General features: G+C 38.1%; 1 protein-coding gene across 1 annotated transcript; it reads right to left on the bottom strand.

Annotated features, from left to right (window-relative positions):
• Positions 1-17640: 17640 nt before the first annotated feature.
• On the bottom strand, positions 17641-88481 carry LOC140246766 (NXPE family member 3-like). The gene is made up of 7 exons (XM_072326103.1): positions 88158-88481; positions 63218-63460; positions 47903-48100; positions 40170-40330; positions 25926-26075; positions 21500-21561; positions 17641-18431 (listed from the first exon to the last, which is right to left on the bottom strand). The coding sequence occupies exons 1-7, from the start codon at positions 88479-88481 to the stop codon at positions 17641-17643; spliced, it is 1929 nt and encodes a 642-aa protein (XP_072182204.1).
• Between the last annotated feature and the right edge of the window lie 33833 nt (positions 88482-122314).

A 122314-nucleotide genomic window follows, 5' to 3' on the forward strand; every position in this document is an offset into this window, starting at 1 on the left:
CAACTTTACAAGCAACAACCTCTACAGCATAGGCTTAGAATTGATGCCACATTACCACTATTTGTAAATGCATAAATGGCCAAATGAGAGCTCTTCCGAAATCTTTTGCACGCCCTCTTTGTCGATCGGGTACTAGTATTCGTAAATACATCGCTACCACAGTAGGCCTATTTCGTACTTGGCTATGAAGCGGACATGTATTCACAATCGACTTCTAAGTGCTGCCAGTGACTGGAGCATCGCGAGTGGACTTTCGAAATACAACGATAAGATCATTACCAATCCACATGTAAACTAATAATAGTAGATCGAACTTCAGTAGAGTCTAGTTCTGCGTTTTCAAACTGATTAGTCAATTAGACGTACGTGATATGTGAGCGTGATTGTATCCAATGTACAGAGTGCTATGTGTGTGCAATGTGATGTGTGTTGTAGAACTATCGCAAGCGACAGTTCAGTTTCCTGCAGTTGTTCACTGATCGGACGAACCCATTGCCGTATGTCACGTGGGACTTTCCTCTGAATTTGGGGACTGAAAGTCCTCCCTGCGACTGGGATCTTTTCCATAGTCAAAGGTTGACTTTCTCCAAATGCAGCAGATTGTTAGCAGACCATTCATTCAATCAACTCCGATTGACTTGTGCAACTCATGTGCCTCGAAATAAGTGGCCAATCACACAATATTCGTACAATATAACAATCAATGTTATTTATTATGCTGGTCTCAAAGTTGTGATGGTTTACAATAATAAGATAAGTACAAACTTGAGTACAGATTTCCAATTTCGCTTGATCTTGAGCTTGGTTGCTCTGCTCGGTCGTTAATTCTAGAAGCTTCCTTGCTTGGTTGCTCTAGGCTGTCGACAATGCCCTGCCTGAAGTAGCGGGTCGTCTCCCCTTTCTGGTCGTTTCGTTGGCTTCCCAACTTCTGGTCCTCTCTGGATCCCCAAACTGTGGTCCTCTCTGGAACCCTAAACTTGGTCCTCGCTGGAACCCTAAACGGTGGCTCTCTCCCTGGAACCCTAAACACCCTGTTAATTTAATAACATGATACCTTCCTTATAATTTGTGGTCTTTGGTTATTCCTGATTATATTCATATAACTTAAACGAAACACATTTATATTCCATCATATTATTGTACCACTGATTAGACACACATACTTTCCATAATAATGTTTCACAATGCATCATTATCTTTCAGTGTTGAGTAGGGGTGATTAATCAGCCCATTACAATCTAAGCGTTGTTCTAAGTCTCTATTTTATTTGCTTTCACATGCAATTAAAGTTCGGTTTGACATAAAAACATTACACATACAATGCATATCGAGAATTACATAGCAACTTACAATGCACAAACAACTTTCAATGAAATGGTCAGGTACTTACAACAGTTGTTGGTGTTTAAACTCGAATCCTCTAGATTCTCTTCTGGACGGTCAGGCTGTCCAAGCCGAAATGCAACAATCCCTGAATCACACTGATTCCAAATAACACTCTGCTACTCTCTAAATCTCGAAGTACCGTAGCCTGGTCCTGAGTGTTCCGCAAATCATGTGGCACCTGAATTTTGTGCCTAAACGTTGCATATTTATACATTTATTGGACCATAGGTCTCCATGTAAAATAAATTAAATGAACTGACTTCCTAGAAAGTTTTCATAGAAGTCCTTCCCCCTTTTCTTATTGGTTGGCGTTTTCTGTCTGTCAGAACTTTCCTGAGTATCTCATGTTGCATTGGTCAAGCCTCTGCTGGACGTCATCACTTCCTGTCCACGGAAACCAAATTTCTTTGAAGTGGTTCTGTTTTGACCTAGCTAAAAACTTGTGTTTGACGTCGTGAATGACGTCCACATACCAGATAGAATGAGGCATACTACCAGGGATACCCTTTCCTCGTATTTTGACGTCATGTAGGGTTTACACATCCCCAAAACATTTCATTCCAAATCACTCTCTTTTACATTGATTGTGCACCGCAAAATCTCCTCATATGGTTATTTTGACGCACGCTTTTGTCTTTAAAGCTGTACTTCTTTTGTAACCATTGCGATACCATCAATTTCTTACATGAGCTACATAATGAACAGTAGTACAATGAGACAAATTATCACGTGACAAATACAAAATATGTCATATCATGACACCGTATATAAAGAGAGTCTGGCCAACTCGGTTTTCGGCTATGAGTTTTGAAGCCTGTGATTGGTCAAAAGTGGTCCCGTGATCTTTGCGGAGCCATGTCGTTACCAAAGTGCGCTCATACGCAGTGACCATTGTTCACTACCCCTTGTTTGGTAAGTTTTCATTATTACGTCTGAGCGTACACGCTAACCCTGTAACGCGTAATACGCTGGGCAACGACATGGCGTCCAATTTACGAGTTGGCGTTGGACGAACCTCGTGAGTGCAGTGACATGTTTACGCACGAATGTATGTTACATGCACAACACACACACACACACACACACACACACACACACACACACACACATACACACTCACACATACGCAGGTACTAGTACCCAGTGCCGTATATTAAGAGAGTCTGGCCAACTCATAAATTGGACGCCATGTCGTTACCCAGCGTACAGCGCGCTTATGGTTTTAGCGTGTGCGCTTGGAGGGTTAAGTGTGTACGCGCAGGCGTCCCAAAGGCACGGTGTTGCTTGACTTTTCTTTCTCTTAGAGAGAGAGAGAGAGAGAGAGGGGGGGGGGGAGAAAGGGGGTAGGTTGAGGGAGGGACGTTCTTTTATTCCATCCATGTTGAACAAAGCCAACAATCAATCATTTTTACACATTCAAATAGACACAAGCACACAGGTATACCGTATAAATAATAGGGAAGCTGTCTAAAGGACATAATTCCTGAATATATGATGAATTATTGCTGTGAAAATAAAAGAAGAATTCACAGTAAGTCGTATCGTAAACTTTCACTACACTGTATGCTATGTATATTGTATTTAGCAAGTTGTCCAGGGAACAAGAATATTGTATAACAACATGATATATAAATTTACAATTCTAGCTGTGCAGAGGATAGACGAATTCCACAGTTATTACTGTTTCGCACGTAAATACATTGTAATCATCAATTACCATCCTGTTAGTCCCATTTTATGAAACTGACATGAAGGCCGATTAGTATGTAATTCAAAAGGAATACACCTATGTACAATGTACAACATGAAAAAGTGACGTCACCGATATTAAGGTATGTAAAATGATCTAAAATTGTTTAAAAATAATATTCAAAAAAGACATGTTGAACGAAAGCACAAGTACTTTACCTGGATAACATAATATGAGGGATATCGTCAGTGACATCTGTACCAAATAATAATAGTAATAAAAAAAAAAAACACACACACAAATAAAGATGTCCTAATGGCGACCGGTATTCCTCCGCCATATTACATTGTTCTCTCAGCAGGTGTAGAGTACGTCTTGACAATGTTACACGACAGTTTCACATAATTGGCAGAAAAAATGGCAAATTTGTCACTAAATTTAATGCGTCGAATGTTTACTTTCCTTGAACTAGGTATGAATGGATGTCTTTTATTGTTTAAGAGAGCACGTATTAAGGAATTCGAGTATTTTTACTTTTGCTTACTTCTTCTCACTACTTTTTACTTACTACTATTTTCATGGCAATACTTTCAACGGTTATTTTAAAAATACATAGAAAATTCTGTCATTTCAGTAATTTCACCTACCTTTGACCATCATGACCAAAATCTTTCCCTATCACGAGTCATTGTGTAGTAATGATGGCATACAAATACGTGTACCATATTTGGTTATAAGTTTGTGAATTGGGTAATTTCCAAAGTATTTAGGAACTGCATGGATAGTATTTCAACAATAGAGAGCAGAATTTTAACATTACATTTTACCTGACATTGATCCTTGACCCATACCCCCTCCCATACCCCCGCCCCCCCCCCCCCCACAAAAAAAGAAAAAAATAATAATAATGATAATAAAATCACGAGAAAATCACGGTCAGGCAGTAAGTTTCGTTTGGAAATACCTATACTTATACAGATATTGCATATAGATATGGGGGAAATAGTGATATCTTAATAATTTTACCATTATATACATGATTTTGACCTTTCACTTTGAGCGTGTTTACACAAATGTTTATGCCCTATAAGCTAAAAACAAAACTTCGTCCACTCACACAAGCATACATGTCAAGTTTCATTACCTCAAACGGTGTCCACAATATTGATTGCGATATGAAGGACAGACGGAAGGACGGACGGACGACCAAAACAAATGCCTCAGGCGACACTTTCGTATGTTATGGCGGAGACATACAAATGTGAATCAAAACTTGGATAGTCTGAAAGACACCGCGAGGAATCCAAAGAAAACAAATCAGTATTTTCCCGTCGCACACTGATTTCCCGCTTTTTCCTTTGTTTTGGATCTGTCGGAAAGCGGTGCATCAGTACACTAAGAGCCAGGTCGGTTCGCGCAACGCCATGCTGCGCAGGAAGGCATGACGAATCTTCAGTTTATGGCAATAAGATATCAAAATATATTTCGTGTTGTACCTTCTACTTCAATAAAGTTGACAACCTTACGGCAATGACATATCCCCACTGCACCATGACTGCTATTCAGGGGAAGTCCCCAAGGCAAGCAATATTAGCGCGTAGCTGCGCATAATGAACAAAGGGCACTGCGTATGAGTTCTGTTCGCGCCCGCGTGATTGACTTTGGTAACGACATGGCGCCTGTAGGTCACGGGACCAGCCTTTGACCAATCACAGGCTTCAAAACACCTAAGCCGAAAACCCAGTTGGCCAGACTCTCTTAATATACGGCACTGCTAGTACCTAGCTCGCTGCATCGGGCGTGCGCTGCATGCACACGCGATCCACACAATAATAATAATAATAATGATACGTATAATAATAAATGCGTTCCATGTGTACACAGAGAGTAGGCCTGTGCGAGTCGAGTCGGTTCATAGTGTACAAGTTGGCATAGTCCACGTCGCGCTTGCGCACTTCAGTCTTTCAGCTAAACTTATGAATAATTCAAGTCCCATAGCGTTTCCATGTACGGAAAAAATATTCGCCCCCAGGCCGGGGGCGACAATCCGTGTCGGAGCAGATGTCGGGTTTTGTTTTTTCTGCCTCGTGAGGGCGCTGCTTGCTCAAGAATGAAAGTTTAAACCTTAACTCTTTTTTTTTCCGTTTTGAGTACCTTTCTCTGCAATTCTTGCAAATTTGGAGAAAATAACGTAGATTAAAAAAAAAAAAAGAATTATGGGAATTTAAATTTGTCATTGCAGATTTTGTTGCCAACTATGGTCTTGATCCTGTTTGACGTTTTAATTTGTTTAAAGTTATTCTGATGATATGCAGTGAGCTTATTTTTCTCTCTCTCAATTTTACGTTGTTGTATTTTTTTCTGACTTCTTTTTTTCTGTTGGGTGAATGTGTTAACTCTCATCTGCCTTTTTTTTTTTTAATCCTATAGTCCCAAAACATCTGCTGCATGATGGCAACCATGTGAACGGCTTTGTAAGGTTTTAACTCAGTAGTTAGTGTTTGATATGTTTTAGTCACTGTATATTATTTTGTACTTCTGTCTGCTCATAAAAACACAGTTATATGGTTACATTTTCGTACGTTATTAATATTCCTTTTAAGGTAAAAGCAAAATTTATGTGACTCTGCACCTCAAAACCGTCAAAAAGTTGCCAAAATTACAGATTTGTCACAAATGTGCTGAAAGTTCACTTTCATTGAACTAGGTTTAATTGGATGAATTGCTAAATTGTGTAAGATTGCAGATATTTGGGAATTTGAGGATGTTAACATGAATTTTGACCTTTTCACAAGTTTATGCATTGTGTAATTTTCAAAGAAAATAGAAACAATTATAATTTCAGTAATAAATATTAAAATATTAACATTTAAACATGACCTTTGAACCTTGACCTTTGACCTTATTACCTTACAGTTCCCATTAGAATCACTGTTAAGTAGAACATGCATATAAATGTACTAAGTTTCGAGATATACATGAAGAAGTGAAATTTAGCACTTTAACTTGCTCTTTGACCTTTTGATCACGAAAAAAATTCCAGAGAATCCCTCTTCGGTTATACATGCATATATCAAGTTTCAAGAAAAAAAAAAATCCTCCAGGCATTGCGTGAACGTGAGAGATTTAACATTTTGAGTTGTCCTTGACCTTTGACCCCATACCTTTGACTCATGACCCCCAAATTCCCTAGATTATCACTGCCAGTCAGTACATGCACATATCCTATTTCTACATTTTGACTTGGCCTTTGACCTTTAACCTCAATACCCGAAACTCTATGTGGAGAATGCTTACTTGGTAGTTCATGTATACACGAAGTTTACAGAAAATACATTCAGGCAAAGGGCGGTGAGTTGGCTCAGTCGGTAGCGCGTCTGCCTCATGATCCTAAGGACCCGGGTTCGAACCCGAGTCTGGACTGAGCAATGTTGTTTGTAATCATACCGTCCCCTCTAGCAAGAGGCAAAACACTTTGCCCCTCGGATAGGACATAAAATGGAGGTTCCGTGTATGAGAGAGTAACAACACATGCACGTAAAAGATCCCGCTTCATTCATTCATCGCAAAGAGTAGGGTGTTTAACCCGGTTAAGTGGTCCCACCTTACATCCAGCTGGACCCCATGGAAAACCAGCTTAACGTAGCTGAATATGGGATATCCAGCCATCTTCTCAGATGGAAATGGACAAACAAACAGACAAACAAACAAATAAACAAACAGGCATTTCATGGACGTGAGGGAAAGAGAGAAATTTTGAGTATTTGACCTTGACCTTTTGACCTTTGGCATTGAGCATGTACACCTAAAAGTTGATAGGCAGAATTTTGCCCACTCATACATATACCTGCCAGGTTTCATTAGGATACCTTAAAACTTAAATCAATGTCAAACTTATACAAAATATGTATCGTGTCCCAAAGACGACATATATAATGTAGCATTGTGATTGGTCGATCGTGACGTTTATCATGACGTCATTATCTCAAATTACATTCTCATTCATATCTCATTAATGGAATGGAATTTAAGAATGACATTTACATCACATATAGCTCAAGTTAAGCTCTTTCTATTTATATTCTCAAAATTCATTTTTACACTTAAAGCGTACGCGTACGCGCGCGTTGAAATCTTGACATGCTCCAATAAAGCTCTAAATTGTTATCCACGCGTTTCAGGTCAATTGGAGCATTTTTTTTTTTGGAAAAATTGGAAAAAAACATGTGTAAAGGCAATGAAGGAAACATATCTTGTTAGCCACTGATGTTTATGTATATGTATGCCTCCAACAATGTATGTATGTTCATGTACAATGATGATACAGGAATCAATAAATCAAATCAAATCATACTTTGGACATGCTTAGTCCATGTAACGTACATTATTTCATTAAATATCCACCATACCTCATCAGACACGGTGTTGTTTAGGTAATAGAGGGTCAAAGGTCATTAATATTTCGTCCTGTATCTTGGTAAATACTTGTGCTATCTTTGTCATACTATTTTGCACACGTATAGACTATATGGCATGAATCATTTCATAAAATAACCACTTTTTGCTCAGATGACATCTTGGTTGTGCAAAGTGGGGTCAAAGGTCAAAACACTTATTTCCGGATATATCGGATCACCTAATTTGTCAAAATTTACACATTTCCAAATCTTTTTTTTTTTTTGGGGGGGGGGGGTTGTTTTTATTTTTTTTTATTATTATTATTATTTTTTTTTTTTAGTTACGCTGTCCAAAACGTTGATTACGGATGGACGGGCGGACGGACGGACAACCAGAAAACCAAATCTATTAGGTGATCCGAGTATCCTCTCGGATCACCTTCTGTTTCTGTGCGGATTCTTCTTCTTTTTCTTATTTCTCCTCAAAAGTTGTGCAGAGGTTAGCTCAGAAAGTCCTCTGCCTATCAATTTCAAACTTATACCATGTCCCAAAGACGACAGATCATTGTGATCAATTGACCGTGGCGTCACTATGACGTCATTATATGAAAACATATGTTCATTCATATCTCATTAATGAAATGGAATTTTTCAATGAAATTTACGTCACATATAGTTCAAATCAAGGTCACTCTATTCATATTCTCAAAATTAATCTCTACACTTAAAACGTGCGCGTACGCGCGCGTTGAAATATTTACATGCTCCAATCGAGCTCAAATTTTTTTGCACACGTTTCAGATCATTTGAAGCATTTTTCAAAACATTGGAAAAAATGGACGGACGCGTACGCGCGCGCGCATATACGCACGCAGAGCTCATATGCAATAGAAATTTCCCATTTTTTTACACGGATCGAATTTCTAAAATATCAAGGAATAATTGTACCAAGTTTCAAGTCAATTCGACTTAATATGACGTCATACGAGCCCGTCAAAGTTGAAATTCCGCGCGCGCATCAATGGCGATATACAGTGCAACTATGCCCCAAAACCGCCAATTTTAAATCCGATTTTACTCGTCAGGATGGACGGTGACCCCCCCCCCCCTTTTTTTTCTTTACATATTCTGAAAGTTGATGAGTTGTACATGTCATTTCATGGGTTGACGATGCTGGAAAAATGATCAAAAGACACAAAATTTCTTAATAAAATAAAAAAAGGTAAATTTTCAAAATGACGTCATCAAATTTCAAGTTCACTCAAGCATATCTCACTTATCCTTTGTCATTTTTTACCCAGATTCCAGTATGTTGGAGCTTATTAAATGCTCTTTCATCAATTTGACAACAAAGTTTTAATTGGATGGCGGCATCAGCTGTAAAAATGGATTGAAAGTAATCTTGTCAAATTTGACCAGTTTACGTGTTTTCTCTATGGGAGTGCAGTTTTTCTGGAAATGAAAATTTACATGACTATCTTTTTCGAGCACTAGCTCACTTATGCTCAGGTGAATTTCTCCCAGATTTCAATGTGTTGTAAATGAGACTTTGGGCTATAGTGAACGTGCCCTCTGTTTTTTCATACGACGTCGGCATCACGTCGAAAAACTTGGTTGAAATTAAAGCTTATCTTCGATGTATTGAGATATTTCTTTCTGCAACTTTCTTTGCAATAAATCAAAAACAGGCCCTACCAACCCCATATTTTTCACATGTTTAGTTGAAGTCACGAACATCATTTCATAAAATAGCAAGTACTTCTTCCGACACCATCTTGGGTAGGTAAATTAGGGTCAAAGGTCAAAATTGTTTAATCCTGTATCTTGGTAAATACACGTCCTATCTTTCTCACATTTTGGACACGTATGGAACATGTTCCAAGAATCATTTCACAAAATAACAACTTTTTGCTCAGATTCCATCTTCGCTGTGTAAAGTGGGGTCAAAGGTCAAATATACCTTATTCTGTAATCTCATTAGTGTATATGGTATCGCCGTCATATTTTGCACACACATGGACCTCGATAGATGGATCATTTTGTAAAATAACGATGCTTTGGTCAGACGCCATGTGGCTGTGCAAATGAGGTATTGTCTCTATGGGAGTACATTTTTTTTTTCTGGAAATAAAAAAGTGACATGACTGTCTCTATCGAGCACTACCTAATTTATCCTTCAGTAAATTTCTTCCAGATTTTGATATGTTGTAGATGAAACTTTGGGCTATCGTTCATGTGACCCATATTCTTATTGAAAGTCGGAATTACGTCCAAAGACGTGGTTATAATTGACGCTTAGCTTCAATGTCGGGAAATATGTCTTTCTTTCGGTGACTTTCTTTGCAATAGCTCAAGAAAAACACGCCCTTTTACCCCCACATGTTTAGTCCATGTCAAGTACATCTTTTCATAAAGTAACAACTACTTCATAGACACTGTCTTCTCTAGGTAAATTAGGTTCAAAGGTCATAATATTTATTTCCGAATAGATCGGATCACCTAATTTGTCAGTGTTGACAAATTCCCAGTCAAGTTTGGTTGACCTGTTTCACCTTTTTAGAGTCTTCATGAAAAATCTTTTATTGGCTTTGAGATGCACGGTTGCTTATTACAAGCTCCCCCCCCCCATTTTAAACATTACGCAGTTATAAATAGCATGTATACCTTTATTAATTTCTCCCTGAATTCATGTTATTTGTATATTTCTATATTATTTGCTCGTGATATATTTGTATATTTTCACTCTTTGTTGAAAATGAATTTAACGATAGGAACGAAAACATTGCATTATCTGACAAATGAAAACTACGTGACTGTCAAATTACAATTTGAGAACATTTTCGAATAAGCAAATTGTGCCCATATCGAGGTATCCTAGCCATTATTGTAAAGCAGTGTCCTGTAAATTTTTATTACTCAATTATTCTTTGTTTTGTTTTGTTTTACTTTACTTCTTTGTTTGTGTTTCTATGTCTAGTTTAAGTTTGAATGTTTTTCCTTTTTATTTCTTAACATCTTTTTCTTTCGCGCACGTACTGCCGTCGATGGTTGCAATGTATACCCGATGCGCCTGCTATTTGCAGAAATTCATTTCAGCTAATATGAGGCTATATTCTCGTCCACCATGACTGAATGTTTTACAAGAATCAAAGAGAAAATGCAATCAAATGCAAGTCAAGATTCAAGACTCAAGACCCAGTATGCAAGTTTATTTCAATTTCCATAAGATAAACAGAGAAATTATACAGGACCTTGCATCACAAGACCAACAAAAAGTCGCCATATATGGATCTTTTTTATTTCTGAAAGAACAGACTCTAAGCTTTGAAATGATGTATAATTCAATTCAAATGGACTCTTCTAACATATCCATATACTGGAAAGAAAGCACACATTCTATATAGAAAAGTATGAACTGAGAAAAGAGGCTCTTAAGTGCAGGGTCTATTCAAGCGCTTAATTCTTACCAAACCGCGCTAGCTGCGCGATGAATGGGACCAAAAAAAAAAAAAAAAAAAAAAAAACAGGATGTAAACCACCAGAGCAACAACAATGAAGGTATTATTAGATTGAGCTAAGATTGAGCTTAGGTTAAGCATGCTTTATAAACACTTGCTGTCCGTCATTAATGCCAGCTTTCAAAGCAGTAGCATCACCCTTATGATTGAAAATGAAGCGTGTGCAAAGGATTTTCAAGAAATGAAAAGGGGCCTCCAAGACGTACCTAATTTCACTACTCTTCCAAAAAAAAAAGGGTTGTAGAAAAAACTGCCAAAACACACTTTCCCATTCATTTCATGATCCAGATCTTAGCAATAACGTAGAAGAATAATAGCCCTTTCCGAAAATATGAAAAAACTCAAGTTTGACTTGGTTGGCCTGTTTTACCTTTCTTTAGTCCTCACGTAAAATCAATGGGTGCGACTTTTTGTTTGTTTTGTGGTGCCCGGTCACATATGCAATGTATAAGCAGAACATATTTGTAATAATTGCATAAACGTAAAATGACAAATACATGTGAAAATGAGTAAACAATAAAAACAAAAATCACAATTATATATATATATATATATTTACATATGAATATAACACAAGCAAATTAAGGATGGGTATGGAAAATGACGGTCCCAATATTAAAAGCAGTGCTTGTATGATTTGGTACCCTCAAAAATACATAGATCAACAAATAATGAATTAACGAAGCTACAAACCGACAGTAAACAAAATAACACGTACCAATGTCAATTGACAGGACATTAAGTTGGGAAGGAGAAAAAAAAAGACAAAAGAAAGACAGAAAAAAAAGCTACAGCTCGTGCCATCGTGCACGCAAGCAAAATGGATTCCATGAGATAAGAGTAATTATTATACATACAAGCCACTTTTTCGAGACAATAAAACCATGTACCAATATTCCTGCAACGGGTTTGCCTAATGACATGCAATATTGTTAGCATAATACCTGTCCTATGTATTTTACATTTCCCGTATCAATGGAGAAAAAGAGTACAATATTGTTTCCAATATTGTACTCTGCTGTCAATATCGCACTCAAATGTTTCTTTATACGCATGCGCAGTATCGCTTGCATAGAAGGTAAAGTGCAGTGGCATTGCGCGATGAGGTTGAGAAATGCGCGATGAGGTTGAGAAATGCCATAGGAGTCTGTAAGCTGTGCTATATGCTGCAGTCGCTCGCTGATATGCTCTGTATGTACTGTACTGTGCGTAGACACACGTTCGTATACAAGTTGAAAGGTTAGATTTTGTAAACAACAATGGCGGCCTTCACAAAAAGGTTCTCGACTCTACACTCTGACGAATTCGAAAACATTCTGAAAGATAAAGACGAGTTGAACACACGAAAGGCAACAAAAAGTACTGTAGATGTTTTTAGAGCATATTTGATGGAGAAGGAATTGCCGTGGACGTTTTGATCACTTTCAATTCATGTCGAATCATGTCACTATCAGGCAGTAACGTTAGTCTAGTATTAGTAATAGTAGTATTGGATAATGGTGAGTGAAGCCCTTTTTTATTTTCTTGTTGTTTTTTGTTGGGGGGGGGGATTGAATGTTTTGTTGTCGTGGAAAGTGGTTTGTATGTACAATAATAATGATATTGGATTTCTTTCGTGGCATATCAGATATATTGCATTCATCAACATGAATATTGCACTCGTCTTCGACTCGTGCGTTATTCATGTTGATGAATGCAATATATATGATATACCACACAAGTGCATCCAATATTATATAATGATAATATACAACCTAGATTAAATATATTGCAATGAATTGTGTACATCCATGTAATTATACCGGTAGGAGTGCAAAAAAAAAAAAAAACACAAAAAAAAAAAGAAAACGGAAATAGACGAATGAGAGTATAATCACAGTGGTATACTTTACAATAACAGGAAAATCTGAGGAGAATTTATGTTTCACAGTTTATTTTTCTTTCTAAAAAATAATGTTAATACATAATTGTTTAATGTTAAAAAAAAGGAGATGATATTGACATGATACCACTAACCTTATTCGGTTGCATGTTTTAAGATGTCAATAAAAACAATTTTAATTTGTTTTTAAAATGATTTAAAGTTTTAGCTGTTTCTATAATGTTATGGAGTGAGTTCCAATACTTTGGCCACTCGTAAATAATGTGTTATATAACAGCAAAATTCTCAAAAACTACAAATTGAAGTCATTCGATCGACTTGTTGGTTGTGAATGGATTGATTTCCTCGGAACATTGTTTCAAATACAGTTGAAAGATTATTCTTATTTCAATTATACATAACTTGTCATAGATTAAACGTAGACTCTTCTAGCAACGGAACGGAAGAATCAAACTTAATTTGCGGGCGATACTTGTGTTTGGTCTGGAACTGCATCTTATCGCTAGTCGAGTTTGTAGCAACCGGGCCTAGGTCACTGTTAGAGATGCTAAGTCAACTAATTAAAATTACATTTAGGTACGATGCCTTATTTATCTTTTTTTTTTTGTTTCTAATATTCTTGCTTGGTTACTTATCATTACGAACATTAGCTATTCTTGAAACACAAAGAAAGAAAGCAGTTGATATAATCTGTAAGGTAAAATAACACTTATATTAAATACAATCAATCGTTTAACAAGAGTGTAAGTAGTCATTGATCCTTTAAGTGCAATGAGAGAGACACCCAACTTCAGTGGTGCCAGGTAAATGAATAAGGTCAGTTTTGCAAATATGTAATTTATTTCTTTTTTTTTTCTTAATATCAGGATGATCATCTTTATCATTATCACAAGTTATTAAGACAAATTCAAATGACGATAACAGTTACATTATGTACATTTCAACGGTACTCAAACAGCTGACGAACAAACATGGATACACAATGAACAGGGAGGCAACGCATGGGATAGGATTCACAAGGGTTATCATTTTGCTGAGGACTTTAGGCGCCTTCATAATGCATTCATGTACATATATGCAATGATTACATTAAAATACACACAATTATCAAAACAGATCGATAGCAAACATATCATCTAAGATGAATAAAAGGACAAAAAAAAAATCCAAAATTCACTCTGAAACCTGACTAAAATCATACCTTCGAAAAGAAAAAGATAACTACGCATAAATGTATCAATGTTCCATATATATATATATATATATATATATATGAAGAGTTTGTTTGCAAAAACCGATAAGTCCATATTTGCCAAACGGAGATATTTGCGATTAAAGGTCAAGAAGAATAAAGAGTATAATAAGAAAATTTTTGCTTCTTTTGACCATAACTTCAAAAATGTACCTTTATATGTAGTGACCAATATATCATTTAAAAGGTATTATTTTGTACTTTATGACAGAGACCGTACTTCATAATCTTCAAAAATGGACTTATCGGTTTTTGCAAACAAGCTCTTCATGTATATATATATATATATATATATATATATAATCTTCAGTATTTATACATCTCAACATACAGTCTATATCACATTTGAATTTATCCCAAGAAACTGCCTCCCCGCCAGTAAAGAAAGAAAATTATATTTACTTTCAACAAACCACGATATGCATGCATTAACGTCCACTCTTAAAAAAAAGCCTCACAAAATTCTTAATTTTCTTCAATTTATGTCTTAGAAATTGAAGATAACTCAAAACCTCAACCTTCACACGTTTGCTTAAAGGGGAAGGCTAGTAACTGATCAGTGGGAATCAGTGGAAATGCTGGGGGATGATTGTTCCAATCCTTATGGGATTCATTCAAGAGTTCATTGTACATCTATTGTTGTGTGAAAATGATTTGCTTCAGAACGGTCTCATATTCAAGTAATGTGCAGATTAATGCTCCGTCACTGACCAGGGACGCTAACCTGGAAGCATTAAACTGCACATTACTTGAATATGAGACCATTCTGAAGCAAATGATTTTCACACAACAATAGATATACAATGAACTCTTGAATAAATCCCATAAGGATTGGAACAATCATCTCCCAGCATTTCCACTGATTCCCACTGATCAGTTACTAGCCTTCCCCTTTAAAGGTCCAGTTTACCTTTGGGAGCAGTGATTTCAAAAATGTTCAAGATATCACATTTGATGCATATGTGTAGGTCTGTTGTATCACAAAACATCCTACCATATAAAATTTTTGCAATAAAGCCTAAAATATGGGGAGATATCAGCATGCTTCTCAATAAACCATAACTGTATACGGTTTAGTCTGGAAGCATTCTTATTATAACTATTGTTCACATTTTGTGTACTTAACAATACTTAACATCGATTATACGGATTCAAATTTTTACAGTGGTTGTTTCTATCCCTAACTCACATTTTAGATCTATTTTAAAGCAATAATGTTGGGTTTTTGTTTCATCTGCAAATGGTAAATTATGCCTTCAATAATATCTTGCTTTCAGAAACATAATAATCATTACATACCTGCCACTATCTTTACAATCTCCATTACACACAAATATGTGAAAGAACACAGGGAATATAAGATGGCGGCGTTCCTGACTTCAGTGGGAAAGTCCTTGTTGACATTTTCTTCTTCTTCTTTCAATGTTTCGGAAACCGCCGCAAATCTTCTCTGTGTGACATGTAACTATGCAATATTCAAGCGTCTTACGAGTTGCTACCCGGATTTTTATTTACTCATTGATTTACGTACAAAATATTCTTATTAGTTATAATTATTTCCGGCATGAAAAAGGTCATAACTTTATTATGAATGTTTGGACTAAAATACAAGCAAGGGAATATGAACAATTCACAATGTCAGGCAACAGTTTAATACTGAATTACATAGGTGTTGGAATAAGGGTGCTGGGATATTAGCTTCAGTATTATGTCTCTAAGAATATTTTCATTTATATCATATAACTCCTAGATATTTTTGCAAATGTCATAATGCAAAGTTATATGGGCAATGACCCCCACCCCTCCCCCCGGCTGTTGTGTCTACACTCGAGCCACCGCTACAGCCCCATACATGTTCCCCGACGGCGGGGACGTCTGCTTGAAAAAAAATCAATCCCTCGAAAATACACCATGATAAAGCAATTGACAGACACATAAGCTGACACACAATAGAGAGCGACTCCCCAGGCCTCCCACGCCCTCCCACGTCTGTTTGTTTTTCTTCTTCCTATTTTCTCCCTCTTTCCTTGCTCTTCGGTGATAAAGCCACGGCTTTAGATACCCAGTAATGCTTGAACTATGCAGATGCATATTACGACCGACTGCCTGAGACCCTTGGCGGAGGTAATGAATAACAACAAATAAACACAAAACGTAAATAACGTGTAGGCTTTCTTCAAATTTACTTGTTCATGGCTATGAACGTATTTTTGCTGTAATTCAATTTCGACTTCAAGTTAAATATTATACTTCACTATGGCTAACTATTGTAGCTATTTGCAAAGTATTTGATGCAACCAGGAGGGGATTATAAATGGTAGTAAGATAGATTGACATCAAGATATTTTGCGATTGTTGCGCTCATACTTATTTACATAATTTTAATGACAAAATGTACATACACTGAATTCAAATACTATGATGTGTCTAGAGCAATTACCTTCTGGGTAATTATCCCGGACATTTCCCCTAACCCAAATCCTAGTCCTAATCTTGGACCTAATCCTAACTCTAACCAAAACTGTAAGCCTAAATCTAACTCTAAATCTAATCTTCACTCTAACCTTATCATTACCAGTTTTTGGTTGATACGACTATGATTAAAAAAAAAATGAAGGCAATACAAAAGTTATTTTTGTTGCTATAATACTTTTCATTATGTTGTGTGTGTTTTTTCAACTATTACGTTCAAAACAATTGAGACATTTACTCTCGTTTTAGAATTGAAATCTAGGAATTCTTCCAATATTAAAAGAACATTGAATCAATACATGCTGTATGCGATACTAAATGGAATTTGATATTCATATGAAGGGATAATAAAGTCGAAATATGCATGACCTTTTTTGTCCCAATGTTTCACGTAATATCGCTGTAACATACGAACATTGCATCGGATGTATATATTTATTTAACAATAATACAAGTTATTTGCACAATTGTGCAAAATTATATAGGGCTTACTTGTATAAATACAAAGTGACTCTCTGAACGAAGAATACGTTGTGCATTGCCCCAAAGAACATATCATTTCCTAAGAGGAACATTGGTTAAAGAAAAGGGAAAATCAGCGTCTACATCCCTCTTATCAGGCATACTAAACACTACATGTCAAGAAAATGTTAACGATATTAAAGAATACAAGGTAAAAAACACAAACACACACACACCACGCACACGCACACACAGACATCATGTGAGCGTTGCTTGTTACAGTGAAATCTTTCACTAAATGTAGCTATTAGAGTTTAGAGGCTAGGCATACTTTCTTGAAACCCAGGGCTTATACTTGTGTCAGAGGAGCATCTCTAATCACATTCAATTTGAGAAGTTAAACGTGTATCTGTCAGAATATCGTAGGGATATCTTAGGTAGAGATTTATTATCCTCAAGAATGTCTGTTTTATTTTTTTTTTTTTTGCTTGGTTTTGATAAAGGCTTACATATAGTTACAATCAAGGGAACAATATTATACAGGTGTGAGACACCCATGCTTTACAAGATCATGCTTATTCTTACTCGTTGGGGCACATGTAAGAGAGCAGAGTAGATATGCCGCTGGAGATGACACCGCTGACTGGATGAACCATATCTTTGTTGGAGAACCCTACAGCCATAGACCATTGGTCAATGAATCCTATGTTGGAGTAGTTTGCAAAGACTTGTCTCATTTTGAGGTCCAGCGAACGGGCATACCAATCGCTGACGGCAAGAATGGATCCCGTTCGTGTGTTGGCGCTTTTCAAGACAATTAGTGTTTTCGGACTTCGTTTGTGCAGCCTTTCCACAGCTGCTCGTATCTGTCGTGCACGATCTTCGTAATGACTGATGTTCACAGTAGTAAGATGTGCCCATAATGTGAAAGTATATACCGTGTCTGCTGTAGCGTGTAATTCATCCAGGGCATCGACAATATATTTTACCTCTGTTGCATTGGTCCAGTTGTTACGTATAGGGTAACCATGGTGGCGATAGTGTACCGTAAAATTAAAGGTTGTACTTTCCGCTAGCGATGGACCTACCTTCCAGTTGGATTGCTTAGTTGGTGGATTTGGGATGAGCTCCTCAAGGTTACTGACAAGAAATTCAAAGTATTGCCTTGCTGTTGAATCGCCATGGAAATACAATGTTTTGTTTCTGAGACACTTGTAAGCTTCTGTACTTTCAAAGGGACGCAGTCTGCAGTAGTTAGAATACCATCTACCTTTGAAAAAATATCCAGCAGCTACGGAAGAAGAGTTGAGGAGAGATCCAATCCGACATGGAGGAAGGTTTTTGTTTGGGCAACCGCGTTCACCAGAGTGTTCTGAGTGTAGTACAAATTTATTACATTAGGGTGGGAGACCGACATTTAATCTAGATTAAAGCTATTTAAAGGAAATATATTGACTCAACATATTCACCATAAATGAAATATAACAAGCGATGCAATGTATTAATTTGTAGACTGATTTTGTTAGTATTATTGCATTAATATATTGAAGAATATTTATATATTATATGGCCCCAAAACAAACATTAAAAGTCAAAATATAAGTTAGTCTGATAAGGAAGAGTATAAAATATTACGAGTTTAATTATACGAATTTGATGGAAATCGAATGAAAAATAAGAAGGCTATGACATTTCGAAATTTCGCTTTATGGGGCCGGTACATTTCTTGAACAATCAATACGAACATGCAAATGCAAAGTGAGCACGTCATTCCGTCACAACTTACATATAGTTTGCACATAGTTCGAAATTTCTAGTTTTTTAATCAAATGCAAATATGCCTGAAGTTCAAATCCTCTTACAGCTGACTGATCACTATTCTGAAGTTATTTAACCACGAATAACGTCATGTTTCGGACTTCAGTGGCAGAAACATTGAATTTTCGTAATTTTTCCTTTTTTTTTTTTTTTTTTTTTTTTACTCGATCGATGGAAAATTGTGAGGATTTGACATTGTAAGCTTACTCATTTGCATATTCTTACCAACTGTTTGTTTCGGAGAAATTATCAAAACTTCAAAATTTCAGAACTTCCTTATTGTTCATCAGATTTTAGTCAAATTTTTACCGTTGAATTCGTAAAAGTTAACTCTTTTCTATCAGACTAGTTTATATTTGGACTAGATTTCTTCTTTGCTGCACCTATTACTGCACACGCACAACTCTACTCAGTTCTTCCTTTTCCCTTTAAGCGTGATATCGCAATAGAAAACAAGTAAAACTACTTTTCGTGAGAGGCAAACATGAGTTATATTCCGATTGAGGCCATCAACCCAATCAAGCCATGCGTATTTTTTTTTTTTTTTTTGGGGGGGGGGGGATACAGTTCTTAAAAAAAAATCAAACATTATGACATTATTCAATGTCCAAATGACTGACATAATCAAACAATGTAGACTGGATCACGTATAAATGAATATTAATTTCAGTAAAACAAAGGGAAATCAGTGTATCTCGAATAGATATAGCAAGCTTGCAATATTCCTGCATAACCTCAACAAAAGGTGCATGTGACAATGTCATGTCTTCTGCCTGCATCGATATTCTGCCGGCTTAAACAAAAGAACCTATTGTTCTTTGATCGCTAGATGTACAGTATACATGTACTGACATTCCTCAAATACTAATACACTACCACTATTGGAATGCGCGTCGCCAAGACTACACGGCTTGATATTACAACCCCACATACAATTCTGAAGTATTCCAATACGTCTAGATACATGGTACAGATCATGAATACACAGTCGTTTACAGTGTACGTACAGTGTCACCGGCTCTCAATCATTGGTCTTTACCTCCTGTAACATGTCTAAGTGTGACAAAGAAGAACTTTAATTTATGGATCATTTTTCGATATACACTTGATGACGATGCGTACCTGTAATGTACAACTGTTATCTTGAAATAAAATTTTGGTGAAAGAAACAAAACAGAACAACTATCAAACTTGCACATCCATATTCCCCCACCCCCCCCCCAAAAAAAAAAAAAAGAAAAAAGAAAAACACCCAGATCAACAAACAAACTGGTGGGCAATGCCAATACCTTGGGCGCCATCAACACGGGGGAAAAAAAGGAAGAAGAAAAACTTACATATTTATAAACCTGTGTAATTTGGTCCATTTAGTTTGGTGCACAGGCAACAAACTTCTCTACTTTCTCAATGTACAGTAAATAGTTTGCTGCTTGGCTTGGTATCTTTATATTTACATTTCTAAATATGTTGTTTCCCAAGCAACACCTGAAAATTAACAATCCACATATTACCATGTTGAATTTTTTCAGCACTTCTGTATACTATTTTACCTCTTCATAACTTGTATAAATGCAGTTCTCTGAAAAAAAAAAATAATGCTTATGCTGACGGTCTCCTGCTTCCTTGTTAAATTTTATGATATGCACTGCCTTTTCTGTATTATATCACTACAGCCGCACATTATGGGGGGATGTTTTCCAAATAATACAGGAATGAAACTTTACGAGTAAGGCATAATATGAATCAATATCAAAATGATGATTGCAATAAAAACAGCTGTACTCAGTATAAAATAAACACAAAACAGTAACATTATTGATTTGACACTGGCGCTGAAAAGGCGATGTATGCTAATCTGCTATATGTAATCTGCAGAGATATACATAGTTCTGCCAAGGAGGTAGGCCTACTAGGCGAGCTCGCCTAGAAAGCCTACCTCCTTGGTTCTGAAAAACCACGTTTTTATCGAGCAGAACGTATTAGGAGATAAGCAGTTCTGCTTGAAAAAAACTGGTGCAAATTAGGCAAATCAGGCAAAGAGCTAAGTGTCTCCTACAGAAACGTAGATCTGCTTCAAAAGATCCCCCGCCACCGTTCTCTATTGATAATTATCAGTACCTTAAGAGGCCAAACCGTATCTTGTTTTATTATTTTTCTCTGCAATTCTGAAAATAAGAAAACTCATGCAACTCATCGTATCCCTGTTCAGAACGGTGTAAAATTGAATGTTTAAAGCCGGTTTCTCGCGTAATGGATAAAGGAGATACGCACTGCTGCCAGATTACGGCCGAGCCGTGATGTGGCAAAATTTACAATAAATCACCATGTATGTGTCTAAACATTGAATAACTGCACCACAAGACACAAACTAGCTTTTTTCTCCAACCAACCCCCCCCCCCAAAAAAAAAGAAGAAGATCCGAACTAATAATGTAAACGTTTACGTATGGGAGAGAATTTACTAAATCTAATCACATGGCAGGATTTTGCAGGTTATAGAATAATAAAAACACACATGGCACGTAACATAAACAATCATTTCATCCTCTATATCATCCGAAATAGGCAAAACAAAGAATAATCAAGATTGTAGTTGTGAATGGAAAGAGCGAAATCAACTTACTGCTGTACTTGTTTGTGACGTTCACATACTGGGATCCATGCACAGGAATAGCCTTTTTAAAACTATGAAAAAGAAAAGATTGTAAATAAAAAAGTAATACCTCGCTCGGTTTTGCAACACCAGTTCTGAACCGCTACAATGTAAACACTGCAGGGGTTCAGTGATCCATGAATTATCAAGTCAATTTCCAAGAAAAAGTCTGAGAAGAAAAATTATACATGTTTACGACATCCTACAGATTTATTTCCTGTCATTTACTGTTGTTCATTGATAATCTCTGTAACGATAATAACAATGTAACGATAATAACAATGCAATCCATCTTGATTTCGGCTATCAACCAGACCAAAGAAAATTTCGAAATTGGAGGCCTTTATATCCACGTTTAAAAACAACAGAAGATATAACCTATTTGAGTGTGTGCGGATGTTGATATATAAATTAACTTAAATTCCATATACATTGCATATAAATGTTGGTAAAAATTCACACGAAGGCCTACACACACACACACACACATATATATATATATATATATATATATATATATATATAAAATATTACATACATATATTCATTTACATATAAAATGTCACCGTGAATAATAAAACCAACATAAAGTCGCACACACTGATTTTATGTGAAGACTGAAAATAGGTGAAATGGGTCAACTTAGGCAATCTCGAGTTGTTTAATATTTTCTGAAGGGGCAAGTTCTCTTCTGAGTATGCTAAAGTTGGGGATCACAAAATGAACAGGAAATTGTGTTTTTAGTAGTTTTCTTGAACACGTTTTTGCAGAATGGTGTGATTAGGTGTGCTTGCAAGGTCCCCTTTTCGTTTCTTAAGAAAAAGAAACCCTGTACACATTCATCAATTTCAACTCTAGTTAGAAAGGATAACGCTATTGCTTTGAAAGTTGGCATTAATTATGGACAGAATGGGTTTTTAAGGCCTGCTCAATTTCAGACAAATCTGATAATTTCTTCACATTAAGGATATATGTTTATACCATGAGACCTTCCTACACAAAGCCAACAAAAATTCGCACGCACTGAATTTGTTTGAGGACTGAAAATAGGTGAAATGGGTGAAGCTGGCCAATCTTGAGTTTTCATATATTCTGAAAGAACAAGTCTTCTTCTACGTTATTCTAAAGTTTGAGTTCATATACCGAACAGGAAATGGTAACTCTATAAGTTCTTTTGGAATCACTTTTGTTTTTTGATAGAGTCCCCTTTGTTTGTTTTTCTTACAAACCCTGCACCTACTCTCCACTTTAAACTCTAATATCTTTTGAAAGGATAAGGCTACTGATTTCAACGTTGGCGTCAATCATGAACAGAACGTGGTAAAAAAAAAACAGGCTGAATTTCAGTTTAAGCGGCTAATTCCTTCATTGTTGTTGCTCTAGTGGTTTACATGCTATTTTGTCCCAGTCATACCACAGCTATCACGGATTTGTAAAGATTATAAGCGCTTCAATAGACCGTGTACTTCAGAGCCTCTTTTCTCTGTTCACACTTGTCCAGACAATGCCGGAGTGTGCGCTTTCTTTCAAATATTAGGAAAGGTTAGTAGAGTCAATTTGAATTAATGCATACATCCTTTTAAAGCTTAAAGTCTGCTCTTTCAGAATCTACTTTTAACTAAAAATCCATGCCTGGTGACTGTTTATTGATTTTGTGATGCAGGGTCATTATGTGACCCTGCACCTCAAAACAAACAAAAAGTCGCAAGACATGAATTTTTAGTTAAGACCATATGTGACCCGCTACAACAAAATGGTCCTAAAGTCGTGCACGGTCAAAGCCGTGAAAATCGAGTTTGAAGTTAGAGCATCAAAATTGGTCAAAACTTACGATTTTCTGAATTTGACATATTATTAGAGTCTGACATGTCTTCTATCATCTGTCGAAATTTTGAAGCAAAATGATGAAAGGAAAGACCAAAAAATAGCGTTTTTCTGGGCCATGTTTTTTTGGCATTTCAACGAAGCACAAACTGGTTCGAACATTTGGATTAATCGCCACACATAGGCTCCGCCCCTAACAACAACCAGAGTGATCTCATTGGTCAGTTTGCTGCTTGCCGCTAACCGAGGCGTGAAGCTCGCACACTGCCCAGTCGACTGGTGCGTGCGGGCGGGTTGCGCTATGCCTAGCCGCTTCTCCTGACATCCTGGTCACTGATTGGTCGCTGAGGATACCGCCGACGCTGTGTTTGAATGAGCATTTCGGGGGTTGCCAGGGCTTAACTTCTATTGTCCGGAGGTGAATACTGACTTGCGTGTCTCTTGATTGTGATTGCGTCGCATGGAGAACTTTTAGGCGCTTTTTTCGAAACAGTGATTTCCCAGACGTCTTGACATGCTCTCTTTTAAACATCGATATCTCCGCAGCCAATTATTTTTATAAGACGTGTTATATATCAATTTAAAGCAGAAAGATTAGGGAATTGTGTCATGCAATTTTCAAATAATCGACCTCGCCCGACTTTAGGATCATTTTGTTGTAGCGGGTCACATATTCTGAAAGAGCAGACTTTAAGCTTTAAAATGATGTATAACCCAAATCAAATGGCCTCTCCGAACCTATGTAAATATTGGAAAGAAAGCACAAACTCAGGAAAAGTGTGAACTGAGAAAAGAGGCTCTGAAGTACAGTGTCTATTCAAGCGCTTAATCTTTACCAAACCGTGCTGGCTGTGCGATGAATTTGACAAAAAACAGGAAGTAAACCACCAGAGTAACAACAATGAAGGGATTATCACATTAAACTGACATTAAACATGCCTCATTAACACATTCTGTCCATGATTAATGTCAACTTTCAAAGCAGTAGCACTATCCTTTCAAAAGTTATTAGAGTTGAAAGTGAAGAGTGTGTACAATGCTTTTCAGAAATGAAAAAGGGATTCTAAAGACACACCTAATCACACTATTCTACCAAAAATGTTCGAGATAAACTGCTAAAAAAACACTTTCCTGCCCGTTCTATGATACCAAATCTTAGCACAATGTAAAAAAAGACCCGCTCTTTCAGAAAATATAAAAAAGTCAAGTTCGGCTAGGTTGACCCATTTCACTTATTTTCAGTCCTCACGCAAAATCAGTGTGTGCGACTTTATGTTCGTTTTGAGGTGCACGGTCACATATATATAAATCAAGTAGTTACCTCTCTCAAATCGTAAAATCATCTCTATTCAATTTAATAAATTCGCTTGTAACCTTGCTTGTATTCCTCTATAATGATGCTCCATTTTGGTTTGCGCTCCATATTAAATAGATCGTGAGCTCTGTTAGTGCTCTGTAGAATTAGCGTAGGCTTGTCCAGTTTCCGGTGTAGTAGTGATATGTATGCACCCGTAGCACTCCACAGAGTGGTTTGGGGCATTACACTTCATTCATACTATCGCAAAATGGTGGTGGTGATGATGATTATTATCACTATTATTATTAATATTATTATCACATCGTGTGTTACTTCTTTCTTACCCCTACTCACCTTCAAACGCTAATCAAAACAGTTATTATTTAGTGGATACACCCTATCAGGCTTTTAGCAACTTTTTTTTTAATACTCACGGTCTTTTGTCTTCATCCGCAACACTAACTTATATACGGTTGCGTAATGGTAACTATTTTTATGTCAAACATATATTATACACATAAAATTCCTTTCCAAACATGGCGAGATCCGAACAGTCTGGTTAAAGCAATATTCTTGTGGTCTACTAGTTGATTATTTATATTGGTTTTTGTACTGGTAAAATTTCATTTGGTCAAGATAAACATATCCGTTCCCCGTTTTTTATGTAATTCAGCAACTCTTAATTCGGGAACATACAGTTTTACAAGCGTTAAAGCTTTTATGTAGGGCCATCTTATTTATGTTATTTCCTTGTTCCATCTTCGTATGATGATATGCCCATATACATTTGTGTTCAGTATGTTTTTGTTTTTTCTTCCATCAAAAGACATTTCTGTATAGATTTGATATTCTTACTTGTATTACTGTCAGTCATTTTGAAATTTTCATCGAGAAAGTGGAAATATGGAATTAATTTGAACTGAACAAAACTAAAGTGAACTTGTATGGGGCAAAGCCAAAAGTGAAAAGTTGCAAAATGCACAGAAGATACAAGCAACACAGGCGAGGTCTCCCTCTGTCAATCTCTCAAATTTCTTTTCAGCTCAACAAACACACATTACCTTTCCCTGATGTGAAATCACTTTCTTTTTCTCTCTTCTCCACTCACTACAAAGAACAAAAACATTCAAACCTACACAAATTTCGGAAATGGCAATGTCGTATATCTGATGGGCACTTTTCATCGAACAACATGAACATTAACAGGGGAGGATTGAGAGATCAGAACGTCAGTAGCTAGTGGAGGGTTTAATCGCAGCCATGACAACCCTGTACCTCCTCCTCCTCATCTTCCTCCTCCTCCTCATGCAGGCCAGCAGCCTGGTCAAGTCTTGTCCATGATGCAGTGGGATGGTATTCCACTCTTCAAGAAGGACCTGTCGCAGTCGTCTGATCCGCCATTCTTGGGCAAGCAGCACGGCCGGTCTGGTCCCACAAATGCACCATACGGTTCAGGTTTGGGATGCTCACATGCCACTCGATCCTCGTTTGTTTGTTTATTTGTTTATTTGTTCATTTCCATCTGTGAAGATGGCTGGATCTGAATAGCCCGTAATCAGCTAAGCTAAGCTAGTCTTCCATGGGTCCAGTTTGATGTGAGGTGGGACCACTTCACACGGTTAAACACCCTGCACTTTGCGATGAATGAATGAAGCGTCATCTTTTACGTGCATGAGTTGTGACTCTCTCATACACGGGGCCTCCATTTTTATGTCCTATCCGAGGGACAGAGCGTTTTGCCTCTTACTAGAGGGGATGATATGTTTACACACAATATTGCTCAGTCCAGACTCGGGTTTCAACCAGAGGTAGTATTCTGTATGGATCCTAGGACAGCTCTTGCTTCTAAATAGGCGATTGGTATTCTGTAACACTGCGCGTAGAAGGAGAAATAGGATAATGACGTCATAGATCATTGTTTCTCTCCCAGCTTAGGATAGGGGCGTAACTTATTGTTAATTAGATGTAATTAGATGCGAGTGAGATCTTAAGATAAGCGGAATTCTGTAAGCACACGTAGGATCAACTTTAGGCGCAAAATTAAGGATACCCTCTATGCTGTCTTTCTCGAGCGCTTGATGCCAGGCGATTGCGTATACCATACCGATGATATAGTGTCTATTGTATGTTTGATTTGATTTGATTTGATTTGATTTTGATTTTATTTCTGAATTTCTTTTTCATACAAATACAAATCTATTAAATCGTCTAATAGACGATTGATTTAAATATCCAACATTTTTTTCCCGACACAATGCAAAATGTACATTTATATAGTAGGTTCCCGTGGAACTGTTGTTCAAAGACAAATGAAGCAACTCTTGATGTACAGAAATTCAGGAGACCATCATCATCAGCAAGCTCTTGACGAGGACAATGGCCTCAGAAATGATTGTCTAAACAATACGACATTGTAAGATATGTTCATGAAGAAAATAAATACATGAATCGTATAACAGAGTTTTCTGCACCTCTCACACTGAGGATTCTAAAACTACAGTCTATAATGTTCGAAATAATTGTATTCTTTATATGGCATGTGTATGTTTTTTTTTTTGTTTTTTTTTTGTTGGTCGCTATTTTCCATTGACTTGAAACGGCCCCACCTGTTTAAAGGGTGTGTACAGTTCTGGTCGAGGTGAGGATTTAGCTTTTAACGTTTTGCGAGATATTCAGAAACCACTCTATGAGATGTCAAAGAGCATGCAATTCTAAGGGGTATCAAAAGTTTATTTGATGAAAATCGGTTTTGAAATGGCTGAGATATTAAAAAACAAGGTGAAACAAAGATATCCTAATAAAAGGCGTGGCCTGTAGTCTTTTATTATTATCACTTTTTTGGATATCTCAGCCATTTGAAAACCAATTTTCATCAAATAAAAGTTGAATTCTTCTTAAAATTACATGCTCTTTCATATTTCAAAAGAGGTTTCTCATTATCTCACTTAGGAATGTAAAAAACATGAATCCCCACCTCAACCAGTACTGTACAGCCCCTTTAAGGTAGCAGGATATTTTTATGTGGATTGTTATTGAACAATTTGCCTATAAAATGGTACAGCATTTAAGTAAACTTCTTGTATTATTCTTACAACGAATTTCATGAACGGTGTCTGTTAAGCAATCAAACAGAAAAGGCATCCACACGAGGGTGTAAATAAGGGATATTTCTCCTTCCACACGAAGGTGATTTTACATTTTCAGACCTCAAATTCAGCGATGTAGTAAAAACTCTTGGTGCAACACTTGGAATTTCTTCTTGCTCCCCCCCCCCCCCCAAAAAAAATAATAATGGAAATAATTAGGTCTTTTTCTCGGGGCTTTCTTTTTCAGGAAGTGTTGATAGCAAAATCATGGCATTTACCTCATATGTGTGTATGTACAAAGTCTAATGATGTAGAGGGGGAGGGTGTGGGAGGGGTTGCCCCCTCCCGCTCGATGGAGCTTTTGCGTTTTAAAATTGAAATAAAGCGATCTGAAGCACACTTTTTGTGGGAAATTCGGAAATTGTCATTTCCCAAATTGTACTAAATCTGTAGAGGGGACCAATAAATGGGAGGGTGGCAACATATCCCTCCCATATTCAAGAAAGCTTCTTTTTATATTCAAGAAAGCTTTTTTTTTTTCATTTTTAGAACTGAAATTCAACAATCTGGTGCACACTTCTCTTGGAATATCTGGACATTTGTCAGTCAGAGAAGTGCAAGTCTGTGGAAGGAGATAGCAGGATGATGTGGGAGGGGATAAGCCCTATTCTCCCTCCTACATTAGGGACATTCTGTATTTTCTGATAGCAGATAAACGTTTTGGTGCACACATTTTGTGGCATATACTTGGAAAATTCAAAGTCTAGCCACAGTCTAATTGTATGCACAGGGCGGGGGGCAAACAGGGAGAAAGCATGGGAGAGTGCTATCCCCATCCCTTCCCGTACGAGGGAGCTTTTGCCCCCCTTTTTAAGTTGAAATTGAGATATCTCGTATACACATATTTGATGGAATATTTGGGAAATTAAAACAAAAAATAAAAAATGATCGGGGGAACTGAGAGAGGAAAGGGTTGATTAAAAAGGGATGTTCCCCTCGTACATGAGGGAGCTATTGATTTTTCGGAATGTAAGTGATAAGTCGTCTTGTGCACTCAAAGGGCATGAAATGTCATCTAGAAGATGACATTAAGTGAGAGATTTCGCAATTATGGGATGCCCTCTGTCCGAAAGGAAATGCCCCGATATCTCTCTGCTGCAAAGTTTCCATCAATAAATGCTTAGACCCGATTGGTGCAACAGTCAGCAAAGTGTTCTTCACGACGACCTCGTCACACTTTCACCTAACCGCGATCAGGTTTACTTATGCAGAATCTGGATTTGTCGGTTCAATGTTATCAGAACAAATGCTGTAGTCCCATTGTACTGCTCCATCGCAGATGTTGCCAGTACCAATTTTGAATGCAACAGGCGTGAAGATGCAGGGATGATGGCGAAGTTCTTGTCACTGCCTTGTGAGCTCTCAGAGTATCTGCTTAGAGTCTGTTTCTGAAGTTTTGGTCTGTTAGCATCGTTTTCCCTCTCTCTCTTTGTCTGCCTCAAATGTTATAATCTATTCACCATTTCTTGAAGCTTGAAACAATAAAAGAATGGTAAATTGAAATAAAATTACATCCATTTTGCATTGAGTTCAGCGCTCTTGCAGCAGTCCTCACGCTGTGCTCCCATCTTGTGTTTAATTTCTATGTATTTGTGAGGTGTTTCTTCGTATTTTATGCACCAGTTATCAGTTTGACATATCAGGATTCAGGAGGACAACATACGCATGTATTGGAGGGTTGGTTTGGAAGATACTGCAGATTGTTTTCTGCATCAGACTTTCCATGGATCCAGCAGTGGGAGGCACTACATGTACATGCTAGTATATGAAGAGTTTGTTTGCAAAAGCCGATAAGTCCATATTTGCCAAATGGAGATATTTGCGATTAAAGGTCAAGGAAAATAAAGAGAATAATAAGAAAATTTTTGCTTCTTTTGACCATAACTTCAAAAATATACCTTTATATGTAGTGACCAATATATCATTTAAAAGGTATTATTTTGTACTTCTTGACAGAGACCGCACTTCAAAATCTTCAAAAATGGACTTATCGGTTTTTGCAAACAAACTCTTCATATGTATAGTGATTCACTCACTCATGCTAAGACTGCCATGCCAAACTCCCAGCTGTGATCCTGCAATTCTTTGTAACAATACCAGCTGCAACACCAATGGAACTACTGAAGTGGACACTCCTTGTGTTGGCTGCACTTGGTTTTTGTTATTGCAATGTTGTGTTTTGTGAATGGAGCATCCAACTTAGTGTACCTGTGATTGCTGAGACTTCAAATCACAAATATGGTGGAAAGCCAACACCTTACTATGCTAACTCCTCAGCTACGTTAAGACTGTTGATTCTTCAAGCTGGTAATGTAGATCCTAATCCCAGACCAGTAACTGGAGACAAGCTTGATGGAGATAGCCTGTCGTTCCAATGACTATGTGCAAGAGGGAGAATTCAGTTTGATGCTGGTGTCTCTCAAACTGCACCCCCTTTTCTTCATACAAGTCACCATAGATTCCCCTGTCAGGTATGGAAGACCATTTCATCACTTAGTATTGCTCGGAGGCGGCGTACACGACGGGGGAAAAGGGGTAACCGAAGCCGACATACAAATAGAAAGGTTGCTATTCGCCATGTTAAAGCAATTTGGCCTGACGATTGTTCTCGGGATCAAATTGATTGTCAGATCGGTCAACGAGCTCCCATCCGATTTTATCTGAATCCTACTGTGCGGTGTTGTTTACATGTCGGACTTTGGAATGCCCGTTTCATGTCAAATAAGACTACTTGCATATGCGATTTGATACTGGATAAACAACCTGATGTCCTTGTCCTGACCGAATCCTGGTTAACAGGAGACCAGGGGATGACTTTGTCATTGGTGATATTAAATCAACACTTCCAAATTATGATTTGCTGCACTGTCCACGCTTTGGCTCGAAAGGAGATGGAATCTGCATCGTGTGTCGCGCTGCCACCAAGTTGACTCTGAACTGTTGAGGTGAATAATTATGCCACTTTTGAGCTCATGGATGACAGTTAAGATCCGGTTATCCGCAGCTTCGGTTTTGAGATGCTATGCAGTATACAGACCTCACCTTCAGCAAGCAAAAAGATTACATACAGGATGTTTCTGCAGGAGTTTCTTACTCTTTCGAGTCTGCGACAATATCGGACAACATGCCCAACATGCTATGCGGTTTTATCTTCCACATTGATGATGAGCACGAGTCCCAGGCCATGACCTTCATGAACTCCATCGACTCACTAGGTTTCTTTCAAAATATGAACGGACCGACCCATCAGGCTTGCCATACGTTGGACCTTGTCTTGTCAAGAAGAATAGATTATATCATCTCATCTCTCCGCATCCTGCCTGGACTTTCGTCTGATCATTCGGCTATTGTTGCTGACGTCAACCTTGCTGCTCCTACAAATGATAAACACAACGAAAGTTGTGCAGTACAGAAAACTTCGGAATATTGACTTCGCATATTTTACACAAGATATTCGGAATTATCCTATATCTACGTCAATGCCAAATGACTCTTCTGAAGCAGTCGATGTGTTTTATGATACTCTGATTCAGCTCATCAACAAACATGCCCCGATAATGAGAAAGCCTATCACAGTTCGACCGTCCGTTCCCTGGTACACAGAAGAGTTGAGAGAAGCCAAGAGAGCCAGGGGTCACGCAGAACGACGGATGTTGAGTTCAGGCCTTACGATCGATAAACAATTATACCAGAAAAAGTGTCTGTCTTTTTACGATATCCTCCATGAAGCCAAATCCAAACATTTGACTACTGAGATCGCTGAAGCTAACACGAGAGAACTTTTTCGCATTGTCAGGAGATTTTCCGCTCCTTCCAGCCAGGAAAACATCCTTCCTGAACATCGGTCTGATGTAGCATTGGCCAATGAATTTGGAAGCTACTTTGATAATAGGATTACCAGTATCATATTGGGCTTCAGACCTCTAAAAGCAAACCCCAGTTTTCTTTGCTCAATTTTCCACTAATGAGTGATATTAATTTCTGGTCAGTTTTGTCTGTTTTCGTTTGTTACATACTCAAAAAGCTGCATCACTTCGGTGATCCCTCGAATTCATCCCCAAGTTGAGTTACCCTTCGGGTTTATGCCAAGTTCAAGTGTGTACGTGTGTGTCACACACAAACACACTGTTATAGTTTCTGACCACTCGAACATTGAGAATTTAGGGTTTCTGGGACGAACATTGAACTAGGGCTGTTTATAGCTCAGTCGGTAGAGCACTGGGCTGGCAATCCGGAGGGTTCGTATTGCGATGGAATCCCATTTTCTTTGCTCAATTTTACACTAATAAATAATATTCATTTCTGGTCAGGGTTTTTTTTTTTGTATTTTTCGTTTTGTTTTTTTCTTTTTTGCGCGTAGAAACACTGTATTGAGCGCATTGCAAATGTAATGTATTATTATTTATAACTATCCGAAAGAAAAAAAAAAATAGCCAAATCGGCAAATAACAGAAACAAAGCAAAAATTCGTCTACTTTAAAATATAATGAGCCAGTTATGATAGCCAAGATGTAGGCTTAATTGTCTTCAAAAACAACAGCACAGAGTCTACTTTTACCTCTTCTTATACATGTTGTTTCGTGATAATCCCCTCTGCATGCTTTAGATATAGACTTAAGCTTCCAAGCAAGCCTTCTTTGAAGGTTTCAGGCAGATAACCTTCGATATATAGGGCTGACGCGGTAAGGAAGTTTAGTCTTTTTGTTAAGTCGTCTTCTTTGGGCGACATCTCCTTTTCCCATCCTTCGCGTCCCAAGTTTCTCGGAACTTGGCCAGTTTTCCGGAAAACGTAATTGTCCTCAAGCCTAGTCATGCAGCAATTTCTCCTTTGGTGGTATCCGGCTTCGATTTGGCCAATTGGACGGACCTTCTCAAAGGTTGATAAACGAGGCATCTTGATATTATCGGACGGCTATCCATGGCAATGTGTAAATCGATGCTAGAAAAATTGTTTTTGCAAGGCACCTAGGATCTGATCCAAACAGCTGGTGAAACATTCTTGAGTCATTAACGACGTATTAACCATGATTCGACAAGCCCATACTTTAAGAAAAGCAGTAGACATTAGTAATCCATTTTGCAACTTATCACTCTTGATTTTATTCTGTACTCAGGTGTGTGTGTGTGTGTGTGTGTTTGTAATGATGTGGGTATGTGCAATATACGTAAGCCGCGATCAAGTTGTTTTGAGGAAAGATTGATCGACATGAAATTGACATAAGTATACGCTCCCCAACAACCGATTTGGTTCGTGGTTCAAAATAATTTTACGCAGGAAACTTGATATGCAACTATAAAGTACTAAGTGTTAAAAAAAACAAACAAACAAACAAAAAAAAAAACAAAAAAAAACATATCCCACTTTTGATCCGTAATAGTTCAAAAAGCAAACATCAGATAACACTCGAAGCTGAATATTGTACAATTTAATCAAAGGTGATTTGGATATGAGAGCATTAATCAGTTTCGTAAATCCATGGTTATAAAGTAACGTTCCAGATGTTGGTCAATTTGAGCCTTGTATAGCCCACAAAATCAAATGTCAAAATCGATCACTTATGTCAAAACAACAACTAATGCCATAGCATATAAACCACAAATGTCATAATAACCATTAATGTCATAACACGTCAACCACAAATGTCATAATGACAACTAATGTCATAACACGTCAACCACAAATGTCATAATGACCACTATGTCATAACATGTCAACCACAAATGCCATAATGACCACTAATGTCATATTATGTCAACCGAAAGTGTCATAATGACCACTAATGTCCTAGCCGCCTCTGGATCCGCAGCTGTGTTAGCCACGAATGTCAAAACCCATTGCTTGCATTACAGGGGCGGATCCAAGAATTCCGTAGAGGCGAGGCGCCTTTAAGGGGCAATCACCCATCGTCAGTTCTGCCCCCCCCCCCCCCACGGAAGAAAGCAGTAACTGCATAGCTGCTGAGCTGAAATAAATGCGATCTTGTGTTTTTTTTGCAGATTCTTTAAAAACACAGAAACATTCAAAAATAATTTTGTGGTATGATTATGCACCATACCTAGTTGTCTAACAATACCTAGGAAAAAATTATGTTTCTGTTATTTTGTAAATGTTATTTAGGAAAATGCAGTTACTGCGGTGGCTCACCCTTGATTCTGGGTAGTTTCCCCACGGAAAAAAAGCAGTAACTGCAGACGGCCAGGAGTCTGCTGTTTTCCCCATGGAAAAAAGCAGTAACTGCACATGTCACATGACCATAGGAGGAGAATTGTTACCGCCACCAGGTTATAAAGTTCTTCTACTTTCTGGTTAGTCTAGATCTATAAGATCTAGGACCTAACGCTAGACCTAGACTAGGTCTTGTCGATTGAATGGCATTCTGTGTAAAAATAAGGTACATGTACCCTAATTGAACTTTGGAGTGCCCGGCCCGGCCCCTGACACATGACCCTGGACTAGACAATAAAGTCAAGTCTCTTTGTCTTAGATCCTAGTCGAACTCTGACGTTACACTTAAGCTAGACTACAGATCTATGCCCAATGTTAGTGCTAGACCTAGATCTATTACGTTAGATTAGGCCTACTGACATATTGTCTAACACTACAGTTAACAATAGATTACACTCTTAAACGGTTAGTTGTTACTCTGTAACGTTAGATCTGGTAGACTTAACTTTAGGGCCTACATCTAACGTTAGACTAACGTTAGTGTATTAATACTAGTGCTCATCTCCCTTCAATATATTTTCAGCTCACCTAGATTTTCTGGTTCTGGCCAAAGTCATGGCTACCATGACTTTTCCTCTGCAATTCATGATAGATGTACAGGCATGCCTGAACCGCAGAAACTGTGTGACAGCATGGTTAGCACTGGCATGATCGATCACTCAGACTGTACCAGACCTGGAATACTGTGCAAGTGATGACTGTGATGTGATGCAATGTTTAGCTAGTTAATTACTGTATGCTGCAGATCGATGCGCATGCAGCTAGCTGCACGCGTATTCTGCACTCTGAGCGCGCTGAGTTTGCCAGGTTTGCTAGTCTCCAGAAAGAAGCTTTTTCTACAACTTGTCATATGATTCCCTGCGGGCAGAGTCAAGTTACTGGTGAAACAATCTTTTTATATCTACTCTCCTAAATTATGGAAGAAACTGCTGTTTACATTGTTAAAAAAAAAAATAGTAGAAAAAATAAATGTTACTAGGGAAAAATATACATGAAGGACTATACAGAGTCTGAATGATTAGACTAAATTGTTAGTTACTGCTTTCTTCCGTGGGGAAACTTGCAAAGTTGAATCAACTTGATGCAGTTACTGCTTTTTGCAAAAGTGAAAAATTGCATTTTTTGTCACTTTCATGTTTTTTTTTTGTGCAAAATTGACCTATTAACATTGGAGAGCATTGGGTAAAAAACATTCATAAAAATGACAGTTACTGCTTTTTTCCGTGGGGAGGGGGGGGGGGGGGCAGAGTTTAGATGGCGGTCCATGGCGGTTCTCAAACCGTGAAACGTGTCCAAACGATGGCGGAAAGCACTCAAACGCGATGTACCTACGTTCTCAACACGTTTTGAACACGTCGCTGACGCAGATTGGCGCGGTAGTAACACGGATCTCCCCGAAAGGTGGAGGTGTCCATACCAAGCTCGAGTAATTGGATGCAATCAGAGCCCTTTCACTTGTCTTCAGTGGGTTACATCAAGGAGCGTATTGCTTTGTTATTAAACAATGTAACCCCCTATGTTTTGACAGTTTGTTAAGTGATGCAATAAGTAATTGTTTTCAAGTTTCAACATGTTTTTTTTCTTTCTTTTAACTTTTAAAATATCTGTCAATATGTATTAACTGTCATTAAAAAGACATACATGTCAAAGCAGAGTCCAAAATAGTTAACGGAGTTTCCTGTTCATTTGCAAGTTTATAAAATTAATTATATAAAGCAAGCGAGCGGGAACACTTCTGTTTTTTTTTTTTTGTTTTTTTGTTTTTTTTTTTGGGGGGGGGGGCAAAATCTCAACGGGGGCACATATTTTTATGTGACGACGTGAGATCCTCGGGGCGGGAGCGAGGCGAGCGAGCGGGGGGGGGGGGTGTGGAAAGGCGGATACCCCCCCCCCCACTGTAGCAATTTACAAGCAAATTTCTAAGGAATTAAACATAGTGAAAAATATCAGTGCGAAGGACTATGATTATTACATACGGGAGTACATAATAACGTGATGGTGTGAGATCTTCGGCGAGAGAGCGAAGTGACCGAGCGGGGGGATGGTGTGTGGAGGGGGGATACCCCCTCCCACGGTAGGGACTTTTTGTAAAAATAGAGTATAAAAGTCGTGTTTATAGAGAATTTAAAGTACATTTCTAGGGAATTAACATATTGAAAAAATCAGTTGGAAGGACTATGATCATAACATACGGGAGTACATTAATAATGTGATGGTGCGAGATCCTCGGCGAGGGAGCGAAGCGACAGAGCGAGGGGAGGGTGTGGGTACCCCCTCCCACGGTAGGAACTTTTTGTGAAAACAGAGTATATACAGATGTATAAAAGTCGCGTTCATAGAACATTTAAAAGCAACTTTCTACGGAATTAACATTACAAAAAATCAGTTGGAAGGACTATGATCTTAACATACGGGGGTATATTATGTGATGGTGTGAGATCCTCGTCGAGGGAGCGAAGCGACCGAGCGGGGGAGGGTGTGGGAGGGGGATATCCCCTCCCACGGTAGGGACTTTTTGTAAAAACAGAGTATAAAAGTCGCTTTTATAGAGCATTTTAAATTAAATTTCTGAGGAATTAAACATAGTTAAAGAAATCACTGCGAAGGACTATGATAATATCTTCTGAAAACATATTTTACTATCAGTACGGGCAGAATGAGATAGCCACTTTCACTTTGCAATTTATCTGAAATGTACTCATTAAAAGCTTAAACGTGATCGCATCGTTCGAACAATAAAAAATATTCTTATACTGCTAGAAAACAAAGAAGAAAATGAAAAATGTAAGGTTTGGAAAAGGTATGTTTCAGCGGGCACACTCGAGGACACGAGGCTACCATCTATACACTAAATTTACTCATAAGTTCCTATTAGTGTATAAATACAATAATGTATGTTGTTACTGTATTATAATTTTTGCATTTTCAGTTATGAAATTACAACATTTAGACAAGAAATATGCCTTTTTTGTTCATTTTGGTCTTTAAATCAGTGATTATGGTTGTTACAGGGGGCACTTTTTTTTTTTTTTTTTTTGGGGGGGGGGGCAAAAAAATCGTTTTGCCCCCCTAACATTTTGTTTGGGGGGGGGGGGGGGGGCAAGTGCCACCCCTGCCCCCCCCCCCCCCCCCCCCGCTTCCGGCGCCCTTGATATCAAGTGATGTACAAGTAGGCCTACTTGCTCTCTTCAACATCTCTTTTTTCTCTTTCACATAGTAAATGAAGGGTTTGTTTGCAATACCGATAAGTCCATTTTTGAAGATTTTGAAGTACGATCTCTGTCATAATGCACAAAATAATACCTTTTAAATGATATATTGGTCACTACATAATCTTTATAAAGGTATATTTTTGAAGTTATGGTCAAAAGAAGCACAAATTTTCTTGTTTTTTTCTTTATTTTTCTTGACCTTTAATCGCAAATATCTCCATTTGGCAGATGGACTTATCGGTTTTTGCAAACAAACTCTTCAAATTATCTCTTACAACAGTCAATAAAAAGACATACACAACAAAGAAGAATACAGTATATCTACATAGTTTCCTGTTAATTTACAGGTTAACGTTACATAATAATGACACGTTATTTGTTTTTTGTTATTTTTTTTTTCAAGTTTCAACATCGCTTTTCCCTGTACTCTCTTAAGTTTCAACATATTTGTATCAACATCGAATGTAGTCTTACAAAACGGCATACATAATCACGAAAGCAGAACCCAACATATCTACAAAAGTCTTTTGTGTGTAACTTACAAATTCAGGTACCAGGCCATCTTTTGCGCTGTTAAGCTTTATTAATAATTATGAACACACCTTTTAGTGTAACTGATGTGTTATTCAACATATCTAAAATTGTTTTGAACATTACATTTTATTTGTTACTCTGTGTGTTCAAATAATAAAAAAAAGTAATGAAACTTTAAATAGCATTCGATAGATTTACCCGATCTTGTATTATGGGTTCATTTTTTTTTATTGCTCCGCCATGAAGTGTCGCTGGAGGCATTATTCTTTTTTAAGTTCATCATTTGTTCTTGCATGAAAATTATGGCGGTGTTAACACGGTATAATTACGGATCTCCACGAAGTGTCGCTCGAGGCATTATTCCCTTCTAAGTTCATCATTTGTTTTCGCATAAAAATTATGGCGGTGTTAACACGGTATTATCACGGATCTTGCGGAGGATGCCGTTCTTTACACGGTGAACGGCGCGCCGTTTTGAACACGGTCCATTTCAAACTGCCAAGACCGCCACGAAAAATTAAAAATGTTCAATTTTTCTGGCGGTTCCCCGCGGTTCTCGGGGTTTATGGCGGATGAGTGACGGATGGACAGGGTTTGTGTACGGTGTGAACACGGTCTTTGGCGGAGCACGGCGAATAGCCGAACCGCCATGAGCCGCCATCTAAACCGGCGATGTGTGATCGCCCCTTTACAAAATTAAAGGCTGGCGCAACCCCCCCCCCCCCCTATTTTTTTTTTCCTTTTTACTAAAATAGAAGGGAGGGGCCAAGTGCGCCTCCCTCTAGATCCGCGTCACCCGCACTGATGTCAAAACCCATAGCTTGCATTGCAGGGGCGGATCCAAGAATTTTGAAAAGTTGAAGCGCCTTCGCAAAATGAAAGGCTGGCGGACCACCATTTCTGCCCCCCCCCCAATGAAAAACGCAGTATCTGAGATTTTTGTCGATTTTCACTTTTTTGCATAAATATAGTCAGTGGGCAATCCTTGTTCATATGAAATATTCAGTTTTTTTTTGACAAAAATGTTTGGAAAGCTACTTTTCCGTAACTGCCAAACGCAGTATTTACATTTAACTTGCACTTTCCCCAAGGAAAAACGCAGCATCTACATGATGAATATTAGCATATTTCCCCAAGGAAAAATGCAGTTTCTACAAAGCTAGTCTTAATTACCGGACACTGTTATTTATATAAATTATGTGACCGTGCACCTCAAAACGAACATAAAGTCGCACACACTGATTTTGCGTGAGGACTGAAAATAAGTGAAATGGGTCAACCTAGCCGAACTTGACTTATTCATATTTTCTGAAAGAGCAGGTCTTCTTTTACATTATGCTAAAATTTGGTATCATAAAACGGCAGGAAAGTGTGTGTGTGTGTTTTTTTAGCAGTTTATCTCGAACATTTTTGGTAGAATAGTGTGATTAGGTGTGTCTTTAGAATCCCTTTTTCATTTCTGAAAAACCTTGTGCACACTCTTCACTTTCAACTCCAATAACTTTTGAAGGATAGTGCTACTGCTTTGAAAGTTGGCATCAATTATGGACAGAATGTCTTAATGAGGCATGCTTAATTCCAATTTAATCTAATAATCCCTTCATTGTTGTTACTCTGGTGGTTTACTTCTTGTTTTTTGTCCCATTCATCGCACAGCCAGCACGGTTTGGTAAAGATTAAGCGCTTGAATAGACACTGAACTTCAGAGCCTCTTTTCTCAGTTCACACTTTTCCTGAGTTTGTGCTTTCTTTCCAATATTAAGATAGGTTAGGAGAGTCCATTTGATTTAAATTATACACCATTTTAAAGATTAAAGTCCGCTCTTTCAGAATATGTGACCCTGCACCTCAAAACAAACAAAAAGTCGCCTGACATGAATTTTTAATTAAGACCATATTCTGAAAGAGCAGACTTTAAGCTTTAAAATGATGTATAACTCAAATCAAATGGACTCTCCTAACCTATCTTAATATTGGAAAGAAAGCGCAAACTCAGGAAAAGTGTGAACTGAGAAAAGAGGCTCTGAAGTACAGTGTTTTACGCAGATCAAATGCAATGCCCTCATACTTATGTCATCAATTCAGTAACTGAATCCTAGATGATTTTCCGAGGTCGTGAATGAGTTGAACGTTGACACACTTTCAAGACTCTTTATTTTGTTTTCTAAACAGTAGACAAAAAAAAAAAAAAATCATGAAGATGTGTATTCGGGGAAAAATGTTCCAAATGATAAAAGAATAAGTTAGGTAAGAAGTAAATGAACTTGCGGTTTAAAGCAAGCTTATTGTAAAAGCAAACACACAATATGAAAATGCAAATTACGTTCAGATCTGAAGAAAAGAATTGTGGTCTGAAGCATGAATATCACGAATAACAAGGACAGTGGTATCTATCACCTACCCTACACTCAATGTTTTACTCTGATCTGCTTGAGCGAGCAGTTTCCTGGCGTACTTCTTGTTTGCACATGTCCAGGCGAAGTCTGAACAATTAAGCGTAGGCGGTAATGAGCAGAACCAAGGTCCTCTTGCTTTGTGGTTGCTGTAGTCACACACTGGTTCCTTTAATGTGGGAAGAAAATGATGTATGTTTCATCTACGTATTTATTTAGCACTACAAGTGGAAAACGAACAAAGAAAGTGGAACTTCGGAGTTCTAAGTTCAAACCTGGTGCTCTACCAACTGAGCTGATGAAAGCCCTAGTACAGTGTTCATCTTAGAAACACGTAATTCTCAATGGTTAGAAGCTACAGCAGTGAGAATTACGGGTTTCTGGGACAAGCACTGTTAAAACAAACAAACAAACAACAAGCAAAAAGAATGGCACATAGCGATGTTACAATAATGTAAATGGAAATACATGGACCATGTGAAATTTGCATTGCTAGAACTCAATTGTAACTATTCAGTGAATTAAATAATTCATGATTTCGTATCATTGAAATGTACATGTGTCAAAAGACCAGAACCATAAAAGCAAAAACGAAACATTCAGATGCACTCACCAAATTGACAAAGCGACCACATTTTCTGCCTCAATTTCTGCATTTTTTATTGCTTTTGTGATGTATGGTCACATTTATATTTCGTCCGGTATCAAGGGGCATCATTGAGGGAGGCATGTACTGGATGTAATCCATTTAACATAGTCACAGTGTATTACCCATGATTGTCAGTAAGGCCCGGATTGATTGGTTCATAATTATTTTGTTGAGCGAGTTTTTTTTTTTTTTTTTTTTTTTTTTTTTTTTTTTGTTTACTCCGTCTGCTCTCGCATCACCGCATCGTAGGTTTCTGTTTACTACGTCTTTGTTACATAAGGTTTCCTATTTCCGTCCGCATTTGGTACTTCCCGCCACAACCTTAACACGTGAGAAAAGAACGACAACTAGCTACCCCCATCGGCGGGGACAAAAAAAAGATATGATTGGCTGATCGTTATCGCATCGTCTAATAACAGGACAGCTTACGCTCCAGCGAAGCGGAACAATGGCTTGCCCTAGAGCACAATGTTCCCTTCCAGTAGCAATATAGATAGGCTCCCCTTGCAGAGCTTGGTCTGCTTTGCCAGACAAAGAAGGGTTTAGAGTCCAGGGGCGGATCCAGGAATTCTGTAAAGGGAGGCGGGGGGGGGGGGGGGCGCAACTAATATTTCTGGTGCCACTTTCGGGTTTCATTTCATTTTTTTTCTTTTTATTTATTTTGTTTTTAACGAAAGAAAGAGGGAGGCGTGCGCCGGTTGCGCCCCCCTCTGGATCCGCCACTGGAGTCGGAGTTCCAACTGGCTGCAATTATTCGAACAATTATTGTCAGATTTCTATTGATGTACAAAAGAATTTCATAGGTGCATTTGTGCTTTTGATGATCGATTTTCGAAGCCGCCGTCTTGCTAAGCAATCTGAAGATTCATTTTGAACGTTCATAATTAGCTCATGTACACATTGGTACAAATGGCCTTTCTTTTTTCTCAGTTAGGCACTTCACTTGTTTTCAGAGAGACACAATGTATAAGCTTGCCCGACGTAACAATTTATAGAATTCATATTCAGACAAAGAATTAACTTGCGTTTCGACCAGGTGACCAGAATGGCCAATTGACATTTCAGGAGGCATCCATTTCATTGTTTTGTATTGAATGCATCATAACAACATTTTCTTTTGATATTGCTAAAAACCAGGCTTGCTGTCAGGTGGACGTGCTGGCAAGCACCATCTATCAGTATAAGGCTACATGAATAATCATCACATCACAGATGCTTATCTCGGTGAATTAACAAACCAAAATGCCTGTTGGTACAAATGACCTTTTTTCTGCTCATGCGCAAAAATGTAACTACGAACTGGTTTATTGCCCATATTTTGCTTATCTATTTCTTGAATGAAATGAAATTTCACATAATGATAAAGCATGTAAAACAAAAGTCAATCCCATCCAGAAATTTGTGCAAAAGTGTAAATCAGAACGGTATCATGTGAAAATTTTTAAACTGTACCATCCTGGAAAGCCGGTTTTATCACTTTTCCGCTTAATTCCGACAAATATAACTAACATGGACTAATCTCCAAGTATAATTCTTTATTGATAGATATATCGGATTAGTGCCCGGGTATGCACAGTCGAGTAATTTTCATCTTTATTTCAATTCATTTTAATTCTTATTTGTTGTATTATCTTCTATTTCATCGTCTTATTTTTATCATAATATGCAAAGTATATCTGTAAAATAACACGGCTCTCTTGAAAAGCATGCCTCTGGCTTGAACGGGGCTTACCCTGAATTTTTTAAAGAAATTCTGAAGAAATAGATAACTTTCTCTATTAAAACTAAAGGGACATACTTATCCAAAAGTGAAATCCATTTTCTCATGAATAATTCATAAGCTTCATTAGGGTCCTCAGCCTCAATCAGACCGATCCACTTCATAGAAACCATCTTGCAACTTATCACAATTATCGGATGTGATATTTATTTATTTTTTTGTTTGTTTTTGGAGATACACTACAGATGAACTGAAATTACGTTTACGTTAAAAGGAAAATGATTGGATATGGGGCAACGGTCGGACAAATCCGATAAAACAATTCCAGAAATGGGTAAAGGGTTAACATTACAAAATACATTACCAATAAGAGTTGCTGAATGAATACTTTGTACTCGAGTTGGTTTGGTTATAAGGGGTAAAAAAGATGAGGACATCAAAGTATCTAATAAATTCTGAGCGGTACTTAATTTCTGAAACTTGGATGAATCTACATTAAAATCCTTCATAATGTAGCAATCCCTATTGTTAAAAGTTTGATTCTGTAATAACGATTGCAAATGTTCCCCCGCAAAAAAATGAATAAATAAATAAATGAATAAATAGATAAATAAAATGATAATAATACCACAATTTGGAGGTCGGTAACCGATTAATACAAGTACATGTAATATATTGCTGGAACAAGGCACGTGAAATCCATAGAGAGTGATTCAACAGCTTCACTCGTGCAGTTCAATCCATTCTGAATAATAATAATCAAGCATTTGCTTTACATATATACAGAGCAGCTCCTCTGCTTTCCTTGTAGTGATGACTGTTTCTATAAAATCATAACCGATAGAGATAACGTATATCCATATAAGTCGGGCTAATCTACGTTTCATTGAGAGCTATAACAGAGAAAGATGAGTCATGAATGTCATCATAAAACAACAAAAAAATATCAAAATTAGACCATTCAAACTCATCATATTAAGTTACGTCAAGGAAAAATTCGAATTATTTAGGTTAGAGCTTTGAATTGATTATGGCTAGTAACTGATCAGTGGGAGTAAGTGGGAATGCTGGGAGATGATTGTTCCAATCCTTGTGGGATTCATTTAAGAGTACATTATATTTTGTTGTGTAAAAAATTATTTGCATCAGAATGGTTTCATATTCAAGTAATGTGCAATTCAACGTTTCCACGTTAGCATGCCTGTACAGTGTCAGGGTGATCGTTTACGGGTCGTTAACGATCGCCCCGACACTGTTTTTAATGAGGCCTACTCGCACAACCCGGATAGGATCGGCGGTTGCGGAACGTTTCTGCGTACTGCCTATATTGCCTTTATCCGTTCCGGCGGAACCAATCGACTGAATTAGGCCAGTATATCGGTTCCCCCGGATCCCGGAACGGATCGCCTGTGTCACCGGCTGAAAACATGAACGAGGTCTCGGCGGTGGCTCGAGCGGAGACACCCACCTGGCAGGCGGAGGACCATGTACGGGGTTGCGAGCGCAAACGTTCCGGCATGTCGGGAACCATTTACGGGATCGCAGCGGTTGCTCAATAGTGTTCATTTTGGCCGGGTATTTGAGCCGGGATCTCTTCGGGGTTGTAGGTGGGAGATTCCACTCATCAAATTTAGCTAAAAATTGCAGCCGGGTGCTCGCCGCGTTTTGAACGGAAGATGTGATGAAGTCATAATGATAATAAATTATACAGGGTACTTGTAATGCGCCAGTTCCACATGGTTAACGTGCTCAAGGCGCAGTAGAAGAAGTAAGTCATGAAATACAAAAATCCTTACACAAACATGGACATGAAAATGAATGACACAATAATGATAACGGAAAAATATACATCATAATATACAATTCTACTGGAAAATGGTCATGAACAAATGAGTCTTGAGGGCAACTTTAAAGGGGAAGGCTAGTAACTGATCAGTGGGAATCAATGGAAATGCTGGGAGATGATTGTTCCAATCCTTATGGGATTCATTCAAGAGTTCATTGTATATCTATTGTTGTGTGAAAATGATTTGCTTCAGAACGGTCTCATATTCAAGTAATGTGCAGATTAATGCTCCGTCACTGACCAGGGACGCTAACCTGGAAGCATTAAACTGTACATTACAATGTACTTGAATATGAGACCATTCTGAAGGAAATCATTTTCACACAACAATAGATATACAATGAACTCTTGAATAAATCCCGTAAGGATTTGAACAATCATCTCCCAGCATTTCCACTGATTCCCACTGATCGGTTACTAGCCATCCCCTTTAAAGGAGTCAACATTCGAAATGTGACGGATAGCTTGAGGCAACTGATTCCACAGGTAAGGTCCAGCATGTGCAAACGACCGATCCCCCCCCCCCATGATTTCTTCGTTTTTGGAAAACAAGCAATCTACAATCGGATGACCTTAAACATCTGGAAGGATTATAAAATGTCAGTAAATTAACATTGTACTCTGGGGCAGATCCATGTATGCAATGAAAAACAAATATACAATGCGAGATTCAACAAGTAACCAATGCAATGAGGACAAAACAGGGGTAATGTGAGTATTTCTCCTGGTAAGGGTAACAACGCGGGCTGCTGAATTTTGCAATTTTTGTAACCGTGAAAGTTGAGATTGTGGTAGCTGAAATAGGAGTGCATTACCAAAGTGTAGTCGGGATGATATAAGAGCATGAACTATTTTTTCTGTGGCTCAACGAGTTAAATACTTGCGAATAATGCCCAAATTGCGTAACTGATATCTCACGGATTTACAGACAGCAGAGATCTGAACAGACATGGACATTGTAGAATCAAATAATACTCCAGGATTTCTACATGATTTAGATGGAGCAATATCCACATCATTGTCAACCGTTAGATAAGGACGACTAACCTTGTCAAGTAGAACCTTGGAACCAATAAATAACAATTCTGATTTTTCCTGATTTAACTTCAATGAATGCGAGCTCATCTACTTTTTGATATCATGGATGCAAGCCTCAAGTTTCTGAATGATGTCAACGACATTATCTTTCACTTTCTTCTCGCACCTTTTTCTGCCTCGTGGCATTAGGCACTGGTCAGGTAAGCTTAAACTTGCCTTAAATTATAATTAGATCTGGATTTCATTCATATAGTGAATGCGCATGCGTGTTAAAATATCTTAAACTTATGAACGCTTATTAAAGTGCAGTGAGTGCAATGCATAAAAATATTAATACGCCTATAAACACCGTCTTGCGTGTGTTGAACGCTCTTGTACAGTAGGCCTGCATACAATATCGGCAGCGGTTTTACGTCATCGGTGACGGAGGAATGACTATAGCATGATCTAATTTCTATTCTGCACAGTGTGGAGCTATAGATTTCCGGAAAACATAAAAAATGTATCTTTTAATTGTAGGCAGGGCAGGAAAATTTAATTGCGCCAAAATTTCCTCCTTTACAGTAAACTGTTGTATGGCCGGGGTGGAGGGCAAGACATGAAAGTAGCTTTAACAGAAAGTAACGTTAACAGAATTAAAAATGTTGTTCCATATTTGGGTCAATTCAGCTTGTCATCTAAAGCCAGAAAACGAATCCATATAGGCAAATAATAATGTATTCTTTCAACATTCCACACGAGTTAAAAAAAAAATGGAAATTGAAAGTAGCATCAATGTCCATCTCCACTGGCAAGTAAACACACAGTCATACAGAGACACTTTGATAAACATGTTGTATCTGAATATTCGTGGTTTGAGAAATATAGATTATTTGTAACCTCCGTGAAATATGAAGAGCCCAAGCCAGAGTTCATTCACAACCAGACTTAATTCACAGAGCCTAACAATCTTCATTCGAAATCAAGAACTGGTAAAATTTCTCCCGACATTTTTTCTGTCGAATGGGGGTCGTGACCTCGTCCACGATTGAAGAGTTTTCCGTTGGTCGGGCCGGGAAGTTTGTCGATAAATTGGCCGAAGATGCCCTGCGCGGTGGGAAAGTCGGAGGGAAAGGCAGCAAGGATTTCTCAACTTAGAGATGCCGCAGTCCCCACCTAAGTGCCCCGGTACCCGAGACCAGTGATGCAGTTATTGACCATATTGATAGGCGCAGTAGATCCTTCTGCCACGTGAACACCGCTGCGCCACAGGGCTTATTGTTATATAAATATTTTTTTTTAACGTGTGTAAAAGGCGTACCTACATTGGATTATCACTAATTCCGAGGAACGTATCAAAAATAAGAAAAACATCAAATGGAACTCTATCATCAAGCACCTATATTTTCTATAGCTTCCCAAAGCCAGGAGTAAATGTCATAATTTTCATAGCGTTTCTATTTTTATTTTTATCTTTTTATATATACGTTATATTTACACGCAACGCTCCTCGGTAAGATTTAGGGAATCGAACCCGAGTCTTTTGTAGCTATAGGGGCAGACGCATTATAGCGATAGCGACTGCGCCATGTCACCACCCCAGCTGTGCCAAACTGGACTGGACTGGATACACTCCTTACATGATGATGTTAAGACTGAAAGAAGTGTTAACCAGCTGACAACCAGGTTGTTGTTAAAAAATACGACGCAGAGGCCCTGCCGGTACAAACCCTGCTGGAAAGAACACTGTTTCCCACAGTGTGAGATAAACGATGTGAACACAAAGTGAATACATCGTGAACACAATACTTAATCTCTTCACACTGTTAAAGTCAAATGTTTTAACAGTGTGAGCTCATTTTGAACCATCAATTCACAATGTGACACGGATCAGGTACCATGTGAACACTGTGAAAACAAAACTACTGTGTGAAATCATCTCCACACTGTTAAATTTGAGTGTTTTCACATAGTCGACTATGTGACCACACTAAAGACATTGTGGGACACTGTGTTCTTTGCAGTAGGGAAGGTAGAAGACATTCTGTTACATCACAAATCTTTTGATGTGGCCATCTTGTAATCATGAATATTTTATTAGTCGCGATGTAGTTGGGAGACTTCGACAAGGATCTGGCACTCTGAAGCATTTTATTTCCCCTAAATAGTTCCAGCAGGGTAAAGATACGAACGTCACAATTGACTCTCGACTCTGTGAACGTTAGAGACCACTGCGGGTGCTGTTCGTTATTCCGAAGGTTCGCTATTCCGAAGGTTCGTTATTCCGAAGGGTAGTTAATCCGAAACACGCAAATTCCCTATACCTACAGGTTCGTTAATCCGAAAATGAAAAAGGGTTCGTTAATCCGAAAATTTGTGGCGTTATTCCGAAAGTTCGTTATTCAGAAGATTTGTTGATCCGAAAATGAAATTCGGAACAATGAACCTTCGGAATAACGTCATGAGAGTGTACTTAACTATGATTATGAAAAGTGTTACAGAAACTCACGTGTCCTGGTGGTATGATGTTGCAGAGAGTGTCTTCTGTGACTAGTTTGCCATCGGTGTTGCGCTGGAAACGGCCGGTGTACCCGTATCTCGATGGAAGGTCAAACTGAGCTTTTTGGAGGAGATGAACAACCTCTGCCGGATGTACCAGAATGACCCTTACGAATGCTTGTCCAGCCCACCGAAGGGTGAAGTATGCCTGTAAACCAAAGAGAGGGATGAAAGTGATAATGTACTTTTTACCAAGAACTTTCGTTCACACACGAGCAACGACGCATTTATGACATAACTCATCAAATAATGTGCCATGTTCGCACGTAATATACTCAGTCGACGGCGTGCCAACTTCGCATATAATTTATTATTCCGCTCAAACGCACTAATCCGCTTAAACCGATCGATAAATCGCCTAATCCCGCTGTACAATGAAAGCTTTTCTCGCGCTTTTGTTCCTTTTATACACAGCTTGCATTCTATGTGGTGATTGACTATCAAACGGTGTTCCCAACTGAATTTGCGTGTAAATTCTAAGTTTCTCTCACGGTTTCATGGGCAAAAGTCATGCCTTTACAGTAATGTAGCAACTGGTCATTAAAAAAAAATAAATAGAAATAAGTTTGTCACACAATTTATATCAAACCAAAGCTCGGCATTACTCTTCAACTTTGCTCACTATTATGTCCAGCTTAACAAAAATTTGTAGAAATTATATAGATTGGAAAAATAGAATTCTTTCTGAAAGCATGACTACCTTCGTGTCTCAGAATAACGTGGCACGCAGGGGTTTCAACCATGGCAAATAAAGAGTTAACAAGTTAATATGAAGAGTTTGTTTGCAAAAACCGATAAGTCCATATTTGTCAAATGGAGATATTTGCGATTAAAGGTCAAGAAAAATAAAGAGAATAATAAGAATTTTTTTTGCTTCTTTTTACCATAACTTAAAAAATATACCATTATATGTAGTGACCTATATATCATTTAAAAGGTATTATTTTGAACTTTATGACAGAGATCGCACTTCAAAATCTTCAAAAATGGACTTATTGTTTTTGCAAACAAACCCTTCATATACACTCAGCAAAAACACAGAGCAAACAGTTTTTTTTCGAGTTCATTATTATTTTTCATAGAAGATTTTGTTTTAGAAGAATGCAGTAGACAAATAAAAAATAATATATCATTTTAAATTTGTTTAATTTTGAATACATTTCAAATTTCTACCATCTCTCTTACCATGGTTTCTTCTCTTATGTATTTTTTTTTACTATGGATTTAACATAGGATTCTTTATTCTCCTCCATTCTATTCTTTCTTTATATTTGGAGGGTTACAGACTCATTGTAAAAAATCATAGCTTACAAATTAATTTTCAGTTTTAATGTGTTAAATTTGTTCTTATTGGTATGTGTAAAAGCAAATGCAGAGTTCGGTTTCAAAAGGCACTACATCCATAATTTGAAGTTCTGAGAAAAACTTGATTTTTTGATTATCATATTTAGCAACTTCAGATCGGAATGATATATATTCCCCCTCTTGTACTGCTTTATGATATAATACTAAAACCACTCTCTAAGAAAATCCAGGCCCATACATTTACTTTCAATGAATTAATCATTGTTATATATATATATATATATATATATATATATATATATATATATATATATAATTTTTGTGAATGTAGTTATACCTTCTGAAACCGAAAATGGATGTAGTACATTTTGAAACCGAAATTTCACATACCATTTATACCGTATCTAGGGCAATTACCCCCTGGGCAATTACCCACGACCCTTCCCCTGGCCCTAATCCTAATCCTTATCCTGAACCTAACCCTAACCCTAACCTTAACCCTAACCCTAATAATATTCTAACCTTGCCACTAACCAGTATTTAGCCGGGGGGGGGGGGGGGGGTAATTGCCCTCCGGGGGTAATTGCCCGGATACGTTTATACCATTTATACACTCTGCGAAAAAAAAAAAAAAAGTAGAGGTACCCACTCAAAAGACTATGCTTGTAGTGAGTACCTCTGAGTGAAAGGGGAAAATAAAAATAAGGGAAAAAATAGGGAGAAGAGGAAGAGAGAGAGAGGAAAAAGAAAATTATTTTGATGCATACACAAAGGGCCAAAGCCCACAGAGACAATTAGCCAAGAATTTTTGAAAGTGATACAGTGTCGAGCTGCTTTCCAGCGAGCATACTGTAACCGTGAGGGCACGTATGGAATACTAGAACGCAGTAAAAATGATCGATGCCTCAAGAGAACGCAGCCTACAGTGAAAGAAGAAGAGATAACGTCGTGCTTACGAAATACATTACAAAATTATATTTATTCGGTTGCATTATAAAACTTCAAAAGAAACACCTTCAATCTCTTTTTTAAAGGAATTCAATGACGGTGCATTTTTTATGCCCATGGGAAGGGAGTTCCAGAATCTTGGACATGCATAAATGAAAGTCTGTTGAGCAAGCACGGTTCTTAATAAAGGTAAATGAAATTCATGTGACTGTCTAATTGGATATCTATGGTATGTCCGGTTAGAGATAAACGGGAGGTATACATAAATTGCCCTATTTGAAGTCATAACAAATCTTTAATTTTCAGAATCGTATTATCAAAAAAAAAAAGACAACAGGACCTGTATGAGAATATGGAACGGTATTACAAATAATGCGAAGAGCCTTCCTTTGTAACAGTAGAACCCTATCCAACAATAATATTGATGCGTGTTTCCCCATACTAAAATTCCATAATCTAAATAGGATAATATGTGATGCGCCTTGAACAAGGCTAGTACCAATAAAGAGGTCCGCAGCAAGTTATCGCTCTCAGATCAAGACATGGCTTCCCAATCGTGGTTTTTGCAACAGTGTTTATTGTGATGGTTTGGGTGCGATCTGCCTAGAATGGAGCGGAATATTTTGATTGTCATGGTGTGGTGATTGGGTTGATTCGTGACAAATTGGGACCTTGTCCGGGAAAGTGATCAGGCAAGCCGTTTCTTTCGCATGTTCCATGCGGATTGTGGTGAGGACTCTCACGTTTGGTTGTACATGTGTGCTGTAAGTACGTAGTGTATAGCGTCGATGGTGTATAGGCTCATGTCGTATCGGGCCTGTGCATATTGCTTGCATGTAGGTTTTGATAGGCCTCATGCGTTTTGGTGAGGACTGTTGCGACACGGATTGTCGCCCCTACACGGATTGTCGCCCGCCCTCGAAGGACATTTTGCTGGGTAATATCGTTCTGGACATAATCATTGAAATACTTACACATAACTTACATGGCTACATCCATGCAAACATGCCATGTAAAAAGTCATGGTGAGGTTTCAAGGAAGTGTGTATGTGCGCGTGCACATGATAATTTAGTGTCCGTTTGTGCGTGTGTGTGTGTGTGTGTGTGATGGAAGAATGTGTTTATTATGTCAGTTTTTTTTTGCGTATGCGTTTTTTAGCTGCGCGTGGGGAGGGATACCTAGTAAGCTGTTGCTTAAGTTTGTTATTCTGAAGGCTCATTCTTCCGAAGGTTCGTTATTCCGAATTTCATTTTTGGATCAACGAACCTCTAGGTATAGGGAATTGTGTGTTTCGGATATTAAAATGAAGCCTCGGAAAAAACGAAACTTCGGAATAACGGAACCTTCGTGTGTGTGTGTGTGTGTGTGTGTATGTATTTGGGTTGGTGAATGTGGGTGTGGGATGATTTAGGTTTTGTTTAATCAGGGGGTGGTGGGTTGGGGATTGGATTTGAAGAAGGATAGTTATAAATGGTATGACAGATGTTGGTGGGATTTAATATTTAGGATAGATGTAGGCCCTAGATTTGTTTGGGATGGGGAGGGGAGGGGGTGGTCGGGTTTTTTATGACTGATTTCATTCTAGATTCGTGTAATGTATTTGTGTGTGTGTGTTTTTTTTTTCACGTATATGCCCTTGTAAGTAAGAAGGTGTTACATGATCAAAACCAATGTATTCAAGAATATAGGTTTGGTAGGGCCCTACATGTCAAAACTTTCTCGTGAAGAAATTGTTAGTAGGGTTGGTCTATAATCAAGTTATCTATGTTGAAGTGAGATTATTTGTGGTATAAATTGACAAATGGATTTGTTTCTGTTTCGAATTGCCATTTGTAACTTTTTTTTTCATGTTACACCCAGAATGAGTCGATTTATGAATGATTTGAATGAAATCAATGAATATCAAGGGAAAAGTGTTGAGTTGGTTTATTTGCATTATGAGGATTTGTTTGAGTGTTTGTTGGTGTTTGTTTGTATTACGTATGTATTAGCGGTGTGCAATGGCAGTTCGTTTGTGCTAAAATCAACTAACGATTGACATTTTTTTTTTACGGCGTGTGGAAATTATTCGCTCATGCATAAAGCATGCCAAACCTATTCTGGGACAAAGAATAGTGGTATCGACGTTCTAGTTTATAGTTTATAAGACTGATGGAAGAAAATGACTGCAGTGAAAAATGAACAAAGACAAATAACATTTGGGGAGGGTACCTCCCTCGTATGTATTTTCTCTCGGTCTCTCTCTCTCGCCTAGCCTGCCTCACCGCTGATATTGGTTCACACACCCATACTATTTTTAGATCAACGCTGGTGTGAATTTTTTTAACACGTGCTCATACAGTCTGAAGGCGTTTGTATTGCCACAGTAGTGCCGCTATATTCCACATACACACGTAAGCATACAGGCACACGTATACACACAGACAAACAAACCGCTACCACTATGACCACCACACATGCAGTTTCTACATATTGTATTATGATACTCCAAACACACACATACACACACTTACACACACACACACACACACACACAGACACTAACACACACAACAAATCATACACATCACATATCATGCAGCTCACAATACACACACACACACGCACACACACACATACGCATAACTTACCAGTCATACCCATCCCAATGCACCAAAGCTTAACACCGGAGGAACCACCCCGAGCCCGGGGCGACAATCTGTGACGGGGCGACAATCCGTGTCGCAACAATTTTTTTGCCAACACGGATTGTCGCCTTCGAGGTCAAAAACTGGGAACTGCACAAGCGTCACGGATTGATATTGTTTGAATGTATAGGTTTTGATAGGCCTCGTGCGTTTTGGTGAGGATTCTCACGTTTGGTCGTGCACGTTGTGTATAACATTGAAGGGAGGCAGTCTTGAGATTTTCACTGTACCGATAACTAAGAAGAGTAAAAAAAAAAAATATATATATATATATATATAACATTTCACCAGCTTATACGCTTGGAAATTAAAAACTGTCTCCGTACGCGATTAAAAAAAAAAAAGATAATAATTCCTGCAAGCGATCGTGTAAGAGCCTTCAGAAAGATGGTACGTCATTCATGTCCTACTCACCTCGTTGACAGCCGTGCATCTAAAAACCAGTTTAGGTGTGCACATGATCAGTTGTATCTTTATCATAAAATGTGAAAGTATGTGATTTTATTATTAAAAAAAATATTGCAAGCTTATATGTAATCCATAAAAAATCAACATTGTAAGCATAAATGTATATATATCTTAAAATGAAATATACCATGTACTTGACATCAAATAGGCACGGTCCTGCACGGTGTTGCATACTACTTTGCGTATAAACCACTCTCGCGCGCGAATTCTTACCGGTATATGTACCCAGTACTCCGTCTAGCTGAGTTTGGCGTTGAAACCGAAGATAACCTGTGCATTAGAGAGTCGAATTCTTCAATGAAATATTGTTTGTATCTCGATATTTCTGTAAGTACTCAGATATCGCTTTTCCTCGAAAAAAAAAATGACGTTTGCCGGGCAGGGGAAATACAGGGGGCCGCAGGGATATGATTTCGCTCCACTTTGCCGTGCATGTCCAGTCGGCACTGGCAGCAGCTAGCTCAGTGGCACTGCACTGTAGTCCAACCCCGGCTGCTGCCCCACCGTAAATGAAACATAGCTAGCCACTTTCCTTTACCACCTCTCTATGCTTCCTTTCCTCGGTTCTCTTCGAAGTCGATGCTCGAGGTGTTTCTGTTTTATAACTCATGTGAGCAAATATGGTCGGGATTGCATCTGGCTTCAGTAGTTTTCTCGGTTTATAACCGAGGGCCACAGCCTGCCTGTCCACGTAAAAACATTGCTTCCCAAATGGTCCACGCACAGGTAGGTCATAACACGATATCGAGAATTCTTGTAGGCTTCGTTGTACCGAGATTTCTCAGCCATACAGCGCACCTTTCATGATACTTTTGTGGGTCTGGAACGGGAAAAAAAACGATTTTCCTGGGCAATTTTCTGCACGATTCGAGCAAAACTACTGCTTGACACATCGGCATGACGTAAGATAGCCCGACCAGACAACGCTGAATGCGGTCGCCCCTCTAGCGTAAGGTACTACACTAAATGTGTAGAACCGTTTCTACCTACAATCTGTACGTACTAGAACATAAACAGCTAGCTAACTGCATGCGCGGCGACAGGGCTGCAGCTGCGCTCTGATAGACTGCAAAAGTGCGAAGGGCAAACCGGGGTATCTACCGTAGATCTAATACTAGTAGCACCGTCCACACGTGTACTGCGAATATACAATACACAACACACACACACACACACACACACACACACAGTACGTAAAAACAATGTCAAATACATGTACTTCTTCATGCATCCGAGTAACTAGGGAGCGTACGGATAACGAGCAGAACACGGCTGGGAAGAGTACGTTGTGCCTCGGTGACGTCTGACTCTCCGCCGAGACTTGCTCATTAGCATATTCACCATGCAGATTCAAAATGTTTTCAACAAAAATTTACGAGCTTATTTGGTGATTTCAAAGTTTGTTTTAGGTGAAAGTAATTCATTGGAGGTACCAACAACAACATATATATATATATATATATATATATATTTTTTTTTTTTTTTTTTTAATTCGTGAGGAGTGCCTCACTTTAATGTTGCATAGGCTTTGGCAGTCATTGACTGTGTTTGTAGTTATAGGCTACGTTTTGTGTGAAGGCCCAGTGCAGGTTTTGGTGAGGATTCTCACGTTTGGTTGTGCACGTTGTGTATAACATTTATGTTGCATAGGCTTTGGCAGTCATTGACTGTGTTTGTACTAAATGTAGTTATAATAGACTACGTTTTGTGTGAAGGCCTAGTGCGGATTTTGGTGAGGATTCTCACGTTTGGTTGTGCACGTTGTGTATAGGCCCTATTTTACAGTGGTGTAACTACGTGGGGGGGGGGGGGGCACTGGGGAGCACGTGCCTCCCCCCCCCCCCCCCCCCCATCCGCTGGTAAAAAAAAAAATGAAATAAATAAATACATAAACAAATACCAAAATGGTAATTCAAGGGTGAATAAACTGCTTTTGAAATCGACATGAAAGGGTGATCAGGAAATAAGATATTTTTCTAAGATTTCTTTTAACAATAATTAAAGAGGTAGGCCTAGTGTGAAACATCGTTCAAAAAGCCCGGAGCCGACAAAGATTCAGCGTGATTCCTGGTTGGCATTCTGAATATAAGCAGAATGTGCGCAGTGTACTCAGAACATCCGCACGGCAAAAAGAATGTTGCGCAATGTGATGTAGAATGTACACCTTTGTACCTTACGGTTCGTTATATCAAACCTTTCTATCTTTCTAGCTTATATCTTTCCCCCGCTTGGTCACTTCGACGCCCCCTCGCTGGTCATACCTCCCCCAATTATGAACATAAACCGACACCCTTGACTGCCAGTGGCGGATCAAGTGAGGGGGGGGGGGGTCAAAATTTTCAAGCTCGCTCGCTTCGCTTGCTCGCATTTAATCGTTATGCCATTCTCCTGATGTTACTGCCAGTAATTGCCAGCATTTGCGCCCGGTGCGCCCCCCTCCCCCCACTTAATTTCCAAAGCGAAAAAATCATAGCTACAAATGGCAGTTTTGGGACTGTAAAATTTCAACATTTTCAAGCTCGCTCGCATTTAATCGTTATGCTATTTTCCTGATGTTGCTGCCAGTAATTGCCAGCAGTTGTGCCCGGTGCGCCCCCCCCCCCCCCCACTTAATTTCCAAAGCGAAAAAAACATAGCTACAAAATAATGGCAGTTTTGGGACTGTAAAATGTCAAAATTTTCAAGCTTGCTCTCTTCGCTCGCTTGCATTTAATCGTTTTGCCATTCTCCGATGTTACTGCCAGTCACTGCCAGCAGTTGCGCCTGATGCACCCCCCCCTCCCTTAATTTCCAAAGCGAAAAAATATAGCTATAAACGGCAGTTTTTGGATTGTAAAACGTCAAAAAATCGCTTCGATCGCTCGCATTTAATCGTTCTGCCATTCCCCTGATGTTATTGCCAGTAATTGCCGGCAGTTTGCGCCCCGGTGCGCCCCCTCCCCCCTTAATTTCCAAAGCGAAAAAATATAGCTACAAACAGCAGTTTGGGGACTGTAAAATGTCAAAATTTTCAAGCTCGCTCGCATTTATTATTGTTATGCAATTCTCCTGATGTTGTTGCCAGTAATTTGTCGTTTCACACCGTCATTCCATAATCCATGTAAGGAAAACTTACAATGTTCCTCAATGACTGCGCTGTGGAATGTATCACATTCCGTTATGTATTGTAGTCCCCATTAAGTTTGCAGACTGACAGCGCACGCACACACTCGCGCACACACATAAACACACGCACGCACCCCTCAAAATCACTTTTCCACGAGGTGCCCCCCCCCCATGTCTTGACACACGGTACGCCACTGGGCCCTAACATTTATGCTACTTAGGTTCGGGCAGTCATTGACTGTGTTTGTAGTATATAGACTACATTTTGCGTGAAGGCCTAGTGCAGATTTTGGTGAGGACTCTCACGTTTTGTGAAGTTAGTCGTTTTGGCATGAAGGTCTTGTGAAGACTTAAAAGTGAGTTCGCCCGAGCAAAAGTCGCGTTCCTAGGTCACATCGTGGGACATGGTTCCGTCAAGCCTGTTGAAGCAAAGGTGGAGACGATCCTGAACTTTCCCCGCCCACAGAGTAAGCGAGAGCTGAGACGAATTTTGGGCATGACTGGCTATTATCACACTAAAACACACACACACACACACACACACACACATGCAACGCACACATACAACGCACACATACACATACACACACACACATACAAACACATACAAACATTTACATAATCATAACTCAATACATAACTCAATACACTACCACAGGATTAGCAGATCTGAATTTCAGTTGTTTCTTAATCAATTGAAATTGTGTTACTTTATTGCAGTTAAATATTTATTTATATTGATGATTTTACAGTTCATTTAAGATGTTTAATAATGGCCATTTAATTGTTGTATTTAGTTTTAATTATTGTTTTATGATTTATGAATTCTACAATATTCTACAGCTAATTTTGTGTAATTATTAATGCAAATATGCGTATTTTTAATGTACGTTTTATGTGTTGTTTTTTAAAAAAGGGCCTTGCTGAAAACCAGACTTTGCTGAGCAAGCAACCCTTTCAAAATATGTGACCGTGATTCACAAAACCAACAAAAAGTCGCACGCACTAATTTTGTGTGGTAGGTGAAAATAGGTGAATAGGCCAACCTAGCCAATCTTGACTTTTTCATATTTTCTGAAAGAGCGAGTCTTCTTCTACATCATACTTAAGTATGGGATCAGAAAAGGAAACTGGGTTATTAGGAGTTTTTCTGGAACACTTTTTAGTGGAATAGTGTGATTAGGTGTTTCTCAAAGAGTCCTCTTTTCATTTCTTAAAAACCCTGTTCAGGCATGCTCGTCACTTTAAACTCCAATAACTTTAGAAGGGATAAAGCTACTGCTTTGAAAGTTGGCATTTATTATCAACAGAAGGTGTTTATAAAGCATGCACAATTTCAGCTTAACTTGTTAATAACTTCATTGTTGCTCTGGTGGCTATCATCCTGTTATTTGTTCCATTTATCGCACAGCTAGAGCGGCTTGGTAAAGATTACATGCTTGAATAGACCCTGTTCTTCAGAGCCTCTTTTCTTGGTTCACACTTATCCAGGGTGTGTATTTTCTTTCCAATATTTAGGTTAGGAGAGTCCATTTGAATTGAATTATATATCATTTTAAAGCTTAGAGTCTGCTCTTTCAGAATCAGACCTTAACTAAAAATCCATTTCTGGCGACTTTTTGTTCGTTTTATGTTGCAGGGTCACATATGTGAAATAGATAAATAAATATATAAATGAAAAAATTCTTCAAAATACTTATTTATACTTCTTAAATACAAATGTACCAAAGAAAATGTATCTTTCATAAAACCCTTACTAATATCGTGGAATTGATTCAAAGTGACATAATTACACATTGTTTTTTATTAATTGTTTTTAATATGTAGACGTTATATCCTATATACACGTAATATCATATACTTTTACATTCTTATGTGAAGGAAAATAAACGAGTGAATACGATGGTGATAGTGATCATCACTTAAATGAGAGGAAAAATGCAAACGATAATTACTGAAAATTCCACATCCTCGGAAAGCGGTATCTTTGTATACCCTTTGAATTTAACATAATATCCTTCAGACGTATATTATGAATTGATCTTATATATTGAATGTATCTTATTGCAAAAGAAAAATAAATCAGTGAAAATATTACAATTGAAATCATTGTTCTCTATAATACAAAACTGGAAATCGTTGAATTTAAACCATTATGATATTATTTGACATCATCATACTGTCATTTAAAAAGATGATTGCGGGTACAGTATCAGGGTTGGCGACTAACTTTGCACGGCCGTTGCATGGCTGATAAAAAGTTTATGAAATCAAGACGGGGGATGAGAAATAGGAGTATACTAAAAAACATATTTGACATTACCGTTGTGACATTGTTAAAATAAAATGTGTAATTTCAAGAATGAATATGGATATAGTGTTCAAAGCTTCATGCCACAATTTTCTTGCCCTGGTACTTTATATTATAGAATAGCAAAGCATATCCACAGGTAAACAAAACACTACTGGTAGGGGTGTAAGAGTTTCATGCCAAAGTATTTACGTACATCTAACAAAGTAACTTTGCTTTCAGACTAGTTGCCACACACCTATTAGCTGTGAAGCCATGTATAAGGCATGTTCCATACATACAAAGTGTTTAATACTTATTTGGGGACAATAATGGCTCAAACTCACACTCAACACCCTGCCAGCCTAGCAGTAATGCACATTAACAGTAAAAGCAGTACATGGGACTACATGAAACTTACATGATTTCTCCACTTTCTCCGGCATATGTCTTTCGCTATTGTCTACTGCTTTTCATCCCTAATCTTTTTCTTGGGATGCTTTATTATGTCAATGAGTTGTCCTTGATTTTCCTCCATTGCTTGATCAAAGATCAAGATATTTGTCAGATTTGCGTGGTAGACAAGGGCGCCGGAAGCGGGGGGGGGGGGGGGGGGACAGGTGGCGGGGACTAGTTGCCACACACCTATTAGCTGTGAAGCCATGTATAAGGCATAGTCCATACATACAAAGTGTTTAATACTTATTTGGGGACAATAATGGCTCAAACTTTTTTTTTGTTTTTTATTGTTCCATATTCCACATTTCAACAAATACATAAAACATAAACATCACAATACAAAAGCCTGGATGAATTGTCAAGTACAGCTTATAAGACAATAAAACATGTGAAATATGAGGAATCTACATAGAAGCATTGCTTGTAGGGTGTAGATTCCCAGATGCGGATGTGAGATTATTTCTTACTTGGTATATGTCATTAAAGGAATGACAATTTGTGAATTGGAGAAATATAAACGCCAAAAAGTAAAAAGAAAAAAAAAAAACAGAGAAAACAATGTCCGCGGCACAGGACTTCTTGAGAGTTGCGTGATCTCCCGAGCGAGGTACAAGTTAGATGCAGTGTACAATAGCAGAGATACCAAATGTGTACAAGGGAAGTCAGGAGATAATACAGAAATCACGAGCGAGGCAAATGTTACATAATCGATAATGTCAGTAATGTGAAGTATGAACAGAGAATGTCGAGGAGGATTGAAGAATAGCTATAGATATGAATTCAGAAAAAAACTAGTTTAAGTTTATGCTTAAATGAATAAAGAGACTGGGATTGCATTATTTCTCTATACAACTCATTCCAAAATTTAGGTCCTGTAGTGGTTATTCACACTCACACTCAACACCCTGCCAGCCTAGCAGTAATGCACAGTAACAGTAAAAGCAGTACATGGGACTACATGAAACTGAAATGATTTCTCCACTTTCTCCGGCATATGTCTTTCGCTCTTGTCTACTGCTTTTCATCCCTGATCCTTTTCTTGGGATGCTTTATTATGTCAATGAGTTGTTCTTAATTGCTTGATCAAAGATCAAGATATATGTCAGATTTGCGTGGTAGACAAGGGCGCCGGAAGCGGGGGGGGGGGGGGGGGCAGGGGTGGCACTTCCCCCCCCCCCCCCCTCCAAATAAAATCTGGGGGGGGGGGGCAAAACGAGTTTTTGCCCCCCCCCCCCAGTGCCCCCTTTAACAAAAAATAAATTATTTAATGACCAAAATGACCAATAAAGTCACTTTTCTTGTCTAAAAGTTGTCAATTTCATAACTGAAAATGCGAAAATCATAATTCATTATTAATATACATTATAATATCTATATACTAATATTTACTTGTGAGTAAATTTAGTGTATAGATGGTAGCCTCGCGTCCTCGAGTTTCGAGTTTGCCCCCTGAAACATACCTTTAGTAAACCTTACATTTTTCCTTTGTTCTATGCTTTTTAGCAATATAAGAATAATTGTTATTGCTCGAACAATGCGATCACGTTTAAGCTTTTAATGAATTCATTTTAGGCGAATGGCAAAGTGAAAGTAGCTCGCTCGCTCTGCCCGTACATAAACTATATTATAGTAAAATGAACAGTTTGCATAAGTTATGATAGTCCTTCGCAGTGATGTTTGTTTTATACGTTTGATTCCCTAGAAATTTGAATTAAAATGTTCTGTAAAACGTGACTTTTACACTCTGTTTTTTTTTTTTTTTTTTTTTTTTAAGTCCCTACCGTGATACCCCCCTCCAACACCCTCCCTCGCTCGGTCACTTCGCTCCTTCGCCGAGGATCTCACACCGTCACATAATGTACCCCCGTATGTTATAATCGTAGTCCTTCACACTATTTTTTTTTTCGCCATGTTTAATTCCCTAGAAATTTGCTTTTAAATACTCTATAAACGCGACTTTTGTACTCTGTTTTTACAAAAAGTCCCTACCGTGGGAGGGAGGTATACCCCCTCCCACACCCTGCCCCCGTTCGGTCGCTTCGCTCCCTCGCCGAGGATCTCACACCGTCACATAGTACCCCACTCCCCGTATGTTATAATCATAGTCCTTCGCACTATTTTTTCACTATGTTTAATTTCCTAGAAATTTGCTTTTAAATGCTCTATAAGCGCGACTTGTGTACTCTGTTTGTACAACAACAAAAAAAGTCCCTACCGTGGTATCCACCCTCCACACCCTCCCCCTGCTCGGTCGCTTCGTTCCCTCGCCGAGGATCTCACACCGTCACGTAAAAATGTACCCCCGTGTGTTATAATCATTATAGTCATTCGCACTAATTTTTTTCCGCTATGTGTAATTTCCAAGAAATTTGCTTTTAATGCTTTATAAATGCGACTTTTGTACTCTGTTTTTACAAAAAGTCCATACCGTGGTACCCCCGCTTGGTCGCTTCGCTCCCTCGCCGAGGATTTTACACCGTCACATAATGTGCCCCCTTCGAGATTTTGCCCCCCCCAAAAAAAAAAAACAAACAAACAAACAAACAAACAAACAACAAAACAAAACAAAACAACAAAACAAAACAAAACCAAAAGTGTTCGCTTGTCAGTAGACAATGGTAGGAGTCAAGTCAATACTGGTCTCTGATTGGTCAATTTCCCGATGATATCAATGCAGTGGATGTAGTACCTTTTGAAACCGAACTTAAATGGATGTAGTACCTTTTGAAACCCAACTAAAATGGATGTAGTACCTTTTGAAACAGAAATGATTTTTAATACAATTTGTAAACACTTTCTGGGTAGAAATTCAGCTTTATGTTAGTATAAGTGTAAAGAAGTCCTAAAATGAGTACATCAAGACTAAAAAGTGAATTTTGATGAAAATTGAATGTACTACCTTTTTCAACTGATCTCTTCAAATGCGCTCTAATAACAAATTGTCTATTATGGTAATTTCTACCTTGCCTTGGAAGAGAAAACTGAATGTTTTCATTCAAAGTTTCTTTTTTTGTGATCTATTAGGTTGATAGGCAATTCAATTACTTTTTCCATGGTATATAAGACATTATCACTAACCACATAATGTATAAGGAAGATGAACTTGTGATAGTTTTTACTTTCTTTTTTGGCTGAGCGTACAGTTGGAAATGTCGATATCATGGACACTACAATAATCATGATCCCATTCATGTAAAGTGATAGAAACTTGATTATTAGGTTGGAGGTGTTATCATAAAATAAAAACACTCTACTACTCACGCTCTTCTTGCTTCTATCGATAAAGCAACCCAAACTCAACCCAAACAATTCATAACACTGCTTGATTATTCCTGGACCTCTCAATTACCTTTGACACTATCGATTGTCATGTTTTGTTTTTATAAACTATCGCCCCATAGCATGCGAAGAAAGGCCTTGGACTGATTCAGGAGCTATCTAGCCAACCAGAAAGAGTTTGTCAGCTTTTGTCGGCTTTTGTCGGCTTTAGTTCTGATTTGTTGAAATTTATCACATTTTGTCTTTTTGCTTGTTTGTAATATATTTTCTCAGTATATATATGTACAACTGTCAAGGTGAATATGAAAATAAGCATGTTAGAAGTTATCACTGTGTCAGTCAATCATAATAGAGATACATCAATACCTACCTTCGCAACGCAACTTTAGGAATATAAAGATAAATAGAATGAATCGAAAGTGAGGCTCCATTATTAGTTTTAGATGCAGATACTGAATATTCCTTTCCATAAATATAGATATCAGCGTATTAGTCTAGTTGTGTTTTATATAATAGCCTTTCAAGGTGTATGGATAGATTGTGTGTGTATGTGTGTGTGTGTGTGTGTGTGTGTGTTGTCGCATATCGATCTATACCATTTGCTGGATTCTTATATTCTATTTTTTTTTTTTTTGGGGTGGAGGCATTTTCCACTTGACCTTAGGAATGAAAATCACTCCACTACTACCAATGAACAGTTAAAACCAACTAAAGTTGCTTTACCTTGTATCGTCCATCGCCAACATACTCTACATCTCGATCTGCTGATGCACCTGCAGGAAGCTCGTTGTTGTATAGCCTGACACGAAAGTAGTCTCCTCCTGTCAGCTTTCGCTGGTTTTTCTCATCCCTGGCCTCGATAACAATCTCAATTTGATCGCATAATTGATACTCCTTACTGGGATCAGAGATCACGAAGAATGAGAATTTTGGGCTTGTAATTCCTTCTGTTTCAGTAATATTTGGCTGCGGAATAAAAAGACATGAGTAAACACGAGTTGATTATGGGAAAAGGTGAACTTAGACATAGCGAATTAAACGGGAAGGAAGAGAGTCACAGTTGTGAAAACTTCTACGACAGGAACTCATACGACAGGAAGTTATTGTTGGATATAGTTTTGTTCACTGCATTTTTTTTTTCGACTTGTACAATTAAAGAATGATAATCAACATTTGGATTTTTGAAATTTTATTTTCTGTATTAAAAAACCAACGGCTGGATGGCCCATATTCAGCGATGCAAACATGGCATCACTGGTCTTCCACGGCGTCCAGAACGATGACATTACAAATACAATATGAAATTATGAAATACTGTTCATACTTAGTGTAAACAGGAAGATATTAAGTACATAGATAGAGAAAAAAAAAAAACCTCGCATATTACAGCTGACACAAGCAAATAACAAAATAAGAGGATACAAGGGAAAGAAATGGAAAAAAATAATAAATCATAATTTATACTACCTGTGCTAATTCAAATGATTCAGAAGTAGCTCTTTCTCATCAACAAATAAAGATTAAATTGACGAGGAGTAACCTTAGAACAACCTCCTTGGGGAAATCTGTACATCCATGGGAAGGTCATTTTATTCCTGGCTATGTAAATGATTTCTTCAAATATTCAGTTCTAGGTTTGGGAAATCTTAATTTCTGTCCAAAACGGAAGGGATAGGAATGAGTTACAAATACAAATTCATTTTTGAATAAGAAGGGGTTAAATTATTCATTATCTTGAACATAAAAGTAAGCTATGAATAAGACAGCTTCTCGGTGATCAATGAACATTTTCCTATGAGTGTGACAGAATCCAAGCATACTAAACATAATCAAACCATGATGAAATGGAATTTTTTTTTGTAGCCTCTCAGCGGCTACCAAGCCAAGAGCCAATGACTAAGATAGAGATTGGAAAAAAATAACGATTATTAACCTAAAATATATGCTATCTTAACGGAATGAGTTAGAAGCTTTATGCTTGTGTCATATAGCCTACCGCTTTTGAAGAATAAATCCTTGACCAAGACTTATGTTGTCTGGGAGATTATTCCAAACATCCGCGCCCGAATGTCTGATGGATTTGTGTGTCACTAATAATTTGGGATTCGAAAGATGGAAATAACTACATATACTACTTGTTACAAAATTTTTGATCCTATTATTAATATCTACGTTATATATATATATATATGTATATATATATATATATATATATATATATATATATATATGTATATATATATATATATATATATATATGAAGAGTTTGTTTGCAAAAACCGGTAAGTCCAAAATTGTCAAATGGAGATATTTGCGGTTAAAGGTCAAACAAAATAAAGAGAATACAGTAATAAGAAAATTTTTGCTTGTTTTGACCATAACTTCAAAAATGTACCTTTATATGTAGTGACCTATATATCATTTAAAAGGTATTATTCTGTACTTTATGACAGAGACCGTACTTCAAAATCTTCAAAAATGAACTTATCGGTTTTTGCAAACAAGCTCTTCATATGAAGAGTTTGTTTGCAAAAACCGATAAGTCCATTTTTGAAGATTTTGAAGTACGGCCTATGTCATAGAGTACAAAATAAAACCTTTGAAATGACATATTGGTCACTACATATAAAGGTATATTTTTGAAGTTATGGTCAAAAGAAGCAAAAATTTTCTTATTATTCTCTTTATTTTTCTTGACCTTTAATCGCAAATATCTCCATTTGGCAAATATGGACTTATCGGTTTTTGCAAACAAACTCTTCATATATACATACCACTGTCATTGATATGAGAAATAGCTGAAAGTGTACAATCTAGTTGGATGTAATTTGAATATGACAGAATGATTAAGTTTCATTAAATCCGTGATTAATTTCAAAGTTAAGTTTCAAATTTTGGTCAAATTTGAACCCTCTGTACAAAAATGAACTTTACACAGGAAACAATGACGTGTGTATGAGTGTGTACTTACAATAACCCTGAACACTCGACATTGATACCACGAATACCACATTTTCAGAGTTCTGCTGACTATGCGTCTGGTCTATTGTTCCAAGGCACAGGAATGTTTTATTAATAATTCACGATGGATTGCCCTGGGCACCGCTATTCTGAATTCGATTTAAAGAGTATAGTGCATGGACATGGAAAAAAAAAAATCATCTTTTCATGTGCTTCAGAATGAATAAAGACATACTGTGACGGTGCAATTTCTTTTGAATATGCCACGGTTCAGGACCATTCGGGTGTTAACCACACACTTCCATACACACCAACGGACCGCTGTGCAAAATTAAAGTTTTGTACAGAGGGTTGAAAATAGAGCAAAATCTGAAATCTAATAATTAATCTTTAATTAAATGAAACTGATTTATGCTTTCATTGTTTAATCAAATCAAATAAAAAATGTTCACTATTCATATATTCAAGCCATAAAACTACTTGACTCGGAATACCACAATGACTGAGTTTGGAGAGTAAAATAGTGTCGAATGCCTTATTCAATTCACACAAAGTATTACCTGTAAACATGTTTTTCGTTATCGAGAGCACTGGTAATTTAATCATGATTTTTTTTTTTTACCATGTTAATGCGAAATATATGTATATATGATTATCAAAATGAGCAATAAATATAAAACAAATCTAATATACTTTTGTTTAAAAACTTGGATAATGACACATTTCGGTGATGGAGAACAAATATCATTTCAATAATGAACTAGAAAAGAGAGGGAGAGAGAAAGAGAGAGGGCTAAGAACTTTGTAAATCTACATAATTGAAGACATCTTACGGGTTATAACTTAAATTGAATTATTTATTCTTTGTATTATTAAAAAAAAAATTCCTAAAAAAAAAATATTTCAAGTCCGTTCATAGATTTTGAATTATTTCGCCGAAAAAACAAGCAAACAAACAAACAATCAAACTAAGAAAATGATTTGAGTAGTAATAGAGCTGATATTAACTGATGCTGGTGTAGGGAAAAAAGACAGCTTGCTTGAGATGTTTTCTTCTTTCAATTCATTTTCTCTGCCCTTCGTATCTGTTCTCCCATGAACCCTGCCATGAACGATGAACAACAAAACGTTCCTGACACTGCAATAATAATGATAATAATAATAATACTAATGATAATAACAATAATAAGACGTCCTTGCAGAAAATTATCTACACTTTTCAAGTTGAGGCAAACGAATGCAGTAAGATACAAGAGTGGAAAGACTCAGAGAGTGAGAGAAGGTGATTACGTAGGTGAAGATAACAAGATAGAGTACTATAACACGAGGTGAACCAATGGGTGGATGGAGCTGCAGCTCAGAACTAATTGCTTGTTTTTAGGAGAAAACAAAGTGGGGTATTCCGGTTCGTTTGTAACCGTTAAAGGATTAGTACAATTATACGATTATATGATGTTTTCTGAAACATTAGTTTTGCTAATGAGACACAAAGTATTTTAAGTAACAATAGAAAACAATGGTGATGATGATGAAGTCTTGTATAGCGCCGGTATCCGTCAAGTCAGGCGCTCATGGCGCTTGCTCCAAAATAAATACATAATTCAGCTTAAATTTCATGGGTGCACCGCTTGTGATATGACAGTTAAAATAAAAAGAAATAGTTCCAGGAAATAATTGTCTCCAAATGTGTAAACATACATTCTTACACATTGGCTAGTTTTTCAATTTGAAGAGATGGGTCTTGAGGGCTGTTTTAAAAGATTCTGTGGTAAGAGCTCTGCGGATAGACTGTGGAAGGCCATTCCATATCTTTGCAGCACCCATGCGGAATGAACGAGCTCCCCAAGAGTTGTGTGCTCTGTGTTCCACCAGCAGGTACTTATCTGCAGAACGTAGATTTTCTCTTGCTGGGACATATGGCTCTAGTAGATCACATACATATGACGGAGAACTGCCATTCAGTGCCTTGTACACAACCAAACTGATCTTATACTCAATCTTCTGTAAAGTTCAACACATAGCCAATGTAGCTTTTTCAGAAGAGAGTTGATGCTTGTACTCTTCCTGGACATGGTGACAACTCTAGCTGCGCTATTCTGCAGGCGCTGAAGTCTGTGTATTTGTGATTTATTCAGATAATACAATACTGAATTTCCTATGTCAAGTCTCGATGTGATGTATGCATGCACCAGAAGTTATGCAACATGGTTATTGGCGTACTTGCGGATCAAGCCAATGTTTCTGAGAGCCAAGAAAGCTGCTCTGGATACAGCCAAGATGTGGCTTTCCATGGAAAGATTAGAGTCAAAAATGATTCCAAGATTCCTGGCAGTATCTGAAGGAGGGATGATATCTCCACCCACTCTGATCCCAGTGACGTTTACCTTTGGTCTTTGATGCTTAGACCCAATGATCATAAACTCCGTCTTCCCTTCATTAAGCTTCAGAAAGTTTGAAATCATCCACTTATGCAACGCATCAACACAAGCCTCAATACGTTGTATTCCTTGGATTACTTCAGAATGGACAGGATTCACTGATAAATATATCTGGATATCATCAGCGTAGCAATGATAACTAAGGCCATGACTCTTGATGATATCTCCAAGTGGCAAGCAGTACATGCAGAAGAGCACTGGGCCCAGGCCAGATCCTTGAGGAAGTCCATATTGCAAAGGCAGTCTGTCAGAGCTAGCACCATCCATGCTCACAAAATGTGTTCTCTGAGTGGGATAAGAACGGAATTTACTACACGACACAAGAGGAAACAAGACTATAGCGTGATAAAGAGGTAACAGAATAGACAGGAATATGCAACACAGACAACGATCTTCGGAGGTTTGAGGAAAAAAGAGAAGAAGAAGGAGAAGAAGAAAAAAGAATATAGAACAAAGCCTTCAACTGCGAAGTATAGGTTAAAGAAAATCTTATAGTCAAGGCTTAAGCAATAGTTACAATAATAAAGAGAACGGCAATGCAGATATTGCGGATGACTAACAAAGTAAGCCTATAAACTAGTCTGTTTCCGGGAGTCGTCATTATAAGATTGCAAAAGAAAAGACTTTAATCTCCTTTTAAATAAGTATATAGATGGAGCAGATTTTAAATCGTGATTCAGGGAATTCCAATAATTTGGTCCAGTGTAAATAAGTGTATTCTTTGCTAAAATCGTTCGAAGAAGTGGTAAATGAAACTCGTTAGAACGTCGGGTGGCGTAATTACGGAATGATTGATTTTTTTTTTTTTTGAAACATAGAACCAAAGATAGGTGGGAGTAAATTGTTATCATACACATACATAAATTGACCTAAGTTAAATAAAAAATAATTCGTTGATTTTTAATAGCTTATAACAGTCAAACAATGCACTTGTATGTGAACGTGTAGGAGAATTAGAAATAATACGGAGGGCTTTCTTTTGCAATAATAACACTCTATTCAGCAGTGTCTGATGAGTATTGCCCCAAGCTAAAATTCCATAATTAAGGTAGGGGAGTATCAAAGAGGAGTATAACACTAGTAAGGTCTTTTCAGGAATATACAATTTCAGTGTATTCATAACACCTATATTGCGAGAAATAATTTTGCAGATATGATCAATATGTATTTTCCAAGAAAGTTTATTATCTACAAAAATACCAAAAATTTAAAATATGACACACTTTCTAAATTACAATCATTCAGAACTATTTCTGAGTTTAAAGAATCAACAGTATTGCTGAAAGCATATATTTTGTTTTCTGAACATTCAAAGATATTTTGTTAGCTCTGACCCTGTTGGTCATTTTTTTCAATTCCATATTTACTTGTTGAACAAGAACATCGATATCGTTCTGGGCAAGAAAAACACTGGTATCATCAGCAAAGTGTATTCAAGAAAGTAACTCTGAAACAAAGGAAAAATCATTGATATAAATTATGAATAACAACGGCCCTAAAAGACTTCCCTGTGGAAAGCCACACTTAACATCTCTTATAAGTGAATGATTATCTTTAATTGAAACAAACTGTTTACTGTTAGCTAAATAACTCTTGAACCACTCCAAGGCCTTCCCGCGTATTCCATAGTGCGATAACTTATGGAGCAAAATGTTATGATTAATTGCATCAAAGGCCTTGGAGAAGTCCAAGATTATACTAATTAAATGAGAATGGTTGTCGGTTGCATTAACAACTTTGTCAATAAAATGAAGAACTGCGTGGATGGTACTGTGTCTCTCTCGAAAACCAAACTGGCAATTTGTGAATATTTTGTGCACATTAAAAAAATAATAATAATTCTGGTGTATATTATTTTTTCTAAAACTTTTGATAATGAAGACAATAAAGAGATTGGACGATAATTCTGCCCCCCCCCCCGAAAAACGCAATATCTACATCCAGTATTATTTCTCAACAACCGAGATATTCACCATTTTGTATGTATTTTTGCCAAAGCCCCTGGAAAATATACTCTTTTGAAAAATTCCTTCATTGTGGCATTTTAGTCTATCTCGCTACTAATTTTCTGGGAAAATATCATTTTGGGTTTTTGTTTTGTTTTTCGAATTATTGATGAAAATGTAGATACTTTGGGGAAACCCCATGCAATTGACTGATTTCCCCAAGGAAAAACGCAGTGTCTACAATGGAACGAATTTCCCTATGGAAAAACGCAGTATCTACACTACAGCGGAATGTCTAGGATTAATCTTCTGCCATAATTATGTATGCATACATCATTGTACAAGTATTCATGATGCACCATCCTCAACCTTGGGCCCTGGGGGATGCATCCTCCATCCCCCCATTTATGCCCTGATTACAGAGCAGGCTTCATAACATTAACAAATAACAGATCGTTCTTGGAACGTTTTGCTTTTTCAGATTGCAGCTCAAACCTACAAAGTAAAACATTCACAGACCGATCTAGCTGTAGCGTTACGTGTTTAATATGAAGCTTGCCAGGGCTGTAATGCGATGCTACATGGCCTAGCCGCTAACAAGCATCTACATCTAGATCTGTACAGTCTAGGCTAGAGTCTGTCTAGACCAAAATAAATTTAAATCGGATGCCTGGACCTACATCGATCAAGACTAATTTTTATATATCGTTTATTCTAGGCTGGCTACGTACACAATGTAGCAGGCTAAACTAGTCTACAGCCTCAGGCTATACATGCACGATACTGACAGAAAAAAAAAATAGCCTAACAATGTTAGAAGGTTTAGTCTAAGCCCTACACGAGACAGGACTCTTTAATTAGAAAAAAAATACATCTAGGTCTAGAATACTAGATCGAAGTTACATCCGCTCTCTAGGCCTACTCCTTCTGGATCGAACCAAAGTTTTTTATGTCATGTAAATTTGTAATGTAACTTTTTTTTTTCTTGTAAAGTTTTGGCATGCAGCATGGGATCATGCATGCATTTTACGCAACCCAGTCCCACTAGGGTCTACATACAATTTATTCTTAAATGTCTCTTTTTTGTCTATTTACCTATTTTTCACATAATCTATTGTCAGCTATTTAATTTTAAGACAGTATGGTATGGAGTAGATAATTGAACATTGACACTTCACAAGACTTAGGATTCTAAGTGGTTAAGTTTTAGTTTTAGACTTCTTACTTAGTTTTGTTATAAACAGGCCTGCCCTATCGTAAGGCCTATTCTAGTCCTACACTAGATCTTTCTTTAGACTTTCGGAATACGGACCCTGAAAGTTCTGATCAAGACTCAAATGTTACTGTCTAGACAAGTCTTAGACTTAGACTTAGACTTAGATCTATAGGGTGTAAAATGTTACATAACCTGACGTTTATCCAACACAACACAAATAGATCTATTGCCTTTCGCCGAAACTTTCGGATTCGGATTTTGACTAGGGTCTGGGCCTAACAAAGTTACTTCACAACAAGGTAATATTGAAACAGTACGGAAGATGTTCATCATCGTGGTAGAATATGAAAGATAAAAGCTGATCGTTTGTCACACGAAGTGAGGTAAACACATATGTACGCATTTGTCTTTACTTCGCTTCGTGTGACAAACGATCAGCTTTATTCTTTTAATATTGAAATAGTTTTGAATAACATACTCATTATCTGCAGATAAATTTTTCTTGAGGGCTAGGCTCACGAGTAATCTTTATTTTCCCCGCGACAACATTTTGTTTTAATCCAAGTAGGCCTACTGTACACACTGTATGCTGAGTAGCCGGGCCCTGTGCTGACTGCATGCTCAGTGCAGCTAGCTGCAAGCTGTCAGCAGTGTTGTGCTGTATTGTTTTAATGTGCACTCGGTTAGTCTTAATCACACACTGTGTTTTATATAAGGAACACGATCTCATCAAGATATGTACTAATCATTATTGTTTCGTTTAGATATTTTGAACATTATGTTTTATTACTGAGCAAGTGTATCTAAAGAAAGTAATTTACGTTCAAATTACAGAACAACCGGCAAAGTATTCACATATATAAATAACAGTGTCTGGTAATTAAGACTAGCTTTGTATATAGATACTGCGTTTGTCCTTTGGGAAATATTCATCATGTAGATACTGCGTTTTTCCTTGGGGAAAGTGCAAGTTCAGTGTAGATACTGCGTTTGGCAGTTACGGAAAAGTAGCTTTCCAAACATTAAAAAAAAAAAATCTGAATATGTCATATGAACAAGGATTGCCCACTGACTATATTTATGCAAAAAAAGTGAAAATTGAAAAAAAAAATGTCAGATACTGCGTTTTTCCTTGGGGGGGGGGGGGGCAAAATTGCTGACACCCAGATTATTACCTTTCTTAAATATTATAATTACTTTAGCCAATTTCATTTTATCAGGAAAAATACCATTAGAAATTGACAGATTAAAAATGTGGGCCAAGTGATCTGCGACTGAGGATATGACACCTTTAAGGATGCAATTATCTATATCATCATAACCGGAACTTCGTTTGTTTGTTAAAAAGGATACAATGTCGATAATCTCATATCTTGATGGAGTTTAAAATTAGAATTTGGGTTATTCTGGCCTAAAAATTCAGTGAAATTCTGTTTTGTAGCCGGAATACCATGAGCAAGCGTTTCACCTATTTGTGAAAAATAAAGGCCGTGTCACACCAGCCTTGCGTGCGACTTCCGAAGAACATTTTTGCTATCCGGAGGTCCCCGCAGATGACCCGCACATGACAGTACCTAGCATGTATCTCAAAAGTAGTTACCCGGAGGTGCGTACGCTGGCTCTATTTACCCGCTGCCAAAAAAAAAAGGCCCTGTCACACCAGCTAAGCGGGCTTATTGCGTATGGGGATTTTTCAGCGCGCAGAATAATTTCTGCGGCCGGACAAGGTTTAGGGCGACTTTGGCGTGGGTATTACATGATAAACGCGTGATACCTAAGTCCTTCTTGCGTGTATTCCGTTGAACTGCATGTTAGGCGCATGGGTGTCACGTGATAGCTTCGTGATAGCTTCTTTTCTGTCAGTTACGGGCGACATACGGGCTCTGCGAAGTACCTGCGCCACAACTGCGTGTTATCTGCGTATTAGTCGCCTGCGAGGTGAGTTCTAGCCTGAACAATAGGCTAGTTCGAGTGGATGGGCAAACAATAATTTGTCAACTAGCTTTCAAGATGTGAAGATGCCCCGTAGACGGAAAGTGCACAAGGGCAGAGAACGTCCAGTGGATGGACAGCCACAAAGCCCGGAAGATTCACAGCAAATGCATCAAATTGCTGCTGAAGTCCATTCGGCGGATGAAGTCCTGTCCGAAAGGGACCAGGTAGTCCTCGACGCCACAGAGGACAGAGGACAAAGAAGAGAATGAGCCCACAAATGGCACGCACTCCCTTCACATAGGCATAGATCAGCGGGCAACTTACCTACTTCAAGTGGGTCAAATGCCTGTGATTTGCGGCGGCTACGGCCCTCCTACGGGTGTTCTGCGTGGAACTCTTCGAGCAATCCTCGCGACTCATCCGGAAATAGTTTTGGTCATGCTCAAAACTTTGCTGCGGGAAAATTGGACTAGCGTGCGCACCTTCGGGCAACTAAGGACGAGAGCTTGTAAGTGCTAGGTACTGTCAAGTTCGGGCCAACTGCGGAGAGCTCCGGGTAGCAAATTTGTTTCCCCGCAAGTCAAGCCGCAAAACTTCCCCAGATACGGTATGACAAGGCCTTGAGCATGCTCAAAACTTGTTCCGGAAGAGTCACGGGAGTTGCCCGTAGAGGTACGCGCAGAACACAAGTAGGAAACCCTTACCGGAAGCACCTCACAGGCAACTCCAAAGCAGGTACTTCGCAATCCCCGTAAGTCGCTCGTAACAGAAAATGGATCGGTTTCAAAGCTCTCACGCGAGTCACACGGAACGCACGCAAGTAGAAGCTAAGTAGCACGCGTCTAGTAAGTAAGAAACAAGTGCAAAAATTGCAAACATTCTTGTCCGCCCGCGGAAAATCTTCTACGTGCTTTAAACTACCTCCTCGCCACAAGCCCGCGTAGCTTGCCCGGACAGGTGTGACACCGCCTTAAGAATTGAAAATATTTGCAATATCAACAGGGTCATCAATTATTTCATCATCCCACTTTATTTCACCAATTTCTGCTTTTTATTCGGAATATTCATAGCCTGTTTTAAAACTTTCCAGGTATTCTTAATATCAGACTTGTATCTCGACAGCTGCTGAGAATAATACCTTTTCTTTTCCAAACGTAAAATCCTGGTTAATGTGTTTTTATATGATGTATATTTTTTCTTCGTTCGGTCAGTTTTATTCCATTTTGTATTTATATTACAATCGATATTTTCTATTTATTGAACGGAGAATTGATTTAAAAATCCATGGTAACCTAGGTGTCTTTTTATAATTCATTTTACTTATATATATATATATATATATATATATATATATATAAGAGGCATGTGTTATATCACTTTAAATATGCATGATGAACAAATTACGAGGTTCTAGAAAACTGCCCCAACTCCTTCTGTGCTTCGTTCGCTCTCCCGACTAGGTCGACGGCGTGGCAAGTTCGCATATTCTCCTCAAACGCACTAATTCACCCAAACCGATCGATAAATTGCTAAATACCACAATACAATATGTGACCCTTCACCTCAAAACAAACAAAAAGTCGCCAGACATGAATTTTTAGTTAAGGCCATATTCTGAAAGAGCAGATTTTAAGCTTTAAAATGATGTATAACTCAAATCAAATAGACTCTCCTAACCTATCTAAATATTGGGAAGAAAGCACAAACTCAGGAAAAGTGTGAACTGAGAAAAGAGGCTCTGAAGTACAGTGTCTATTCAAGCGCTTAATCTTTACCAAACCGTGCTGGCTGTGCGATGAATGGGACAAAAAACAGGAAGTTAACCACCAGAGTAACAACAATGAAGGGATTATCAGATTAAACTGAAATTGAGCATGCCTCATTAACACATTCTGTCCATAATCAATGCTAACTTTCAAAGCAGTAGCACTATCTTTTCAAAAGTTATTAGAGTTGAAAGTGAAGAAAGTGGACAAGGTTTTTCAGGAATTAAAAAAGGATTCTAAGGACACACCTAATCACACTATTCTACCAAAAATGTTCGAGATAAACTGCTTACAAAACACACTTTCCTGCCTGTTTTATGATACCAAATTTTAGCATAATGTAAAAGAAGACCCGCTCTTTCAGAAAATACGAAAAAGTCAAGTTCGGCTAGGTTGACCCATTTCACTTATTTTCAGTCCTCACACAAAATCAGTGTGTGCGACTTCATGTTCGTTTTTAGGTGCACGGTCACATATGTTCTATTCTTGTCACAAATATCTTGCATTTTATGTGGTGATTGACCATCAGGGCTGGCCCCTACTGCTTTTGCGAGTAATACTAAGTTTCTGCCCCTGTTATGTTTGCAAATGTCATGACCCTAAAATTGTGCTGTTTCTATAACTTTAAAAGATATCCAAACATAGATTCATCATAATATCTCCACTGAAGCAAAGCTTGGCGATTTCTCTGTAATTTTGCTCGTGGCATGTTGAGGGCAACCGCAATTTGCATAAAAGATACATAGATTTGAAAAACATTTTTTTTTTTCATAAATTGTCTCAAGAAGAATGTAAAATACCGGGGCTTCACACCATGACACTTCAAAAAGCTAAGGAACTACACACTTGACAGACTAGTAGCAGAAATTCTGACTAGATAACGAAAAATATTGTTTGCGGTCGGCTAGAAAGCTCCTGAGCTACTCAAAGGCCTTACCGCGAATACCAGAGTGACACCATGAAGTACACTTACTTTTGCAAGTAAGCTCTTGATTTCCAGATTTAATAGGGCCTATCAAATATAATACCCGTTGTCAAGACAGAAATCCCAGGTGTTATTTAGTGTCTGCCTGTCCTTTTTCATTTAGTGTCTACAAATATAAGGAGGTGTGATATTTCACTGCGTAATTTTTAAACAACCTGCCTTACCCACGATGTTACGTTTGTGGTTAGGCTGACCGTGAACGTGCCTCCTTCGGCAGACTCCTGCCGATAAGTGTAGGAAACGCGCGTTCGCTACAAAACAAGGTGCGCTTGGAATAGTGTGTCTCTCTTCTTGAAAAATTGTATTCATATCGTTTTCCTTTTTTTTTCTAATTTTCGACTTCCTCCATATAATATCTGAAATAAATGCAATAAGTGCATCAAATAATTCAAGTATTCTAGCCAAATAAAAACATCTTTTCAATGTTGATTGTTAATTCAAGCAAACACTACATTATTTCATAATGTGAACGTATGGGTACCTAGGTAATGAAAACAAAAGGAGCGTCTGTTTTGGGTTTGTTTTGTTTTGCTTGGTTTGTTGTTTTTTTTTTTTTTTTTTCAGCGGTGTCTGCATCACAAAACCAACAAAACGTCGCCAGACATGGATTTTTAGTCAAGGGCAGATTCAAGGGCAGACTCTATCAAGCACATCTTAAAAATTCAATTTATTTTTGTTTTTCAATTCATTTATTTTCATACTTCTCGTATATGAATATCACATCAGAATTATTAATACAGGTTATTTTACCTTGTAAACAATGTATTGTGTGAATCTATATTTCGCAGTTTCTATGAAACATATATACTCAACTGCGCATAACAAAATATAATCAAAGAAAACCAGATTCATAAGCAAGTAACACAATCTAATTCTTAACTGAAAATCATACAATGTAAAGAAAATACAATTAAAGAACTGATAATTGCATAATCATAATTCATACAAAAATATACGATATCTGTGAACCATGTAGATAATATGTTAAACTCTGACTGTTGGGAAACTTTCGTGAAATAGATGTGTTTTAAGGAGATTTTTGAACCTGTTGATTGATGATGTATGTCTGATTGAAGGAGGGAGGTTATTCCAGAGTTTCGGTGCAGCACTATCAAAAGCACGGTCACCTGAGGTTATGTGCAAAAAACAAACAATATACATGGTAATAACATATAAATTTTAATGATAACTGGTCGAAATCGATTGGGGTTGAAGAAAGAGAAGTATGATGGGACCTACATGAAAGCAAGTTTGCTTGGCTGTAAGCCCCCAATAATCAGTGTTTGTGAAAAAGAAAAGGAGAACGAATAGAAGTTAAGACCAGGCGAGTTAATGGTATCAAATAAGAAAAGCGGGGTGTACCTATGTGATAAAAAAAAGAAGAAAAAAAAAACTATACTAAAATATGAACCATTATTGTGACCGAGCTAATTTGTTTCCGGGGTAGAACATGATTTGCTGATAGAGCCTCCTTTGGTATACATTATAAACTGTTGTTGCATTAAAACTATCACAAGGTTATGTTCAGTAAGACAGAAAAAGTAACATGTACAGCTATTAAGCCATTTGGTGCCTGCCGTCAGGCTCTGGGTAGAAAGTGAAAGAGAGGTAGAGGGAAGGAAGAAGAGAGGGAAACGAAGTAGAGTGTAGTCCACTGTCTGGACTGTTTTGTGTGATCATTTACCGCGCGCACACACCGCTACAGCACTCGTATGCCCCACCGTACGCTCGTATATTCATTTGCCGCGCACGCACGCATCTCGACCTCCAAAACAGTCCAGTCTGGTTTGCCAAATGCTTCGAGTCTTCCCGAAAATTTCGGGGAGAGTTGGCTCTGCCTATATTCATTTCGAGCATCCTGATTGGTCGATGAGTTCGCGTCAATCATTTCCACCGGCAATTTGCGGGATGGAAAAAAGTCGATCGATTTCTGATCTTGTAGTCTTATTGCAAAACAGGTACATTGTATTTAGCAATATGACATACGTATTTTACGCCAATATTTTATCAATCTCAACATATTATATTAATGGAATTTCCAAAATATATTTCTTTCAATTAAGAAATTGCTCAAATAATGTATCTTAGAGATCATAAGAAGAGAATGAAATTAGAACGTGCATAAAGATTAAGATTAAAGGTTAAGACTAACATATGTGACCGTGCACCTCAAAACGAACATAAAGTCGCACACACTGATTTTGCGTGAGGACTGAAAACAAGTGAAATGGGTCAACCTAGCCGAACTTGACTTTTTCATATTTTCTGAAAGAGCAGGTGTTCTTTTACATTATGCTAAAATTTGGTTTCATAAAAGGGGCAGGAAAGTGTGTTTTTTTAGCAGTTTATCTCGAACATTTTTGATAGAATAGTGTGATTAGGTGTGTCTTCAGAATCCCTTTTTCATTTCTGAAAAACTTTGTCCACACTCTTCACTTTCAACTCTAATAACTTTTGCAAGGATAGTGCTACTGCTTTGAAAGTTGGCATTAATTATGGACAGAATGTGTTAATGAGACATGCTTAATTTCAGTTTAATCTGATAATCTCTTCATTGTTGTTACTCCAGTGGTTTACTTCCTGTTTTTTGTCCCATTCATCGCACAGCCAGCACGGTTTGGTAAAGATTAAGCGCTTGAATAGACACTGTACTTCAGAGCCTCTTTTCTCAGTTCACACTTTTTCTGAGGTTGTGCCTTCTTTCCAATATTTAGATAGGTTAGGAGAGTCCATTTGATTTGAGTTATACATCATTTTAAAGCTTAAAGTCTGCTCTTTCAGAATATGGTCTTAACTAAAAAATCATGTCTGGCGACTTTTTGTTTGTTTTGAGGTGCACTGTCACATATACTCTTTCCATAACTGTTATGTATTAAATTATAGATATCCCCATTATTAACGTTTTAAATCTATTTTTCAGCAAAAAAAAAAAAAATAATAATAATTTGGAAATTACAAATGAAAAATATGATAAACACGAATAGAACAGATATTCGCAAATTTAAAGCATCATGACCTTTCGTACATGTCAATTTCGAGGTGGCTTTTACTTCTCGATCGGGGATCCCCGTATCGCGTGTACAGCTTATGCAATGTGCTTTTCGTATTGATTCCAAGTCTTGCGTTTTCCGACCAAAATCTGTGCAGTATTTCCAATATTTCCTCCAAATCTTGTTTACATGATCAATGATGTCAACATCAGCGTCTTCTCGTCGCTTTTTTGACAGTGATATTGAGAAGAGCATTTAATGTGCTGCTGAGAAGCTTGGATTCGTTGACGGTTTCAGGGAGCAACAGCAGAACCAGGCAGAAGTCCCTACACTCTTTCATCCGTGCGTGGTCATGATTAATTTGTTTATCTCTCCGCCGACTGGTTTTTGGCAATAGTGTGGTGTTCCAAGCAGTTAGCTGCACCGTTATGCGTTGATTTTCTTCGCAAACAAGATCTACATGATGGACCAGACTCTCCGAAAGCTGTGGCTCTTGTTGTCATGCCTTTGAAATCTTTAATTTCGGACCAGATGAGCAGGGCTATGGATCCTGGCCTGCGTGACAAAGTGGTAAGGTATCCATTTATCCAGTTTCTAAAAATGATTTGTCAAGACAACTTACAATTTTATTGAGTGTCTCTTGTCTTGAATTACAAACTGTAACTGTAGACCCTCTAGTTGAATACAAAAAAAAAATAGGATTGTAAAAATAAATGTAGTTAAATGTCTGGCCTCTGGGCCGGGTAGGGTGAACACATGTCAGTCTTCTACTACTACTCTTGTCAGTGTTCCTAGGTGTACTGAGTTAAATCCTGTGTAATTGTGATAAATTGTTAACACCGTAACTGCAGTGGTTTAATTGTTTTGTACAGTACAGTAACTACTGTAATTTTCTCGCATACAAATGCAATTACACATAGGCCTACTGCCTTAGTCTGTGAGCCACAGCCTGTGTCTCGGTGGCTATGCTCCTATACACAGATGAGCGACCGAGACACACGCTGTGGCCCACAAGACTAATTCTTCATGTGCATGTACATTGAGAAAAAAAAAAAAAACTCAAATAGGAACATGCTTCAGTATGCAAATATACTCATACTTGTTCATCTATAGATTAAAATTATGCAGTCTTATGGCTATGCGATATGCATTGTAGAGACTGCAGGCATTATTAAAATCACATGTGCAATGTAAAAAATGTTTTTTAATCTTACTTTTTTTTTCTTATTTTTCAAATAGGGGGACTGCATCTGGAGACACCAAAGCATTTCGAGCAGCGTATGGAAAATTGGGCGAAGTACGATCGAAACTCAAGTCGTCAGTTCCCGCTGTTGTCCTGACAGCCACTGCAAACCAGAGATGTGCGTAGCGGTATCATCGAAAATTTTGTGTGGGTAAATCAGTTGCCGGACAAGCAAAATATAAAACATGCTGTCAAGTCTGCTACAAGAGATTTAGATACAATGTTCAAGTGCCTGGCAGATGACTTGAAGATCCATGGTGCATGTTGCGAAAGGATGATAAGAACAAATGTGCAGTGATGTGTATACGCGACCTTGATGGCACTGCTTCCAGAAGGTTGGCACAGGTATGTTAATAAGTTTATATGTACCACCGGAACACGGAAACTGATATCCAAAAGGAAATTGTGGACAGCATGTCGGCACCAGATGGTGAAATCAGAGTTCTGATAGGAACCATTGCGTATGGCCTGGGCGTTGATGTAAGGAACGTACACAGTACGGTTTTGTGTGGATGCCCAAGTGATCTAGACGATTATATCCACTTTTTAAAGTGAAAACAAAGTTCTGGTAAGGGCCTGAGAACCCGTCTGGCACCATTTCATATTTGCTTGCAATATATCGAAAGAGTCTACAAAGAAACTTACCTGGCTGACGCGGTTTGCCGGAATGATGAGTCGTTTTGGAGTATTTTGAGAAAAATAATAAAAGTCGGTAGACCGATTTTATTCCAAAAGGCTCCAGACTAACTCGGTCTCAGGGAAAACTCGACCCTATTTCAGACAATTTACACACAGTTCGTGATCGCCATGTTCATCAGTACTCTATACTACGGGTACCAAACGAGGCCTTGATGAGCAGACAAACATACATACAAAGTCATTCATGAGAAGTACAGTATGTTCTTTGGCCCATTTTGATAGAAATAAAACTAGTTCTGTTTATGCACATGAACATTTGTACCTGTAGTTTGAACTGTGAAGCAATAAATGTATTTTCTTTTTCTTTTTTTGAACTTCGAAGCAATAATTTTTTTTTTGACCAAGAATATTTGTAAAAGACAAAAAATAAAAAAACAAAATCTACATTGGAACCAGGAAGATTTGTTTGTCATAACTTGTAACCAGTTTGTGTTAATCCTGTGTTTTTGATGTTTAATGAGAGTCTACTACACATGGTAATCAGACTGAAATGTGACATATCAAATTATTTCTCTGACATCAAAATTCAGAGTCAAACAGTTTACAATGTATTTTGTTTGAAATAATGCACTGTTGTTGAACAATGATCTTGAACTATCATGAATATACAGTAAATGTATTGTATATTACAGTACTTGTACATGTACATGTACAAATGAAAGTGTATAATGAAGGAGTTTCAAGAGCATGGAGAAACAACTGAAATGCCTAATACTTCATTAACTATAGAAAATTTATTTTCAGTTCATTATGAATAGTTGGTGACATATATCCAACTTTAAAGACACTAATACACCTGAGGAATTATTTTGAACGTCCTTCCCAGAGTGACAACCTTTTGAATTCATTATTGACAGTTGGGAGTGGGACGCTAGCTCTGAAACTTCCTTGGTAGTTGGTACAACATTAACAGTTTTATCATAATGGCCAAATTTTATAATAAAGGCGTAAGAATTAATGTGATTAAAGAATGTACAAATTATACATAATGTTCAAATTACAATATCCGAAGTCCATTTGTTTTCACTTTGCTGTCTGCACTTACTGTACATGAAATGATGAAGACTACACAGTGTATTTAACAGTACATGTATTGCATAATGCACATGTACACTGTACATTGTACATTTCAAAGTACAATAGTGATAAATTAATGATGTATTTCCTGACCACACCTCAACACTGCAAAAACAAATATCAAAACTCATTTGCCAATAATCAGCAGCCATAAACGTGGAAAAAAAGTAAAGTCTACTACACTGTACAGCTGTACACTGTATGTACAAAGTACATGTACATTTTTTTTTTTGAATTTGGATGTGATTTGTACTATTTTTAATAGGGGGTTTAATTTAATGGCTAACATGTGAGTGTGTGTGTGTGTGTGTGTGAATGTGTTTGTTTTTGTGTGTGTTTGTTTGTGCACATGCGTGTGTGCATTTGTGTGTGTTGTGTGGCCCACACATTTCCTAAGCATAATTTCATGCTGATATCCCCCTTAAATGTTTGTGAATAAGAAACAAACAATTTGCTCTGTCAGACTGTCTGTTGATATGAATACTTATAATAATGTATACATGTAGCAACTATTTTGAGCAAGTACAGGTATGTTTTTTTTTTTTAGATATATATATATATATATATATATATATATATATGAAGAGTTTGTTCGCAAAAACCGATAAGTCCATATTTGCCAAATGGAGATATTTGCGATTAAAGGTCAAGAAAAATAAAGAGAACAATAAGAAAAATTTTGCTTCTTTTGACCAGAACTTCAAAAATGTACCTTTATTATGTAGTGACCAATATATCATTTTAAAGGTATTATTTTGTACTTTATGACAGAGACCGTACTTCAAAATCTTCAAAAATGGACTTATCGGTTTTTGCGAACAAACTCTTCATATATATATATATATTGTATATATGCAGAAGGGCAATTCAACCAAAACTGTTCACTTCTGTAATGCCAGAGACAAATGGACCAATATCTTTGTAGCTGTCAAACCATTCTGGACGTTTTTGTGTTTTTGTTTTTGTTTTTTTTTTCGGGCGTACAGACAAGTTTGTTGGCATCGAGCGGTTACAGGAGATAGCGCGATAAGCTATGGAGCGGCGCACTGAGGTGGATGCGTAATGATAAAAAAAAAGTCCAGAATCTGGACTAAGTAGAGTGTGGAATTGCTAATGATGAATTCGGAGAACCTGACGGCAAGGCCCAAAAACGTAATCTGCAGCGGGTTGAAAAGAATGTTTCATCGGACAATAACAGACCATAATTACACAAGACACTACAAATGTATTCAGTGTCTGCAAGATATGTTATGATATGAAGAGTTTGTTTGCAAAAACCGACAAGTCCATTTTTGAAGATTTTGAAATACGGTCTCTGTCATAAAGTACAAAATAATACCTTTTAAACGATATATTGATCACTACATAGTTATAAAGGTATATTTTTGAAGTTATGGTCAAAAGAAGCAAACATTTTCTTATTATTCTCTTTGTTTTTCTTGACCTTTAATCGCAAATTATCCCCATTTGACAAATATGGACTTATCGGTTTTTGCAAGCAAACTCTTCATATATTCTTTAAATTTGCGTTTAAATGAATACAAAGGCGAGCAGCTTGTTATTTCGGGGGAGAGGTCATTCCAGTATCTGGGGCCCGTATACATTATCGTTTTTATAGCGAAAATTGTTCGAGTGCGTGGAAGGTAAAATGCGTCATTTTGGCGGGTAGGATAATTTTTCCTGAACATACAAGCAAAAACATCCAGTAACTAATTGGCAGAAAATTTGTACTTAAATATGCCGACGTTATAACTGAACAGATGTGATGTTTTCAGTATTTTATTTTTAACGAATAAGTTATTCGTGTGGGACAAATATCCGACATGGTTGAAATTTCTAATGGCGCGTTTTGAATACGGAACAGTACATCAAGGAGATTTCTAGTTGCATTCCCCCACACAAGAATACCATAATTAAGGGACGGAGTAATCAAAGTAGAATAAAGATTAAGCAAAATTTGGCTAGGAAAAACATTCTTAAGTTTATTAAGAAAACCCGTGTTTTTAGAAAGAATATTACTTAAAATTAATAACTAACGTGGGATTTTCAAGATAAATCACTATCAATGAAAATCCCTAAAAATTTTATACTAACTTGATTTAATTCAATTTCATTAAACTCAATATGAAGGAGAAGGGTTTTAAGACTGTTGGTAAAAAGCATACAATGAGTTTTATCTAAAGATTTATATTGAGTGACAATTTATTGGCGTATATCCAAGACTGCACAGATTTAAGTTCTTGCTTCATTGTGTTAACGAGAGTATATGGATCTCTGTGTGTAAAAAAAAAAAAAAAAAAAAAAAAAAAAAAAAAAAAAAAAAAAAAATTGGAGTCTTTAGCAAACAAATTGGAGTCTTCAGCAAAATATATAAAGGAAAGAGTTGGTCAGGAACTAGGAAAACCGTTAATGTATAAAATGAATAATAATGGACCTCAGAAAAGGCCCTGTGGAACACCACATGAAATTAAGTTTTACTGAGAATCACGGCCATTTATAGTCACAAATTCTTTTCTGTTTGATACATAATCTCCAAACCAGTCCAAAGCCTTCCAACGTATACCATAATGTCGTAGCTTATAAATCAAAATAACGTGGTCGATTGTGTCGAATGCCTTTGAAAAATCAAGAAAAACGCTAATAGTGTGGGAGACGTCGTCTTTAGCATGAGCAACTTTATGGATAAAAGTGAGTAAGGCATGGGTTGTGCTGTGGTTTTTCCTAACACCAAACTGGGAGTTACAAAAAAACTTCACACTATTCAAGAAATTTGTGTGTACGCGTATATACCAACCTTTCAAGAAGTTTTGAAAATGAAGTTAGCAAAGAAATATGGCGATAATTTGTAACGGATTCTTTTTGTCCTTGTTAAAAATTGGTACTACTTTAACTATTTTCATTTTTGAGGAACTATGCCAATAGATAACGATGAATTACAAATGTGTGTTGATGGTGAAATTACTTTATTAATGATGTTTTTCAAAGGAGAAAATTTGTGATTCCATCACATCCAGACCTTTTCTTTGTGTTCAAATTTTGCACTATGTCTTTGATTTCTTCTTCAATGACTGGTTCGAAAAAAAAGAGACTGCTGATTCTGATCTTTTAGAAAGTAATAAAAATCAGTGTTTGAATGCGGAATACTGCTGGCAAGATTTGATCCTACGCCCACTAAGTATTCATCGAATACTTTTGCCATATCAGCTTGGTCTTCAATATGCTTGTCATTGTTAGTTATATGCCTAGGGGGTTCGTTATTATTTTTAGTGTTCAACGCTTCATTTATCACCTTCCCCGTACTCTTAATGTCATTTTCATGCTTGATAAACTGCTTTGGAAATAAATTCGTTTGGTTAAACGTATAGATGATGCGAGAACGTTCCGATAATGCACATACCGAGACCGAGTTCGGCTGTTAGGATCACTTCTGTATTCATAGAAAAGGGTATTGTTATGATTAATAGACCTATAGAGAGATTTTGTGATCCATGTTTGTTTGTGTGTTTGCTTTTTTTTTTTTTTTTTTTTTTTTTGAGGGGGAACTTTTTAACGATTTGAACGAGTGAATGGCTTAACGGGTATAATGGAATAAGTGGACGATAGTGTTTGTGAAAAATATTCAAAAGCTAAATTTACATCGCTTTGGTTATTAACAATTGACCAATCAACGGATCTTAGTCTCTCCCCCAAGTCTATTAACTCTTTATGTGCCAGTGTGGAAACCCCCTGTGTGCCACGTTATTCTGGAACACGAAGGTAGACATGCTTTGAGAAAGAATTCTGTTTTTCCAATTTGTATAACTTCTACAAATTTTTGTTGAGTTGGACATAATAGTGAGCACAGTTTAGAGGAATGCCAAACTTTGCTTCGATATAAATTGTATGACAAATCTATTTTCAATTCTTCTTTTGAATGACCAGTTTGCTACATTACTGTGAAGGCATGACTTTTGCACATAAAACCGTGTCAGAAACTTAGAATGTACACGCAAATCTAGTTGGTAACACCGATTGGTAGTCAATCACCACATAGAACGCAAGCCGTAAAGTGAGAGGAACAAAAGCGCGAGAAACGCTTTCATTGTACCGCGGGATTAACGATTTATCGATCGGTTTTTGGCGGCTTTGTTTGTTGAGCAGAATATGCGAAGTTGGCACGCCGTCGACTGAGTCGGACGTGCGAACGTGGCACATAAAGAGTTAAGATTAGTTTCTGACATTTCTCGAAAACCAGTTTTGGGCGAATAAGAAGAGGCATTACTTGTGTTAAAATTGGGCATAACAGCGAAAATCGGAAAATGATCAGATACATCAGACACTATTACACCAAACGTGATATTGAGAAGGGAACTATTAACACATATGTTGTCAATTAGAGTTGCCATGACATCGGATATTCGAGTGGGCTTCTTTATAAGAGGTGAGAAAGACTCGGATAACATCACGTTGAGAAAGTCCTGGCATATGGAGTTGGTGTGACAATCTAAAAGGTTAAGATTAAAATCACCCATGATAAAGCAACTCTTATTCTAAAAATATTTATCAGCTAAAAGTATACGGATAGAGATTCAATAAATTCATTGGGGTTTGTATTTGGAAGTCTATATATTTCACCTACAACATTACTTTTTTTTTTCTATTTGGAACCCTGATTTCAATGAAAATACTCTCAATAACTTTTGACATTAAACTGAATTCGTCTACGAGATCTTAAGTCAAGTTCTGAGTGACATAAATCCCAACTCCACCGCCTTTTTTTACCTGCCCTGTTGTTAGACAATAGTGTGAAACCATCAACGGTAAATAGTGAAGAAGGTGATGTTTCCTTTAACCAGGTCTCACTGATTCCGATAACTTGACTGGCAAACTTAATTTCATTCACGGACATTTTAAATTGATCAAAGTTTTTGTTTATACTCCTAATGTTGAAGTGTGAAATAAAAAATTGGTTTGGATTTGAATGAGATAATGAAATTATGTCGTCTTCAATACGATATTCTGTGGGTGGCATTTGAGGACATTTAAATCAGAATCAAGTGTCAGTTCATAAGCTTGTGAGTTCAAAAAAGTAATTATATCAGGGTTATCACCTTCTTCGCTATTTGTGGCATGTACGGGTACATCCTCTTTATCTGGTTCATGAGCAGACAAAACATCAATTTCATTATTCATATTATTCACACTATTCGACTTAGCCATTGTGAAAAACAAAATATAACAGTGGGTATCACATAAGCTTGTTGACACGAAACTCTGCTCTGGAATTCGTCTGCTACTTCCTGTTTAAAAAGAAGAACGCATTCACCTGGTAGAGTTATATGAGATGCTTGAAAAGCTGGAAAAGGAATGTCTGTCCATAAAACATGAGCAAACATCATGTGTAAACCAAACTTGAAGTACAAGTACAATTTTTGTCTTGAGGTAGGAATTTCGCGGGATGATTTACAAATAAAAAATACATGTGTTTATGAGTACAAGCAGCAAGAAAACTGCATCAAGAGCAGGCAGAGACACTGGAATGACTATTTTTACCTTTGAAAAAAAATGTGGCACTTAGCTACGTACGTACAGACATTGACAACAAAAATGTCGGTTGAACGGTTACAACCAGAAAAAAAAAAAAAAAAAAATTGAGATATGTCAACAGCTTATGTTCACTGGGTGCGGAATAATGACAGGAGGTATGAATATCTGCATACCAGAAAGAGAAGGATCAAGTTCATGTGGTCACAAATAAAAATTGTGTCGATACTAGTGCTATTATATGAGGTTTTTAAAACTGCCGTGCTTGGCACACATGTGAAAGAAAAAAAATATTGTGGAACTTACATTTGGCATTACAAGAAAAATATAACTTCTGATAGCAGAAGGGATAAATGACGTTGAATATAATGTGCATAGATCAAACTTTACTATATCAAACAAGGTAAACGCAACTGTCTCAACCTTTGAGAACAGAAGCAGGAAAATTATTAACATGAGAACGGAATTACGCATTTCTTTAACCGATTCCAATAGAGACAATTTGTGGCCACCCTCTCCCGATACATGTGGACAGAATGACGAACAGAGGTGACTTACCGTGGACGCCGTAGTATTATACTGATAAATCCATTGGTCAGATGAAGAGGTTGAGAGGAAAAAAAAGGTAGACAACGAAACGAACGCAGTAACTGACCTGAAGATTGGAGTGAAAAGTTAATATTTATATTGGTTCCACACTGTCGAGCCTCTTTTCTTCCAGTAGAGCAGCACTCTGGTACCAGCCACTGATATTTTGGTGGAGACATTTCTTTCCTTCCTCATGTATGCGATTTTCGCGAAGGAACTTCTCGTTGCTTTAAGAGCGGGTGGGAGATCCGACGCGTGCGAACGGTTATTCTGCGGGTCTCATGCGGTTCAGTCACAGTTGAGGCGTTGGCTGGTCGTGGCTGGCGCTGGCGTTGGCGCTCATCAGACGCAGCGAGGATTTTATTTCTGTCCATCATGTAGACAAATTTCGCGATGATGGCGCGAGGGGCTGGGGCTCGGGGAGGGCCCTCGTTGGGCTGGGTAGGTGCATTGCGTCGGGGAAGTCGATGCGCATTGACCAGGGCGATAGTGGCGACTTCGTCTTGACTTAACCCCAGGTAGGCAAAGGTATCTCTAAGCAGATTCTCCACGTTTTCGTCGGGGGTTTCCTTTATTCCGTAGAACAGAAGGTTCACGCGACGACAGTAGATTTCCGTCATTGTCAAACTTTCCTGAAGCCTAGAGATTACTTCCGCCATTTTTTTTTTCTCTCCACCTCTGGAACCTTCTTTTTGTTCACAAGTTCGTCGAGCCTGGCGGACTTCATCAATGTAGAGTCTTCCAGTTCAGATTTTTTTTTTTTAATGGATAGTGGCAATCTCCTGTGAAAGTGCATCTAGCTTAGCACACGCAGTTGATGATGAGGCAGTTATGCTTCGCTGAATGTCTGCAAGCGTTAACTCAATAGGTTTGACATTACTGCTGTCTTGGGGTCGCTGGCTCGGCTCTCCCCGGGCATGTTGGGTAGTGGGCACTCGATCCGTGCTTGTTTGTCGCGTAGTGCGGCTCGCCGTTTTCTGATACAGTTCCTTGGGAACGATTAAACACTTCAAATTGGGGAATTTTCCGCTTTCCTTGGAATTTTCGTTTCAACGGGAGTCGACGGATTATGATAGTCCATCAAAATAAAAATAAGAAGAAACTAGAAATGTCGCTAAGCCGACTGGTATGCCTCCGCCATAATGCATGATTCTCCTAATAGGTCTATGGTACATATTATGGACAGTGTGTCATCACAATTTCAGAAAATTGGCAAAATATTGAAATGACAAGTTTGTCACGAATGTGTTGAATGTTCACCTTCCTTGACCATGTTTAATTGTATGAATAGGAGAGCATGTATTAGGGGATTTAAGGACTTTAGCTTGACTTTGACCCATTCACAAGTTTATGCATCGAGTAATTTTCAAGGTATAGAGAAAAAGTGCAATTTCTGTATTGAAAAGTACATTGTTACCGTTTTCATCTGGCCTTTGACCCTAAAATTTATAGGATAATCACTGTCAGGCAGAACAGTCAAGTTAACTTGAGCCACTTCCGAGATAAGGAGGACAAAGCTAGTTCAGCACTTTCCCTTTATCTTTGACCTTTTGACCTTTGAGGCAAAAAAAAAAGGGAAAAAAAAGTTTCCAGAGAATCTCTATTAGGTTACACATGCATACACCAAGTGTAGAAAAAAAAAAATAATCCTGCTGGCATTGCATAAATATGAGGGAAATACTAACATTTTGAAGTGTTGCCCTTGACCTTTGACCCCATGACCCCTAAATTCTCTAGATAATCACTGCCAGTCAGTACATGCATAATGTTCCATGAAGATACTTTGAACAATTTCCAAGGTACGGAGAAAAAAGTGAAGTTTTAATATTTGTACTTGACCTTTTGACCTCTGACCTTTAACCTCATGACCTCAAACTTTCATCAGAGAATCTTAATTGGGTAATACATGTATACACTAAGTTTCAAGAAAATATCTTCAGGCATTGCGTAGATATGGTGGAAAAAGTAAAATTTTACGTATTTGACCTAAACCTTTTGACCTTTGACCTTGAGCATGTGCGCCCAAAAGTTGATAGGCAAAACTTCGCCCCTTAATACACATATATGCCAAGTTTCATTAGGATATCTCGAAAGGTTTTGAAGTTTCGCTGTCCACAAAATTCATTACGGACGGACGGAAGGACGGATGGAAGGACGGACGGACGGACGGACAAACCGAAAACATAATGCCTCCGGCACCACTTCGTGGCGGAGGCATAAAAAACAGGGTCAAGCAGTACAGCTTCGTCAGGAATTTGGGTAAGAAGAAATGGGGCGGTGGTCACTATAGGAGAGAGCGAGCCACGTCCGTCTCCATCGGTGTCTCCATAATAAAAAAAAAAAAAAAATGATGTATAACCCTAATCAACTAGACTCCCCTAACCTTTGTAAATATTGCAAAGAAAGCGAACACTCGGGAGAAAGGTGTTAACTGAGAAAAGAGGATCAAGCGCTTAGTCTTTACCAAGCCCTGGTATCTGTGCGATGAAAGAGATGAAGAAATACACACACAAGATGTAAACCACAGTAGCAACAACAATGAAGGGGTTATAAAATTGAACGTGCTCTATTAACACATTTTGTCCGCTATTAATGTTAACTTTTAAAGCAGTAGAACTATCTTTATTAGTTATCACTATTGAAAGTGAAGGGCGTGGAAAGGATTTTTAAAAAAATGAAATGAACCTCCAAAACATATCTCATCACAATAGTATAATCTCCAAAATAAGGGGTTGTAGAAAAACTGCACTTTCCCATTCATGTTATGATAGGAATATTGTATATAGAAGAAGAAGGATAGTTCTTTCAGAAATTATGAAAGACTGAACATTGACATACACATTGATACGATTGAACAATTTCACCTTGTTTGAGTACTCACGGTAATATCAAATGGTGCGACTTTTTGTTGGGTTTGAAATGGACGTTCACAGAAGTGTCTGATTAGTAGTTCCAAATGCTGGGATTCCATGCTTACACTCGGTAATATCAAGGAGTATCGTTTTCGCAATGATTTTTGAGTGAAATGATTTCGGTCTGTTCATGACACCTTTTTTTTTTTTTTTTTTTACGGGAAATGGTTTTGCAAAATTTGATTTCCAAATATATTGGTTATCTATAATTATCCCAAGAATGTTAAAATATCAAGGCTTTTTTTTTTTTTTGGTCTTATTCCATAACAACATCAAAGAGAATTCATGCCGACACATGATATTTCAAACATTTTCCCCCTTTTTTTTTTCTAAAAAAACAAAAGTATAACAATTTTGCCCTCTAGTATAAATATCCGTCTTCCACTATGTATACTGATATGATGGAATATAAAGACAAACATTCCAAATTGAAAGCACTTCCTTGCCAAAAAGCATTTCTGATCTAATGATAATGACATGCCGACGTGGTAGCAAGGGGTCACTTGCAGCTAACATGCATCATACGAGCTAATGTGAACAGCTATCCATGCGAAATCGATTGTGAAAGATGTGAAAGGATTAATTTCAATATAATTTTACTGTGATACATTCCGATATCTACCGTAGGTTTAGGAAGTTATAGTTTTGTAAAGGTACCACCACGCCAGTTTTGTATGCTGTTGGCGGATGTCCTAGGAAAAGAAGAAAAGTCTACGCGATGTTTTCGTTGACATTTTTTTTCTTCCAATGGCACTGCAATTCTACGTGCATGGTCGGGTTTGTTTCATGCGGAATGCTAGCCCCGGCACGGGGCGCTGTTTGGTACGTGTTGGGGTCGCTGTTGCGATTAGCGAAGGCAAGGTCTGATCGGACAAAGCATCCACCGACTGATATGCTCGGAACACTTCAAAGATGAATGTATTTATTAATCTTTGGCCATGAAAAAGATTTTCTTTTTCTCGAAAGTTGAAATTATTTTCAGTTTGAACCGAGGCACCAACATTCGCATGTTCTACTGAACGAACTCTTTCTATCGCCGAAAATAATAAATAGATAAATAGATTAAAACAAAAATAAATGCTACGACACAAAGGGCGGCGTTGTTGTTCAGTCGGTAGTTGAAGTAGGCCCACATATTTGTCTCCTATTCGAATGGATGAGGTTCTTCTACGGGTTTGAACTGGAATGAGTCACATTGAGCAATGTCGAATGTTATTATGCCGTCCCCTCTGGTAATGAAAAAAAAAAAATGGAGGTCTCGTGCGTGAGAGTCACAAGCAAGCCATCTAGCCCACTCGCTTAACGCAAAGATCAAGGTGGGAAACTCGCTGAAATGGTCTACCCCATCTACTTATATTGGACCCAATGGAAGACCAGCTGATATATAACTCAATAATTCTTATAGGCTATCCAGCCATCTTGACCGCGGAAAATGAAAACAAACGAACAAATACTCACTTTATCTCCAGAAAAAAAAAAAAAAAAAAAAAAAAAAAAAAAAAAAAATATTTCCTTGTCTTATTGACACCACGACACATATTGCAGCATTTCATCGCGTAACATTTCAGGGATGCTTACCAGATCCTCCTGATTGCTCGTAATGTGTATCATTTCTTTTCTTTGGAGCAGTATATCTCGTCTTGGCAATGGCAGTGTCTTCTGACCAATAAAGAGTGATGGTTGTGACATTAAGGCGCTTATAGTGAAGATAGTAGCCACGGTAACTAGTGTAAAGCAAAGTCGAGTCGCGTACTCAAGAGCCATCGTGAACAATTCACCGTCCAAAGTGTAACAAATGCAGCATCTGCGTCCTACCTCTGATATATTAGAGCACGGAGTCCAGCAGACTTGAACTGCGCAGGTACAGCAACATGAATGTTCATCACAGTGTCTGCTGCAAGTGAACACGGTAAAGTGGATATTTGTGTATATTATGTGCGTCAAAGGGTTTCTCGTACGACGACCGCAATAATAAAGTGATCACAGTGAATCACCGTGAAAAATTATGTCATCCGACTCTTATTTGAGAATAATCGGTGCAATGTGGGATTTTGTGCTCCCGAATTGTAATACAATTTTACCGAAAGTATTCTCTCGGGAAAAATAAGGCAAAAACAAAAACAAATCGCTTTACAATTCCTTATACTGTGTTTAAGTCCCTAAGAACGTGCACTTCGCCCTTTGAGATCGCCCAATGATTGAAGTCCCTACATATTAGATGCACTTCTATGTTCTTGATAGCAGTGCGATGACTGTAGCACAGGCGAAGCCGGCTAATGGCGTCGGATAGCCGGTTTTCGCAGGGTGGGTGATGCCTGTTCTTGGCAGTCTGTTGCGGCGCCGTCTACAGGTGTGGCAGCACAGCATGGCCGGATACACACGGTCGGGAATCGTTGGTAGCTGTCTGGTTCGCGGGTGTCTGCCTATCTCTAGAGCTGGGCGTGTGATAACTACTGGATGACTGGGCAGTATCCGACTCCGGATACGTCCTGGATACTGACATCGAGTGTCTGGATAACGCACGGCTACAAAATATATCAACAAATCACTTGTCATAATTCAACTCTGTGACTTCTAATTCTCAACACCTAATACAACTCGGCCGTTACTGGCAGAACTGCGTATCTCCTTGAACCCATTACGCCAGAAATCGGGTTTAAAGATTCAATGTTACACCTTTCTAAACTGGGATACGATGAGTTGCATTTTCCTTCTTTTCTTGGTCAAAATTGGCCTGAAGAATTTATTTCCAGCAAAACAAAAAAAAAATACAATTTCACCTTTTTAAGTAGTAATAATTAGCATTTGAAAAAAACTTACGCAGTTCTGCCAGATTAATAGTCGTCAAATTTTTGCGATCGTAATCTGGCAGAACTGCGTATCTCTGGTCACGTGCCCGGGTTGATCAGCCAGAACTGCGAAGTCTTTGACCATGCGGGGGTTTTTCAGGCAGAACTGCGTATCTCTAGGAGATGCTCAGTAAATTCTGCCTGATAAGCACGTGTTTCATCAGGCAGAACTACGTATCTCTTATCGTCGTAAGGCCTCAGTCACATAATGCTCTGCGTCCGGCGTTACGTCCAAAAAAGGTCTTTTTTTTTTTTTTCTGCGGACTCCCGCGGATCCTTTGCCTTCGCCAGAAAATTTGTACAAGACATGCGGGGGAAAATGCGGGCGATACGGACAGATACGACCAGATGCAAATACTTGCGTCCACTTGCGGATATTCTTACGAATTAGCATATAATAGTTATGAACACTTGCGTAGAGTTGCGGATATTTTCGGATAGTTACGGATAGTTACAGATTGTTATAAATAATCATGGACAATATGGTTTTCTCTGACGATCCCTGCTAAGTCAGTGTATTATGACAGCAAGTTTATCACATATTGGACTGTCTTATACTGGGGAAAACTGAAATTGAATTACGTACAAGTTGTGAAAAAAAAATCGTATTCCTTTAATTTGCTTTACAGTAATACAAGATATATGAAGGTTTGAACTTGAAGTTTGAATATCATTTGTGCAACTCAAATATGAATAGACATCATAAATGTAAAATATACATAACATAATTATACCAAAAATCAAATACAGTATAGATCGATAAGTTAAACATTAGGGTAAGAAAATATTACTTGCAGTCATGGATAGACAAACTGTGGTTACGCTGTCGTTGTGCAGCGATATTCATGATTTACTGGGTTATGTTAACTCTTTATGTGCCATGGTGGAAACCCCCTGTGTGCCACGTTATTCTGAGACACGAAGGTAGTCATGCTTTGAGAAAGAATTCTGTTTTTCCAATTTGTATTACCTCTACAACTTTCTGTTAAGATGGGCATAATAGTACGCAAAGTTAACGAGGAATGCCAAGCTTTGTTTCAATATAAATTGTATGACGAATCTATTTTCAATTTTTCTTTTGAATGACCAGTTGCTACATTACTGTAAAGGCATGACTTTTGCACATAAAACCGTGACAGAAACTTAGAATGTACGAGCAAATCTAGTTGGGAACACCGCTTGATAGTCAATCACCACATAGAATGCAAGCCGTATATGAGAGGAACAAAAGCACGAGAAACGCTTTCATTGTGCCGCGGGAATAGCAGTGATTAGCGATTTATAGATCGGTTTTGGCGGCTTTGTTTGTTGAGCAGAATATGCGAAGTTGGCACGCCGTCGACTGAGTCGGACGTGCGAACGTGGCACATAAAGAGTTAAGGAGATTTGTATAATAAAGCAATGCTTATTAAATTTCCAGAAAAAAAAAGACATTATGACTTTCAAACACCCTCCCACACCGAAATACAATATATATATATATATATATATATATATATATATATATATATGAAGAGTTTGTCTGCAAAAACCGATAAGTCCATTTTTGAAGATTTTGAAGTACGGTCTCTGTAATAAAGTACAAAATAATACCTTTTAAATGATATATTGGTCACTACATATAAAGGTATATTTTTGAAGTTATGGTCAAAAGAAGCAGAAATTTTCTTATTATTCTCTTTATTTTTCTTGACCTCTAATCGCAAATATCTCCACTTGACAAATATGGACTTATCGGTTTTTGCAAACAAACTCTTCATATATATATATATATATATATATATATATATATATAATACACATTCCATGGAGCGTAAAGTGGGTAAGACTATAGAGAAATACTAAATTCGTTCTCAGTTTATATTGTTTTTCGCTGTCCCATATCTTCCCCGGCCAGAAAAGTGAATAAAATGCTGTTACTCCATCCCCTACCCAAAATATTGCCTTTTTCGAAAAATATACATCCAAAGAGTGCAAGAAAAAATGTTCAGCACCAAGGGTCAACCGATGTCATGTGTGTATGGGTGCCACCTAAAATGACCATTTGTGGGAGAAATTTCATAATTAATTTTGACCATGCGGTTCTGCCTCTCCACCGCTACGACTGTGTTGTAGCATTCCTTCAGGTAAATGCCCTGCAGCTTGGCAACACGAGCTGTGTGGCTTCCCACGAGTCTCTGTGTTCCCATGCAAGTGGAAAACGGAAAACGTCGAAGAGCGTAATCGTCCGCAGCATCCGTAACTGTCCGCAAATATCCGTAAGCGGACGAAAGTGTTGTGATACGTTAACTTGCGGTTAATTTCGGATACTTACAGTGGACGTAAACGAACGCAAACGGACGGGAGGTAAAACTTTTTTGCGGAAGGTTTGCGTCCAAGCTTCGGGTAGTTACGTTCAGTTACGGATAGTTACGTTTGGTTACGGTTGCTTGCGTAAGTTTGCATCCGTGGAGTCCCTGTGCGAATTTTTGAACATTTCAAAATTTCGCAGGCTTGGCGCCGTCATTTTGCGTTTCTTTACGGATGAGTTACGGACAGTTACGTCTACATACGTCCCTGCGGATGCCTGCGTCCACGCTGCGTCCCCCAGCGTCCACTTATCTGTATCTATCCGCGGCGGCCGTAACCCATCGTAAAGCACTGTGTGACTGGGGCATTAACCACGTGCTTATCAGCCAGAACTGCGTATCTCTAGGAGATATACGCAGTTCTGGCTGATAAACACTTGGTTTATCAGCCAGAACTACGTATCTCAGTCTATTTTCTACGGATTGTCTATCGGATTTTACCATCCATTCCCCTTACTATTCAGCGGATGCAGTGTCAAAACAATGAATATTTTAGATCGAGTACATTTTTTGAAATATTTGTTCACATTGTATAAAGTCATTATCATTGTTGATTCACATTTAATTTCATTTTATCCATTCATTCGTATGTGGAAAATAGCTTCCTTTCCCCCAAATACTGTCCGTCTGTGTTCATGATTCAGTCTTATTTAGCGGCACGAGAAGTACCGCTACATCAGAAGCCTGGCTGTTTCTTGGGTCATTGTCGATCTCATGAAGCATTGCATTTGGATTAAGAAAAATATCAGACTAGATGTTAAGCTGTATGTTCATCAAGACTAGAGGTACTACATTGTAGACCGTCTAGACCGTAGTCTATTCAGGCCTAACGATACACTAGACATCTAGAGACTAGTAGAGCGGTATAGGGATCTGCATACGATAGGCCTACTGATCCCACCATTAACATCCTGACGTCTATTTTGGGGCGTCATTAAAGGACAAGTTCACCTTCATAGACATGTGGGTTGAGTGAATGCAACAATATTAGTAGAGTACATCATTGAGACTTTGAGGAAAATCAGACAATCCGTTCAAAAGTTATGATTTTTTGAAGTTTCTGCTCACTCAAGGCTGGATGAGAAGACTACTATAGCTTGTGATGTCACATGAGTACAACGATATAAAGAAAGAATAAAGAAAATTCAGCATATTTTCACTTTTCTCGCATAACAAAAGAACACTTGACTTCTCTCTTTCAGAAGGCAGGGGGAATAATATTACCCTTAACATATTATGTCAGTAACAAGTCGAAGAAATGTGCACTTTATTCAAAAAGTAAAGTTTTGTGAAATTCTCTTTTTATTTTCTTTATATGGTTGTACGCATATGACATCATACACTGTAGTAGTCTTCTCATCCAGCAGTGACTACGCAGCTACTTTAAAATTTCCTAACTTTTGAACGGATTGTTCGATTTTCCCCAAACTTTCGCTGATGTGTTCCACTAATATTGCTGCATTCACTCAATCCACATGTATATAAAGGTGGACTTGTCCTTTAACAGACTAATATCAATGAAAATTAGTTTCTAGTCTAGATTCTAGATCTATATCCAGGTAAGGGCTAAATCTAAAGCTAAAATGTCTATTGGAGATCTAGTAGTAGTACTGTTATAGTAGATCTAAGAACAACGTAAAGACTAAGCTGCCTATCTAATGACTAACGTTAAGTCTATAAAATCTAGGCAACCTATAGGGGCCTAGCCTATAGTGTCTAGTAATAGTAGTATAGATCATAGATCTAGATCTTAGTTTCAGAGCTATTTTTAGAGCTAAATGGTTATAATTTAGCTTTTAACCTGTAGATTCTAAACTCTTCATATTACAGACTTAAAGAATATATATGCCGAATTAAATCTAAAAACTAGAAAACTGAGTAAAGACTGAATAACCGGTGATTCGGCGTAAGTTAAGTAACGGTAGGCCTAGTAATATACAACTCTACCGGGAGTAGGCACTACCGGTACGGTACCGGTATTGAAAGTAAACTAAAAGTGTTAGTATTGGCCAATTTCTGAATTTCTGGCCAATAGATCCAAGCCAACTAACCGCTTATTTATACGATGAAAAACGAAATGAGAAGCTATGGATTACAGATATTGTTGTTTGCGTTACCTACCGCGCAGTACATTGATTTCACGTACACTAACAATGGACAAGTGCTGCAGTACTAAGTAGACCCTAGGCCTAAAGTTGACTGGAGCGTTTTGTCAGACAAGATGCAAACTATAACGTTTGTTAGATCTAGAAATTCTCTAGGCTTAAAAAAACCCTAGATTGTAGCAAAACTTAATAGTAAGGCATACTGCATATTGACCAGTTTTGAAGCCTGCCAGTCTATGAAGGGAAAGAAAGTGGCAATTTCCCCCGAGAGTTGAGGATCATTGCTTTTGGATCCATTGCTTTAGTGTGACTGTCGTGTGTACGTACTAGCTCTGGGTCTAGCCAACCCAGCTGAGCTTGCTATGCGCTAGGCACTGCTAGCCAAAGAGTAGAAGCTAACTCTTTGCTGCTAGCTTAACTTCAAAACAACGCGCAGCGCGTTCGTCACCACGAAGGCCGCGCACGCGCGTGTTAAGATATACCATGTCCGTGCGGGATGCAGGAACACCTGGGTCCAAGCGTTGTCGTAGGTCGACTTACGCAGTTCTGCCTGATTAACATCGGAAAATTCATTTCGTATCCCGCCTTACGCAGCTCTGCCAGATTAATCGCCCTCTCTCCTCAGGAATTTTGCCAAAATTACTTTCTAAAAATAACTTTCTTTACCGAATCACAACTTATTTTTTGGCCCACTTGAAAGAGCATGAGCAAAAACACACTAAACACTCAAAGCCTGAAAATGGACCATAATCGTCTTGGGGAGTTCTGCCAGATTACGGCCGAACACTTGTGTCTACCCTTGTACTTATGTAATTAGATACAATCAAGTTTTCTTATCTAGAATCATCATTTCATCAGCTTTCTTATTATCTTCAACTAATTCTCTCTTGCGAAAGAAAGTCACATTTGCATCAATTTTTCAGGTTCTTTTGCCATGAATTGCCATACACCCAAATACATATGCAACGTGTTAGCAACGCACATAGGTAACCTCTCCAAGTAATTTAAAATACACAGTATTGATGGGGGCGGTTATTAAATATCCAGTGATCGAATTAATCTACCAAAAATACAAATCACTCCCATAAACACTCACTTCTTACCAGCTTCTATTTCTAACTCCTGATGTATGCTCTTTACACTGTGTCTATTTTATTTCTAGTGTACACATGTTAACTCCACACACACACAAAAATAATTTCTCTTAAAATTTTGTTTTGTTTTAAAGAATGTTATATTTTTCATCAATGGAAAACACAATGTACAAACAAATTTATACAGAAAGCGTTATATCAATCTAGTAATCATTTTCATCAATGGAAACACAAATATATAAACCGATTTATACCAAGTCTTAACATCAATTTCATTGTCAATACACTCTCATGCATTTTTTTTTTACAATACATATACATACTTCTTTATTTTTACTATTTTCCACAACTAACCCTACATTCTCTTTTTGATTTTATTCCTTCAATACATTACGAATTTTATCATCTAAATTACTAACTCCCAAAAACTTTGTTTTCAACATTCATTCTAACCAACTTCAAATATCAATATCCGTTGATTGAAGTTTATTCCTGTAAAAGAAAAAAAAAACAACAAAAACAAAACCACCCAAACCACCCTTACCCCCGTCCACCCCCCTTACTACTCTACCCCATTCCCCCCCCCCTCCAAAACCCCCCATCACAACAAAAACTCAGAGACAACTAAGACATGTATGCCCTTACATACATTTTAACACATATTTCTGTACGAGTGCGTCGAATGGCATTTCCTGGTAGATGTGCAGTAGGCCCTACTCTATTAAACGAAAGAAAAAACAAATTTTCAATTATATGTCTAGTTTCAGCACGTTTATCCCGTATAATTGGTAACTTATCTTCTTCTAACTTGTCTTGCCCTACGAAGCCTTTAATGAAATATTCCGTTGGGGATGTCTTAATTTTCCTTTATTTTTTTTTTTTTTATAAATAAATTAAAAAAAAAATCCTCACCAAAAATATAACATGATTAACTAACTGAGCTTTGTATTGGAGAGAAATAGAATTGGGAGAAGTGGGTTAAAAATACATGAGACAGTTGTAACTTTCGGATGACGAAAAAAGTTGGAAATTGCAACGAAATCTATTTAACCCAAGAAAATGTTGTGGTTATATACCATATCGTCATACTACTTCGTTTTTAAATGTCAATGATTGTCAATGTGTCATCCGAACTAAATTCTCTTCCAAAAACATGCGTTTTGCATTCAATTCCCTCTATATATGATTCACTGTAACATAAATCGTAACATGGAAAGGCGGCAAGGGTGACGAAATCGATTTAGCCCACACTTTGCTTTGCTTATTCATCACACTGAGTTACCACTTAACGAAAAAAAAAAAAAGGCGGCAAGGGTGACAAAGTCGATTTAGCCTACGATTTGCTTCATTTATACATGACATTGATATGCCACTTTTGTTACAGTTGGGAGTTTCTTGATGTGTTTTGTGAAAAAAAAATTCTTCAACTGACAAGTGATTTGAATTAGAGTGCTCAAATGCATCTAACTGCTGTAAATTGAGGGTGAAGAACTAAAAAGGCAACAAGTGTGAAGAAATCTATTTGGCTAACCAGCTATGCGTTAATATTATAATAAATTGCACCCTACTTTACTCAAAATTATTTTGCTTTTCAGTGTTAGATATCAAGAACTTCCTATTTTGAGCGCATTGATCACAATGAAATGACCACCTAAAGAAAAATAAAAGGCGGCAAGGGTGACGAAATCGATTTGAGCAACAAATCTGCGTATATTATATTACATCAATTTGCAGTGTTTCTTTTCAATGTTTTCAAGAAATGCCTATTTTGAGAACAGAAGTTACCTGGACGAAATTCGTCATAAAAGAGGATGAGATGAATAAAACTGGAACTAAAGTGATTAAGCATTGTCAAGGTTGTCTTCTTTTCATTGCGTCACCTAAAGATGTAGAGTCGTATGTAAAGATATAGAGCGGTGTGATGCATTTGAGTTCAAAAACTGAAAAAAGAACAATTGTCATTAAAACACATTGTCATGAGTGCAACTCTAACGAAAGTGGAACATGTATGTGAGCTATAAAAAAAAAAGCAAATTGTGGACTTTATTTCGTCATCCTTGAGTATTTGAAAGCAAAACACATGTCTCCGGGATACTGTCTAATGCATTTGATCCATTCGTAATAAAACCGAATGAGATTTATGCAACTCTATCCTGAGTAATATACCATCGTAATACATACGCAAAACAACTTGTGGGCTAAATCTATTTCGTCACGTTTGCCGCCTTTTTCCGTCACCCTCTATATTAATCTGACACATGTATTTAATCACTCAAATGGAAAGCACAAATTTCTGGGAGAAAACATCTTGTCTGCCTTCTTTCGTCACCTTTTGTGTACTGTTTCTGTGCTTCAGGAATCAAATCAGAAAGCGCGTGTCCAATTGGATAAAACTTGGTAAAGCAGATTGAGAAGCACTCAATTTGCACCCATTTTTTTTTTCAAGCATCGAATTCAAAGTGCGTGTCTTTTTGGAAAAAACTTCTCAGTATAGCACATTGAGAAGCATTCACCTCTGTAATAGTGAAGCATTATAACGATATTTGAGCGTACTGCACTGCAAAAAAAAAAAAAAAAAAAATACGGTGTTAAAAGTGTGACACTAACTAGGTGTCAAAGTACGGGTGTTAAATTCGGTGTCAAATTGACACCGTTCTGCGTTAATTTAACACCAATGCACTTTCATTCATGGGGTGTTAGACTTTATGGTGTCAAAATGACACCAAGTGGTGTAATTGTTTTGTTATGAAAAGAAGGTACCCACTTATAACACCTCATTGGTGTTCGTTTACCGACTGAGATCATGTGTTCGCAGTCCCATGATCTCATTGGTTGAAAGTTCTTACGCCTAAAATTTGATACCGCGTCGCTTCGTCGCCTGCCTTGCCTAACGTACCGTATAGCTAGCTAATTGCACATTGCTAGTTTCTTAGCGTGTGCTGCGCAGCTTATGTATTAGCGCAGCTAGCTACCTGTCGTCGGTCGTATCGCGGCGGCATCAACGTCAGTCACGTCAATATAAGATTGTCAGAGTTATTTGCTGCCGTCTGGGGCCAAAAAAAAAAAAAATACTGAATTATGATGGCGACTTTCCTAAGTTCGTCTGTAGTGGTAAGTATCTTTTTAATTAGATATTTCCCGTACGAGTCACTATTGTAAACGATGTGCATGATTTTCACGGATTTGATCGTTTATTATTGACAACTTTGTCTTTGCATGTAGGCCCACGGGAATCGCAGCATTTAGCCTTCTTGCCATAGGCCATACGTAGACCATAGCACTAGCTGCGCAGTATGTCCAAATTTCGCTTAATGTCCATATTGTAAGAGGAAGTGTCTTCAAACTTGTGATACCAATGTGATGCCAAATGATTCTATGGTATTTGCATTGTTGTAAATCCAGTTATCTGCTGTGATGCTCTCTGTTTTGCGTAAATCGTTTGCAGATATCTAACGTTAGGCCTAAAATACGGCACTGGCCTGGCGTACTCTAAATTACAGATTACTGGCAGCAAATCGTGGAGCTGTTGAGTAGCATGAAATATGTTTGTTCCAGAGTCTAAACCTAGTTCTAGGGCTAGGCTAGATCTACATCTTCCAGGGGGTGTGGGGTGTCCCCCCCCCCCCCCCGACCTGGTGTAAAGAGTTCTCATGCTAGAGGAATCTAACTTGTTAAAATTAGATATTTAACGTTAGCTATAGTATAGACGATATGTGTATGGCGTTTGCATGTAATACGCTCATTATTATAGGCCTATGCTTATCTCGATGACATGAAATCGATAAACTGTAATTAGAAATCTACCCATGTTAGTACAGTGTTTCTAGTGTTCTGATAGTGCACAATAGTGCAACCACAGGTAGGGAAATCACTGTAAATCTAACGTTAATATTATATCCAGCATTTGCCCTCTGACGCGTCTGAGATCTGATCCTACAAATATATACAATCTACAAATGTTTCATCATTTTCGAGTTCAAATGGAATATCATTGTTATTTTTCTTGATTCTGCAGTGTCACTTAGAATCCTTTTATGTGTTTTGAGTTTAGATCTTGGTTTTGTTTTATAAAAGAACCCCCGCCCTATTTTTTTATTGTTGCAACATTGATACAGTGTATAATGTCAGTATTTCTTTATAACGACTTTATTGCTGTAGATAAATGATTTAAGCCCTCTTTAAATGTACCAGCTCGACACAACAAGCAACCCCTGACGGCTAGAACTACGTAGGAGTCATGTGCGGGCCCGTGCAAGTCTACCCCGTGCATGGGTTTTCAGAATGTTTTTGAGCTAACATCTCTGAACCAGGGTCTAAGCACAATAAAGTCTTTCTTTCCAGAGTCGCTAATGTCATAGTGGTTTTTGTAAATATTTTTGTCTATCAATCATTTTACTTCGTATTCTAAAGTTCATTTGTTGTCGAGAATATGACGGACAAGTTTTTAAGCATAATTCAGGTCGATATCATTCAGTGCCTGGGTCAAGTTTGCAGAAATGAAGGGGGTCACGAACTACGCATATGATTTGAATGCAGATCTTCAAACCAACTGCGTGGATTTCACTGTGATTCCTAATGGTAATAACATTACTGATTCTCTTTGGCAAAACTAGCTGATTATCTTTGCTCAGTCACAATTAGGTACTGGGATGCACTGACCTTTTATCAAGAGTTCCAGAGGTCGGCTCTACCACTTTGTAACAGACCCCTGATTGTGCTGAATGAACTCATACATTTTTTTTTTTTAGACTTCTGAGAGTACAGATGAAGCCAGATGTTTGTTTGTTTGTTGGGTTTTTTTTTTTGTAGTGAAAAAATATGTCTATTACTATGCCACATATTTAATATGTAAATAAGAAAAACTGATTTGATATTTGTAGTTGTGATTTATATTCTATTACAGTGAGGACCAAATTTGACATCCCTGCTGAAGTCCAACTGAGATTTGTAGACAACTCTGATGATGCATCCCTCATGGTTTTTGAAAATATGTTTAACTCTTTATGTGCCATGGCGGAAACCCCCTGTGTGCCACGTTATTCTGAGACAGAAAGGTAGTCATCCTTTGAGAAAGAATTCTGTTTTTCCAATTTGTATAACTTCTACAAATTTCTGTTAAGATGGGCATAAAATCAGGCAAAATTAAAGCGGAATGCCAAGCTTTGTTTCGATATAAATTGTATGACGAATCCATTTTCAATTTTTCTTTTGAAAGACCAGTTGCTACATTACTGTAAAGGCACGACTTTTGCACATAAAACCGTGACAGAAACCGTGACAGAATATACGAGCTAGTTGGGAACACCGCTTGATAGTCAATCACCTCATAGAATGCAAGCCGTATATGAGAGGAACAAAAGCACGAGACACGCTTTCATTGTGCCACGGGATTAGCAGTGATTAGCGATTTATCGATCGGTTTTGGCGGCTTTGTTTGTTGAGCAGAATATGCGAAGTTGGCACGCCGTCGACTGAGTCGGACGTGCGAACGTGGCACATAAAGAGTTAATAAGAATGAAAATATTCATAAATACCCCGCTCGTCAAACAGATGAGTATCATTTGCCCCTTACCCAAACTCTATTTGCAAAATCCACGTTTATTTACAGTGGCCCCAAATTTTGGAATTCCCTTGGGAAAAATACAAAAGATTCCATTAGTTTGAAATCATTCTCTAGTAATTTAAAGAAATATTTGATTAGCTCATATGTACCAAATGATTAGTTTGACTGTTTGGAATTGTTGTTCTTTTTTCTTCACCCTGCATCGAGAATGCTGACCTGCCCTTCGCTATCAATTCTCTACTCCCCTCAATTGCCTCTCTCCCTCCCTCTCTCTCTTTCCCTACTCTCTGCTGTGTGTGCACAATGTATGTGGATGCAAACATGTGTGTGTACGTGCGTGTGTGTGCGTATGTGTATGTGTGTACGTGCGTGTGTGTGCGTATGTGTGTGTGTATATGTGTGTGCTTGTGTGTATGTGTGTGTGCTTGTGTGTATGTGTGTGTGTGTGTATGTGTATGTCTGCCCCCCAAGGAAAAACGCAGTATCTAACATTTTTGGCGATTTTCACTTTTTTGCATAAATATAGTCAGTGGGCAATCCTTCTTCATATGACATATTCAGATTTTTGAAAAAATGTTTGGAAAGCTACTTTTCTGTAACTGCCAAACGCAGTATCTACACTTAACTTGCACTTTCCCCAAGGAAAAACGCAGTATCTACATGATGAATATTTCCCCCAAGGAAAAACGCAGTATCTACAAAGCTAGTCTTAATTACCAGACACTGTTATCTATATGTGTGAATACTTTGCCGGTTGTTCTGTAATTTGAACGTAAATTACTTTCTTTAGATATACTTGCTCAATAATACGACATAATGTTCAAAATATCTAACCGAAACAAAACTGATTAGTAAATATTTTGATGAGATCGTGATCCTAATATAAAACACAGTGTGTGATTAAGACTAACCGAGTGCACATTAAACAATACAGCACAACACTGACGGCTTGCAGCTCACTCTGCTAGCTCCACTGAGCATGCAGTCAGCACAGGGCCCGGCCGGGTAGACAGCATACAGTGTGAGTGTGTACTTGGATTAAAACAAAATGTTTTCGCGGGGAAAATTACTCGTGAGCCTAGCCCTCAAGAAAAATTTATCTGCAGATAATGAGTAAGTTATTCAAAACTATTTCAATATTGAAAGAATAAAGCTGATCGTTTGTCACACGAAGCGAGGTAAACACAAATGCATGTTTGTCACACGAAGCGAGGTAGAGTTGTAAACGCAAATGCATGTTTACCTCGCTTCGTGTGATTAGAACGATCAGCTTTTCTTTCACATTCCACCTCGATGATGAACATCTTCTCTACTATTTCAATATTAACTTGTTGTGAAAACTTTGATAGGCCTAGACCCTTGTCAAAATTCCTCAGGCTCCAAATCTGAAAGTTTCGTCGAAAGGCAATAGGGCCTAGATCTATTTGTGTTGTATCGGATAAACGTCGCGTTATACTAACATGCATTGTTAGACCCTATATTTAGATCTAAGTCCAAGTCTATTTAAGACTGTCTAGACAGTAACGTTTGACTAGAGTCTTGCGTCTCTTTTCTAACGTTAGACTTAACGTTAATCACAACTTTCAGGGTCCGTATTTCGAAAGTCTAAAGAAAGATGTAGTGTAGGACTAGAATAGGCCTACTCTAGGGCAGGCCTGTTTATAAAACTAAGAAAGAAGTCTAAGACTAAAACTTAACCACTTAGAATCCTATTTCTAAGTCTAGTGAAGTGTCAATGTTCAATTATCTACTCCATACCATACTGTCTAAAATTACATAGACAGCGATCTAGTTGAAAACAGATTATGTGAAAAATCTAGGTACCCACGGTAAATGGACAAAATAGATAGAGTTAAGAATAAGTTGTATTTAACTCTTATCGGATCTAGCGTTAGACAGTGTCTAGACCCTAACGTTTAGTGAGACTGGGTTGCGTAAAATGCATGCATGATTCCATGCTGCATGCTAACGTTACAACTTACAAGTAAAAAAAGTTACATTGCAAATTTACATGACATAACAAACTTAGATTCAATCCAGAAGGAATAGGCCTAGAGAGTGGATGTCACTTCGATCTAGACCGGTTCTAGATTTATTTTTTTTCTAATTAAAGAGTCCTGTCTCGTGTAGGGTTTAGACTAAACCTTCTGCATTTCTAACGTTAGGCTATTTTTTTTTTTTTGTGAGTATCGTGCATAGCCTGAGGCTGTAGACTTGTGTAGCCTGCTACGTAGCCAGCCTAGAATAGACGATATAAAAACTAGACCTAGTCTAGATCGATCTAGGTCCAGACATCCGATTTAGATTTATTTTGGTCTAGACAGACTGTAGCCTAGACTGTACAGATCTAGATCTAGTATTCTAACACGGTTAGACAATCTAGATGCTAGTTAGCGGCTAGGCCATGTAGCATCACATTACAGCCCTGGCAAGCTTCATATTAAACGCGTAACGTTACAGCAAGATCGGTCTGGGAATGTAAGCAAAAAGTTCCAAGAACGATCTGTTATTTGTTAATGCTATTGTTATGAAGCCTGCTCTGTAATCAGGGCATAAATGGGCCAGAGGTTGAGGATGGTGCATCATGAATACTTGTACAATGATGTATACATGCATACATAATTATGGCAGAAGATTAATCCTAGTCATTCCGCTGTAGATACTGCGTTTTCCTTGGGGAAATTCGTTCCATTGTAGATACTGCGTTTTTCCTTGGGGAAATCAGTCAATTGCATGGGGTTTCCCCAAAGTATCTACATTTTCATTAATAACTTAAAAACAAAACAAAAACACAAAATGATATTTTCTAGGAAAATTGGTAGCTAGATAGACTAAAATTCCACAATGAAGTAATTTTTCAAAAGAGTATATTTTCCAGGGGCTTTGGCAAAAACATAAAATGGTGAATATCTCGGTTGTTGAGAAATGGAGCTGGATGTAGATACTGCGTTTTTCCTTGGGGGGGGGGGGGGGGCAGATGTGTATACATGTGAAAGCGTATACTTCATGTCTGCCCCCCCCCCCCTAACCATCCGATTCGATTGAATGAAAACTGTATACATGTACTTTCAATGATTAGCTTGTACGGTACATGTATCGTTGTATTGTGTTATAAAGTCATATATAATGAATGTATTGTAGTAATGTAACGTAAGTGAGGGGACTGCAATCTACAAGTTCGCTTTTTAGCAGCCCCTCAATTTTCATTTCCATGAAGTTCTTTTAAGAACCAATATGTGTTATTATGTTCCAATATATGTAATCATGTCAAAGTGTATTACCTGTGTTTGATTGGAAATGAAAATAAGAAAACATGCATGTGAACATGCATGTGTGAAATGAAATGGGACTTGAGTATCTCGTTGCGTGCAATGTTGCATGTTTTTTTCCATCTTCTCCTTCAAATCCAACACGAACTGGTACTTCGATTTCGTCTCTGGTTCAGTGTTCTCCTCTGTCCACATGTTCTTCACGAGCATGACAGGTTCCCTCACAACTCGGTCATAGGGCAGCTCGAACGGAGCAAAGCCGGACTGGTGCTGTCCTGTGGCGTTTCGCGATACGCGATACGTCGATGTATCTGTCCCAGTCGGTTGGGCGCTCCTCGCACATATTATTTAGCATTTGCTTGAGCGTCCCATGAAACCATTCTACCAATCCACAACACTGCGGGTGGTATGGAGTGGTCGTCACGTGGCGTATGGACATTAACCTGCTCACTTGCGCATGACGTCGGATGTAAACTGCGCCCCTCTGTCGGTTAGCATCTCATTGGGAAAGCCTACGCGGGAATAGATGCTCAGCAACGCTTCGACAACCGTCGGCGTGCCGATGTTACGTAGCGGGACGGCCTCCGGATAACGCGTCGCATAGTCCACCAACGTCAAAATATAGCGATGTCCTCGCGTCGTGGCTGGCTTGATGGGGCTAACTAGGTCCACTGCGACCCGAAGAAACGGCTCATCGATGACTGGCGTGGAACCAAGCGGGACTTTGGTGACTCGCCCCTTGGGTATCGCACATTGACAGGCGTCGCAGGACCTGCAAAATCTCTGTACGTCGGCCTGTAGGCCTGGCCGAATGACATTGATAAGAATCTTATCAGCTGTCCTTTTTTTTTTTTTTTTTTGCGCCAAGATGATAGATAGATTCATGTGCCAATTTCAAAATTTGTCCTCGAAATTTTTCCGGCACGATCAACTGGTTGGTCACTAACGTAATTTGTACCACGTGAAATACAATGAAACGCCCGGTACATAAGACTATTCTTTATCTTGAACTTAGACGTATTTCCATTTCTACTCTCCTTTACCTCACCCGACGTCATGTGTCGTCGTACGATGTCGAGAGTGGGGTCTGTCTCTTGCTCCCGTCTGAATTCGTCTGGAGTCACGGTAGCGACCTGGCCCGGTACCTTAAGTGCCCTCAGTGGCATGGCAGCCTCTCGCCGTTGCTGTCTCGTCGCAACAGCTTCCAGCAGCTCTACCGGCTTCCACTCTTCATCCGGGCCTGCTGGATTGCGCACACCTGGCACGTTCCCCAGAATCAAGGGGTACACTGGGTTATTCATACACATTACATTCAAATCCCCAACAAAGTACGGTGTATCAACACTTACGCTTGCCACTGGAAATCTGCGAGTCGTACCATCAATGAGAACGCAGGTGCGCCATTCATCTGTCAGCTGCTCCGGTCTGACCAGTTCTGATCGGATGACTGCAGTCGAACACCCACTGTCCCGGAGGACTCTCACTGAGGCTCCATGCACGCGTCCTTTTGCGACTGGCATCGCTCGAATTGGCTGGGTGCCACACGCTGCACTCATCAGAGGGAGATCGTCTTTCTCGCCACTCATCTGTCTGCCCTTATCACACACACAAACAAACAAAAAACAAGAGTCGATCAGTAAACATTCATGCTCACTGTGATTGCCTGTAGAATTACTGACCTGCCCGTCACCTCGCCGTGGACCTCGCACAGTTACGTCGTAACGTAACTCACACGGTCCCTGGCTCGACAGTGGCTGGTCGTGTGACGTCATTGTATCCGTCCGCTGGTCCCGACTCCTCTTTTGGCGTCGTTCCTCCTTCACGACGCCCGCGTCCAGGTTCTCCATGGGTCTGTTCCTCCGGTTGCAGTCTCGTGCGAAGTGCCGGATTCTCACACAAATACTGCATCCTAGGCGGGCCGCACTCTCCGGTCCTGTTCTTGGCGCACTTGGCGGTCGTGAACCTGTGTTAAAAGTCTTGGGACGGAGATTAGAGTTAGGGGTAGGAGTTAGTGACTTCTCCCTCACTGGGGTCTTCCCCCCTTGTGGCTGGTTCCACCCCGAGTGGCTTCAAGGAACCTATCCGCCACCCGTGCTAGATCCTTCAGATTTCTAGGGTTATGTTCTCTAACAAACATGGGGAGTTCTTTCGAGCAACTCATGTGGAACTGCTCTACGAGAATAACCTCAACTACGTCATCGTAACTCTTTGCACAGTGGGAAGCCTTCTGACGAGACTAGCCTGCCAGCCTGAATTGCTTGCCAGTGGGGAGTCCTCGGCTCCTCTCACCCTCTCTCTCACTCTCTCTCTCTTCCTCTCTCGTGCACAGCTCTGCCCCGTCCACACGGAAGAGCGCTACTAGCTCCACCACTCCTCTCAAGTGATATGATGTAGACTGCCCAGATTTAGTGTTTGGACATTCCACAACACCTCGGTCAGCCTACCACGCCCAAAATTTATCCAATCCCCAGGCCAATTTCTCTCATCTCTTAACAACCCAATAACATTTAAATCAATCACTTCAACATTTTACCACTCATCTACAGCTTCCCCGGTGCAAGCCATTCCAGCCTGCTCGACACAGGTGTGCCGCTCACACAAGCAATGTACCAATCCCGTATAATAAGGGCACGAGTGACACAATATATGTCTTTATGTTTAATTGGTTTCCTCATTTTTCAGTCTGATGCTAACCTTGATCACTATCTCGTGGAAGGACGAAATAAGCAGATGCAACCCTACTTGCTGGCCAGAGGATATCAGAAGGACAACATAAACTAATGTTATGTCATCGTTGACCACTTGGCATTACCTTGCCCTGGGGATACCATTCAGAGTGACACGTTGTTCAAATCACATTATGTGTTTGGACTCCAGTACGCGAAACCTCTCCACAACTTTGGACATTCGTGTAGACAGCAATCTTCCAGATTGACACACACACACACACACAAAATGGAATCACCACGAGTTCGTGAACTGCGGACTAAACTTTCAAATCCAAAATGAAGCGTTACATTCTTTGTAAGAGACAGTTTCCCACTACAGCTCTGTTTTTCACCATTTGCGTTTTAAACATGGACTGAGTGATGGGCAAACAATTAATTGCGGTCAGGGGGGCATGTGCACGAACATTTGACTCATTCAGTGGTTTTTGAAGACACTTAAAGAATAATCACTGTGACAATGAAAATTATGAAGGTACTCCCAATCATATTCTGCAGCAATGTGTTTTAGGAACTGAGATAGAGACTGAGGATACAATTGATGGTGAAGCAGAAAGCTTTGTTGATAAATTAACAGTATTGATGAAGAGGTGATTGCCTTGAGTCCTGAGGACATTCAGCAACGAGCTTGGAACTTCATAGGACATTGTCTAGCTCTTTATGTGCCACGTTCGCACGACCAACTCAGTCGACGGCGTGCCAACTTCGCATATTCTGTTCAAACGCACAAACCCACCCAAACCGATCAACGAATCGCCAAAGGCCACAGTACAACGAAAGTGTTTCTCGCGATTTCGTTCCTTTCATGTGTAGCTTGCATTTTATGTGATGATTGACTACACTGTAAAAAATTTGTTTAGTTTCTAAACACCTAACTAAAGACTATTCTGCGACAGTTTTAAAACACTGCGACGCGTTTATATATTGAACATGCTTAGGAGCTAAACACATGCTGTGTTTATTTTCAGCACACCCTAGGTGTTTACATGTATCACACACACATGTTTATGTTTTAAACGGTTCTGATGTTTAAAAGAAAACTGTACTGACATTTTCTAATTGTCTGATAATTCTAATCTACATTTATTGATGCCTACAACTGGAAAGAGAGGATTCTAAAACCCAGGATAAACCCGTAATGATTTTTTGAAAAAAAAAATGAAAACGAGCAAGCCAAGGAACGATCCACATAATTTGGCATACGTCACAGGTGGCACCCTCCGACTTTAGCAAAACGAACTACACATGTCAATTTACTGATGAAATCTCACATGAAGTACTGCAAAAACTGTTATTTGATAGAATTTCATTATGGAGCTAAAATAAACATGGTAAACAATATTAATGAATTTTTAAAAGGAGTCTCTTCAAAAGCTTTTTATTTAGATAAAATTTGTGGGGAATATTCCAGATATGCAAAATTAAATTTGCATCATTGTCCGAACGTGCTGCCTATAGAAAAGTGTGTGAAAGTAATGTTGCACTAACTATACTATGCATTGATGATGAGCGATAATGGTTCGACAGTTCAAACTTATCTTACGAAGATGAGGACTGATTGATAGTCAACGGCAATCACGGTTTACGCCTAGTTAGAAGAAAACGGCACCCAGTACTCATAGACTCTAGACTATAACTAGGTCTAGTGAGCAGTCAAGGACCGAGTAGATTCTACGTGGCAGTTCAAGTCTTGATGAGTAGGCCCCTACACTCTCTCGCCGTCCCGTCGACAGCTGTACGTGCACAGCGCTAATAGGCACAGCGTAAACGTTATAGTATACATACCCCTGCTGCCAGAACTTGAAGAAAGTCCAGACGAAAGTCCAGACTCCAAGGTCTAGCGTTGCCGTTAGATCTAGGCCCTTGTGCTGCAGGCCCTGTTGTTTCTGTGCTGAATTTTGCAGGTAAGGTATCTGCTTTATGGATTATCAATGTTTTTGTAGTCGAGATAAATCTCATGGTGGTCGTAATAACACCAAGGACTAGATCCAGATCTAGTTTACTTTTAGTAGGACCGATACCTCGGAAGAGTGTCCTGACCACGTAGATACTAACAGTGCCGCCGCTTCGCGATCGAAGCGCTGGTGTAGGTATAGTGCTAGCGTACTTCCATATCCATGTAGATATCTCAAAATTCACTTATCCAAATTGCACCAAAATCACAAGAAATACTTTATGAATCATGTCCACTTGCTCACGCTAATTTGAACCAAATCGCAAGTCGGATAGCGTAAGTGAAGTTGTCGACTTTCCTGTCGTCGCTAAAAATAAACTGCTCTGTACGACTAAACCAGAGTGATCGCGGCGTAGGCCCTACCTAAGACCTGCCTGCGCACGCACAGACTGAAGTTAGCCATGTAATATGATGAGACAAATCTTTTAAGTAATCGGGAGCAAAAAATCAATTTATAGATTATTTGAGCTAAGTCGAATGAAAAATGTAGTTCGTAAATCACACAAATCGCCAAAATCATGACATTTTTTAGTTTAGTTTCCGCGTAAATTTCCCGTTCGCAAAGTACTAGTCGGCTAACTTCAGTTCTAGATTGTGCATGTCGCGTTTACCATGCTCTCTCGCGAATAGTGAGTTTTTAGGCGCATTTTATTTTGCGTTAAAGAATCTGCCCCCCAAATTCAATCTGGTCGCCATGTGTTATGCACAGGATACAAAAATATATGGCTACAACGAAATTTTGAAACACATTGTTAAAGATATCAATGAGCTGTCAACAGAGGGGATCAGTCTGCCAGATGGTGAAACAAAGAGAGGACGGTTAACAAAATTCAGTGCAGACAATCTTAGGGGCCGGCTCTTTGTTTGGATTCATTGAAAGCTTCTCTGGTATGTTGTACTGTCGCATTTGTCTAACAAGCAACGATGCTGCTCAAGACATTTTCCATGAAAAGAATGCTGTGCTGAGAGCGAAAGATACCTATAATAGTCATGTGGAGCAAGCAAAAGAGAGTTACCAGCATGTGTATGGAGTAAAGAACAGTCCAGCCTTAAAGGGATCGTATAGTTGTGGTTGAAACCTAATCTCAGGTTTCTTACATTTTTTGGTGAGATAATGAGAAACGTCTTATGAACATGAAATAGCATGTAATTCTATGAGGAATTCAACTTTTATTTGATGAAAAATTGTTTTTGAAATTGCTGAAATAAAAAAAAAAAATTGATTCTAATAGTGAGGGACCCACACTTTATTACGATCGCTCTGTCTTACTTTATTTTCGATGTTTCAGTCATTCCAAACCCGATTTTCATCAAATAAACTTTGAATTCCTCTTAAAATGGTATGCTTTGTACTATATCATAAGTGTTTTGTTGGTATCTCGCAAAAAGTTAAAAGCCCAATTTTCATCTCCACCAATGCTGTTCCATCCCTTTAAATGATTGCATGTACTTCCATACTCTGTCCAACTTCTCTTTGGACATCATGCACGACATTCTAGAAGGTGTAGCACATTATGAAGTTAAATAGTTGTTACGTTTTTTTCATTGTCAGCCTCCGCTAATATCACTTGAAGAGTTCAACAAGCTCTTAGAAAGTCATGACTATGGTGTAACAGAAACTACGATTAAGCCATTATCTGTGAAACTAGATTCTCACGAAAATTCGCTCGGACAAAAAGCAATGCAAGCATGGTGTTTGATCCGGCACTTGCCCTTCATCATTGCTCCTAGAATAGAGTGAATGATCCAAAGTGGAAATGGATATTGAAGCTCTTGAACTGCGTGGACATGATATTTTCTCCCCAGCTGACTCCGGCCTACTTGCGGAATTGACAATCTTGATAGCAGAGCACCATGCCTATTTCAGGGAAGTGTGTTATGATTGCAGACTTCTCCCAAAGCATTAATGTATGATTCATTCTCCTAAGTGTTTGAGGTTGATTGGACCATTGATGAATGCCTGCTGTATGAGATACGAAGAGAAACATAAGTAGTTCTGCAGGGTTGCAGACTGTAATCGCAATAACAAGAATGTGTGCAAATCATTAGCAAAGCGACATCAGATCCTGTAAACGTACAACCTCCTTTCAAAAAAGCCTCTGGATGCTAGAGAGATTGGACCTGGAAGAGAAACAGAGGTAGTGACCCTCACTGATGATTGCATCCCTCCTGTTATGGAAAAATTGGATGTAAATCAATTTTCTACAAGAGTATATGAGGAAAATTGGATCATACTTTGTGGAACAAAGTACCAGTCATCGTATTTATGCCATGGCTTTGTTGACTTTCCCATATTTGGCAAGATCATACACATATTGCTGTATGACGACAATGTGTATTTTTGTACTTCTCGTGTCAGAGACAAGGTATTACAGCAGACACTACCATGCCTTTGTAATCACAAGTACATATCCAGAGAGCTATGTGGTGGTGACTCAAACTGAGTTGATTGATTACCAGCTTCTGGATGCACTTACTAATGTATCTGCAGACAGTTAAGACATGTATAAATCTCCAAGGCATATCCTCTTTAAGTATATAATAGAACTTTCACTAGAAGTGCACGCTAAGGGTAGTCCCCAGTGTTTACAGGTCTAAAAATAAGGGGGGTGATTTTTTTTTTTAAAGACTCCTCGAGTCCAAAATGATTAATATAGAAATAAATAGTAATCTGAACTAATGTCATAAACTAGAAATACATAAAATACATAAAATAAATATAATATTAATATATTAGTAATATATTAATAAATATAATATTATTATATTTATTTTGTATATTTCATGTAATTTTATATGTATTTATTAGACAGGAAAAAAGTTAAATTTACCCATTTCTGCAAAGAAACATCATTATCCCGAACTTAATTTTAAAATGGTACTTTTCATCTAACAAAATGTTGTCTTCATTTTAATAGACACATGGTCACATTGTATTCGATGCCTGCTGAATTAAACACATTTAAAGGGTCTGTACAGTACTGGTTGAGGTAGGGATTCATGTTTTGAACATTCCTAAGTGAGATAATGAAAAGCCTCTTATGAAATATGAAAGAGCATGTAATTTTAAGAAGGATTCAACGTTTATTTGATGAAAATTCGTTTTCAAATGGCTGAGATATCCAAAAAAATGCTAATAATAAAAGGCGACATGCCCAATTTTATTAGTAATTCTTTGTTTCACCTTGTTTTTGGATATTTCAGCCATTTCAAAACCGATTTTCATCGAATAAACTTTTGACACCCCTTAGAACCGCATGCTCTTTGACATCTCATAGAGTGGTTTCTGAATATCTCACAAAACGTTAAAAGCTAAATCTTCACCTCGACCAGAACTGTACACACCCTTTAATGGCAAACATTTCCTAGCTTGATCATGACCTGTGCAAAAACTGTGAACTACCTTTAGAACACAAGGGTAAACTGAAGGTATTTAATTTGATTTCTGCAACTATTGAGCCAAGAAGGTCTAATGTATGTCATTTAAATATTTCAAACTTCTGGTGTTTACTAGCTTAGCGTTCAACTCAAGCGCGATGCACTTCTCCCATCTGGATGTGCTTCACGCTCAAGTTAACGCCCTTTGGTGTATGGTGTTCAAATTTTAGAACCAATTTGGCTGAGCTTTGTCGTTTAAATATTTGAATTATACCGCTGACAAGACAATTTAATTTCACCATTTGAATTACAGAGCCAAGAAGGCCTAATATGTATTTCATTTGACTGTTTGACTTAAAGTGCTAAGCGGCCTAACATAATATCTAATGAGGAGAGTATTTCACTTTGATATTGAGCCAACAGTGACTATGATATGCTCACAGTACCGTTTGCATATTCATTTTAAGAGCCAACGAAGAAGACCAAATGTATTTCATTTTGATGTCTACATTGCAAATATGAGATAATCGTTACATGTAATAGAATTGTAACTATGCCTGCACTTGAATGTTTAAAATTTCACATTTGGTTGAATCATTGGACTCTACATGTTATTTGTTATAGAATTGTTGTGCTGTGTTGTCACAGACAGTTAATAAATAGTTTGATGAAATCAACTTTGTTGTGCATGGTTTTCTTTCACCTTCTTACATTACTGTGTCATTTTGTGTGATCGAAGTGTGGAGGGTGTGAAATGATATCAAGTTATTAACACTTCAGAGAGTTAATAGGATGACATCATTTTGGTGTTTATTTCACACACTGATGCGTTTAATCAACACTTCAAATTGTCAAATAAACACCAAAATGATATGAACTTATCAACACTCGCAAGTGTTAAAACAACACCATGACGGGTGCTGGGGTATTATTTTAACAGCAAATAGTGTTGAAGTTACACCGTCATTGGAGTTGCATGGTGTCAAATGGACACCAAATGGTGTCAACTTATTAATAATCTAAACAACACCAAAGCTGATGTTGGTATATTTTAACACCATTGGTGTTGAATTTGTAGTGTCAACTGCTTAACACTCTTTGAAGTGTTGAAAAAAAACACCGAGGCTGGTGTTACTATATTTTAACACCCACGGGTGTTGGGTATCTTGACACCAGCGACGGTGTGACATCAACACCAGATGGTGTGGTCCTTTATTGAAGCTGGGCTGGTGTTGGAGTTAACACCCATGGTGTTGAATCTAACACCGCTCTTTTTGCAGTATATGGTGGCTAAATTGATTTCGGCATCATTGTAGTGTTTCGTCACCCTCTACATAAGGGTAAATGATGGATTTGAAAACTCGTATCTGATAGAGCACTTTACGGAGCAAATCGATAAATACTTGTGCTATATTAAAGAATCATTTTATTTTTATGCGTCATTACTGTAAATGACGCAATTAAGCGAAATTAAACGAAATGTTGTCAAACTGTGAATAGGTCGTAAATTGAGGGTGAAGATCTAAAAAGGCAACAAGTGTGAAGAATTCTAATAGCAGAACAAATATGTTCAGATATTACATCAAATTGCACACAACTTTACTAAAGTTTTCCTTCTCGATGTTACATATTAAGAACTTCCTATTTTGAGAGCATAAGTCACTGGAAGAAAATTTATCATAAAAAAAAAACAACAGAATGAGATGAATTCAACAGGATCCAAAGTGATCAATCACCGTAATGTATAAGCAAAGCAAATTGTGGAGCAAATCGACTTCGTCACTCTTTCTGTCTCTTTTCGTCACCCTTTACGTTCAACTTCTTCATATATTTGAGCACTCGAATTCAAAGCAAAACTCTATACCAAAAAGAATTTCTTTCCAACTCAACATAGTATAAATGTACTGCATTTTTCCGAAACCTTCCTAAAGAATACTCATTTATAAAATAAATGTTTATACGTCTCTTCCTCTTTATGACAAAAGGAACATAAATTATCATTTACAAACTTAAACTGAAACAAGTGATGATTTGTGTACACTACTTCATGCAAACATTAATTTCTGAATCGATTCACAACTACGCTTTATCGATCCTGATGTATATCAAACGTATGGTATGTGTTTATATCAATATATGCAATTTGCTATTATCAGCAATGTCGTAGTTATTACGATTATCGAAAAAAAAAAATGAACACCGGAGCAATTACACCGTAAACCGGAATTATGGTTTCGAATAAGAACCTCACTGCCATTTCTTCTATTCAAACAGTTTCACTTTTCGCGTATAACAAGCAACCTAACCTTCTCACTGTCAGACCAGTTTTCTTTGTGGCGTAATTATTCTCGGCGCATTACGTACACAAACAACATAATTTCGAGCTACTTTCGAGAACATCGTGTGGTGTACTTGCTGTATACTCTTTGATATTAACTTACCTTTACTACTATTCTAATCAAGTCAGAAAAAAAAAATCCTTACCTACCGGGTGCTAAATTGAGTAATAATAAAGTTGGCAAGACTTACAGCTTCTCGGTTCCTTTTCCTTTTTGAATGTCCGGCAAGCGGTGTCCACGGGGAATGCACCAAGCGACGCAGCCGAATTATCGCAAAGATGGTCAGGCCCTGGTCTTGGCGTGTCAACCCGTCTGCACCTTCTCGCCAGGACGACTCACAATCAACTGCTGCTCACTCTCTCTTCTATCTCAATACACAACCGCACCCTAGCAACACATTCTTCCTACATAATATTCAAATCATATTCAAATCACTTCCTCCAAAATATGTTTTTTAAAGCTCCCTCTATGATGATAACACAACGAAATCTACACTCGCACCAATGTCAGATTCGTTTTGACAATGTGAATGAAATTTTAAAGCATATGTGACCCTGCACCTCAAAACAAACAAAAAGTCGCCAGACATGAATTTTTAGTTAAGACATATTCTGAAAGAGCAGACTTGAAGCTTTAAAATGATGTATACATCAAATCAAATGGACTCTCCTAATCTATCTAAATATTGGAAAGAAAGCACAAAGTCAGGAAAAGTGTGAACTGAGAAAAGAGGCTCTGAATTACAGTGTCTATTCAAGCGCTTAATCTTTACCAAACCGTGCTGGCTGTGCGATGAATGGGACAAACAAACAGGAAGTAAACCACCAGAGTAACAACAATGAAGGGATTATCAAATCAAACTGAAATTAAGCATGCCTCATTAACACATTCTGTCCATAACTGATGCCAACTTTGAAAGCAATAGCACTATCCTTTCAAAAGTTATTAGAGTTGAAAGTGAAGAGTGTGGACAAGGTTTTTCAGAAATGAAAAGGGGATTCTAAAGACACACCTTATCACACTATTCTACCAAAAATGTTCGAGATAAACTGCTAAAAAAACACACTTTCCTGCCCGTTTTATGATACCAAATTTTAGCATGATGTAAAATAAGACCCGTTCTTTCAGAAAATATGAAAAAGTCAAATTCGGCTAGATTGACCCATTTCACTTATTTTCAGTCCTCACGCAAAATCAGTGTGTGCGACTTTATGTTCGTTTTGAGGTGCACGGTCACATACGGTCACACATATCTGAGTTTGTGCTTTCTTTCCAGTATTTAGATAGGTTAGGAGAGTCCATTTGATTTGAGTTATACATCATTTTAAAGCTTAAAGTCTGCTCTTTCAGAATATGGTCTTAACTAAAAATTCATGTCTGGCGACTTTTTGTTTGTTTTGAGGTGCAGGGTCACATATCATGATTTTTATCTGCAAGGTTCGAGGTTAGTCTACAGTACTAGTACGTCAGATTCAGTGTGGTATTGAGTATGTCGTTGTCTGTTACTACGGCATTATATCATGATAAGTAAACAGTGTTTTCATAAATAATAACAGCTTCTTTGAAAGATGTCATGCTCAGTTCTAATATTATTTTTATGTGCCACGTCTGACTGTCCAGCTCAGTCGTCGGCGTACTAAATTCTCTTATTTTCCTCAAGAGGACAAACCCGCCAAAGCCGATCAATAAATCGCCTAATGCCACATGTTAACTCTTTATTTACATATTCCTCCGCGGAACCATAAAGTGCCCAGAAATGATAGTACAGTGCACATGTATCCATAACACTTCCCCCTAAAAGAGTGCATTTAACGTTTTCAACACAAATGGACTCTTACCTTGACACAATATTTTGGAACAGCATTGTACATTCCTTGTCAAATTCACTCTTATAAATCCATGAATTTACCATGGTTGCATTACTATAAGAACACATAAACAAAGTATGCTATGGCTATATCATTATCACAACCTGTGATAAAACATGTATGACTTTAGTACCATTCAACGTGTACCAATCGAACACTCTCGTGAGTTACTGCTGCTTGTGAATTACAGCATACTGGAATTGCATGTATTGTGCAACACTGAATACTATTATCTACTTTCTCAACACCTTAACCTTTATGTAATCATGTCATGCATTAAAATAATACACGTTGTACCAAAATCAGAAGGTTTCATCATTAGAACATACATGTAAGTCAATTTTACACTGTCATAATGATTAACCTGTGTACGAAAATCATAAACACGTCATCTCTTCCACAAACAACTGCATATAGTCCAACTGATGTAATCGTATTATTACAACCTACATCCAAAACATCATATTCCATGATATGTGACATGCATATACCTGTAGACGTTGTGTCATCATCTATTGAAACATCGAAACATCAACAAATGTCATATATCCTACTTATGTTTCTGAAAACTTTCCTGTCAACATACAAAACACCAAGAGTATGACCTGCCTGACAAAACATCAAATGAACCTGAATGAGATATACTTGATGATAACCTGTGTGTACACATAAACTTAATAAGTGAGTGTATACCTGCTTGTATACATCCTGGTATAACACAGTCAGCTTAAATATATGCCTGTTGGTATGTTGGATCAACTGTGAAATACTGAACACCTTTGCCAAGGCAATGATTGAGCTATAATAATGAGCAAAAGCTTTGTACATGTATAACTATATAATTTCTGTACCTAATACAGTAAACATGCTAATTAAATCCAAAAGGCAACATCCACTCAACTTAGGATATAATATGCCACAACAAATTTAGCCGATACCTGTACATGTGCAAGTATGAAACTTCAAGTACCTGAACTGTACCTACATTACTTGATACACCACATTCTCTATACAAACAGCAACACCACCTGTTTGAAATCATTTTACCAACAACTCGCATTCTTGATAACTGTTGATGGCTAGCGTAACTTAAAACAGCCTTCATAATGTCTTCTCTTGGTGAATGACTCAAAAAACAAATATAGCTTGCTGTGTTCCCTTATTAACACAAACATGTCTGAAGATACATGTACTTCCATGTTGTTATTTACACATTCAAAGTACCATTCATGCTGTTGGCATCACAATTATAATGTAAGCAAGATGCATACATGTACACCACTTGTACATATACATGATGTACACACACTGTCCTGTGTACTTGCAAAACAAAATTACACCTGTTGAAAGTGTTACAAACATAAAATACATTTGCACAAATGTTGCATCTGGCAACAAGACAAAATACTGAGATGTCTCATTAAAGCACGAGAAAGGGCGTCTGCGACAATGTTTTCCTTTCCGCGAATGTGCTTAATGTCAAGGTTATACTCCTGTATACTCCATCGCATTAGTCTCTGGTTTTTGTTTCTCATTCTGTTGACGAATGCCAGTGGGTTGTGATCAGTCCACACAACAATCGGTTGAATTGTGCTGCCCACGTAGACATCAAAATGGCTGAGCGAAAGAGGTCTCCTTCTCAACGGTAGAATACTTCCGCTGGTGCGCGTTGAACTTCTTTGAGAAGTAGCAGACCGGTCTGTCCACTCCATCGTCATCAACTTCCATCAACACGGCGCCTGCTCCGACATCGCTGGCATCGACAGCTAGGCTGAAGCCTTTCTTGAAGTCCGGCTCTGCCAATACAGGACCACTCGACAGGATTGTCTTCACTTGGTCGAAGGCAGACTGGCATGCTGCTGACCACTGGAACTTCACATTCTTCCGCAGGAGATCAGTCAAGGGTGCCACAACATCCGAGAAATTATGGAAGAAGCGACGGTAGTATCCGGCCATGCCGATGGATCTCATCAGCTCCTTCCTCGTCTTTGGAACAGGGACATCTTGGACTGCTTGGACTTTAGCCGCTGCGGGACGAACTCGACCAT

The sequence above is a fragment of the Diadema setosum genome, chromosome 3 (genome assembly GCF_964275005.1).
Source record: "Diadema setosum chromosome 3, eeDiaSeto1, whole genome shotgun sequence".
NCBI lineage: Eukaryota > Metazoa > Echinodermata > Echinoidea > Diadematoida > Diadematidae > Diadema > Diadema setosum.

What these genes read in the sequence shown, in the direction of transcription:
- LOC140246766 (XM_072326103.1), bottom strand. Translation starts at nt 88,481, where the DNA reads ATGACGGAAATCTACTGTCGTCGCGTGAACCTTCTGTTCTACGGAATA. An exon ending in ACATCATACCACCAGGACAC is followed by an intron (nt 40,331 to 47,902) that starts GTGAGTTTCTGT and finishes CCCACATTAAAG; the next exon opens with GAACCAGTGTGTGACTACAG. An exon ending in CGTCACAAACAAGTACAGCA is followed by an intron (nt 18,432 to 21,499) that starts GTAAGTTGATTT and finishes TACTACACTCAG; the next exon opens with AACACTCTGGTGAACGCGGT.